The sequence below is a fragment of the Amphiura filiformis genome, chromosome 9 (genome assembly GCF_039555335.1).
Source record: "Amphiura filiformis chromosome 9, Afil_fr2py, whole genome shotgun sequence".
Classification (NCBI taxonomy): Eukaryota; Metazoa; Echinodermata; class Ophiuroidea; order Amphilepidida; family Amphiuridae; genus Amphiura; species Amphiura filiformis.
The window spans coordinates 16198804-16321388 of NC_092636.1; the positions used below are offsets into that span (position 1 = coordinate 16198804).

A 122585-nucleotide genomic window follows, 5' to 3' on the forward strand; every position below is an offset into this window, starting at 1 on the left:
AATGAGGGCATTGGGTGAGGACACAAGTCAAACAGCCCATTTGAACTAGACTAGAGTTAGAGTATGGTTTTGTTTATTGGGAAAACTATAGAAAAAAGGTAGTGGTGAATGGAAATTGCCATTCAAATTTTGGCTTTTGGGTGGCAGATCCAAAGAGTAGGAGATGTCTTTGGTTGACAAGCAGTGGCGGTGCCAAGGGGGGGGGGGGAGCTTGCAAAGTGGATTTCAGGGAGGGCAAAATCAATGAATTTGCACAAAATTACCGCAAAAATGGAAATTTGTGTAATTTTGGGAGGCAGTGGGTGGGGGCAAAAGTTCTGACTGCCATAGAGGCCTACCAGTTAAATGGCAATCCTCTTTGTCAATATGTGGCTCACTTTGAGACGAATACATTGGTATGAATAGACATATATTTCGGAAAATGTTTACTGATGCATGATGCCGAGTTTAAAACAAAATTTGAGCAGTTCCCCTATTTTATGTTTATTGTAGTACGGTACTTAGTAAGATGTTTACAGTTGAACACATTAGGAAACGAATTTGGAGAAAACCTTCTGTTTTATAAAATACTATGCTGAGCCACCAGCCTGGGTGGCTCACGCTCCAGTAATTTCAGATGATTGAGCTCAGTAATACATCAAAGAATGTCTTCCAATTCATGAAAACAAATAGATAATCAGCTTATCGGATTAAAAGCTTAGAGGGAAGGTCTTGCTGTTCAGCGAGTGTTTGTAATTATCAGAAGGTTTTCTCCAAATTCATTCTCTAATGATTTAGCCAACAAAAACATTGTATATATTTTTTTATGAAAGTACTGTACACATTTATGACAAAATTTGATTTTTTTAAAGAACTGTTTTGTTTTGCGATGCATGCTTGTCATAAAATACAAGTTCTCAAGATTACAAAATTTTAAAACCAATTTCAGTAGGACATTATATTGCTGAGATGAGGCCTGTTGAAATGGCATGGAATACAAAAATTACTTCCCTTTTTTTGGGTAAGGTGCTGGTTGGCATGGAATACACTATCTATATATACATGTACCATACTTCTGTATCATACCCTGTGGGTGTTGGCCACCCTGATATTTAAGATTTTATGCCTTTTGTAATTTTCCCCCCTATTTTTGATAAATTTACATCAAATTTTGTCCCCTGGAAAGTTGCCGTTTCCCCTTTGCCCTCCGGAAGTGGATTCTTTTACACACAAATAAAGATGTTGTGTATTGTATACATGTAGCGTTAAGATTTTGGGTTTACCAAATTAAGATACATTGGCTCAGTTCAAGTTTATTGTAATGGATAACAATGGTTAATCCAAACATTGTTGAAAAATGCCTACATATATTGAAAGCTATTGTTTAGTTAGAAAACAAAATCAAACATTTAAACTGAGCCATTGCATGTTTAATTCATGTTAATACTTTTGTAGAGTCCATTTTATCAGTAGTTAAAGAGTTAACAGTACCATGCTTGAAGTATTTTTGCTGAAGTATGTTTTTTTTTATTATCTGTAGCTGTGTATTTTTAAAACAGTAGTTTAATATTGTATTATTATTTACTGGAAATAGTTATTAGCAATAACATGTGTTAAATTTAGATACTTGCAGTACTGTAGCAGTTCAAGATCAGAATTGAACTTTAACTTTGTTCTGGCACTAACTCCTACCATGAAAGAACCATGCTCCTACATTGTACACAGGGTTGTAGCTATAGTAGGCGGTGGTGGGCGGCAATTTTAGCATTAGAGCCCACCCCTCAGTCCAAAATTGCACAATTTTGCTGAATTAGTCAAGAATGAAGAATTTGATCAATTTTGAGAACAATATGCAAGATTTTCATCAAATGCCACCCAGCACTAAAAATGTCCTAGCTACAACCCTGCTCCTCATGGTATGTAGTGTGATAATCTAGTATCAAAGTCTGTAAGTTGAAATTTCGTCGGGGTATGGGCACTTAATGGAATGAATACGGTATAAATAGCACTGAAACCAAGCACTGTGTAATTTGCATGTTAGTGTGATAAAAATGAGCAGATCTCTCACTCTGACTGTGACCACGGCAAGGAGGGAGGGTATGGTGGGGGAAAATGGTCTCCTGTCAGAACTCTTTCCCCTCAGTTTGCATCAGCAAAAAACTCAAAATGATGAATATTTCCACTTTTTGTGGCAATTTTGTGCAAAAATTTTTCCCCCCATGCCTCAACTTGAAATTTAAAAAAAAATCCCTGGAGTCGTCACTGAAGCATATCGGACACTAACAAACCAAAATTTCCTTACCCCATTTGGCTTCCCCTGGTAGATAGTGGATCAAAGGAAGCCTTTATTTTATGTATTCTTGAACCAAGTTTTATAGCTAAACATGCTAAACAAGAGTTATTGGTGTCAAACTTGATGCTTTTTCATGTTAATGGAGTTTTATCTGTGTAGTAGTTTATTTTAATATCAATAGTTTTATATTGTACCATTGATAACAAAAGAGATTCATAGTATCATTTGTTAAACTTAGATACTTTTGATTTTAAAGTATATATTTATTTTTTATGTATCTGTACATGTATGTTCATCTTTTTTGTAGCTGTTCAAGAGAAGCATTACATTGTTTGCCAAAACCAAGCAAAGATTGAAAATTGTATTTTTTACGTTGTGAAGAAGATACATGTATTTAATTTGTAACTTTATGATCAGGAATACTAAAGCTAATGCTCATTAGCTAATGCTAATAATAAAGCCCCCCCCCCCTCCTCACCATGTTCACAGGTCCTATAAGCCGGAGAGATCAAATTCATTCCATGGGTGTGAAGTCCTCAATTTAATTATCCAGAAATGTTCCTCTTAAACATTAGGTTTCACTACCTGAAGAGAATTGATCAAAAATTAAATTCCCTCCTGAGCTTCGTATCTGTCAATGAGTTGACCAGATCACCAAGCTGTCATTATAATAATATATATAGCTAGAGGCATGACACAAATGGGTCAATGAATTACGTAAAAATGACCTTGTGTGGTATTTAGTTACCAGGAAGTGAGTTTTGCCGGAGGTAATTTGTGGTTAAATTTTGATCCCTCACTACAAGAGTTATTACCGTCGATTTGGTTAAAAAGGGAGGTGAGACATGATCAATTCTGTACAGGCAGAAAAACCTAATGAAGGCTTTATTCCCAACATTTATTTTGGCAGGTATGTGTTTCCTATTTGGAGCAATGTGGTCCCTCTCAGTGGTGTCTGCAAAGGGGCACACCAACCTTTTGCATTAGTCAAAGCAAACTCATTCAGTGGGAGGATTTTCAATTTTTTTTACCATTGTGGCTTATCAAGTTGATTTAATCAAAATCTAGTAAACTGGACTTACTATTTTTGACTGGCGATGTTTCACATCCTATCCTGGATGCTTCCTCAAGCCGTCTGATTTTTCGGCGGCGATTGGTCAGTGACCCGTAATGGGGTCACAGAACTGAGACCTCTGTTCTGCTATCCAAAAGATCCCTTGACGTCTCAGTTCTGTGACCCTGTCACAGGTCACTGACCAATTGACGCCGAAAAATCAGACGGCTTGAGAAAGCATCCAGGATAGGATGTGAAACGTCGCCAGTCAAAAATAGTAAGTCCAGTTGACTAGATTTTAATTAAAGCCATATTATAACATTTGCTGAGGAGGACGCCCTCACTGATTTTTTAAAATTAATTATTTTACATGATTATATTGTACTTTATTAAACCAATATACCCTGGAAAAATCAAGACTCTAGGTGCTGTAGTTTTGTCAAAATCCGAGATTTTGAATAAAACGCCTGAATCACGTAGTTTTTATTATTACGATGGAATTATTAGTCGAACGCATACACGATGTTCATAACACACAGTACGTACACGGCGATGCTTGCGACGGTGATCTACACAACAAATGGCCGTACCATAACATGACCGAAGGAGTGGTACGTATTGGCATATATATGCGCTGGTAGTAAATTCCAATTTTCTTTGCTCTGCCGTAGTTGTTCGCTCAAAAATAAAAGGGATATATCTGACAGTAAAACTAACATTTTATGGCAAAGAAATGCTAATCTATTTTGTATGAAAATGTTATAATATGGCTTTAAATCAACTTGATATTTTATATATATGGATGACTGAAAATATACACAAATATACCATTGTGGCTTCATTCAGTAGAGGGAATTAAAACCTTGTCCACTAAAAGTGGTCCTCTTATTTTTGTTCTAATTTGGCCCTATTTTGTCACTGAAAAGTGGATCTTTTTGTCAATTGGGATGCGGAGGGGTGTGCTGTACCTCCCACAGCACTCTTCCTGGAAACAGGCAGGGTTGCCAAAAGATTTCAGCCCGAATCGCGGGTCAAATAATCGAAAAGTTGCCCAATTTTTCTCTTTACCATTGGTTTCTATGGGGTAGGAAACTATCGGAAGTCGCGGGAGCCAATGCTGAGAAGTCGCCCAAATTTTTCTTAACCATTGGTTTCTATGGGACAGGAAATTGTCTACCAAATCGCGGGTTTGGCAACCCTGGAAACAGGCCTGTACTTATCCTTTGCTTTAAGCTAAAAAAGGCTTTACTTCGAACTGCAATATATCAAACTTTTGGTACATTCTTGTCACCAAGTTTTTTCTTGAACAAATTTAATGAGAATTCAATATTGTCAGTGCTTATTTTGCAAGTTGTGTCTTAGAAGTTATGAGGCACAAAAGGTCAAGGTCGATTTACCTATTGTACATGGGTCAAAAGTCAAAATTGCTCCAATATTTGAATATTCCGTAAAAATTGTTGCAAATTGTTCATCTAGCCTAGAGGTTTCAGAAAAAGAATAGTTTGCACTATCTATGATGTTAGGTTAGTACCTTAGGTTTTTTACATAACAAAATGGAGATAATTGCAACCAAATTGTGAAATGGATTATTAGTTTATTATATCAATATTTATTGCTCTTCATACATAAAAATTGTGCCCACTAATATCAACATAATTTCATAAAATCCCCTCATATAAGCATAAGTACCATTTATACATAAAATATAGAACACAATGTTTGATCAAGTGTGAGCAACTAAACAAGATGTCACACTCACTTTTTTTAAATTTACTTGTCAGCTCTTAGTGTATAGACCACTTGACATCAATGATTATCAACAAAGTTGATGGACTGGTCTGTTGATATGCTTGAACGAACCGTTACACTGTTCAATGGCTTTCTTATACTATATGGAATGTGGTGGGCAATTTAAAATGTACATGCCCTGAGCAAACTACGATCATGTGTATACACACTGCAGGGCAAAGCACAATGGAAATTGGCACAATTCACGCCATGATTTGCGCGCATGCTGCCGGGCAATGACGTCACATTTCAAGTGGTCTATACTCTCACCAACATATTTCCGGAAATATTTATATAATATTGAATGGCTCTGAGTGTGATACAAGAATATTTTTCTATCGAGTGCAATATATACCTGTCTTTGTATCGCACGAAAATAAGCCGTTCAATATTATTATTTATATCAGGCTTTCCCTATGTGGTAAAAGACAAATTCGGAATATATGGAGTTGTACTACACAAAATGCGAAAGGGGAAATACCTTAATTTTTTTCATCCACAAACAGACTATAGTAGTCTGGAATAGGGTACGACTATTCCAGTTGAAATCCATACACCCCCTGTGGAAGACATGACCTTATATCTTTCACACAGTGAGTGTGTATTTCAAATGGGGCTACCTGAATGGGTGACTCCATTTGAAATCTATTATCTGTACTCCCTGTGTAGAAGATTAAGGTCATGTTTTCCAATCAGCAGACCTTCATTTTTGAGGAGCTCAATTGAGCCGGAGCTCCTACAGCTCTCCTGAACAGTATTTCAGGAGCTCAATTTATTGAGCTCCTCACTTCTTGAAAATCCTATGGTTTAATATTGATATTTTATAATTGAGCTCCTTGTCAATCTCCTCAGTACACATAGGAGAGTGACTAACTGAGCTCCTGCTATTTTCAGAAATGAAGGCCTGAATCAGGGTGTATGGATTTCAACTGGAATAGCACATTCCCTCTGACAAATTCCTCACTGTGTTTTAAATATAATTCTAATCATAAAATCTTAAACTTGTAAGATGACTAGGTTCATTAGAAAGACACAGTTTATATAAAATTTTACCCTATTTTACATTAAAAAGGATTTGGTATTTGCTTACATTCGGCTATTGAGTATTCCATGAAATCCATACACCCCCTATGGAAGACAAGACCTTAATCTCCCACACAGGGAGTGTAGATTTCAAATGGAGTCATCCATTCAAGTAATCCCATTTGCAATTTACACTCCCTTTGTGGGAGATTAAAGTTGTGTCTTCCATAGGGGGTATGGATTTCAACTGGAATAGCCCAATAAATTTAATATTAACCTTCAGGGTGGTTCAAACTTAAGGAACTGTAATTTTAAAATTCCTGGGTTACAAACATTTATGTTAAAGGGTGTGTGCGGCTGAGGCCTCAAAACTCTACGCTATTGTTATGGGTTGTTAACCCCCTACAAAGACACATTTCTAAGGATTTTACACTTTGTTTCACTTTTCTCAAAATAAAAACCCAGTCTAAAGCACAAAATCAGCCCACCACCTCTTATTAGGGAATTCCTATATTTTTGTTACTTTAACACTTCTGTGGGCCTTGGAATTGGTAATTTTTGGCTATTGAACTTTACCTACTTCTGTGCCTACATTAGTTGTTTTTGTCCCCCTCTGCGTACCGTCTAGTCTTTATTTTACTTGTTTCCCCACATCAAGTTGGTATACCTTGCCCCTTTACTTTCTAGTTGCTTGTATATTCAAGGCATCCTCTTGTTGTGTGTTTTGTGTCCTCGTCTGTTGGATCCACCATTACCCACTTTTGCATTTAGTTTTAGTATCTATGGTGTAAGCTTATATTATCTTTGTTTTGCTGCAAAGTATTTGTCTGCAACTCAAACCTCAAAATACAACATTCTTAGCTTTGAATCCACTAAGAAAGACCCCGTCTACACAGAGCCAGAAGTTGACTTTAGTCAAAATTATTCTGTGTAAACATGGTAGCCGCGATTCAAATTCCACTTCATAAAACAACTTCCATCTTCATAACCTCATAGACGACACCCAGTAATCAATAAAATTTAGCGTTTACAAGCTAAACCATACCTACTGACAAAGGGACAAAATCAAAACTAGACCGGCGGCAGTTCCAGGCAGTTTCCGGTTGCTATTGTTCTAAACAATTGAAACGGGACAGAACCGCCCATTGACTGCCGGTCGAGTTTTGATTTCATCCCTAAGAATATATACTGATTGTCAAAGCTACATTCTAATTTAAATGTAAATATCTAGTATATCAGTACTGTAATATTATTTACAAATAAACTTCTTCAGTGAAGACACTTTTCAGTATAGTGCATATATAATAACTTAAGGTCCAATGTCACAAAGATTTGCCATTTACTGTGAGTCCATTAGGGATGGCTTCAAAAAACAAAACCTACAGCGCCCCAGACAAAATCTGCAATTGGGCCTGGTTCCTATTCTCTAGATCAATAGGACACATAACCAACTGGTTCTGCTGGCAGTTTGGTCATCCCTCCGGCTTATTGGGCTATTCCATTTAAAATCCACACCCGAATCCACACTACCCCTGTGGAAGCAGACAACTCCATTTGAATTTCATACACCCTCTGAGAAAGATTCCACCTGAATTGTCCCCTGAGGGAGAATGAGTTTCAGATGGAGCTGCTAATGTGTTCATTCCACTTGAAATTCATACTCCCCCTGTGGAAGATATTTCCAAAATCTGCCACAGGGGGAGTGTGGATTTAAATGGAATAGCCCATTAATAGGTTTGAAAACTTATACATTTGAACAAATGATAAAGTGTTGCATCCTGTAAATCCTCCAATGTTTACTTGTATCCTTCAGATCAGATGGATTGATAGTGTCAGCATGGTTACGGATCAAAATGGTACCTATCCTCTTGTCTCATCTGAGCAGTGGCGGCGCCAGAAATTTTTCTGGGAGGGGGAAAGGGGGCAGAGCCTCCGACTGGGGGGCATTTTCATCAAATTTTGGCTAACAAGTGGCTTTCCCCCCGCTTCAATTTTTCTGGGGCGGCGGCAGAGCTTCTGTCTGGGGGGCATTCCCCCCCCCCATAGCGCCGCCACTGCATCTGAGGCTGACTTTCCGACAGGACAAGTTACTTTGCCTGAATATTATAATCCATAGACCCATAACATAAAGGTCTAACTAAGCCCTGGAATTGTACTCTTATGCTTGTTTCATACTTTCTGCCGCTTGCCGCTGAGCAACGTGACGCTTGATCATGCCGCTTGCACTTGTCTGCAAGCGGAGTGGCACACCGCTGGGTGGTAGCAGCATGACTCTGAAAGCCAATGTTGCTGCTCAGCACCACCAAAAATTGTTTCCAGTACTTATACGTCAGAGTGGCACTGCTCCCAAGCTTGCATGAATTTAACTAGTGATCTACCGATTTGGGCAAAGCGGTGAAGTGATCAATATATCGGCTTGTTACCGCTAGCGTCTCTGGTGCGACTGCGAAGTGAAGCAAAATCGTTGTCAGAGCGGCAGGAAAGTATGAAACTAGCATTACATTGGAAATGTAATTCTTTGCGACTTGGACCCTTGGTTAAACAACAATAAATAGAGGCACATGATTAAAGTCAAGCTTGTCTTCAGAAAGATTAAATTACTCTTTACTGAAAACATACAATTAATGTTGATTCTTTGTTTTTTAAATACTATAATATATACATCAATATAACATGTTCCCCTGAAAACAACAAACTTAAGAAAGAATGGAATTGCAGGGGATGTGCAATGGAAAGTAGTCAATATGAAAAAGAGTGTAGATTTTGGTCACAAAGCTAGCAAATAAAATACAATTCATTACATATTTCTTTAAAAATTATGGAAAGGATAACTTTCCACATTAGTGAAACAGTACATACATATTCTTACTTGTAGCTTCAATATCAGGGAATAACTAATATCACTGTTAATTTAAATAATTGCAAATTTCTGACCAAACATTTTGGGATAGGCATGTGAGTTTAAGCCTGCCTAGTACACCCAAGGAACTCCCAAACTCATGCAGATCATAAACTCATTACCAATAAATAGTGCAGCACCCTAAGATCAACCACTTGGTTACCTCATCCTGTAACTTCTTTGTCACCAAGACAAACCCTCTGAAGACATGCTCAGGAAATACAATGTGTCTCTTACTGTGTTGAGGGTGTGACCAATCACAGTAATAGAGGCTGTCAGCCTTTTCCGCAGGATCCGCCATCTTGTGGGTACTGCCGTTCTGCATGTCATGCACTAGACATTACGCCCCCGATTACGCGGAAGTCGCAGCGCGTGACGCACCTCTGACAGTCAAGCGTCAACGCGGTGATCTTAGCAACAAGGCACTCCGTACCCACAAAATGGCGGCGTTGACGTCACCATGACTACCTCTATTCAGGACTTGTGAATGAGGACTAAGGTTAAATGCCAAATATGGGCATGCTAAATTGAACGACCAACTATTGTTATTTTGTGCATGTCCTCAGAAGATTCTGGAACCAAGACTGAAGGTGCCCACATAAAATTATGACAAAGTAAAGCTACCTCTTGACAAAAAGAAAGCTTGCAGTCACTGCAATATGTGATGTAATCCAACCTAAGGTGGCAAATTGTGAAATTATGGTCAAGTCAAATTTACAGGGCAAAACAATAAAACATGTATAACAACTTGTGACACAGTGTGTTATTGGTGTAATGATTTCAGCAGTTGCACAACTGGTTACTGAAAATTTGATGATATAGGAATGCAATTTTCAAAATGGTCTCCTTTATCCAATTGGGATAAGATCATGTCACATAATTATTATCATACCTTCCTTTCATTTTTTTCGGCATGGAGTGTAGGATATAATACTATGACTATGCTACAATCAATCTTAACCCTAATACTGCCAAATCTAGGCAATTTCAAGCGCATCATTCTGCAACGCGAAGTTTGCATTATATGCAAATTATGGTGGTTTGGAAAAGTTTCTCCGACCGTAATCATTCACTTACCAAAAATAGTTTCCATTATATTCACCTACATGTTTGGCTGCTGCATTAAAAAGAAATTCATATGCAAAATCTTGTTGCGGAATGATGCTCTTGGAATTGACCATCTAACCAAATCTAACAAGGAAAAACACTGCGCATGTATATGCATCCCACATGATGCCATGATACAATCACCCTAATTCATATATGCACGGAATCGCTGGCTGGGTCACAGTGGCTACCAGTCGGTGATACTGTGGTTGGTACGTGAGGGGTCTAAGGCTCAAATTCTGTTGGTACCAAGCGACTTCTTTGTTCATATTCTCTCCTTTTTTGTTTCTTCTTTCCCTTAACAAAAAACCATAATGGTTAATAGGCACAACATAATATTGTGAAAGTTTTCAAAATCTCTTCTTACATTTATCATACAAAAAATAAGAATAAGATATAAAGCAGAAATTATACTCAAGCACTATGCAATGAGCAACTGTATTTTGGATAATATAACTTATTTCTCATTGATCAGTGGCCAAGTATAAATTCAACTTAAGGCACATTAATTGATTGTAGTATTATAGGAAGAAAGCAATGGACATTGTACATCATATTTCAAGAAAACAAGATTGCAAGCTTTCAGTTTAGACTAATGCTTTTGAAAAAAAAACCCACCCAAAACGTAATGCAAAACGTAAAGCAAAGCTATTTTCCTTGCTCTAGTAATGTCACAGAAGAGGTATTTCTAGTACAATGCAGCGTTGGACTCTAGCTGAGAGCGTAGCCTAAGTCATTATAGACTCCAAGAATGGCTTTCCATACGCAAATGGCTTTACAAACACAAAGGAGGGTAGTCTCTTCCATGACCAACTTGATTTCGATGGAGCAGAACCAAATTGGCTGCGGAGGAGACGGGTCATTTTGCCATGCAAATTAGTAAGTGTCAATCGCTTGCCCACGTAAAGAGAGTTAAGCATGAATGCATTATACAACAATACCCAGGGAGCTAATGTAATTGAGCATTTATTGAACCGAGCCTTCGATATGATGTACATGTGTTTGGCCTGGCCAACAATACCACTCTATAACCTTGATATTACATAATGGCAATCAAACCATGGAATGCAATTAACGTGTATACAGGTTTAGTACAAAACATTTCACACATTATTTCATTTCTAAAAAGCCCTAATTTATCATTCTCATCAAATTTCAGTAAAATTGGTCATAATTAATTATTCAACTTCATCAGAAAGACTTCATTTACAGAAAAAACTTATTGGAGGTCATTACATATACTACAGATAATAAAATATACCAACTCTATTTGGTATGTGAAAACAGAAATCTATAATTACTCTCATTATACGAAAAGAAAAGTATATTCATTACGATTCATATTTGAATACACTTTATGGTCTCTGAAAGCCTATATTTACTAAATATGGTCTCATATTTACCAAATATGGTCTTATATATTTTACCAAATATGGTCTCATATTTACCAAATATGGTCTTATATTTACCAAATATGGTCTCATATTTACTAAATATGGTCTCTGAAAGACTATGAAAAAAGACACAAACTTCAACAATAATCAAAAGTTTTAAGTACACAGTACTGAAATGTACAAAAGAACACTGTTTCATATGAGTGGAAATTAATAGTAAAATAATGTGGAAAATTGCAGAGTCACTTAATAATGGAACATAAAACTTAATGGGAAAGTTTTGGGCTTTGATATAATAAAAAATATAATAGATTTGTCTCATGTCCTATGGGAGTTTGAAATGCAAGTTGTTATTAAATTTTTTATCAATTGAACAATGCCAATTTTGGGTATTCTGACCTGGGAAGTATTCAGGCTATGTTTAGCTGGAATACAGGCTACATCTAGTGTTACAATTTCGGAGTTGCGTTGCGATCAGAAACAAAATTGAAATTGAACATTGACCTGACAGCCGATTTTGGGCCAAACTGCGTTAAAATGTAAACAAAAAAAATACAAATTTGTGCAATTTTGCTCAAGCAAACGTGCAGCATTAATCAATTGCTCGTACGAAACATAAGACAAATATCTATTTTTTTATTTGGCCTTACTCAAATTTGTGACATGCATCTAAATGTGGTCATTCCTAGAATTCAAATATTGCACTATCAGTTCACTAGGCCTTGTGATTCTACAGATACTAATAAAAAAATCAACAACTTACTTGTGACCTCAACTATTGAACATGAGCCCCCCCAATTGTCCTCATACGAAAATATTGAAAAAAAAAATTTTCTTGTTTTACTGTACAAAAGAATGATTGAACCTAATTTTGAAATTCCAGAAAAAGTTTTCTTTTTTTTCCTTTCTGCTGTTGAGTCATTGATTTGTATTGGGAAAAAGTCTTAAAAGAGTTTAATATAACATTTCTTTACAAAAGTACTAGGTATGCAGGTGTATATCCACACGAGACTTGTACTTATAAGTGCACTCACAATTTAGCATGTCCTTCACTGGTAAATTATTCACAATCAAAATAGAGTTGGATCATCCAGTCCTATTATGGTCAACATAAGGTCTTGTTCTTGTTCACACAGTGCATTACATGTAAGATATCTTATGTGTAAAATCATCGAAAGTAACTTGCAAGTAGCTACTTGTGAGTGTGTCTACATGGGCCCTACAGTTAAGTTTACTTTTGAATGTAGTTACTGTTGACTGTACTTGCGATTGTCTGAACAAGCCTAGTGACATTTTTAAAATTGCTTGGTTGAACCAGGTTGTATGAAATTGTTCAACCTATCAGAAAAGCATTTATATAGGAATAGCATTTACTTCTCTAAGTGCTTTCTAGTGTATGTATAAAAACACCTAATCAAAATTAGGCCAAAACATTATTGATGATACATGTATACGAGTGGATATTCATACGTAGTGGTATATAAAATGAATTAAAGTTTTAACTTCAACACTACACTATTTTTCGCTCACCTGGAACGTTTTCACTAGTCCGACTAGCGTCTTCAGCAGATGGTGATGCTGTGATGATATCTTGTCTACAATCGGGATATTGTAGTGTAGTGTTGAAGTTAAAACTTTAATTCATTATTGATGATGATTAGGGATGAAATCAAAACTCGACCAGCAGTTCCGCCCGGTTCCCATTGTTTAGAAACCAGATGGAACCGGTCGAGTTTTGATTTCATCCCTTATGTGATGTGATCTGTGAGTTCTAGAACTGTTTTCAATTTGTACCAGTGACTTCAACATCAAAAGTTATGAGCAGAAAAGTAAAAGTATTGAGAAAAATAAAGAAATAGTTAAGGGTTCTCGCAAATCACATCACATCAGATATTGTAAAGAGCTTTATAAATAGGAATGCTATACCACATCATTGAAACCATCAAACCATAAAAGCAATATTGCATGATTTCCTCAAGAGGACACTCTCAATACCCATGAAAAACAAGGCCTAAGGTACTAATCTTAAGATTTTGAAATAAAATGTCAGGATCAGAGGTATAATCAGCCAATCATATTCACCAACACATCCATTCATGATCTACATGCTGGAATGAAATATAAACAATACTATAGCTAAAATAATAATTTCTCGATCATGAGAGCTCAACAGGCACGCAATGACAATTGCGTCGGCGTACAACGCCTACCACACACGCTTTGGGTAAGCGCTGCATTTCCTGTGCGTGCACAATCGATCGCGCTATCGTGTCATTCTACTAAACTTGCGACATTACGCAGTGCACACAGTACTCTCATGATCGAGAAACTATTATTTTAGCTATAGTTTGCGTACGACGTCACCTGTCAATCAAACTCAGAAACGACTTGTTTACGATTTCTCATGATGATTGAAATTTCAGAACGCAGCAGTAAAACAGCGTGCCCTAGGGTTAATTTTGCACCTTCAAATATACAAACCATCTCAAAAAGTTTGGTCTTAGTAATAGGAAACTTTCTTTCCTGTAGGCACCATGTCAACAATGCCTAGAAAAGTTGCTTTTTTTGTCTAGAAAAAGTACCATCATTTTTTGCTATTCCTTTTCTCTGATGAAGGCACCAGATGAACCTTCCCTTTATGCAATACTAATCGATCACAGGCTGTGAGGAGTTGATCGACAGATGCAAACTTTTTCATTCTGTCTCCGATTATAGCAATGGGCTATTCCATTTAAAATCCACACTACCCCTGTGGAAGATTTTGGAAATATCTGCCACAGGGGGAGTATGAATATCAAATGGAATTAACATTTTAGCAGCTCCATTTGAAACTCACCCTCCCTCAGTGGAAGATTCATGTTGAATCTTTCTCAGAGGGTGTATGAAATTCAAATGGAGCTGCCTAATGTGCTCAGGCTCATTTCATCTGAAATTCATACTTCCCCTGTGGCAGATATTTCCAAAATCTTCCACAGGGAGAGTGTAGATTTTAAATGGAATAGCCCAATTTTCTTTCCACTGATTTGATTAGTTTAGCTCAAAATGAAAAGGGGAAATATCTGATAGTGAAAAATAACATTTTGTGGAGAAAAAAATCTTTTCACAGAAATCTGGCAATATTGCTTTAATTAAATATACCAAATAAACACCCACATTTGCTTAGTGAAAAAACTGCACAGAAACAGCTCTTCTAAACGTCCCATGTAGCAAGTAACTGCTCACTCCAGGCCAGCTCACTCTCGATTCATCTTCAAAGACAGCTTACGGTATCATCTACAAAAATATCAAAGAGAAGTGCACTTTTCCATTTCATGAAGTGGTTCTTGAAAGCCTATCAAAGTATTTCATCAGCTTGAAAACTTCACAGGGTTTTCTCTATTAAGCTTTCCAAGTACTTTTGCATATGCTCGTTCAAAGTCCCATTTTTGAGCTGCATTGGAGCGTTGGCATTTAGTCATGATGATAGCCCGATTGTTAGAGGTTCCTGTATCTGAAGCAAGGCACAGTTTGGATACGGGATGGTATATAAGCTTGTGCTCCTGTAAATGATAAAAGAACATATAGGTGGTGTTATTATTAACCCTAACATGGCTAAAGACTACAAAATACCATGAGGATAATCACTACGCATGCATGAATCCCATGTGATTCCATGATGCAATCACCCTAAGTGCTAAATGCTCACGGAAACATTGGCCGGGACAGCGAAACCCCTGTGGCTACTGGTCGGTGATTGGTGCTTGGCATGAGAGGGTTCAAATCCCTGGGGGTACCAAGTGAATTCTTTGTTCATCTTCTCTCCTTTTTTGTTTCTTTTTTAACTTCCGATAGCAGAAACCAGTGTTATGGTTAAACAGATGATGCCTGGGTGTGTATGCCAGCTCGAGTAAGTGATATGGATTTATATTCGTCTGTTCCAATGTCGTGGTGAATTGGGCCCAACAAGTCACGTAAAGCATTATCATGAATTGCCCATTCATCGCTATTGTACACTGGAATGGTGAAACGGAGGCATAAAGCTGATTGTGCATTCAAGGCTGTTAGAATAAGAGCAAAAATCCAAGTCATTGATTTTGCCATGGTTGGTGAATATAGACCCGGGTTCGGATACACGCCAAAAGGTAGATAATGGTACCGCACGCAGTGGAGTAAAGTGTACGGGTCCACACGGGTAATGCAAAATATACAGCACTGGTGTTGTTAAATCTCAACGTGCGATGGCATAAATGAGCTCAAAAGTCAGAAACGGTAACATTTTAGGCAGGATTAGTGCTTACCGGATACTCCTTAAATAATAATAGGCGGAGTTATTATTAAACAGAGTAATAGATGATATTATTAAACAGAGAAATTTTATAAAAAAATACATGTACAGTCTCCTAGCTGAGATATATCTCTTTATTATTGGCCTAAAAATTTTAAATCTTTGTTTTTCAATTTTTAATACCATGATTTTTGTCGTATAACTTTGCATTCAAAGACCACATCTTGACGGGATTAGATCAAACAATGTCACAAAATGTTCTTCTTCACAGTGCCAAAATTGTCAATTTGTCAACTTGTTTCTTAACTTCATTTGCTTTTAACTTGCTTACGATTTTATTCCTACCTGATTGTATGTCCACAATTGGTTGCCACGGCCACCATGACATGGGTAGATGTTGGGTTCGGTTCCTGGTTGGTAGTATGGGAAATCAATGCAGTCTTTGGATTTGCTTCCCCTACTCTAAAATCATCATGCCATGACAATGTGAAGTACTGTGGATGACAAAGAAGGGGAAAATATTGTATAATGAAAGACAAAGATAAAGACAATTTATCGCGTCTGACGTCACCTGTCAATCAAACTCGAGCACGGTTTGTTTACAAGTGTCGTGATGATGACTTGCTGAACGCGGATTTATAACCGGGCGCGTTAATTTTGCACCTTTCAACATGCAAACCATCTCAAAAGTTAGGTCTTTATAGTAGGAAACTTTCTTTGGTGAAGGCACCATGTCGAAAATGCCTAGGAAAGCTGCTTTTTGCCTTGTAAAAATACGAAATTTTTCGCCATTTGCTGCTATTCCTTTTCTCCGATCAGCACCAGATAGATCGGTCTTCCTTTTACGCGCTGATTAACCGGTGTAAACCAATCAAGGATTGTAATTGATAGTGACATCAGACGCGATAAATTGTTTTTATCTCTGTCTTTAATTATAATAGCTAACCATCATATAGACAGATTTATGATGATAATTGAAGACCTCATGAACTAAAAAAGGGTTAATGGATCAGATAGTAACATTTGCACAGTATTTTTTGTGGGACATGAGAGCACATCAGACACTTCAAATTGCATTCAGAATACAAAGAATGTCCTGATGATATCAAATAATTTTGATTTTTTAAATTTCGCAATATAAATACAATTTTATGGCAAATTATTAAAATACATATTTTTGATATTTAACAGTCCTCGGAGTAAACTTTATAAATCTAATGATATGTACTTAAAGTGTATATAGCTGGGAGGACAAGCCGTATATCATTTCAAAATGACCTTTTTGTATTGAAGATATACATTGTTTCCAACAAAAGACCTAAAAAATGTTGGCATTTTGATGGGGTAAAGTGGGGGATTGAAGCTGTTAATCAGATCACACAGCTTGCAAAAGTCCAGACTTGCATGTTTGCATGTCGCTCATGGAGGGAGAGAGGGCAAAACTCATTGATAGCGACACTTACCTGTCTACCGCCCTCCCTCATATCTCTAGACTCGCAAGTTTGAATTTTAAACTCTGTCGTACGAGCACGTATGATGGTGAAGCACAATCCACTTTCTATATGTTTTAGCTGAAATAAACAAAAAATGTACATGACTGTTATTAAAATATTTGCAGGATCAACTGTATTTTCTATGATGTATCATCCCGTAAATATGGCGGACTACTCAAATGCATGATTGCAATCTACCGCGACATTTCGTCTCACACATATAATAAATGCACTACAATGAAATTGATGACAACATTTGATTGAATGGACTGTACTGCGCCATGATTACAGTGAAGGACACCGGTTCAAATCCTTTGTTTGGAGCCAATCGATAAAACCATGCAGGGCCTCTATAATGTAAGTACAATAATTATATAGAGGGTCATCTGTAGGGATATTGATTTGACTAAAAACCGCATAAGCAAAATAATTTGTAGCAAACAAAATACCGTACAATTCAATAATAAGCATATGTGTCTATTAACAAGTTACATGGAACTTTTTTGTGAAACTTTTTATTTTTTTATCTTTTAATTTATAAATATCTGTGTTGTAGATATTTGTAAATTAAAGGAAAAAATTGAAAAGTTTAACAAACAACCCTAAAAAATGTTTTCTTTTCTGAGAACTTGTTAATAACATAACATAACATAACATAACATAACATAACATAATTTATAATGCGCCTTTTCCTGTGGCTACAAAGCGCAACAAGCATATTAAAAAGAACAGCAAACATGATCAAATACAGAAAACAACATTATGGAAAAAGATATGTCTTGAGCATAGTTTTGAATGATTCAAGAGTAGCAGCATTTCTGATATGAACCGGTAAGGTGTTCCACAAACGTGGAGCTGCCACTGAAAAAGCTCTATCCCCAGCACCCTTCTTAGAACGAGGCACAAGGAAGGAAATACTATAGGCACATATGTTTATAATCGGTATTGTTATTATGGTATTGTTAGATTAAACAAATTAGAATTCCATTCTCTCCTTGTACATTCCAATTTGGAAGAGAATTCCATCTTTCGAAGAAGGAACAAAACCCCAGGGGGGCCACTGGTCATTGACCAGGGGTATCATGCGTGGCCAAAGATTCAAGTAAAAAGGGTCTTTTTTCATGATCAGGCACTGTACTTACGTATCGTGAATAGGGTATCTAAAACAAGGAAATTTGAGAAAAAGGGTATACCTTGTACAATAAATCAGTGTTTAGGATCCTTTGAGACAAATGTAGTATGTATTGTAATAAAGGTTAAAAGTTATGAACTTTTGAATTTGTGTTTTCCCAGTTATTATGAAGGGTTTAAGAGTCAAAATATGACTGATTTACTTGCTTCTAATGGGGGTCAAAAATAATGTCAATACTTATTTAGGGTATGAAATTGTACTTGTCATACTTGTTTAGGGGTGCATTTTCAGACTTCGTAAATACTTGTTTAGGGTGCTATTTGAAACTTCGTGGCCACGCATGATACCCCTTGTCAATGACCAGTGCCCCCCCCCCCCCCGGAACAAAACAAATCCAGCTGCTCACCACAAAAACCACAAGTGCTTTTAAAATGTTTTTTATACAACAGTTTTTTGCACAATGCATGCCACCTGGTGCCAATGATGCCACATCATGCCTTAGGCACACAATTGGGCTACTTTGCGATCACCTACTGCTAAAATTGGGCTACTTTTGCAAGTGTCAGGCTACGGTAGTAATTTGACATATTTTCTTTTCATTTTAACCGAATTATGAAAGTTTTTGAGTTTCCGAAGCTCCAAATTGCAATAATAATTGGTTTTGTGAACATTTATTGATCGGTCAGTAACCCTGGGTCAATAACTTTTCATTTAAGTACCGGAAGTTTTTAGCCAAGTGTTTTTCCGCCCAATTGAGAGATTAATATTATAAATTTCAGTAAAAGTACCCAAATATTTGGTATTGGGTGTTTTTTTGGGGGAATCCTAAAAATTGGGCTACTTAGCGAGTCATTCACCGTGGTCTAGCAAGCCAATTTGCCATGCCTTGGCACTTAAAACTTTTGGCAACACTGTCTGGTGTTAATATTAAGTCTAGGTATTGGTTTTTTCTGGCCAAAATGAAGCACTAAATGAAAGTATAGTTTTGCATATTGAAATACTGTGCTTCCGAGAATTAGATAGGAGTATCAGACAACTCATTAGCATAACAACAGTCAATTTTAATGCCTAAAACCGGACTTCATCATAAAACCACATTTAATTTTCATGTTTCATATGTACACTGGTACACATTTTGCTGGACAACGACATGACCATTGTGAAAACATCTAAATGCTTAAAGCCATATTGTAACATTTGCTGAGGAGGATGCCCTCAATATTTTTCAAAATTCTGGTTTTTTTTGTACGATTATAATGTACTTTATTAAACTACCATACCCAGCAAAAATCAAGACTCTAGGTGCTGTAGTTCAGCCACAATCCGAGATTTTGAATATAACACAGGAACCGTCGTTTAATTATTACGATGGAAATATTAGTCGAACACGTACTCGATGTTCATAACACAGTGCGTACAATGCGTACAGGACGGTTATACACACACATAAGAGGACCGTGCTATAGCACAACTGATGTAATGAGCATTGGTACTAGTAAATTCCAATTTCCTTTGCTTTGCCCTAGTTGTTCAGCTCAAAATTAAAAGTGGACATATCTGTCAGGAAAAGCTAACATTTTATGGAAAAAAAATACTAATCTATTTTTTATGGAAATGTTACAATATGGCTTTAAGTTCTATCCTTCGTTAGTCAACTTACATATCCCTGTGCCCCAGGATCTGGTTCTACTGGAGGATAATGCTGCAAGATATCGGGTGCTACCTCGGTAAGAAACCAGGTGAAATTCTTGCACTGGAGACGTTCTTTGAGGGCCAACTGCTTGCTGATATCGCCAAATTTGTTACCTTTGAGGTATGGTTTGTGGTTGTAAAAATGCTCTTTCCATTCTCCCATCCAAGTTTCAACAACTCTCATCAGATTCTGAAGAACAAGACAAAGAAATAATTATGTGATATTAATAATGAAATTATTGAATGTAATGATGATTCATGCCATTATATAAATCAAAGAAAAGTTCAAAACTATTCAACAACACTCATGGTTTTGTCTCTGAAATTATTCGGACAAAACGTAAGTGTTGTTGAGTAGTTTAAAACTTTTCTTTGATGTTTACTACCAACTGCAACACATATCTACACTCTGGATTATGCAAGTCCTTAAATTTTGAAGATTAGATACAATTTATTCAAGGGTTCTTTAAAAATTTACGTCAATACTTCTTTCCGTGCAAAACAAATATTTGCCTACTGCTTCACCAAATGATTAGCTTGTATGAATACACGCTAAGCCTTTAATTATCCATCGTGAATAATAATCATTACAAGTCAGCACCTGTTCTTAATATCGAGTACCTTTTACTCTACATAATGCATCACAACAGTTGCAGTATTTTGTAAAAACCTTTCACACTATCCAATTTGGCATAAACAGGAAGTGGGGGTTCTGATTGGCTAAATGAATTACGTCATCTACACATCAGCATTTCATTCGCTGAACAAACATGGTCTACAATTCTTGTCAAAACTTTGGGCCACCTATAGAAAATTATGTATACTTTGTTTTGGCATTATATTTCTGTTATTTGAATGTGCTGAAATCATGGGCGTCAATCAGGTGGGGGGGGGAGGGACAGGGGGATGTGTCTCCCCACCTTTCAACAAAATTACCCATTTTTTGTTCTTTTCAGCCACTTTTTGACAATTTAGGCCAATTGTCCCCCCACACTTCAAGCCGGATTGGCGCTTATGGCTGAAATGAAGCTTTTAGTTTTGCCGTCAATCGTAAACCCTTCCCTAACCTCCCCACCAATCAATGTTGGGTACTGCTTGGCATGCATAAAGCAACATTACATGATTCAACATTGTATTGTTCAGGGAATGTTGGAAACATTTACAGTACCCTGCTGAAAGTGTCCCAAAACTTTTGACAAGCATTGTAGTCATTTTTATGTGATGATCATGACAAGCTGTTGGCTGGTGCAAAAGGTCTTTGCAAAACACTGTAATAAGATAGCTTATCTAGTTCAATTCCCAATTTGTCATCAAACAAGAGTGCACCATGACTCAAACCTTCATATTGGGCTAATTCATTTAAAGTCCATACTCCCCCTGTGGAAGATTTGAAAATATCTTCCACATGGGGGAGTATGCATTTTATCACCTCCAACTCTTTAAACTCGCCCTTCCTATGTATAACATTCAAGTTGAATCTTTCTCAGAGGGTGTATAGAATTCAAATGGAACTGCCTAATTTGTTCATTCTATTTGAAATTCATACTCCCCCTGTGGAAGATATTTTCAACATCTTCAACAGGGGTAGTGTGGATTTTAAATGGAATAGCCCATTGCTCTGAAGTATTACTCTGCACTTTCAGATATTCAAAGAAATGAATCATGGTAACCACCTACTACAGACTAATACACTGTAATGAATCACACAGATAATACCTGGTAATATTATCAAAAGATGGCCCACTTTTAACAGCTGTGACTAGCTCCCTCCCACAAAACCAAGAACATGTAGGCAGGCCTATTTTGAGATAACAGTCTTTTAACAGGGATGCGAGTGACCTAGAATCAAAAACGCGGAAATTTACTTCTCTAGGCTAGCATTGCTAGCGATTGCCATTAGCCTTTCCCACAGGTTTTTAACCAAAGAGTCTTTCTGATCTGCTTCGAGTGATTCTGTATCCAACTTCGTCCCAGGTTCAACATTAACCTTTTTGGTAAATCCCATAAGCCTTTGCGAGTACACCTGAGATGCGTCATTTAACGTCAGTACGCATCACCCTGATGTGCACATCGTTTAGCGAACATAGTTACTGCACATTGCAAGTCAGCGTGACATCAAATTACGCCATCTCAGGTGTACTCGCAAAGGCTTTATTAGCAATGGTGGACATAAACAACAGGGAACAGCATCATTCTGACAGCAATGTTCTGCGAACATAGTTGACATGCATAACGGTGACTACTGCCGTAAACGGTATTATTAAAAGTCTCATATGTGTTGTTTATGTAGCCAAAGGCAATTAAAGCCATAACGTGTGATTTGCTTCACAGCGACGCGCTCAATTTTACTCGGATTTCTACTTTTTGCATAATTATAATGCCCAGTGGTGTACTAAAATACCACGTAAAAGACTAAAGCCTGAAGAGCTTTAATAACAGTAAAATTTAACTTTTTATATTAAAACCGGGGAGACCCGGGTTTATTCAGAGTTCACCAATCGAGTGCTTGCTAGCATGTCCTGTGGATGTACACACATCTAGTGCAATGCTCTGTGCAGTATTACATGTAATACGATTGGCGAGCGTAGTATACGCATTGTATTTGTAGGTGCTGAAATGAAATCGCTATTTTCTCACTTGTTTGGCTCGAATGAGATCAGTGAAAACAAACATTTAAATAGGAATCTATTCTTTATGCAAATCACACATTATTGCTTAAGTGTCATCATTACATGCACAGTCAATTGATTTCATAAATAATAGGGATTGACCAAGCATCTATATAGTCGGTCGAATAATTTAACAAATTTGGCTCTATTGTCTCACCCTGTTGATAACTCCTGGCCCTCCTGGCACTGAATAAGACATAAATTTTCTGTAGACATGGCCAACACGTGAACAAGGCACTTCCTCCATAGACCCTCCACACATCCACACCTGTAAACATATCAGATAATCAGAGCAATCAGATTTAATACAGTCAGTGTATATTTATCAATATATTATATAGACAAATCCAACGAGCCAAGTCATGGTCAGGATTTGGTCGGCCATATTTGGTTCCCCGCATGCACCAAACAGGTGTTGTGAGTGCCCAATTGGGTGGATTAAACCCGCTTAAAATTTGATGTTAGATTCTTTTGTGTTGTAAACTGTCATCATTCTTTTGTCTACGTGTAACACGGGTGATAGAATGCAGTTTATAATACCCTTCAAAGCCGCATCATCTCACATTTTAGGTGAGATAGCTGGGTCCCCGCCGCGGCTATGGCTGCCATTGAGGAGTAGGAATGCGTGAAATTGGATTCGTCTATAGTTCTACAGGGCTTGCAATACACAGGCATCTAGAAAAATAGTCAAAATGGGGTCTGTTTTCAACACATAGCTGCGTCAACAGGGTCGGATTTACCATTGGGCCAGATAGGCCTGGGCCCAGGGCCCCCAAAATGTGCGCACTGGCCCTTTGCATAGCAAAATTCAACTTCATTTTGGGCTAAAATCGTCTGAAACTTGTAATTTTTTCATGCGCAAATGTCCTAGTAATATCAATCTTATAGTAGGCCCCTATTTGTAAACCAAAACTTGGCCACTTAAATGTGCACATGCCTTCCTCATAGTGAGTTAGGGCCACTGAATTTTGGCCTGGCCCAGGGCCCCCCGAAAGGTAAATCTGGCCCTGTGTGTCAACCTCAAAAGGTAGTGCTGTTTAACAGCCAAATCCTTCAACGTTTAAGGTTACTTTGATAGGTTACTTTGCTTGTTGACTTGGAAGTAGGAAATGGATGGGGAAATCACTCTCATTAAGGAATCGGATAGCGATGTTTGCACAGTATTTTTGTGGGACCTGAGGGTACATCAGACACATCAAATTGCATTATGAATATACGGAATATCTTTCTGATATCGAATAATTTTGATTTCTTGAAATTGCGATATAATACAAGTTTTAAGGCAAATTATTAAAATAAAAATATACATTTTTGACATTTAAAAGTCCTTGAAGTAAACTCTATAAATCTAATGGTATGTACTTAATGTGTATGTAACTGGGTGGATAAGCTGTCCATCATTTGAAAATTTTAACCTTTCCTATTGAAGATAACTATTTTTCCCCCAAAAGACCTAAAATGTTCAGATCTTTTTGGATAAAAAAATGTATATCTTCAATAGTTTCTCCAGGAATAACATGTTAAATGTACCTGTGACACCATCTACATGTATTAACATGTCATCCTTGTGCACCCATGCACGTTACACAATGTGTGTAGAAAACACACTAAAGTCATTACATTCAGGAAGCAAAAAAACACTCTTGAAATGTACAAAATTTCAAAAAGAAGTTGTAATAATATTTTACACATTGAAGTCCCTGAGAAAATATTTCTCATGCACTGATCATGCAGGAGGCGTGATTGTACAATGTATGTTATATAGGTTCTGCCCTCACTTTAAACGAGAACATGAAAAACCATTGGAAAATCAGTCTAGCATGACTGACTTTCAACAGATTGTGTACATTTTTGTAAGCATTGGCAGCAAAAAAGAAATCTCTCTGCATTTTAGTGCCATATTAATGGTGTCAGGCTTCATTTTTTACCTTTAACGTGGCTGCCTGGCTGTGCACTCTTGATGCATTAACTTAAAAGTCAGGCTTAAAGTACTGTAACTACTCAATTATTCATGTAAGATATATTAAAGGGTGACATTTTGGAATGAAAATTAGTCAAGGGATCTAAATAAAAACACAGATTTGGGGTAAAAATACACATTTTGAAGAAACATATTTTCAGGGTTGTATGATTTAAATCATTGATTTAAATCACAATTTAAATCACTTGATTTTTTTTTAAATCACTGATTTAAATCAACTTTTTTCATTTTTTACCATTTTTGATAAATATTTGTTAATTCATTTTTCAAATTGACTGTTTTACTTATTTTCTAATGTTTCTACAACTTTTGGATACCTTTATGATGTCACTTTATCTATTGCTAAAAATTCATTTTCAAGGTGCAGAATTCAACAGGTTTTTTCCCATGATTTTACAAAAAATTTTTTTTGAAATTTTCACATGTAAAAACATGTTTTGATTTTTTTTTGTAAATACCTGCTAGGGTTGTGCATATGACTAGCATTCCACTGATACTCTTTTGACTTTATCATGGGGTATGGCAGTTCTTGGAAGAAAAAAATCAAATAAAAAGAAAAATCCAATTTTTTTGATTAAAAAAAAAATCAACAACCCTGCATGATATTTTGTTTTTTAAACTTTTTTACCCTCCTACCAGGGCTCATAATTATTGCACAGCCCCTTATCTTCACTGGCACAGTTGTACAAAATTAATGTAACACATTAAAGTTACAGCCCCCCCCCCATTTGACTTGGTGAAAGGTGAATTACAGTCCAGCAAAATAGACAAAAATAGTATGATTACTACAATAATATATAAATATCCCTTGCCTGGCCTACTGATCATCAGGACAAGGTCAATTAGTTTGCGGCCTGCGAGACTTGAAGTACTTCCTTTATAATATGAATTCTCTGTGCGAAAAATGAATGATTTCCATGATCACTACTGGCTCAATGGGAGGGGGAGTACTTCAATATGAAATCGATCATTAGACTAAGACTTTTAAAGTATGGGTATTAGGTGAGAGAAAATCGGGTTTTTGGGTGAAAGATGGACATTTTTTGACCTGAAACCTATGGCATCATTGGGTGAGAACATAGTTACAAACAAAGGGCCCACAAAACAGTCCACAGAAGCCTAGTGTATTTAATTGCTAGTTCCTAATGACAGTTTGCATTCAATTTGAAAAATAAAGCCCTGTCTTTTTTTAAGGGCTCGGATAGCAACGTTTGCACAGTATTTTTTCTGGGACATGAGAAGATATCAGATATATCGAATTGCATTCTTAATTCAAGGAATGTCCTTCTGATATCAAATGATTTTATGAAATTTGCAATATAATACAAATTTTATGGCAAATATTAAAATTTGATAATTTTTTATTTTTGATATTTAAAAGTAAACTTTTATAAAGTAAACTTTATAAATCTAATGATATGTACTTAAAGTGTATGTAGCTGGGAGGAAAAGTCAATGATCATTTTGTATTGAAGGTACACAGGCCCGTACGCAGGATTTTTTTTGGGGGGGTGCTGATTTTGAAAAAGTGGACTTTTTTCCAAGGGGGGGGGGGGGCGTTTTAGTGAAAAGTGGACTTTCTTCCAAAAATTTGGACCTTTTTCCTTTTTTCTGCAAACATCCACCAGACGTAATAGATGTACTTACTTTGAAAGACAAATCATACTGCTCTCCTCCCCACACATCCAGCCCATCATCATAGCCTCCTAGTTCATCCATAAAATACTTTCTATCTACTGCAAATAAACCACCAGCCATAATAGGTGTCCTGAAAGCAAAACAGAAAAAAGATAATTCAATTAGTGATATTATTTGTTACATCTGTGATCCCATACCAAAAAGTATCCAAACAATTATTCATTTCTTAAAGATACTAAAACTTAATTACAAACTAAAGTATAAAGTAGTTGGTATGGAGAATTTTGTATATGATACAACTTTATTTTCCTAACTTTCAGCAATTTGAATAAAAAAGTGACAAAAATAAACCCATTTCCTTGCAGATATTGATCACAGTATGTACATATCTTACTTGTCACCAATAGGATACCAATGTGCTATAAGTTTTGAGAAAATGCAAAAATTGGCACAAATCTCAAAACAAGCTCAAAACAAGCAACATTTACAGTCCATTCATGGTGGATATAGAACGTTTTAGCTCAGGACAAAAATCAGGCATGGTTCAAAAAGACAAAGACTAGATACTGAAATATGTTGTAGATAATTTTACAAATGCATGCTTGCTTGCTTGCTTGCTTAGTTTAATACTTATAATAGTATGATCTATTTATAAATTCAGTAGAGATTTCCCGAGGCCAAAAATGTGTTTGACATCATAGAATACCAAGACCTTTTGAACTATGAACAAAAGCATTGGAGTCCCATCCCATGGAAGCTAAACATTCTGACTAGGTCTACATCTTTTTGGAAAATACTATGGAACAATAAAGAATTACTATAAGACACATGACATACACATGTAGTGCATTTTAGTATTGATATAATGAGTGTCAGACTGCTAAATGTCAAAAATATCAATTTTTAATAATTTGCCATAAAATTTGAATAATATCATAAATTTCAAAAAATCAAAATTATTTGATATCATCAGGACATCCCTCGTATTCAGAATGCGATTTGATGTGTCTGATGTGCTCTCAGGTCCCACAAAAATTACTGTGCAAACATTGCTATCCGATTCCAATATTCTAAAATTGATTTTCATGCAAGTTCAGTAATTATTTGTGATATTCTAAAGCAAATTTACCACTTATTATGGTTTTATGATAATAATATGTTGAAATACGCATCTAATTTGGGCATATGGATCACAAAAATGTATAGTTTTTATTGAAAACAATAAAATACAAAAGCAATTGTATGTACCATTATTTTCGTCAAATCTCGTTATTAGTTTTATGGACATATGTCTCATCATCAGGCTTTTATAGCATTTGGGTGTGCTGATACATTTGTGGTACTAATGATGACAAAAACACATTTGCTTGATTGATAAATATTCCCATCTTGTGCCTGCGACACTAAAATTCATATTAATTGAACAATGCATTTATTTTTCAGAGTCAGAGTCATTCTAGGAGTATGCATAACAGGGAGGGCACTCAATACAAATGACCATACGGGTATGTTCCTCGGAAAGACACCCCATTTTGGATTTTGCAGCTCAAAGACCCCCTATATTAGACCAAAATAGAATTCCGAAAGACCCTTCATTTTCATAATTTCAGCTCTAAAAGACCCAAAAATGGCTCATTCCTCATATTTCTGTTTTTTCAGGCGATTTTCAACCAAAAAGCCAAGAAAGACCCTTGATTTTGACTGTTCGCAGCTCCAAAAGTCCCCATTTTACTTGTTCGCAGCCCCCCTTTTACCGGTATGCCATCAGCTCCCAAAGACCCACAACCTCAAAATTCTGGGGGAACATACCCACCAAATCTTTTAGTGGAACATTCCAATGTTTTTTGTGTTGTTTTTTGTATTGTACCATAGATCATCTTATTAAATGATTGTACCTTGTAGTACCTCAAGTTCCAAATCCTGCCAAGCTTCAAGTCATAATTTGCAAGAGCTGACAGACACATATTTTCACCAGCAAACAACTGATTATGTTGTAATGATTAGTATTTAATGCCAGGATAGAGAACAACCTGCATATCGTCACCCGCCTACTACAATAATTGCCCAAGTCATTTTCTGTAATTTTGAGAGCAAAGTACAAAATATGGTTCAAGCATACATATAAACATACTTTTTTCACCAATTTTTGCACAAGAACAAAATGATCATGAGAAAAATAAAAGGGAATAATCAGAAATAATTTGGGTGATTATGTAACTGATGCATGCTTGAACAAAACTATTTTCACCAATCTTTGCACAAGAACAAAATGATCATGAGACAAATGATAGGGAATAATCCGAAATAATTTGAATGATTACATAACTGATGCATGCTTGAACCAAAAGCTTGGTGACATATATGTTGCAGAGTAAAGTATATTAAACTAGAACTTCGCGGTTCTCGACCTGCACGGTTCTCGACGCAAAGCGTCGGTCGCAATGCCTCCACCTTGACGCCCATCACTTTAACCGGTGCAATTTCACTTGACCCAAAATGATCTTAACATTATTTGCCTCACTAAGGTGGCCGTTCCCACCAAATCTCATGAACCTGCAGCAATCTATGGCGATTTGACCCCAGATGACCTTGAATGACCCCAAAATGACCTTGACATTTTTATCTTGTTTCAGTTGTCGTCCCCATAAAATTTCATGAACCTGCGACAATCTATGGCGATTTGCCCTTGGATGACCCCAAAATGACCTTGACATTTTTTTCTTCCTACAGTAGTTGTTCCCACCAAATTTCATGAACTTGCAACAATATATATTTGACCCTGGATGACCCCAAATGACCTCACAATGACCTTGTGATTAGCAAATTTTGTGCTAAAAAGCAAATCAGGTCAAGAACCTCTGGCTGTGCTACTCCCCGCCAAGTTTCATCTCTGTAACTCGTACAGATTTCCAGATAATCTGTGCACAAGGTTATTTTGCTTGATATGCATAAATTATGCAAATTAGGTACTTAATTACCATATTTTGCGACAAAAACCTGCTAAAATTTGGAGACCACCAATTGCCACCCCTCCACCAAATTGCATCACAATACTCCTTACCAGTTCTGAGAAATTGCACTCGCAAGCTCGGACGGACGGACACGCAGACAGACGGACAACCAGGAAACATAATACCTCCGGTGGAGGCATAAAAATCACTTGGCGGCATTTAAAGTTTTACAATACATCCCAGTACATGGAGTTCCCAGGTATACACACATCCACCTGCCATTTTTTCGTGGACGGCTGTGGATCAGCATTTGTTTTACAACATTCATTGATGTATATAATTTGTATAGGCTATTATAGGTGCATTATTGGATCAACACTTTTTGAGATCTAAATTTCACCAATATTGCATGTAGTGCTGAGAACTGCAACATAATGTTTAAAAAGCTACATTTCTACTGATTAAAAAAAAAAAAATGTGGGTCGGTTGGGAAAGGGCAATCAAACCCTTTTTTAGGCCTTAAATCTTTCCAGCCTGGACCTATTAAGGCCCAATCTCTTCTCCACAAACATGATACACTGCTCAAAATGTGTTAAATGTCATTTGAACATTGCAGTCATGTATATTATATCACACTTTGCAATTTGCCAATGAAACTGAATGACTTCATATGTTAACAACACTGCGCTCATAGCGAAATGTAATCAAGTAAATGACTCCTAAGCCATATTATATCAGCCACGCTCTATCTAACTCAGACATATTGTATTATGCTCTGCTAACCTCATATTAGCCTCATCAACTCTGCAAAATTGTACATTTCACAGTTATGTAGTAATTTCAGATGGGTTTTGATATAAGACATTTTAAATTTCCATGACTGGTGCAATATTTATGTGAACCTGGCACCCAGTGGTGAATTGTAGGGAGATTTTTGGTGGACCAAAGCAGGGGATACGGGTGAAAGAATTTTTTGGCAGGTCAAAAGGGAGGGGCAAGCAATTTTCGATATTACGCCAGAAAAAGGTGTATGAATTATAGGGAGGGGCAATAATTATATGTACCTGGTACCCAGGGGTGAATTACAGGGAGAGGGAAAGATTTTTGGTGGACCAAAGCAGGGGATAAGGGTGCAAGAATTGTTTTGGCAGGTCAAAAGGGAGGGGCAAGCAATTTTCGATATTATGCCAGAAAAAGGTGTACAAAAATGTTAAGAAAATGTTCAAACATGCAACATGTTCAAACATTTTCTACTTGTTGTGCTTTCATGCACATGATTAGACAATTTACAGTTTTCAAAATCTCATATATGTAAAGGTAGGGGTTGGCACATCAAAGGGTAAGTAAAGATTTTTTGGCAAGGCCAAGGGGGGGGGGGGGGTACAGAATTTTATTGTTATACTAACTTCTACAAGGCCATCTTAATTTAATAGTTTGTCTCAAAAAATCTCAAAATAGAAAAAAAAATAGACTAAATAGTTAATCTCTATAAAATTCTTCATCTTGACCACAGTGAAACCTCCTTGAGAGATGAAAAGGTGGTTTATTTTTGTCAAAAAGCTCGGCCCACAAAAAAAAGTTTTAAAAAAACCTTAAACAAACTGCATTCTGCATTAGGTTTTCAACTTGGGAAGGGCTTTGAGACAAACTATTAAATTAAGATGGCCTACCGTATTTCGTCAAATAGTCGCCCCCCTCAAATAAACGCCCCCACCATTTTTTTTTCAACCAAGATGTTTCAAAAATGCCGATATTTCCATGCTATCTTGTGTAGTAAGCTTACCAAGTTGCGCACATGGTCCATAATAGCGTCAATAATTGGCGAAAATCTGGATCAGAAACCCGGAAGTGAGCCAGAAGTCAGTGTTTCTAGTTCATAGTTCATCATTTTAGCGTGTGTTTTAGTTTACCTAATGATTTTAACGGGAATTATCGTTCTAAAATTGACCTTGAATAAACGCCCCCCCCTTGGGAAAATGTAACGCCCGGGTGTTTATTTGATAATTGATATCTGAGGGGTATCAAAAGTTTTAGAAATCGCCCTTAGAAGTGAAAGAGCTATATCAATGAAATTTTGTCAGTGCAATCACTGGTCCTTATGTACATTATGGTCCAAAAATGGTCTCATAAGTATGTTTACTTTTTTTACAGGTGGCACTAGATGCCAATAACCTGCTGCCCCAGTTACTGCGCATAAACTGCAAGATTGAGAAAATTGAGGCAAGCAGCATTATTAAGATCCTGCTTTTGAAGGGTTGCAGTGCCTAGAAAATTGATGATGAAATGAAAGTTATCTTCGGTGGTGATTGTGATATGTTACTGTCGCTTTTTGGAAAAGGAATTTTATTTTATCACAGATTTTCTGGGCACTGTAACCCTTAAATGGAACTTAATCATGCTGCATGCATGCCTCAATTTTCTCCATTTTGCTGGTTATGCGGTTACATAGGCAGGTAGTGACATTAGGGGTGTGATTTTCGGGTAATTTTGTGCCCGGGTACACGGCGCATTTTTCGGGTGGGTAACGGGTACCAAAAAAAAAAAAAATAAATTGCAAAAAAATAATTTTTTTTTATTTTTTAAATTTTTTTTCAAATTTTTTTCGGTTTTGTAGTGTCTCTGGACCTAGACCTAAATGCTAGGATCATGGTTGACCTAAAAAAAAAAAAAAAAAAAAAAAAATTTTTGCACATTGTTTTGTAATTTTAATATGAAAATTGATACATAGTTTTCATGTCATACTCTATTAATGATATCAAAATGCATTGAATTTGAATGCATTTTGATATCATTAATAGAGTATGACATGAAAACTATGTATCAATTTTCATATTAAAATTACAAAACAATGTGCAAAATTCAATTTTTTTTTTAGGTCAATAATGATCCTAGCAGTTTTTGTAGAGACAAAACCGAAAAAAACTTTGAAAAAAAAATTATATCTTTTTTAATTTTTTTTTTAAAATTTGGTACCGGCAGGGAATTTCCTGCCCGGTAATAGGATTATCGGGCGGGACTCGAATTCCCGGGACTCACTCACACCCTTAAGTGACATCTAGCTCCTGTAAAAAAAAGTAAACATACTTATGAGACCATTTTTGCACCATATTGTACATAAGGACCAGTGATTGCACTGACAAAATTTCATTGATATAGCTCTTTCACTTCTGGGCGATTTCTAAAACTTTTGATACCCCTCGTATCATTCAATAAGATTACTATGTTACTGTTTCTAATATACAATGCGGTAAGTATAAAACAATGTAACCTGTTAGCCTCTAGGGTTGTGCCCTCCATTTTACCCCCACCACATGCATGAGTAATATGTGACACATTGCACCAAAACATGACTTTGTCTTCCAAACTGAAAATCTAGATTTCTTAAACCAAAAAGATCAGTTTTTTGTTTTAAAATGACATCTCCCATATTGATATAGGATATGGAATATATAGGCCTATATTTTATGTAACATTATAATAATACATAATCCTTAATAGTTTCTTTATATTTCTTACATAATCTTCTGTATTATAAATGGTGATTTCCGACAACTGCTGTAATCAGTGTTGGAGGACTCGGGACTCGGACTCGGACTCGAGTCCGGACTCGAGTCCTTTTTTCAAGGACTCGGACTCGGACTTGGACTCGGGAGCTAAGGACTCGGACTCGGACTTGGACTCGGACCCCAAGGACTCGGGGACTCGGCTCCGAGTCCTCTTCGAGTCCGGCAAAATAGGGTCTTTTTAGGTCTTTTATTTTCGTTCATTGTAAACTCCCGCTTGTAAATAAATGTACAACCAAAAAGCAAGATTGCTTTCAGTTATATCTTTAATTGGTTAAATTTATTTTAATCATAATCATTTGTTTTGACATGACTGCTTTGTTAGACGCAAGTCTAGAATGTACATGAATAATAATACCCTGGGGCACTCAAGTTAAATTTTGGTAGGGGTGTGCGGCGCCAAACTTTGGGAATTAAGAACTGATTTGGGGGCAAAATAGGGGCTTGATGAACTGAAATTTCAACATTTTTTGTGGAGGTCTGTGAACTAAAACTGGGTGAAATTATAGGCTTTGGAGCTAACAAATTCAAAATTTCCAAATTTGAGCTAAAGAGTTGCAATTTTCAGAGTGTTAGGCTCAATGAACATGGAGCATGGTGCAAATGTGGACCTCCGCACATACTCGTACTACCTTTACACAGGGGGGCACATGCCCCTCAGTCAGATCGATGGCAAAATTTAGAAAATCCCATAGGAAAAGTGCCGAAAATGGCTTGTGCCCCCCCATCAGACCCGGTGCCCCCCTCATGGTCCCCCCCAATATGATGACCCACGCCACGTCACCCTCGAATAATACTGCATAGGCCTACAGCCAGATCCAACACCCCTTCGTTTGGCACCTGAAGTTTGGTAGTGACATCATAGGCCTATTTTGATTGTCATTATATTGCATCTTTTGCCTCTTTTTTAAAAACACAAGCTTAATAAGTTACTGCGAGTCTGTGATTATACTCTGTTTCCAAGGTATGCTACCTAAGGGGCTGAGCAAAAATTATGAGCATTGGGGAAAGGTACAATTGGGGGTAAGAATTTTTTTTTTTGCCGATCAAAAGGGAGGGTGGAAGCAATTTTTGGCAAACCGAGAGGGGGGAAAAAAATTTTTGGCACATATGGGGCACCTTTCAAATAAAACGCTCTAAAACGCTTATAGAAAACAGTACGGAAACGCATTATATGCAAATTTCCCTGCTCGCTGCGCTCGCATTTATATATCTAAACCATTTGAGGTTTTTTAAATAATTGGGATCATATGGCATGTGCAAAGGGGGGGGGGGGTGCAAAGATTTATGGCAAGCCGGGGGGGGGGCAAGCAATTTTTGGCAGGGCGAGAGGGGATAAGCAATTTCAACCCTCCCCAGGCTCTGCATAATTATTGTACAGCCCCAAAACAATTCTAGGCATGCTAGGTGGGACTAGCAAATTATGTATTTACAAGAAAATAATATAGAACTAAAATTCTGGTTAAGTATAGGCCTACGTTGCTAAAGTATTGGTGAAAACCCGGGGCTTGAATTTGATACATAAGGACTCGGACTCGGACTCGGACTCGAACATTGAGGACTCGGACTCGGACTCGGACTCGGACATCAGAAATTGGCAGGGACTCGGACTCGGACTTGGACTCGGACACCAAGGACTCGGACTCTGACTCGGACTCGGATGACGAGGACTCGACTACAACACTGGCTGTAATTTGATTTGATGGGTCACAAACAAGGCAAATTAACTCTGACAATCATCATACATATAGATGCATATCATAACCCTAACTGAATTGCCAATTTCCTTAGAATCTGTAACCACAGTATTAAAGGTACAGTTTTATTTTCTGAATTCACATCCTTCCTTGCAACATTAAAAACATGTATACCCTGATTAAATACACATTTTCTTTCCTGTATAATTGTAAATATCAAAATTTTGATTCATTCCTCAAATTAAGAATATGATAGGCAGCTAATCTAAGGCAATTTGAAAAGTATACCTACAATCTTGGAAATAAGTCTTGGGAAGTTTGCATGTAAATAACGGGAAATTGTCACCCTCTTTCCCCCAGTGCAATGTTGAGAAATGCCAATGTCTTCAGTGGTTTCCCAATGTGTTCCAACATTGATTGATGGGGAGAGGGAAAGGGTAAACCATTGTTGTAGATGTCATGTTTGTTCCCAAACACAATTTATAAGTCATTTCGATAAGATATTCTGTGAGTGTGCCAAGCGTTTCAAGTATTTTTTTTCCAAGACTGTAGGAAATTTTATGCTTTGAATGTCCTGTAAACAGTCTGAAATTAATATGGGAATTAGGGCAATACTATATAATAGAGCATCCATGGATTGCCTTGGTGCTTGTATATAGTTACTTTCAGGGCCATTTTGGTTGTGTTCAAGTTAAGGGGGTACTACACCCTTGTGGTAAATTTGTGACTATTTTTGCATTTTTCTCAAAAAATAATAACACACTGGTAACAAGAGTTATGTATATTTTTTGGGGCAAGGAATCAATTACTACACTGAAATTTCAGTGACTCAAGACAAGCGGTTCAGTATATATGATAAGAAATGAGGTACATCCTAGCGGTACCTCATTTCTTATCATAAATAACGAATCGCTTGTCTTAGGTCACTGACATTTCAGTGTAATAATTGGATTCCTTGCCCCTATAATACACATAACTTTTGTTACCACTGTGTTATTAGTTTTTGAGAAAAATGCAAAAATAGACACACATTTATCGAGGGGTGTAGTACCCCTTAAGGTTTACAAGGGTTTAGGAAGGGGATAAGATGTAGTGTATATTTTGTAAAAGGAATAAAGGATAATGACTTAATGTCAAAGTAAAAGATATGCAACAACTAACAATTTATTTAGTTCACCATCCTTTATAGCCATACCTTATGAGGAAACCTACCCATCTGTAAAACCAAAAACTCAATGAAGCCCTATACCCTATCAAATAAACTCAACCTGAATGGTATAACAATTAAAATGGCACACATGCTGGTTCTAAGTTTTTAAGCGACGGTCTCTAGTTCGATTACGCAACCAGTCATACATGTACCTATCACATGTTTTATTGTACTATCGTGTGAATTGCCCGTGGTACCTTACGGAGGGCACAATTTTATTTAAATGAAAACTGGACGTGTGTAAAAACATAGATGATGAATGAACAGATATTATGGTTTTATGAAGTATGCATGAGGTATTATGTATGATAAAATTGACTTATCCGTGTATCTTGATCATTTGGAGTGCAATTACACAAACTGTCAAATACAGAAAACCTGATAGCTCCTTTAAAACAACAAGACAAAAGTAAATAGTGCAACTACTCCTTTGGATGAACCTGTGTGAGTAAGATGATGGTAAGGGACGCACCATTTGATATCAAGGGGGGGGCTGGGTAGTTGGGGTCGTGACAAATTTTTTTTTTTTAGCACCTCGGTGAAGCAAAATTTTTTTTTTTCGCCCCTGGATGAAGCAAAATTTTTTTTTCAACACCTCGGAGAGGCAAATTTTTTTTTTTTTTGCAATCGTAAAGTCCTATTTAATTTTCAACAATTTTGTTTGTCGAGTTGTAAAAATTTGTCCATTTTTTAAATAATTTTTACGTTTTGTAGCAACTAAATTTCGAGTGCCACAAAATATTTTTTATGTGTAAATTTTTCTTGAAGTATAATGAACTTCTTCTGGCGCGAAATATTTTGGCATATTAAAGCTTAACTGGTGAAATATGGAATAAATGCGCGTGAAGCGCGCAAAAATTGGTTGTTTTTAGGTTAATTTTGTCAGAAACCCACATACAGGCGTCAACTTTGGGGATGATTGTATGATGGACCACCCCTAGCAAATATTGGGGGATTTATCCCCCCGGGATCTACGCCTATGCTCTCAAGCAGTCATGTGGCACAGATTTCTATAATAATTTTGACAATGGGGTGGAATTTGGTGAATCAAGTGTTTTCACTCATGCAGACCCGGCTCACGTAATAACTTTTCATAAACAAATGCGCACAAAATACGCACCAGTTTGAAGCTAAAATATATACTAGATGAAAAAAGGGTCAAATTCGCAAGAAAAAAAAAAAAAATTGGCAATATAAAAGCTATATGAAGTTAATTTTTCTTCAATATTTTGTGACAAATTTTTTTTCACCCTTGACATCAAATCTTTTTTTTTCTGGTCCGAGGTGGATCAAATTTTTTTTTTTTTAGTCTGAAGTGGAGCAAATTTTTATTTTTTGCTCAGATGGCGCGACAAAATTTTTTTTCTTCAAAAAACTACCCAGCCCCCCCCTTGGTATCTAATGGTGCGTCCCTAAGATGCATATCTATGGTACATCTATGTCATACAGAGCCAGGAAAACCCAAGTCATTAGTCAGCTATTAGTTGACCTTGTCATCATCAGAGTGCACATATCGACTAATGGATAGTTGATAAAGGATTATGGGTAAAGGAGCAAGAATGTGCGCATCAACTAATGGATTGCTGATAAAGGATCCCAGGTATACATGTAGGATAAAGTGGTGTAGCATGGATCATCATATTGGGGAGGGGGCATGATTGGGGAACCGGGTTTGATGGGGGCACAAGCCATTTTTCGGTTATTTCCCTATGGGATTTACTAAATTTTGCAATCGATTGTTGGGCACGTGCCCCTCCTCCGTGTTCTATGATGCTACGCCACTGATAACATAGATGTAACAATTTAGTATACAAGATTTGGTCTTGAAACTTCTTTGAGTTTGTAACTGTAAGGAGTCATGTGGTAACCCTTAACAGGACCAAAATAATGAGAATGACACACTTTTATTCCTTTTATGAGTCAAAAGTAAACATGACGGATGTTTAACTCAATGTTGCCCTTAATCTCCCTCCTTTCAGGCCATTTGCAGTTTGCAGGGAAGCGTTTTGATTGGGACATTTAATTGTTCCTTCCAACATTCACAACCTTGTCGGCACCCCATCAGTTCATTTACAAAATCAAAATTTTTGCAGTAATTTGAAATTAAATGCTGCAGCATATTTCCCTGGGTATGGGATTATCTTCCCCTAATACAAGAGGGAAGGATCACCCCCTGCACCCTACAAGAGGGCCTGCACAAGACTCCAGGAGCCAACCCATTGTCTAATGTCTATTTTTTGTGCCAGTAAAATGTTTACTCCTTCAATACTCTAACACATTGTGTTTGTCAAATGAATTAATGTTCTTAGTCATCCAGTAGTTTCATACAGAGTTTGAAAATACTAATAATACTGTAACTTACTTTTTGCAACTTTGCTACATTGTGGGTACCACCACAGGGCCGTAGCAAGCGGGCGGCCGGGGATGCCATGGCCGCCCCACTTTTTGAGAAATTTGTTATGTTTTTCTTTGTATCTTTATTTCAATATGGGCACAGATTTGTAATTTGGCCGCCCCACATTTTTCGACCTTGCTACGGTCCTGTACCACCATGTAACATAACATGACAAGTCCAGTGGGCCAGTTGCCTGATGCAGTCTGGTGGTTCCAGATGAAACATATCAAAGTTGCAAAAAGTAAGTTCCAGTATTAGATTAATTTTAACTCTACATTGTGTTTGTGCTTAAAATGTGTCAATTGAGGACACAGGTGAGAATCTGTGCATAAAAAGTGGATGCTTGCAGGAACCATTGACTTCCATGCTTCCTGAAAGGTGTTACTATAGTTTGTTTCAAGTTGAGAGTAACGCCATGCTGGATTTTCAGTGGCAGCTTAGAATCATGGACACTAAGTTGACTAACGTAGTCCCGGTGTCCCGCAGAGCATATACATACACGTAGAAAGGCAATTTGTCTGTACGCTGGCAACTTACTCATGATTCAAATCTGTCGCTGCGAAATCCATCATGGCGTTATTTTCAACTTGAGATGAGACAGACTATAGATTGATAACAGCATAAAAATACATTTAATATTAACAACATCCACAGTTGGAGGTGTAGAGTGAGTTGGCACCAATTAGTAAAAATTCTTACAGTTCATAGTATGAAGGCAAATAAAACTCAAACATATGTTCTATGGTAAGGCAACAAAGCGCAAACACGTCACACAACCCTGTGCTTGCGCACCATGTTATCTGTGGGGTATACATGTACATGCTGATGCTGGTGCAAAATCTCATGAAATTAAGGTTGATTTTTGATGAAGAAACACACAAAAAGGGGTCATTCATCCAAACTTCTATTCAAGAAATGATGCGTAGGTTCTTTACCTAGACGCATCAGGTAATTCAGGTTAAAGGCCCATTCAGTGATGCAGCAAAAGTGTTAAAAAATATCAATTGTTTATAAATTGCTTAAAACTTAAGAATAAATCATTCAATTGTCATCAGGTATTTATGAAATGAAAAATTTGGGAAAAAAAATCAAAACAGCAGTATTGACAAAGTTGAAATCCGATTCAAATACAAGCAGCTAATTCTCTACTTAAAAAGAGGAAATACAGATTCATACATGTATATCAAATGTATTTTGTCTAAATGCTAGCAGGCTACGTTAGCACATATGTGACATGATCAAGGGGAATGAGTCACATGTCGGCCCTGGTCGAAAATGAGTTTTACACATGTTTTGTAAGAGGACATTTAGAGCTTTCAGAAACTGAAAACCCTATGTTGATACGACTTTTCTATGTGAAGTTACATCAATTTATCAATCACTGAAAACAATATAAAATAAAAGAATTTTAACACTTTCTTTGCCAATATCTCAAAATCAATATTAGCGACATCCGACTCATTTCCCTTGATCGTGTCACATATAAGACACTGACAAAATTGCCCAAATCTGAATTTTGATGATATTTCTGATTCTGCGGGTGAGCAAATCACTACATAGACCAAGTTTAAATAAATATGCAGTTACCGTATTTCGTCAAATAAATGCCCCCGGGGCGTTACATTTTCCCAAAGGGGGGCGTTTATTCAAGGTCAATTTTAGAACGATAATTCATGTTAAAATCATTAGGTAAACTGAAAACTCTCGCTAAAATGACGAACTATGAACTAGAAACACTGACTTCTGGTTCACTTCCGGGTTTCCAATCCAGATTTTCGCCAAAAAGTGACACTATTATCGACCATGTGAGCAACTTGGTAAGCTTACTACACAAGATAGCATGGAAATATCGGCATTTTTGAAACATCTTGGTTGAAAAAAGTGGTGGGGCGTTTATTTGAGGGGGGCGACTATTTGACGAAATACGGTATATTATTACTCTAAGTTCTTCTTTTGGGAAACAAGAATTTGCAAACCTTACCTAAATCAGTTTTTAAGACTTTTCGCTCGTCACACACGTTTGCATCAAAATGGGATATCTTTGAAATATTGATAGTATTTTAGCAAAAATAGTATTGCTGAAGGGCTCAAAATTTGTAAAATTGCTTTAAAAAGGATGTCTTTCATCTGAAAACTTCACGAAATGAGATTAAAATGGCATGTTTTTAAAGTTTGCACACAAGCATGTATGCCTATTAATCTATGAATACATGGTATGGTGGACCAGGACACACAAGCATCTCACGCATCGCTTACAAATGCCTGTATTCTTATGTATCTGCGTTACAAAATTTTGCACTATGATATTACAGTAACCACTGGTATAAGCCCACCCCCTAGATGGCAGATTTCACTTCAAAATTGGGGGTGGGCTTATAACCGGGGAGGGGCTAGTACTTGAATTTAAAAATAAGAACAATCATCCCCATTTGTATATGCCTGATATGCCAGTAATTTCTATTATCTATGTCAATGTTTTTTAATTATAAGTATGGAATGTTAATTTTCAAAGTCTGATATTTATTTTATATTTGTTCATAGATGTGAGAGAAAAAGCATTGATTTGATGTAATAACATAGCCAAACTTACTACTTGGCTTATACCCGAGTGCACCCTTGTTCCCAGAATGTTTTGAAAAATAGGGGGTGGACTAATACCGAAGGTGGGCTTATACCCGTGTGGTTACGGTACTAGTAAGTAGTATATGTTCCTTACCAAGATACACAGACCCCGGGCCCCATAGATATTCCAAAAGTCAAAATTATCGGCCAAATTTAATCCAAATTGTCTCATTTTTTACTAATTTTCCCCTACATTTTGGGCTCGATTGAGGCACATCCCCGTATGGTCATTTGTACTGAGTACCCCACCGGACCCTGGGACACGACACAGACACAAATATTAAAACACATTTAAAAACAAAAAAAAGGTAGATTAACTACTTGCTCTTCAAATTTTCCCAGCATGCATCACATGTTAACTCAGTGGTAAGAGGTGTGTTCTGTGTGTTTATTTACGCTGTATATAGCATGGATAAGCAGGGCTCTATTAGCAATCAAATCTAATCGCACAAATATATCACATCAATTCAGGCAAACTGACAGCACCTGTGACCAAACTATCATTAAATATTACCTCATCTCACATGACTAAGTTCAACAGCACATATGCTTGCTGAACTCATAAGCCGATAGTGTGCATTCTGGGGTTTTATGAAACCTAGACCAAACAGGTTGTATCAATGTATAAATACTAATAGAGGAAGTGCATGAATTGAACCATAGGTACCATGAAACTAATGCAGCAATTATAAACACCTGCAACGTGGAAAAATGGACACATCACAGACACAACCATGAATAAATCATTTTAACCTTTCTATCCAAATTCTGACTGAATATCAATTGAAATTATCAAAAATATTGATACAATTATTTCTCTAGGCTGATACTGATAGGATGAACAAAGTTTAACTTTTACCCAGACCAGCTAGCAGGAGTGTCTATTCTTCCAGAAAATCTAAATTATTCCCTCACCCTACCCCGCTATGTCACATCCTTCCCCATATTCTTCTCCAGTGTGTCTCTGTGGCTCAGTTGGGTTAGAGCAGGCTTCCTCAAATAGATTTGTTGAAGCGCCACATGAAATTTAAAAACCCTGCAAAGCGCCACTCAATGGCTGCGAAGTCGCGGTGGGAGTCAGAGGGGGGTTTCCCCCCCTCTGAAGCTATCGATTTTTTTTTAAATTTGAGGCGCAAATGACGCCATTTGGTGCAACATTTTGGTACTATTTTCGCCTGTCTTTACAAGGATAACATGGGAATCGCATTGTTTATTTATTTTTAAAATCTAAACGGGCGCTGCATGCCACTGGAAGCCACGGCGCCACATGTGGCCTTGCGCTATTTATGGAGCCCTGGTTTAGAGCATTGTGCTATTATTACGAAGGTCGCTGGATTGCAGGGCCGTAGAAAGCAGGGAGGCCGGGGATGCCATGGCCGCCCCACTTTTTGAGAAATTTGTTATGTTTTTCTTTATATCTTATTTCAATTTGGGCATATATTTGTAATTTGGCCGCCCCACATTTGTGATGTCCGCCCCACAATTTTCAACCTTGCTACGGCCCTGCTGGATTGAATCTGGCCAGATTGATTATAGTATTGATGAAAGTACTGATTTTTGTTTAATTGTTTGTTTTTTCAACATTTATGTGCACTATGGCTGCTCTGGGTAAGGATAAAAATTTGTTCAATATTCATATTTGAGAAAATTCTGGCATACCTAATGTTTACCCATGTTTTGACCTAAAAGTTTTTGACCATAAATGAGGACCCATGTAAAGCGATTTTTTTCTCAAATCGGGACCCATGTTTAGGGACTTTTTTTTCAAATTGGGACCCATCACATGTTTATGGTTTTCTTACAAAAAAGTGACCCTCTAGAGACGCACATCCCTGTATACCTTATGTATGTGAGTTACCCCACGGGAGTAAATGCAGAGTCTCCAAACCAACCAGTTTGGTTACGCTCCCTCCACACAAACGGTCTGCCAATGATAACGAACTGGTCCTTTTTGATTGGCTAATGGTTTTCTGACGACGTCATCCAGCTTGACGTCAAACAAGGCTTTCAATTGGTCGATCCGCTAGACGGCTACTTCATATTCATGAGCAATTTTGACCCGAAAGTAAACACTTGCGAGATTGCATCGCTCGCCAGCTGACTGAGGTCAATCAAGTTTGTGTAGCCAATCAGAAACGGCGTTATAAGTGGCCATTGGCAGACTGTTTGTGTGGAGGGAGCGTAACCAAACTGGCTGCGGAGGAGACTAGTAAATGCACTACCCTAACTATAACCCTAACCCTAATCTGACACACAGAGTGTACAGGGTAAACCAGAATTATGCCCACACTTGTAATTATCACAATTTTGAAAGTCATGGCCATATGACTGTGACATCTTCATGAAAATAAATAAAATGGAAGCTTTAAATAATGTGTTTTGTGCAACCATACTGGTCACAACAATGAGAACCTATTTCTGAGTAGTGAGTCGGAAGTTGAATTGACCACAAATGAACAAAGGCAAATCAAGATGTATCATCCCCTTGCTGGTGAGTATCCAGCTGGCAGCTACTTAGAGGACACTGACCTGATATGCCTAAACTAGGTAGATGAAGCGCCTAAACTTTATTTTAAATCTATTTATTTAATATTCATTTGATTTCGTTAAACTTAAATTTTTGTTAAATTACCTAGGCAGTGGCATAACTAGGATTGGTAGCGCCCGTGGCAAGAAACAAAATTGGCACCCCTACCCCCCACCCACCCACCGAGAATATCTTAGATGCGGGCAGTGGCGTAGCTAGGGATTGTGGCGCTAAGGATACCCAATACCCCCCCCCCCCCCCCAATCCTTGAAATTTTGGACAAATAAGGCCTACCACTAATTAATTTTGGTTACTAGAACTTATAGAAGTTGAATATCAATCTTAAAATGTTCTTTCAATTGATTTCGAAAATTTTGATCTTCATCGCTTGGAGGGGCGCAGAATCAATGCTAAATTGGTCAATTTGGCGAGTGGCACCCGGGGCACATTGCCCCGCCCCCTGTACCTAGGAGCAAGCTATAACAAGAACAGAAGAACTGTTCTCTTTCTTGAAAATCAGTATTACTACGTATGTAATCCCCTGAAAGCACTCATAAGATGTTCCCCTTCCCCCTTTGATGCCTCTATGAGATTGGATTTTAGAGTTTCCTTTCTCTTGACCCAGTATGCAAAGCACAGTGTCGACAGCTAGTGTTATAAATATAAACTTAATACTCCGTTGGTGAGCGACGGGCGATTGGTATAGAAATCGATCGCTTGAACACTCAGAGGTGTAGTACAAACTCAAAATGGAGACATGTATTCAATTCGATTGAAATCGATATTCTATTATTGACGCAGATAAAGAAAGTCGGTAATGTACATTGTATTATAGATACAGCAGTATAATTGTATAATTCATTTCTCAAACAGTTGAAAATATCACAATTTTTACTTTGGATTTCAAAATCTTTACTTATAAAATGCAGGAAAATATATCCATAGCAAACAGCAAGGCCCCGCTAATTAGTGTATTGCTTTTCGAGTTAGTGTACTGGAAACAAAACCTGCGTTTTACCTGACAACAAATCGAATTTTCTATAATGGCAACACCATATGTGGTACTGATCATCATGCACAAATCGTAGAATAGAAACTATGCGGCAGGCTCTGTGTGATATCTCATATCATGTAAATGGTATGCTTAGCCTGAGTCGCTCGGCCTATCTCGAACAAAATCGCCATGCGTAGCTTTTGAAAAGAGAGGATTCGCCGTACTATCACGGCAATTTTTGACACAAAGATATAGGGATGATGACGATGTGCAAAGGCTGACAGTAAAATCAATCACTTGATTTCTTGGGAGTGGCCTTCTTTTTCTTGATCTTTATCTTCATATGTGACCCACTCTGACAAACCAGGAACAAGTCACATTTTTCACATTTCAGCATCAATACTTTTCAAGATGTGGATAATTTTGTAACTGATACCTTTATATTTTTGCCTAATTGCTATTCTGAGAAATTAGCCAATTCGTTTTCTGCTTTACATAAGATTGAATAAGGGATTGTTCCAGTTCAACTGTTAATTAATGATTAAATAAACCTCTTTTTAATAAGTACTTTCAAGAATTTGTACTCTCAAGAATTTGAAAGTCCACTTAGTCCCCATAGTTGGCAGTGGTGATACAAACCCACCCTTTTTATTTCAAACCCACCCTTTTTATTTTATACCCTTTATACCAAAACTCCGAAACCCACCCTTTCTAAGCGTGGTTGGTAACTGATCATAGATAAGTGGTTATGGTGGTCCAGGAGGTGCAGATTTGCATCCAAAGAGAATTACATAAGTTTTAGATGGCCAAACAGAATGGGATATTGGGATTTCAATATTTTCTTTTTGTGTGTTTCATTTAATAGTGGCATTCAATTGGAAATTACAGTAAGCTTTGTTGAAATTGCAATTGTTGATTTCTAAACCCACCCTTTTTATCAGTGACCACGCTTTATATTTGGCCACACATTTTAATCAGACATTTTTCAAACCCACCCATTTAAGCAGTTTGTGGACCCTTCAAACCCACCCTTTCTAAAGCGTGGGTTACCAACATTGTCCCACAGTCAAATACTATGAAATTAAGAATGTCAAAAATTAATTTTTTTATATGATTGTCATCTGTAGAAGCCTATATCCCAATAACATGTCTGGCGACTTGTTCCGGGTTTGTTAGAGTGGGTCATATCAGCATGCTATGTGATCTGCTCTCACAAAATGAGCATAAGTTAAAATTACTTTCTGAGCCTGATATTCTCCAGTTTTAATTCCTTATTTAATAAACTATACCAAACATGCTAGAGTTGCTTCATGCTTTCAACTGTCACTGTTATTGAATATTGATATGTTTAATGGACTGCATCTTTGTAAAGTGGCCTAGCGACATTTTACGCTCATTTCATTAGAGTATACAATATGCCCCCATATATGCAAAGTATATTTCTTCATATATACTCTGTCACAAGCAATCTTAAATTTATTGCCATAACATAACATCTAGTGGATAATAGTTAATAAATTTTAGATTTACAGTCCTTTTATACTTGATGACTGATCACTAATTATCATACTGGATGAATAATAAACATCTCACAAAATGTAATGTATAAAATAAATGTTTAAGGCAAAAAAAACCACAAGTTTGTTTCCTGTAGCGCACACACATTTCGTTTTTGACGGCTTATTTTGCGCATTAGAATTGTTCTTTACTAACAAAGGAGAAAAAACCAACAACAAAAAAACCATGGAAAATCGCAAAAAAAAAAAATAAAACACTACTGGAGAAAACATTTACACATTACACAAACGTGTGTAGTGACAAACTACTGGAGAAAACATCACACAATTTTTAAATACCTTTTTTAAAAATCATAGGGGATCATAAAATTATTATATGAAGAAATATGATTTTTTTGTGGGTGTTGGAGAAACCCACTGTAAATTCCCATTCCAATTCGCATTAAAAAAGTTTTTTGTTCATTTCAAGGCATTGATTTAAAAAAAATAAATAAATAAAAATCTGCATTTCGCATTCGACTTTATAGACCTGCTACAGGAAACAAACATGTTTTTTTTTGCCTAATGTACATTGTATACTTTTCCTTTGCCCTGAGGCATATCATAGGTCAATTTGGATTCAACTGATTGTCGTCAATATGTACTATAACCATGGTGACAATGCCAACACATGGTCAATGTCAAAGTATTTCACTAATTCACAGAAGCCAGGATAAGTTTAATCAACAAAATAACCTCAGAGTAATTTTTATGACAACCCTTTGTTTTATCTTTACCACTAATTAAACTAGACATGTGCAAACGTTCATTGGCAATAATATTTGCACAGCAACAAACTCAGAAAAATTGCTTGTAAATATAAGATAATGATCTGGGTCACTGTTTTACATGTTGCATTGTTCAAAGCTCGGAGAGAGACATAAATTGTTTGAAAGTTACTTATATATCCAGACTCACCTTATAGGGTCACTGTCATGGCTTCTTCGTTTCCTCTCAGCATCGTTGATGGGGATTCTTTTATAGTATAATTCCCAATCAAAAGCACCTCGCATGATGTCCCCCGCCTGAGACTCGTAATGGAAATCCTCATTGCCAATCACATCAATCATGGGACATGGAATGCAGCGATGATTCAAGGCAATACGTTCTACAGGTGTATTAGAGTGAATTGTTATAAAGAAAAAATATAATACAGTAAATAACGAAGCTCAAGAAGGGAAGTGGTTCTAAAGAGATTATACCCAAAGAGTACCGACTAAAAATTACACCATGCATAACGCTATGGTAAATCTGCCATTTTGGTTTGTCATACCTGGAGGGAAAATAGTGTACCACTGGCTTCAGCAAAAGTCCAAAATCAAACGATAATTTAAGCTTACATGTTACCAGTGGTGGCGCTGGGGGAATTTGCCCCCTAACATTTTTTTCTTGCCCCCCCTCCTTTTGAGGCAAAAAAACCCAAATCACACAAATTTCCACTTTTTGCAGCAATTTTGTGCAAAATTGGTTGATTTTGCCCTTCTGAAATTCACTTTGCCTCCCAATGCCTCCTGAAAAAAATTCCTGGTGCTGACACTGAACGTTACAGAGATCTGCAGGAGTATCAGACTATGATTTGGCATTCAATGCATTCAATGCAAAACACAAATAAGCAATCAAAGTTTACTGGGCACACTATTTTCTCTCCATGATCGACACACAAGCGAGGCAGAGTCCAGGGCTCAAATTTAAGGAAGGCCACCGAGGCCATTGCCTGCCCATTTTCAGTTTTGGCCTTGGTGCCCCAGATCTTTTGTCAACTTCAAGGCATTCTTCATCACTTGTTGGCCTTGGTGCCCTTCTTTGTCTTTGCCAAGTGTTCTTGAAAACGGGTGCCCCAACCAATTAAAATTTGACGCCTGGCAGAGTCACTACTCTTTGGGTCTACCTCATTCAGTGGTTTACAGAAAACAATTTTGAATGTTATCACACATGATTGATGACCAAATTGTGCAAATATCTAGGCTGAAACAGTTCTCAATTGATCCAACTTAAAGTATTTTAAACTGTTGCGATTTGGTAGTTCACAACATATTGTGAATGGTAGTGAGCTAAGAGCTTTGGCAAAAATTGCATTGATCATTTCATAGCGACCATGCAGAAGAATTCAAATATCACAGATATACTTTTGTAGATCCTGTGGTTCTTGAGTTATGTTGTAAAGAGGGCTGAAACAACAACACTTTTGTAAAAAACGTATATAACATTAACAACAATAAATCAAGCGGTTTTCAAAATATATGATTTGTAGAATGAACTTTTGCAAAACATCAAAGTGTTATTTTTCAATAATATATTGATTTAGATAATGAAAATCAATTTTTTTTGCTGCTTCGACCAACAATACCTAGTCTACCCTTAAAACTGCCTTTCAATCAAATTTATTGACAGATTACAAACACCATATGGTGGTTTTCAAAGCTGATATACCATGGCCTGCTGATAATATTGTCAGACTTCAAACTCCTCTCCTTAATGAGCCTACATATATACATTTGTATAACATACTATGTATATACCGTATTTCGTCAAATAAACGCCCCCAGGGGCGTTACATTTTCCCAAGGGGGGGGGGCGTTTATTAGAGGTAATTTTTAGCACGACAATTCCCGTTAAAATCATTAGGTAAGCTTAAAAGTCACGCTAAAATGACGAACTATGAACTTTTGACACTGACTTTTGGTTCACTTCCGGGTTGCCGATGCAGATTTTCGCAACTTATTGCTGCTATTATCAACCATGTGAGCAACTTGGTAAGCTTACTACACAAGATAGCATGGAAATATCGGAATTTTGAAACATCTTGGTTGAAAAAAGTGGTGGGGGCGTTTATTTGAGGGGGGCGACTATTTGACGAAATACGGTACATGATAGTATCTGATGTTCAGATGCTTAAAGATATTAAACAGATTCCTGCTTAATTGTCAAGAAACTTTCATACACAAACAAACATTTTTGTTTGTTTGGGTTTTCTTCCTTTTTTCAAGGACCATATCAGCAGTTAACTATTTGCATAATGCCTTTATTTTCCAAAGCATATTGGTGTTGATCGATTGATTGATTGATGGAAAAGGTATACCTAAACTCATTTACTTATTCACATAAACTCATTTACATATTCACATTTACAAACTCTTGTATGTTTGTCCCAAAATGACTGTGGACAACCATGATCCAATGGACACCCACAATACGTTATCTCAAAAATCACGACTAATAAATAAATAAGTGAATAAATATATAAAACTGGACAAAAATTTTTAACTTGTCAATTGTCATGTTTAAATATCATTTGTTTCATCAAGAAATATCACCAGGCGCTAGCATAACATATGCTGTGCTGTCTGCTTGTTCGTTTCTGAATATTTGTCATTAAACATTTAACTGAGCTAGCATAACATATGCTGTGATGTCTTGCCTGCTTGGTTCTGAATTAACCAGTTACTTGATGGTGCCAGTGATATCTACATGTATCAGAATGGCAAATTTGGAAGATACCATAGGTTACCTAATTCTTAGCAACAAATTTTCCTGAGAAAAAAACATCAAACAAATTTGATTTGATTTTGCAGACAAAAATATCACACATTTTTAGGAAAACTAAAATATTTTGAGGACAAGCAAAATCTATGCTTAGGTTGTCCTGAGGACAACTTCCACTTTTTCTTTATTGCAGACACTGTCTGTTGATAGACTAAAACCGTGTACAAAACTGTTAAAGTAACAAACAATTAAACCAAATAAATAAACACACCCTTACCAAGTAATGGTGGCAGCCAGTTGACATTTGCTTCACAATGGGAGTCCAGATAGAGAAGAACATCACCAGTTGCCTTCTTGCCCCCTATTAATCTGGTACGGATTAAGCCTTCCCGTTGATCTAATCGGATTATTTTCACTTTGGGAAATCTTGCCATATAAGCATCTAATGGTCCTTTTAAAAAATCTGTAAAAAGAAAAACAATTGATGATGATAAATTACAAATTTATGATGAGAGGATATGTGATGATGGTATTATAATACCGGCAGGTAACACACTGCATACCGTTGTTAGGCAGGAAAAACCTCCTATGTGTCTGAGGACTGAGTGACAGTCTAAGGACTAGTCATTTATTACCCCCACCAGATTCTCGGTCCATGGCAGAGGTTTGCGTAATGCTCAAGATCATACACAACTCAGGGCTAACACTAAACGCTTTAAACAGAGACCTATCCCTTTTATGTATCCCTTTTAAACATGCATTAATTGCCCCAATTGCTTTTATCTAAATTCAATTTTTTTCATAATGGTTTTATCCTGCTGGCGGGTTCAACTGACTTTTAGTGCTTTTTAACCAAATTTTTGTTTTTTACATTGTAATTTTTTTTTTTTTTTTTGTGTACAAATTTCATATCTTTGTGTCCTTGTAATAATATATTTTCCATGTGTCATGTTTATTCATACTACCATGTGCAATACTTGTGTAATTATAAATGTTTTAAATTTTGTGTGTTAAAAAAGTATCTTTAATTTAATTTTTTGTAATATTTCTCAGTATTTTGGCATTTGGCCACGAATGTGAAATAAATATATATGAAATGAAAATGAATGAATGTGTCATTGGCCCCTGAACATGTTTAAAGCAAAACCTCCTATGTAACCGGTTGGCAGTTTTATTTTAAACATGTTCAGGGGCCACAAACACATTGGAGGTTTTTCGATACTTGTTTTCATCATTGGTATTCCGTAACTTTGATATATATTGATAACACTCAGAAAGTGATATCATTGAATGGTCAATTTATACCATTTATTATCGATTGTTTGATGGTGCTTAGTAAGCTTTACAAGATACCTAGATCCTAAGCTCGATTCTTCTTACCTCTATCGCTGAAATCATCAACTAAAATGATTTCATGTATAAGTTCTGGTGGTGATCTATTGAGCACACTGTGTACTGTACGTTGTAATGTTGACATGGCTTCATTGTGGAACGGAATGACTATCGATGCATTTGGTAGTTTAGCTAAGTATTTGATGTCCTTACACCTGTAAAACCATAAGATGAAAATATAGTGTAACTAAAATTGCATGATATTGATAGTGAGGTAGAAATAAAATACTCCGGGCACTCATCAGAACAAATACGGCTTATTTGCATCCTTGTGGATGCTACAAAAAGCCACAACTGCTATGCAGACTTTGCCGTTTGAAATTTGAAGGGGAGCTTTTAATCGCTCTCCTTGAGTGCTACAGGAGATCATTAGGAGAGCATTTTTACTGCACTGTATATGTGGTTATTATTGTTACACTAAAGTTTGGCGAGCAATAAAAAGCTCTCCTAAGCTTTATTTGAGGGGAGTGATGGGGAGCAATCGCTCTAGCTCTCCTCAAATGGCAAAGCCTGGCTATGTCAGCAATACATAAAAGTGTACTCCATGTACCTGCGCCCAAATGTGTGCACACCATTCTATATCAATCCACATATTATGAGCCTCACCATACTACAAGCTGTACAGAGTATAATTTGCGTGAATACAGAATAATTATGATACTGATCCAGATCAGATTGAGGGGAATAATACCAAAAACCTACATTTTAGGCCAAATTTAATGCAAATTATTTTTTTAAATTGTATATTTTGGGAAATTGCGGGCCAAGATTCACAAAACTGGGCCAATTTCCCGATAAATTCGAGAACATTTTGACAAAATGACCCTGTAATGTATTATATTCCAATTTTAACATAAAAAAGGGCCATTATCCCAGCATCCTTATATCCGAAGACCGAAAATTATAAGCCCAGTTCAGTGGCACATACCCAATTCCCCTGGGGGGACTCAGTACAAATGACCATACAGGGACGTGCAGCAAACGTGGGTAGCATTTTCGGCTTTTTGGTATATCAATGACCCCATTTTCTGGGCTAATTTTGGTATATGGATGGGCCCTTTTTTCAAAATGTTAGCCATTATTTTTGAAAATAGCCCAATTTTGCCTCACTGTAACCAAAATGTTTGAAATTTCTACAAAATTTGGGAGAAAAGTTGTAAAATTAAAACAATTTGTTTTAAATTTGGCTGCAAATTTTGAATTTTGGTATATCGATGGCTCCAAAAATTGGTATATTGATACAATGTAGGTCCACTTTCCATTACGTTTCACTACCTGGAGAGAATTTATCAAAAATTGAATCTCCTCCTGAGGTTGGTATCTGTCAATGAGTTGACCAGATCACAAGGATGTCATTATAGCTAGAGGCAGTATAACACAAATGGGTCAATGAGTTACATAAAAATGACCTTGTGTGGTATTTGGTTCCCAGGAAGTGAGTTTTGCCTGAGGCAATTTGTGGTTAAATGTAGATCCCTCACTACAAGAGTTATTACCGTCGATTTGGTTGAAATAGGAGGTGAGACATGATCAAATCTCTCCAGGTAACAAAATGTAATGCTAAGAAACACACCCTAACCAAACTAAACTTGAGTACCCCCAGGCCGATTTCCTGTATAGCTGTTTGTAATGAGAGCCCCCCCAGCCAGGGTCCCACTTTACACTAAGCCTTGCAATCCATCTTACGATTGATATACCACACATAAACCCCTATTAAGAATAAGAGCGATCATAAGCATTTGTGAAATTTGCCCCAGGTGTACCCAATCCTTGCATCAAATACACCCTAGATTTACCTTGCGTTCCTAATATCAGGAATAGACCTATCTAATGATACTAATTCACTGACTCGTTGATTGAAGCCATTAGCTTTGGTATCTTCTCTCTCTGTTTTCTTCATTTCAGCTGTCAGTCTAACTTTAGAACCTTGTTCACCTGGACCTGATGATCAAAAGAAAAACAAACAGAATATTGTATTATAAGTGGTATTTTTTCACGTACAGATATTTTGGCGATTTGGAGTGAGAGAGACATAAATAGGAATTTGTTATTATTTTTTCAATTGCCCATTCCTTGCCCTATACTTTCGATGTACATTATTACATATTTTTGAGGAAATTGGAACTCCATTTGCAAAATGCGCAAAAATAAAACCTTTGCGAAAATTACCACTTTACGAAAATTACCGAATTGAAAACTAAAATAAATTCAGAAGTAAAAACAATTGCTCTGAAAAAGGTAGGGGTGTCACATATTTAGGGGCTGTGCAATAATTATGAGGCCCCTGGAGGGTAAAATTTCAATAATTGCTTGCTCCCCCTCTCGGCTTGCCAAAATTGCTTGCCCCCCCCCATCTTGGCCTGCCAAAAAAATCTTTCCCCACTTTACACATGCCAAATTTTGGGATCCTAATTTGCAAACCTTAAATGTTCTAGATATAGCAAGCAGGAAAATTTGCATTTATAAAGCGTTTCCATACTGTTTCTTTAAAAGCCTTTTTAGAACATTTTATTTAAAAGACACCATGAATGTGTGCTAAATATCATTTGCTCCCCCTTTCGGCTTGCCAAAAATTGCTTCCCTCTTTCGTCTCGCCAAAAGTTTCTTGCCCCCCCCCCACCAATTTTACCCTCCCACCAGGGCTCATAATTATTGCACAGCCCCTTAGTAACAAATTCCTTCCCATGACTTCCTTCACAGGCAGGGGCAGACAAACCTCATAGTTGGACTCTCAATGGCTCCTGGATCCCATGCTTCTTGCTCAACACCAACTGTTTCCTCTACTTTATCTTGCACTTTTCTACAACAAATCTAAATTCCTAGTTGCAAGCAAACTGTTAATCTGTTTCTTTCAATAAGTTCAATTGATGTCATTTTGGTTGATATGGCATGCTTTCATTTCAATGTAGGCAACCATTTATGGACAATTATCACAGCAAATATAACCAAAGGTACCATGCAATCAATCAAGATCTTAAAGGTGATGTCATATTTTTTGTTTGTACATTTTGTAAGCGCGATACTCCCCGGTTCCGGTCGATCCTTCATGTAATTATTTCGTGTAATCTAATCCTAACTCTAACCCTAATCCTAACCCTAACCCTAAGCCTAATCCTAATCATAACCCTAATGCTAACCCTAATCCTAACCCTAAACTAACCCTAACTCTAACCCCAACCCTAACCCTAATTTCGTGTAAAATTACATGAAGGAATAACCCCGGTTCCAAACACCTGGACACCCCCCACTGCCTATTTAGTGCAATCAATTTCAATTAACATGCATTACAATCATGCAAAATTACTGCAAATCATGTTAAAGCTGTCACATTTGGCAGATGAATGGTACTTATAGTGCTAATCAATCTAGGCTATGGAGGCATTTTTTAAAACAGTACCCTCATTCTAGTATTAAAAGGTCATTAAACTTTGCACAGAGGGTCAAGTTCAAAATTACTCAGACCTGTTCAAAACTCACACCATCGTGATCCTCTGGTAATAGGAATTCAGAAAAAGTATACTTTGACCTATCTATGATGTACGGTTATGGAGTTATTGTCCAATTTTAAATTGTCCAAACATAAATTTGCCCTATGATGTTACAATGTTACCTTGTTGCTCATACGTGTAACTCTATAAATGTACATCGTAGATGGGTCAAACTATACTTTTTCTGAATCCTTATGACTAGAGAAACACATTGCATGTTTTTAACCAAGTCCAATCATTTTGAACTTGAAGGTGCTGTTGAAATGCCTAGCCTATAATGATGAGCGGTGAGCGCTATAAGTATGTACTCTATCTCTGTCAAATACAGCAAATTTAACATGATTTGCACGATTGTTAGGGAATTTTATTGGACTAATTGATTCTGCCAGAGCTTGTCAAATTAAGCCCAGGGCTGTTCATTGATGCCTAGCAGGGTCATAATTTCGTTTCACAGTGAGAATCAATCTTGATTCTTGCAGAATAAATTTGCGGGAATAATTTGATTCTTGCAAATCAATATCTGTGTCAACAGATTCAACTTTGATTCACGCAAATCTGTTTACGAGAATCTTTGTGAGAATCAATTCTCGGATTCTCGCTAAAATTCTGACCCTGCCTAGGTGAACGAGCTGCATCATGCTTACCCGTCCGCTGTTTGTCAGCATTGATCAGCTTGTAGTCATGCCAATCTATCCTTCAGTAGATCATTCTCACTTGCAGCATAATTTTTGTGATCCTTTTTAGGAAATTGAGAGAAAAAATAAATAAAATAAGTTCTGAAGAAATGTCAAATTATTTGGTATATACTGTATGCACTTTTATTGGATTTGTAGGCCTCTTTCTTTGAGGCGAGCATGTCGGGGAGGGGGTGTATTTATCATGCACTCTAGTGAGTGATTAATCTACACTCTACACTTACAATCAAAACTTTCCCACGTTCTGTGACCTTTTTTTACGCTTACAAAGTTCTTGTGTGCTTTGTTCCTAAGTTCCAACACTGGAATGAGTCTGTGTGGGTGAAAGGGAGGGCCGGAGGGGTATGTGTCATACAATTTTCAGTCCAAAATTGGGGGAGCATAAATTTTTTAGACCATGAAAGGATGTCATAAAAAATTGGGTACAATGTACAATTACTATTAAAATACATGTAGGTTGCAACTTGCTAGACTTGAGTTCAGTCCTTGTTTACAGAGTTTAGGGTTAGAGACAGGCCTCCAAAAACCGCGGGAACGCGGGAACGGCGTTCCCAGAAAGGTCACAGAGGTCACAGAAAAAAAAATTGCAAAAAAATTTTTTTTTTAAATTTTTTTTTTTTTTTCAAAGTTTTCGGCGACCTTGGAGAACCACTGGACCTATTATGAAACTTCAGAATCATTCACAGTTAATTTTAAAAAGAAGAAAAAAAAGAAGAAAAAATTACGAAAAAATTAGAGTTTGTTATCCTGTATATGCAAACCATTAACTAATGTTTACCTCTTCATCTATCACATATTATAGATGTATTGGTTTTCCATGCATTTATAATATGTGATAGATGAAGAGGTAAACAAAGTTAATGGTTTGCATATTAGGCCTAAGGATAACAAACTGTAATTTTTTCGTAATTTTTTCCATTTTTTTTTCAAATTATCTGTGAATAATCCTAACCCTTCAGAATAGGTCCAGTGGTTCTTCAAAGTTGCAAAATACTTCTAAAAAAAAGTTAAAAAAAAAAAAAAAAATTGTTTTGAGTTTTGACAGTAATACTTTGAAATTTTAAGTTGTGTTTTTTTGTGAAAAAGGATGTAAATTTTTATAGAAAACTGTTCCAAAATAAGGCTCAGATTGCACGAGAGAGCATCTAAACCCTGAGAGCTTCCAGGGCCCTTAAGCGGGCCCTGGACCCCGGCCGTTAGGATTTCGCGCTTCACGCTCGTGATGTCCGCTACGCGCACATAGGCCTATTTCAGTTATTTCACAGAAAATTTTCAGCACTTGTCATTAAGTTCCCAGACAGCAGAAAATTTTCTGGAGGCCTGGTTAGAGATTAGGGTTGGGGTAGGGCAGCCTTGACTCTTATAGTGAGACTAGAGTTGCACCCTATTTGGTAATCACTCCAAAATTGACTCCAGTCACCCATATCTATGGCCAGCCTCCCCTTCTGAAGAAAATGGCATGCCAAGGGTTATTTGCAGTTATCATGTTTAGGGTGTATTAAAACTTTTTTCATTATTATGATAAAGTGAATCCCCCTGCCTTTTTAACCTGACAAAAAAATGCATACCATAAAACTCAAAGTTTTATAGGCTAAAAAAAGCTGCATTTTTAAAATAGCATTGTATATCAAATTATCATAACATGGAATATGTATATTTTAATAAGAATTTAAAATTATAAATAGATAGCCTCATCCCTCACTTTTTTCAAAAAAAGTTGAGATTTTTATACCACTGGAAACATCTGGCTAGACTGGCTACATAATATCAATTAGGTCTTAGCCAGCCATGCGTCCACCCGTCTTTAAGACGGGCCAATCTAATTTTAGACGGGTAGATTTAATGAATTTTACAGATGTGATAGCTCTAAAACAGATGATTTTAAGGTTATATGAACTTGAGACTAATTCAGAGTGACATTTTCTTGCAGATTAAATCGTTCAGCAAAAATATCGTCAAATTTGAAATTTGTTCTGGTATACCAGAACGAAATTATATTAACAGTGGCCTATGGAGAAGTGTAATACACATAATCATGCTTAACTTGCAAACGCAAAATCGGAATTAACTGAAATTTTGGGAATAAGCCTTTTTCGTGGAAATCTACTGAAAAATATCATAAAAAGATGATGCTAGGTCTCACAAAATACTCCTTTAAGTTTTGACTTTTTCCACAAAATGTTGCTAGTTTTCATTGCAGATGGCCCTGAATCAAATGACAAAACAAAGATTTCAACCATACATACCTGTACATTCCTTTGTACATTGATTTGATGAATAGTATCTTCACCTTCACCATCATGTATTGCACGTTCACGAGGCAGTTTCCCACCGCCATCTGCCCGGGGAACTCCGGGGAGACTATCTTGACTATCCGACTCGACATCAGGTAAAATATATCGCTGATACACCATCGTTATCAACAAAAGTACACATATAAACGCTAAATAGCGAACTAATCTTCTAACTCTCAACCTCATGGCTTATAAAATAATGTAAAATAACTGACTAAATACAAAATAGCGTTCTTAGTAACATAATTTCACTTGAGTTCATAGAAAAACTGAACTTCACTACCATGCACTGCACTTCCGCGTACAAGATTGGATTCCGAACACGTCTTTGAAATTTCCCGCTGGATCTACCATACACCTGGCCATAAAACCTTATAAACTGTCATAAATGTGATATCTATACATCGTTGGCATGGTTTTCAACCTGTAATTTGACACGTTGCACATTCAATTTCATAATTATCATAAAAAGACAGCTGTGTAAAAGTGATCTTCATCACACGTCGCGGTGTGTGCCACATATCGACAATCAATCAATCGCTGCCCTTTATTTACTTTTCTTATCATCTCGTTGGTGGCGCACTTACGCTGTTTTTTCTGGCCAGGTGGCACAGGACCACAAATAACGAAGCAAGAAAGCAAGGTCAAATAATATATGATATATGGGGGATTTTTTGCAGGCCAAAAGGGGTTGGGGCAAGGTTTTTTTTTGTGGGGGAATTAAGGCACGGTTGAGGGGGTGGGGGGTACACATGCGGGGATGTGGGGGGGGGCACTGGGGCAGGCTAGGAGAATTACACCGCAAAGGAGTTGGTTTGCTAGCTCACTCCCGAAAAAGAAATTTCACCCTAAAACTTAACCCTATAAAATCAACCACAAAAGAAAATTTCAACACCTAATACACCGTACATTTGTAAAATTGAAAATTGGCCCGGTAAAATTTCACCTTTATTTTGGGCAAAAATAGTGCATTAACAATTGAAATCGGTCTGGTAAAACAAAAGGCCTACATTTTCTTTTGCTTAAGATGAATTGTGTAAAACAGGGATGTGAGATCGAGAGTAGGCCTATAGGCCTACTCTCACATCCCTGGTGTTTAAATTGTAATCATATTTTGTCAGGAGTGATATTATAATATTGAATAGGCACATACGTGGAACTTAACTAAATTTAGATTAAACTTGAGCAACTTGAACAAGTTGGGCCGGGGCTATAGAAAGTGAGTGCTTTTATTAAGCACCGTCACTCACCATTTATAGTGACCGACTGTTTTGATGTGTTATGTATGGATATAGAGAATCTTTTAAACAAATTGTGAGCATGGTGAGTGCAAAAAAAAACCACTTGGAAATACTAATTTAAAACCATAATGTACGATTCGACTGTTTAATTTGTTATTCCATACTCAAAATACTGAAATAATACTAATATAGGCCTAATATAATATAATGTCGATAAGGTTTCAGTCAATTTTGAGCTGAAATAACAAAGCTTTGTATAAGAAACCATTATTTTGGCCGTTACAGCAGTTCTATAGGTTATAAAGTCATAATTCATGAATTACACCGTCTGTAAAATGTAAATCCAAGTGTTTAGGGTTTCTGTAATACTTTTTTTTATCATGACATCATGCGGCATTTAATTTTTCATTTACACAGTAAAGGTATGAGGAAAAACATCTAAACACCAAACTAACCACATAAAGACAAAGAGTAAACACATGAGAGTATTTAGATTCTAACATTCGATTCAACGTGTTTACTTTCATATTGTTCAAAAAGAAAAATTAATGTTTTTTGTAAACAATTGATGTGTTTACTTTCTAAACGATTTTGAAAGGCCTATAAAGTGCCAAAAATCGCTTACCCCTTTTCGACCCCTTTTGACCTGCCAAAATTGCTTGCCCCGCTTTGCCTTGCCTTGCCAAAAAACAAAACAAACCAAAAACGGGCTCATTTATAGAAAGTGATATCAAATTCAAATTTCCCGCAAGTTTTTTGAAGTCTGTGCATGGTGGTTACGGGCTGTCAGCAAGTGTGATGATGACATTGACAGACCGTAGTTCGAGAAAAAATCAACACGAAGCCTGCATTCATTAATCATCATAATGAAACGACAAAATGCATTAAATATTGTCATAATTCCTAATCATCGTATTGCAGGAAGCGTTTGTACCTTTAACCGATAAGAAGGCATAACAAGGTAGGTGAAATTGCAAGCATTTATGTATTTTAAAGGTATGTTTTTCACTGTCGTACATGCCCGTGCAGCGTGCATGCCGATTGATGATTGTTAGCTCGTTCACGTAGCGGTTTCGTTGTCCCACTGGCCTACTTCACGTGTAGATTGCCTGGCGATCGGAGTGTTATCGTCAGAGCACCTCGGACTAGATTGATGTACAGTCATGACAGTACATGCATGCATTTGGCAATTTGCAATGTTCAATCTCATAAATCGGTAAGCTTACCAAAAATGCCAAGCAATACCAGTACAGTAGGGTGGTCACATGAAAATTTCAAACCCACCCCTGCCCTGGAATTACTTTTTCTGTCAGGATTGTTCCTTCTGCAAAATGATTTAAAAAACCTTTTGAATCAACTCAATCGGACAATCCGTTGCGAAGATACAGCCTTTTAAAGATTCACATAATTGGCCATTTTACCCCATTTTAGGAAATTCCTGATTTTGTCATAAATTTGCATATATTCATGAAGCGATAATTGTGGGAATAAAGCCAAAGAAAGCATGAGATGTATTGTTTTTGTTTATTTAATGTTCATTTATGCAAATATTAAAAATCCAGAGTCATAATTGCTATATTTGCTTCTTTACAACATTTTTAAAATGGCTGAAATCACTCTTTTGGCAGGACTAAATATGTGTGATTTTCACCATTGAGGGCGCTATTATGTGCCAATTATGACCTTCAAAGGCCTGTATTTCCTAAACTACACAACCAAATTGTCTGATTTTTGCACAGGATTTTGCTCTGAGGGTCTAGATTGTAAAACTGAATATAGCATAATTGTACATCTTTGGGAAAATAGTTTTATATGATGACAAAAATTTATTTTGTGCGTAACTTTTTTATGAATAGAAAAAAAAAAATGCTATATTCACCTTCATTACGAGCAGAAAATTTTCTATCGAATTAGGTAGTCGGGTTTGCACAGAAGTTACCGTATTGGTCCGAGTATAGTCCCACCCGTTTTTTATGTGAAAATTTTTCACAATTGGGGGTGGGATTATACTCAATTAAAAAAAATGCATTCAAATTCAATGCATTTTGAAATCATTAATAGAGTATGACATGAATACAAATTATCAATTTTCATATTAAAAATACAAAATATCTTGAATTTTTTTTATTTTTTTTTATTTTTTAGGTCAACCATGAATGATCCTAGCATCTAGGTCTAGGTTCAGGGACACTCCAAAACCGAAAAAAAAAACTTAAAGGAAAAGAAAAAAAATTTTATTTTTTTTTTTTACAATTTCTGACATTTTTTGAAAAATGGGGGGTGGGATTATACTCGAACGTGGGACTATACTCGGACGAATACGGTACTAGGAGACAAATTATATGGAATTCAAAATGTCCAAAAGTTTTCCAACTGCTGCAGAATCTGTTACAATTTCCACCATACATTTGTGTATGTAGGCAGGGGTGGGTACACACAATAGCTAGCATTGTGGCCACCCTAATACCAGGGAATAAAAAAGACTGGGAAGTGATTCTACTATATAAAAGTAGTAAAGCTACCTATGGAAGCCGTCATTACCCTGCCATCGCATAGCACCAGGCATAGCCCTGGAACCGAACGCTGCCGCGATTTACTGAGTGTATTTTGCTAATTCATGAATAGCTGTATCCACTTGTTTTTTGCTCGAGAAGTCTAGCCAAGAATTTGCTCACCGATAGCTTCACATTCTAGGCTAGAGACCATTGCATTCAAAATCTAGTCGGATTCGCTGAAGCATGACATTCGCTGAAGCATGACACCGTGTAAAGCAATGGAAGTTCAGAGGTACCTAAGAAATCATCATTTTCTCACGGTTAGAACTAGTACAGGGAACCCATACCATAGTAGCTCTGCACAACGGTATGGGATGAAGTGTATACAAAAAGCTGGTGCAACACAATTGCATGATTTCAATTAGAGTTTACACTAAAAAATACAAGGCTCCTGTACATAGCTTAAATAGTTGCATGTTTGTCATAATATTAATTATGGTACACAGCTTCTTGTACTTCTTGCCTAAGCGTCTATGCTTGAAATTGTAATAAAGTTTTCTAACGTGAAACGGTAAGAAAACAAATTTGACCCCACGCGGAAGCAATTCCGGTTCATACCGATCGGGTCTGTGTTTTCCCGGGTGTTGCCATAGCTGCGTGACAGCATCGTGTGTTGACCAATGAGAGCTGCCCTCTCGTCAGCGCTGGTCACCGTCGTGGTGATTTGTTTTCATTACATTATTGGTTTCCAGAATGGATAGACGAAAAATTTTAATTCCCACCCACCTCTCCCAATTAAAGGGGAGCCTATGTGTTTGTCAAAAATGTTAATGCAAGGACTTTATTTCAAGCAAATCATAAGTTGTTTTTAAAAAAAGGCAGGTACTGCTTTCCTTACATAATTAAGGAAAACAAATTAAATAGTTGCATGATATATAGCATGCTTTAGGCATGCTATTTGAGCACAAATAATTATATTGGTAAAGAAAATTTTTATGGGATTTGGATTCTTCAGTCGGGTATTCACTGTAGAACAGAAATTGGGTTGAGTATTTTTACTTTTATCTTGGAATCCCATGAGGATTTGTATTCATTTCCCCTGGATTTGCTTTGGGATTCAGATTCCTCAGTAGTGTTACTGTGGAACAGAAATTGGGTTGAGCATTTTGCTTTCATCTTGGAATCTCAAATATCCTTGTTGAATGTTGATATAAAATAGCAAATAAATGATAAGCTCCCGACATGCGCGGTCAAAATTCATTATAATGCTATTTTTTATATAGCAGCATAAAATTTAACTGCAGCTTATTGCATTATTACAACAGATCTGTTTTCAAAAAATTCTAACATAGAAAGGAGTCCTCAGAGAAGACAGACTTATCGATCAAGAGTTAAACATGTCATGTTTAATTACATATAATACTTAGAGGACAAGCTATATATACATATATGTATTTAAAAACAAGGAGATGTTTGTTTTCTTTTATCTTGCATCTTCCACTTATATGCACCTGTATCTCTATATTTCATATTAATATCAGTCATTGTAGCTTCCAGGTATTGTTACCTCGAGGCTTAACTCCAAGGAATGTGCCTTCGGAGCAATCGACTGTATTAGACTATAGGCCATGCGTCTCTACGGTCCTTGGTTTTCCACTTTCGTTGTCCACTCTTGGGCAGAACATGAAAACACAACAAATCAAGAGTTAAGATATGTCTGAATTAATATCCAAAAAGTTCCCACGTTTTACTTTACTCGTTTAGGAGTTATTTGGGGTTAAAAATGTGTTTTTCGTGATTTTTGCCCATTTTTGCCCAAAAATGTCAAATATTAAAATAGCTGTAACTTTCAAAATAAATTGAGTAGAAATTTCATTTCTATTGTAGATGTTACATATCACATGGATGTCTAACACTGGTGAATGAAAATGTCACAGCACAACTCTAAAATATAAAAAAATGGCAAAAACCATATTTTTGTGCTATTTTGGCCATTTTTGAGCTAAAAATGTAATTTTTGCATGGGGAAAAAAATAAATATATGCTTTTTTGATTAAAAAAATATGTCATTATGTCAACCTAGTTATTCTGAACAAAAAAGTTAATGATGGTGAATGTCTGTGACCTATAGTTTTTAATCTATGGCCCTTTCAAATTCACATATGGACTAAAATAGCATGTTTTTGTTCAATATTTCCAATATTACGCCAAAAATGGTCCTTTACGGCCATTTTAACCAACTTGTTAGTTTTTGGAAAGTGGGAACTTCACTTAATAATATGAACATGTAATTGTACTTTAATGTTAAGCTATTTCAAGATCCACTGGTATGCCCACTACCGAGGTAGCAGCAATTTTATCTACTTTCAATGCAGTAAAATGATGACTAAAATGATTTTGCTGCATTGAAATTAGTAAAATTGACCAATATAATTGCTGCTGCCATGGAAACCGAGCTGCCAGTGGATCTACAACGAGCTTAAAATGAAAGTACTATAATATTCATAATATATGTGAAGTTCCCACTTTCCAAACACTGAAAATTTTGTTAAAATTACAGAAAAGTATTTTCAGCCTAATATTGGAAAAATTGACAAAAACATGCTATTTTAGTCCATATGTGAATTTGAAAGGGCCATAGATCAAAAACTATAGCTCACAGCCATTCACCATCATTAACTTTTTTGTTCAGAATAACTAGGTTACTATAATGACATATTTTTTAAATCAAGAAAATATATATTTATTTTTTTCCCATGCAAAAATTACATTTTTAGGTCAAAAATGGCCAAAAATAGCACAAAAATATGGTTTTTGCCATTTTTTTATATTTTAGAGTTGTGCTGTGACATTTTTATTCACCAGTGATGGAAATCCATGTGACGTGTAACATCTACAATAGAAATGAAATTTCTACTCAATTTATTTTTAAAGTTACAGCTATTTTAATATTTGACATTTTTAGAAAAAAATGGAAAAAATCACGAAAAACACATTTTTAACCCCAAATAACTCCTAAATGAGTAAAGTAAAACGTGGGAACTTTTTGGATATTAATTCAGACATATATTTACTCTTGATTTGTTATGTTTTCATGTTCTGCCCAAGAGTGGACTACTGAAGTGAAAGATAAATGCCAATGTCTCATAGTCTATATGCACTAATTATATAATGAAAAGCTGATAGAGTGGAAAGTTTCGGCCATTATAAAAATCCCTTTGACGGGTTATTTGTGGGCTATACGTTCCTCAGTAATGCTTACTGTAGAATAGAAATTGGGTTGAGCATTTTGCTCTTATTCTGGAGTTCCCCTTTGAATTTGCGATTGGGATTCAGATTCTCCGGTCGGGTGTTTACTGGAGAACAGAAATTGGGTTGAGTATTTTTACTTTTATCTTGGAATCCCATCCTTTTGATTTTTCCCTTTTTGAACTTGCTTGATTTGGGATTCATAATTCCTCAGTTGGGTGTTTACTGTCAAACAGAAATTGGGTTGAGTATTTTACTTTTATCTTGGAATCCCATCCTTTCTGATTTCATTCCAGGGTTGTATACAAACCCTTTGCTTGTAATGATATAATGGCTGAAATCTTTGTTTATGAAAATAAAATTATTGTCTATCCTGATGGCCAATAAGTATTGCTAAAAATTGCTGTTGCCTTGTGTGTCATTGTCTCCGTCTGGGGTTAATTATTACTTCATTATTTATCCAGAATAAATAAGAATTCATAATAGCAAATGATGCACATCGGCGCACCAAAACTGAGATGGCACTTCAGTGCAAACTTAAATAGGGCAGCGTAATCTGAAAATGTCATACCGATAAATGATGTGGCTGTTCATTGCCCGGTTTTTTAAGTTTGCGTTGCGAACTAGGTTAGAACGTGCTAGGACATTCAAAACACAATTTTTCTTAAAGTTTGTGATATATTCTACCCTAAAACCACCATTTTTTTGGTAGTTGAGCGGCTCGATTTCTCGCAGTGGTGCATTGAACATGATGTAAACCATACCAAAGCCTACATCTCAGCGCTTCTATGCTGTGACATCATTTGGCGCATGGAACGAAAAAACCTTCCTAAAATGTCAGAATAGTAATTATATTTTTTATTATTTTTTGCTTGGATGATAAGAAAAACATCCACAGAGCGCAACTATCACCAAAAAATGGGCACATCAGCCTTCATTTTGAACTTTTTTTCCATTAAAATGCACCTGGCATGGTCAGTAAATAAAAACACTGGTTGTTATTTCTTCAGTCAGATAGGGTTGGATCTGATTTAGTGGTGTGATCTCATAATATGGTACGAGTGGATATTCATACATAGTGGTAGATAAAATGATTTTAAAAGAGTTTAACTTCAACACTACGCTATTTTTCGCTCACCTGTAATGTTTTAGCTAGTTCGACTAGCGTCTTTAGCAGATGGTGATGCTGTGATGATATCTTGTCTACGATCGAGACATCCTTCACTGATGACGTCATAGGATGATACGATGTACTGCCACCCCCCTGGGCATCAGCAGCAGGTTGTCCCAGATAGAGTTCTGGAAGCTGTACACATACATTTGTAAGAACTCAGAAACCGAGACTGAATCGTGATAAAGGACTCGAAATAGACCCCTGAAGCTCATGGGGTTTATTCATTGTAAATGGCCTAGGACAGCTCTTGTTTTACATAAATTTGTATTACCATATACATTTGCAATTTTGCATTAACCCTACATATGTTGCTTTTACATGGCATAGAAACAGTTATGTAACAATTGTGGTTAATGATCAATGGAAAATAATAAACAAAAATGAATCTACCACCATGACCATTGACCACTAGCAATTAGTGACGACTGAAGTTAGATTTCCCTGATCATGCTCACTGAATCTAGCTCTTTTTAATTTTTTTTTTTGTGGCCATGTGTTGGTTATTCCAATTTTGCATTTGTGGGCTATTCATAACATAATTATATATGTACTTTATATTAGGCCATATGCTGTAATTTTGTTCTGTTAATAGCAATTAACATAACATGTACAATTGTACATGTACAAATTTGACAATATTTTTGCTAAGCGAATGAATTTGCAAGAAATTTTGTGCACACAAACATGTAGCCAGAGGTTTCCTGTGGTATAAAAATCTCTACATCTGGAAAACTTCGAGAAAATTGTGAGATAAATTTACACTGAAAAATGAATGCACATAGCAGCTCTGAGATATGCTGGTACTTTTATTTTGGCCTATGGGGGAAAATGAAGCAAAATATGTGTATAAATAAATGTATAATTAAAGACAGAGATAAAAAGAATTTATTGCGTCTGATGTCACTGTCAATTACGATCCTTGATTGATTTACACATGTTAATAGCGCGTAAAAGGAAGACTGATCAATCTGGTGCTGATCGGAGAAAAGGAATAACAGCAAATGGCGAAAAATTACGTACTTTTACAAGACAAAAGCAGCTTTTCTAGGCATTGTTGACATGGTGCCTTCGCCAAAGAAAGTTTCCTACTATAAATACCTAACTTTTGAGATGGTTTGCATGTTTGAAGGTGCAAAATTAAAGATAAGGTGCCCGGTTATACTGCTGCTTCAAGCAAGTCATCATCACGATTCAAGACCACAGTTTGTAAACAAGCCGTGCTCGAGTTTGATTGACAGATGACGTTAGACGCGATAAATTCTTTTTATCTCCGTCTTTAATTATAATAAATGTATTATTGTTTTTGCAGTCTTGGCAGTTCACCTGCAGGCATCTTGTACTTGGGTATTATTGATGGGTGGCTATAGTCCTAGTGATATTAGCATGATGAGGAGAAGACGTCTCAAGCAGAGAATATGTAACAGAGCGTTCTTACTGGAGTTCACTGTGCTGGTCTTAACCATCATACTGTTCATCCTACTAGTTGAAAGTTACTGGGAGAGTTCTGTATCACCAAGTGGGAAATTCTCGAGTAGTCGCTTTGGAAGTTTGAGAGACAAAATACAGCAACTAAGTTTGGTCGTAAGTACAAGTACATCTTTTGTGTAGCTAGCTTTATACAGGGCCATCACTAGAAAAGAAGGGGAAAAGAGGGGGAGGGGAGAGAGGGAGGGTGGGAGGGGGGTAGAAAGGGGTGAGAGTATGAGATCGTCTCTCACATCACATGAGATAGAGCTAGTTGAGTGTAGATTTTTGTGTGTGGATCTCTATGGCTTCCCTGAGTTCCCTGTTCCAGAAATGATCTTCCCTACCAATGACTTGCACATTGTCAAGACTGATGTCTTGTCCGTGATCAGATGTGTGTTCACCGACTGCTGTTGGGGGAGGGTGGGCTGTGGTTCTAGTGTGTTCTTTGAACCTATTTGCCAAGAGCTTTGTAGACTGGTCTCACCAACATAAGCGTTCTCACAATCGAAATAAGATTATTGGTGGGATACAGAACATTGTTACTCTGTATTAGTACATTTTCATGCAAAAACAATTCTTTAAATGAAAAAGAAAGATAATCATTTGTCATTTTTCCATTTTTTCTGCACAAAATACAGGGTCTTTCACCCAATCAAGCATGCAAGGTACCACGTTTTGACCCGACTACCAAACCAAACCCACAAGTATCATGCAAACGAGTGAAGCCATTATGGAACTCATGCAAGATTGCAAACGAGATATTTTTCACCACACCAACAGAGACCTGTTCTCATCAAAGCACTCATGATATCTGTGAGATAAAGGTTTGTTGCATGTTATTAGAGCACTGCTCTCACCAAAATACTCATAATATCTGTGAGATAAAGGTTTGCTGCTTGTTATTAGAGTCCTGCTCTCACCAAAACACTCATGATATCTGCGAGATTAAGGTTTGCTGCTTGTTATTAGAGTCCTGCTCTCACCAAAACACTCATGATATCTGTGAGATTAAGGTTTGCTGCTTGTTATTAGAGTCCTGCTCTCACCAAAACACTCATGATATCTGCGAGATTAAGGTTTGCTGCTTGTTATTAGAGTCTTGCTCTCACCAAAATACTCATGATATCTGTGAGATAAAGGTTTGTTGCCTGTTATTAGAGTCCTGCTCTCACCAAAACACTCATGATATCTGCGAGATTAAGGTTTGTTGCATGTTATTAGAGTCCTGCTCTCAACAAAATACTCATAATATCTGTGAGATAAAGGTTTGCTGCTTGTTATTAGAGTCCTGCTCTCACCAAAACACTCATGATATCTGTGAGATTAAGGTTTGTTGCCTGTTATTAGAGTCCTGCTCTCACCAAAACACTCATGATATCTGTGAGATAAAGGTTTGTTGCCTGTTATTAGAGTCCTGGTCTCATCAAAATACTCATGATATCTGTGAGATAAAGGTGTGTTGCCTGTTATTAGAGTCCTGCTCTCACCAAAACACTCATGATATCTGTGAGATAAAGGTTTGTTGCCTGTTATTAGAGTCCTGTTCTCACCAAAACACTCATGATATCTGTGAGATAAAGGTTTGTTGCCTGTTATTAGAGTCCTGCTCTCACCAAAACACTCATGATATCTGTGAGATTAAGGTTTGTTGCCTGTTTTTAGAGCCCTGCTCTCACCAAAACACTCATAATATCTGTGAGATAAAGGTTTGCTGCTTGTTATTAGAGTCCTGCTCTCACCAAAACACTCATGATATCTGCGAGATTAAGGTTTGCTGCTTGTTATTAGAGTCCTGGTCTCATCAAAATACTCATGATATCTGTGAGATTAAGGTTTGTTGCCTGTTATTAGAGTCCTGGTCTCACCAAAACACTCATGATATCTGTGAGATTAAGGTTTGTTGCATGTTATTAGAGCCCTGCTCTCACCAAAACACTCATGATATCTGTGAGATTAAGGTTTGTTGCCTGTTATTAGAGTCCTGGTCTCACCAAAACACTCATGATATCTGTGAGATTAAGGTTTGTTGCCTGTTATTAGAGTCCTGGTCTCATCAAAATACTCATGATATCTGTGAGATAAAGGTTTGTTGCCTGTTATTAGAGTCCTGCTCTCACAAAAACACTCATGATATCTGTGAGATAAAGGTTTGTTGCCTGTTATTAGAGTCCTGCTCTCACCAAAACACTCATGATATCTGTGAGATTAAGGTTTGTTGCCTGTTATTAGAGCCCTGCTCTCACCAAAACACTCATAATATCTGTGAGATTAAGGTTTGTTGCCTGTTATTAGAGCCCTGCTCTCACCAAAACACTCAAGATATCTGTGAGATAAAGGCTTGTTGCCCATTATTAGAGCCATGCTCTCAACAAAACACTCATATCTGTTTTGTTCTTGTTATTAGAGCCCTGCTCTCACCAAAACAGTCATGATATCTGTGAGATAAAGGTTTGTTGCCTGTTATTAGAGTCCTGCTCTCACCAAAACACTCATGATATCTGCGAGATTAAGGTTTGTTGCATGTTATTAGAGTCCTGGTCTCATCAAAATACTCATGATATCTGTGAGATAAAGGTTTGTTGCCTGTTATTAGAGTCCTGGTCTCACCAAAACACTCATGATATCTGTGAGATTAAGGTTTGTTGCATGTTATTAGAGCCCTGCTCTCACCAAAACACTCATGATATCTGTGAGATTAAGGTTTGTTGCCTGTTATTAGAGTCCTGGTCTCACCAAAACACTCATGATATCTGTGAGATTAAGGTTTGTTGCCTGTTATTAGAGTCCTGGTCTCATCAAAATACTCATGATATCTGTGAGATAAAGGTTTGTTGCCTGTTATTAGAGTCCTGCTCTCACCAAAACACTCATGATATCTGTGAGATTAAGGTTTGTTGCCTGTTATTAGAGCCCTGCTCTCACCAAAACACTCATGATATCTGTGAGATAAAGGTTTGTTGCCTGTTATTAGAGTCCTGCTCTCACCAAAACACTCATGATATCTGTGAGATTAAGGTTTGTTGCATGTTTATTAGAGCCCTGTTCTCACCAAAACACTCATGATATCTGTGAGATAAAGGTTTGTTGCCTGTTATTAGAGTCCTGCTCTCACCAAAACACTCATGATATCTGTGAGATAAAGGTTTGTTGCCTGTTATTAGAGTCCTGGTCTCATCAAAATACTCATGATTGAGATTAAGGTTTGTTGCATGTTATTAGAGCCCTGTTCTCACCAAAACACTCATGATATCTGTGAGATAAAGGTTTGTTGCCTGTTATTAGAGTCCTGCTCTCACCAAAACACTCATGATATCTGTGAGATAAAGGTTTGTTGCCTGTTATTAGAGTCCTGCTCTCACCAAAACACTCATGATATCTGTGAGATTAAGGTTTGTTGCATGTTATTAGAGCCCTGTTCTCACCAAAACACTCATGATATCTGTGAGATTAAGGTTTGTTGCCTGTTATTAGAGTCCTGGTCTCATCAAAATACTCATGGTATCTGTGAGATTAAGGTTTGTTGCCTGTTATTAGAGTCCTGCTCTCACCAAAACACTCATGATATCTGCGAGATAAAGGTTTGCTGCCTGTTATTAGAGTCCTGCTCTCACCAAAACACTCATGATATCTGTGAGATTAAGGTTTGTTGCATGTTATTAGAGTCCTGCTCTCACCAAAACACTCATGATATCTGTGAGATAAAGGTTTGTTGCCTGTTATTAGAGTCCTGCTCTCACCAAAACACTCATGATATCTGTGAGATAAAGGTTTGTTGCCTGTTATTAGAGCCCTGCTCTCACCAAAACACTCATGATATCTATGAAATAAAGGCTTGTTGCATGTTATTAGAGTCCTGCTCTCACCAAAACACTCATGATATCTGTGAGATAAAGGTTTGTTGCCTGTTATTAGAGTCCTGCTCTCACCAAAACACTCATGATATCTGTGCGATTAAGGTTTGTTGCATGTTATTAGAGCCCTGTTCTCACCAAAACACTCATGATATCTGTGAGATTAAGGTTTGTTGCCTGTTATTAGAGTCCTGCTCTCACCAAAACACTCATGATATCTGTGAAATAAAGGTTTGTTGCCTGTTATTAGAGCCCTGCTCTCACCAAAACACTCATGATATCTGTGAGATAAAGGTTTGTTGCCTGTTATTAGAGTCCTGCTCTCACCAAAACACTCATGATATCTGTGAAATAAAGGTTTGTTGCCTGTTATTAGAGTCCTGCTCTCACCAAAACACTCATGATATCTGTGAGATAAAGGTTTGTTGCCTGTTATTAGAGTCCTGCTCTCACCAAAACACTCATGATATCTGTGAGATTAAGGTTTGTTGCCTGTTATTAGAGTCCTGCTCTCACCAAAACACTCATGATATCTGTGAGATAAAGGTTTGTTGCCTGTTATTAGAGTCCTGCTCTCACCAAAACACTCATGATATCTGTGAGATTAAGGTTTGTTGCCTGTTATTAGAGTCCTGCTCTCACCAAAACACTCATGATATCTGTGAGATAAAGGTTTGTTGCCTGTTATTAGAGTCCTGCTCTCACCAAAACACTCATGATATCTGTGAGATTAAGGTTTGTTGCCTGTTATTAGAGTCCTGCTCTCACCAAAACACTCATGATATCTGTGAGATTAAGGTTTGTTGCCTGTTATTAGAGTCCTGCTCTCACCAAAACACTCATGATATCTGTGAGATTAAGGTTTGTTGCCTGTTATTAGAGTCCTGCTCTCACCAAAACACTCATGATATCTGTGAGATTAAGGTTTGTTGCCTGTTATTAGAGCCCTGCTCTCACCAAAACACTCATGATATCTGTGAGATAAAGGTTTGTTGCCTGTTATTAGAGTTCTGCTCTCACCAAAACACTCATGATATCTGTGAGATAAAGGTTTGTTGCCTGTTATTAGAGTCCTGCTCTCACCAAAACACTCATGATATCTGTGAGATTAAGGTTTGTTGCCTGTTATTAGAGTCCTGCTCTCACCAAAACACTCATGATATCTGTGAGATTAAGGTTTGTTGCCTGTTATTAGAGTCCTGGTCTCATCAAAATACTCATGATATCTGTGAGATTAAGGTTTGTTGCCTGTTATTAGAGCCCTGCTCTCACCAAAACACTCATGATATCTGTGAGATAAAGGTTTGTTGCCTGTTATTAGAGTCCTGCTCTCACCAAAACACTCATGATATCTGTGAGATTAAGGTTTGTTGCCTGTTATTAGAGCCCTGCTCTCACCAAAACACTCATGATATCTGTGAGATAAAGGTTTGTTGCCTGTTATTAGAGTCCTGCTCTCACCAAAACACTCATGATATCTGTGAGATAAAGGTTGTTGTTGCCTGTTATTAGAGTCCTGCTCTCACCAAAACACTCATGATATCTGTGAGATTAAGGTTTGTTGCCTGTTATTAGAGTCCTGCTCTCACCAAAACACTCATGATATCTGTGAGATTAAGGTTTGTTGCCTGTTATTAGAGTCCTGGTCTCATCAAAATACTCATGATATCTGTGAGATAAAGGTTTGTTGCCTGTTATTAGAGTCCTGCTCTCACCAAAACACTCATGATATCTGTGAGATTAAGGTTTGTTGCCTGTTATTAGAGCCCTGCTCTCACCAAAACACTCATGATATCTGTGAGATAAAGGTTTGTTGCCTGTTATTAGAGTCCTGCTCTCACCAAAACACTCATGATATCTGTGAGATTAAGGTTTGTTGCATGTTTATTAGAGCCCTGTTCTCACCAAAACACTCATGATATCTGTGAGATAAAGGTTTGTTGCCTGTTATTAGAGTCCTGCTCTCACCAAAACACTCATGATATCTGTGAGATAAAGGTTTGTTGCCTGTTATTAGAGTCCTGGTCTCATCAAAATACTCATGATTGAGATTAAGGTTTGTTGCATGTTATTAGAGCCCTGTTCTCACCAAAACACTCATGATATCTGTGAGATAAAGGTTTGTTGCCTGTTATTAGAGTCCTGCTCTCACCAAAACACTCATGATATCTGTGAGATAAAGGTTTGTTGCCTGTTATTAGAGTCCTGCTCTCACCAAAACACTCATGATATCTGTGAGATTAAGGTTTGTTGCATGTTATTAGAGCCCTGTTCTCACCAAAACACTCATGATATCTGTGAGATTAAGGTTTGTTGCCTGTTATTAGAGTCCTGGTCTCATCAAAATACTCATGGTATCTGTGAGATTAAGGTTTGTTGCCTGTTATTAGAGTCCTGCTCTCACCAAAACACTCATGATATCTGTGAGATTAAGGTTTGTTGCATGTTATTAGAGTCCTGCTCTCACCAAAACACTCATGATATCTGTGAGATAAAGGTTTGTTGCCTGTTATTAGAGTCCTGCTCTCACCAAAACACTCATGATATCTGTGAGATAAAGGTTTGTTGCCTGTTATTAGAGCCCTGCTCTCACCAAAACACTCATGATATCTATGAAATAAAGGCTTGTTGCATGTTATTAGAGTCCTGCTCTCACCAAAACACTCATGATATCTGTGAGATAAAGGTTTGTTGCCTGTTATTAGAGTCCTGCTCTCACCAAAACACTCATGATATTTGTGCGATTAAGGTTTGTTGCATGTTATTAGAGCCCTGTTCTCACCAAAACACTCATGATATCTGTGAGATTAAGGTTTGTTGCCTGTTATTAGAGTCCTGCTCTCACCAAAACACTCATGATATCTGTGAAATAAAGGTTTGTTGCCTGTTATTAGAGCCCTGCTCTCACCAAAACACTCATGATATCTGTGAGATAAAGGTTTGTTGCCTGTTATTAGAGTCCTGCTCTCACCAAAACACTCATGATATCTGTGAAATAAAGGTTTGTTGCCTGTTATTAGAGTCCTGCTCTCACCAAAACACTCATGATATCTGTGAGATAAAGGTTTGTTGCCTGTTATTAGAGTCCTGCTCTCACCAAAACACTCATGATATCTGTGAGATTAAGGTTTGTTGCCTGTTATTAGAGTCCTGCTCTCACCAAAACACTCATGATATCTGTGAGATAAAGGTTTGTTGCCTGTTATTAGAGTCCTGCTCTCACCAAAACACTCATGATATCTGTGAGATTAAGGTTTGTTGCCTGTTATTAGAGTCCTGCTCTCACCAAAACACTCATGATATCTGTGAGATAAAGGTTTGTTGCCTGTTATTAGAGTCCTGCTCTCACCAAAACACTCATGATATCTGTGAGATTAAGGTTTGTTGCCTGTTATTAGAGTCCTGCTCTCACCAAAACACTCATGATATCTGTGAGATTAAGGTTTGTTGCCTGTTATTAGAGTCCTGCTCTCACCAAAACACTCATGATATCTGTGAGATTAAGGTTTGTTGCCTGTTATTAGAGTCCTGCTCTCACCAAAACACTCATGATATCTGTGAGATTAAGGTTTGTTGCCTGTTATTAGAGCCCTGCTCTCACCAAAACACTCATGATATCTGTGAGATAAAGGTTTGTTGCCTGTTATTAGAGTCCTGCTCTCACCAAAACACTCATGATATCTGTGAGATAAAGGTTTGTTGCCTGTTATTAGAGTCCTGCTCTCACCAAACCACTTATGATATCTGTGAGATTAAGGTTTGTTGCCTGTTTTTAGAGCCCTGCTCTCACCAAAACACTCATGATATCTGTGAGATTAAGGTTTGTTGCCTGTTATTAGAGTCCTGCTCTCACCAAAACACTCATGATATCTGCGAGATAAAGGTTTGTTGCCTGTTATTAGAGCCCTGCTCTCACCAAAACACTCATGATATCTGTGAGATAAAGGTTTGTTGCCTGTTATTAGAGCCCTGCTCTCACCAAAACACTCATGATATCTGTGAGATAAAGGTTTGTTGCCTGTTATTAGAGCCCTGCTCTCACCAAAACACTCATGATATCTGTGAGATAAAGGTTTGTTGCCTGTTATTAGAGTCCTGCTCTCACCAAAACACTCATGATATCTGTGAGATTAAGGTTTGTTGCCTGTTATTAGAGCCCTGCTCTCACCAAAACACTCATGATATCTGTGAGATAAAGGTTTGTTGCCTGTTATTAGAGTCCTGCTCTCACCAAAACACTCATGATATCTGTGAGATAAAGGTTTGTTGCCTGTTATTAGAGTCCTGCTCTCACCAAAACACTCATGATATCTGTGAGATTAAGGTTTGTTGCCTGTTATTAGAGTCCTGCTCTCACCAAAACACTCATGATATCTGTGAGATTAAGGTTTGTTGCCTGTTATTAGAGTCCTGGTCTCATCAAAGCACTCATGATATCTGTGAGATTAAGGTTTGTTGCCTGTTATTAGAGCCCTGCTCTCACCAAAACACTCATGATATCTGTGAGATAAAGGTTTGTTGCCTGTTATTAGAGTCCTGCTCTCACCAAAACACTCATGATATCTGTGAGATAAAGGTTTGTTGCCTGTTATTAGAGTCCTGCTCTCACCAAAACACTCATGATATCTGTGAGATTAAGGTTTGTTGCCTGTTTTTAGAGTCCTGGTCTCATCAAAGCACTCATGATATCTGTGAGATTAAGGTTTGTTGCCTGTTATTAGAGCCCTGCTCTCACCAAAACACTCATGATATCTGTGAGATAAAGGTTTGTTGCCTGTTATTAGAGCCCTGCTCTCACCAAAACACTCATGATATCTGTGAGATTAAGGTTTGTTGCCTGTTATTAGAGCCCTGCTCTCACCAAAACACTCATGATATCTGTGAGATAAAGGTTTGTTGCCTGTTATTAGAGCCCTGCTCTCACCAAAACACTCATGATATCTATGAGATAAAGGTTTGTTGCCTGTTATTAGAGCCCTGCTCTCACCAAAACACTCATGATATCTGTGAGATTAAGGTTTGTTGCCTGTTTTTAGAGCCCTGCTCTCACCAAAACACTCATGATATCTGTGAGATAAAGGTTTGTTGCCTGTTATTAGAGTCCTGCTCTCACCAAAACACTCATGATATCTGTGAGATTAAGGTTTGTTGCCTGTTTTTAGAGCCCTGCTCTCACCAAAACACTCATGATATCTGTGAGATTAAGGTTTGTTGCCTGTTATTAGAGTCCTGCTCTCACCAAAACACTCATGATATCTCGAGATAAAGGTTTGTTGCCTGTTATTAGAGCCCTGCTCTCACCAAAACACTCATGATATCTGTGAGATAAAGGTTTGTTGCCTGTTATTAGAGCCCTGCTCTCACCAAAACACTCATGATATCTGTGAGATAAAGGTTTGTTGCCTGTTATTAGAGCCCTGCTCTCACCAAAACACTCATGATATCTGTGAGATAAAGGTTTGTTGCCTGTTATTAGAGTCCTGCTCTCACCAAAACACTCATGATATCTGTGAGATAAAGGTTTGTTGCCTGTTATTAGAGCCCTGCTCTCACCAAAACACTCATGATATCTGCGAGATAAAGGTTTGTTGCCTGTTATTAGAGCCCTGCTCTCACCAAAACACTCATGATATCTGTGAGATTAAGGTTTGTTGCCTGTTTTTAGAGCCCTGCTCTCACCAAAACACTCATGATATCTGTGAGATAAAGGTTTGTTGCCTGTTATTAGAGTCCTGCTCTCACCAAAACACTCATGATATCTCGTAGATTAAGGTTTGTTGCCTGTTATTAGAGCCCTGCTCTCACCAAAACACTCATGATATCTGTGAGATAAAGGTTTGTTGCCTGTTATTAGAGCCCTGCTCTCACCAAAACACTCATAATATCTGTGAGATTAAGGTTTGTTGCCTGTTTTTAGAGTCTTGCTCTCACCAAAACACTCATGATATCTGTGATATACCTTTTGAACTTGCAGACATTACAAAGAACAAAAATATCCAACATAATGATCAAACTCTTAGCATAGCTTCATATTCTACATGTATCATCTGCGAATAGATTTTCACAAACCTGGTCCAATAAGAGGAAATCAACAGCAGGGACTGCCTTTTGAGTGGAGTGAGAGCAATCACTCCTTTACAGCTCTTCTTAAATTGCATTTGCAAGAGCAATTTATAGCTCCTCTAGATGACTTGTTAAATTCTTTAATGTTTTAATGGCCACAGGCGCAAACAGCTATTCTTGAAGAGACCAGAAGAGCATTCTACACTCGCTTATCTCATTTTCAAAAGGCAGTTCCTGCAACAGTATCTTAGAAATGACATATTTGTTAGTCACGCTATTTAATAATGTTTTTTTTTCTCTGTTATGTTTTTTTTTCAGGATGTGAAAGGCAAACCGACAGTAAAGTGCTCTGCTTCCATCTGTCAGAGTTCAATCATCCTTGGGACCATCGATGTGAGCCAAGGAATCTTAATATGGACAAAGATTACAGATGTCATCGATTTAGAGGCCCACATCCAGAGCCTTGTGGCACAGCCCCCAGAAAAGCCCAACTTTGGATTTTGCTTTATCAAGTGTAGCCTCGAGGAGGAGGAAGAAGTGGTGATTGAACAAAAAGAGGAGGTTGATGAGGAGGATAGGAAGGAATTTGGAGGTATGCTTGCTGAGATGGAGGAACTCGAAAAGCAGGAGGATGCGTACTATGTTTATCAAGACAGCGACGCTAACATTGAAGATGACACACGCGTAAAGCAACTGTTACTGTTACCACCTCAGATAGACACGTCTGACCTGCCGAACACCAGAAGGCACAGTGGCGTTAACATCAATGTGATTTTGTTAGATTCGGTGTCTCACAGCCACTTTCTGCGCTCTATGCCAGCTACAGTACAATCATTGAAGAAGATTCAGAAGGATAAGATGGGGCATGTGTTTAGCTACAATTTGTTGCAAGCGTTAAAAGGCAGAACTTACGAAACGGAGCAAGCGCTATTCTCCGGTGTGATATACAATCCAAAGAAGCCATTTGGAACGCAGGACATGCCACCAGATCCCATCCACAGTGAGGCGTTACTCAAAAAATATAAACGAGGGGGATATGAGACTCTATGGACAGAGGATTTATGTTGGACATGGGAGTGGGGCATAGTAAAGAACCTTGTGGCACACTTGCCAAAAGAGAAGACCCATGCAAGGTGGGAAAAACTACAGGAGGCTCTTCGCAAAGCTGGTATTGACAGGCTTGATATGACGCTGTCAAGTTGTGAAGTGCTGAAAGCCAATGATCATAAAGACCCTTTCCATGGACCTAACGCAATATGTTACAATGGAAAATATCAACACAGTTATATTTTGTCCTACTTAGCTGATTTGCAGAAACAGTTAAAGAAAGTCGGAAAACCGTTCTTTCACTATATGGAAGTCAATGTTGCACATGACGACTACGGTCGGCGCGTACAAACTCTAGACGAAGATCTTGCCAATTACTTTCAATCTATATCAACTCAAGAAAACATGCTGACAATATTATTTGCCGATCACGGTAATGCGACGGAAAATTGTTCAAAAAAACAGACTAAGCCCGCATTGAAATGTTTCATCCAGTGCTCACAATACTAGCTTCAAAGAACATGCCCCAGTTATTAGGGGAAAAGAAAATGCAAGCATTGGCTCTGAACCAGGACCGGCTTGTCAGCATACTCGATGTTCATTATGCCCTCCAAACATTATCTCCAGGTGGCAGCATTGCCATAGCAAATGAGCATGCTCAGTATGATGTTGAACCAATGGGATTGTTATCACCAATTGATGTGAATAGAACATGTAACTCCATCCCAAGGATTCAGCCTAATGTTTGTATATGTGAAGCTTTTGATACTTACGTTGCCAATGACACTAAGCAGATGACGGTCGCGGAATTTGCTTTAGGAGAGATAAACAATGCGATACAAAGTCAGTTCAGAACTGCGCATCATGATGCAGAGACTGGGTTTGGTTCGTGTCAGAGACTGGTAGCAACATGGTTCAGTAATGTTCAGGAAAGTTATCATAAGGTAAGCAATTAGAGCCTGTGTTCTTGTGTGTGACAAACAAGAGGAGATTATGAACTGATACACACCTACCCTTATGAATTGACCTTTTCGGTAAATCTCATAAGCCTTTGTGAATACATTTGAGAACTCGTCATTTGATGTCACGCCGATCGAAGCCGATGCACACATTGTTTATCGAACACTGTTACTGCGCATTATAAGCCAGTGTGACGTCAAATGACAAGTTCTCAGGTGTACTTGCAAAGGCTTATGGGATTTACCGAAAAGGTCAATTGCAGTTACACTTCCCTGTCAAGCAGATGTGTCGTGCACAGAGAACAGTGTTGTGCAACAACTGCATTCCACTTGTGACAACTGCAGTCTGAGTATTTTACACATAGTGTAAAACTATACACCATAACCCATAACTCCTAATTCAAGAAAAATACAGAATATATTTTTTGAGGCAGGGGGGGGGGTTGGGTTATGAACTACTGTATATTATCCTGTTTTACCAAATGAAATTAACTCTAATCATTATCCTTTAGTTAATTGGAACTACTGGCAATAACATAAACAGTGAAATTTTGATCCACACGCAATCTCAGATTTTATTACAACTACATACCTAAAAATCTTTGAGGGGCACGGTGTCTTCTTCAGGAAATGTTACATTATGGCTTTAAAGGTGCAAATTATCACACATTTTTGGACTTTTTGAATAAATACTGGTGGTAAAAATTGTGCTTAAATAAATCTTGTCAACCAGAAAAACTCACTTTGGTTAGATATTAATACAGACATTGAAGCCAAATAAAAACCTTTGGCCTTCAGCTGGGTGGATGATTGAGGGTCATCCGAGGTCAATTGATGAGGAAGTTGCTTGATAACCCAATCCCAACAATACTTGAGGTACATTATTTTCAACTCTATCTGTGGCAAACCAATATAGTGGATTTAACATGGGGTGGGCAATTCTGAGTCTGGACTCTATTAATCTCTTTGATATTTTCACTATCAAACCTTTTTCTTTTGACAGGACACCATAACCACAAAGCTAGACATTCATGTACCAGGTGGCAAGAATGCAACCCAAGATGACGAAGTCTTCTTTGTTATCGTCCAGACATTCACGTCAAAACCTCACCTTATGAGTCTGCTCAGCTATGAACGCATGTCCAGTTACAGTCAATACGAAGCGTGCAAAGGCGAGGGCGTTAACACCAAACTCTGCATTTGCTCGGTGATTCAACCAATCAGCAGGCCCGATTACAATGCCATCCCATCGTGGCATTTAGAGTTTCCAGTTGCATTTGGGCACAAAAGTACTACTCAGAATGTCAACAACTGTCTGTATATATATGAACGAAGAACAACGTCGGGCATTACATTGGAGGCGTCCTTAGAGTGCGCGAAGAACTACTTTGTGTTAGAGGTTGATGCTGAAATTTTGACCAATGTTCATACATCCTTGCCGCTGCCAAGTCGTGTAAGAGTTAACCCTGGGGACATGGTATTTCTGATAGTGTTTATGCAGAATGACCAGGTCTTAGAATGGAATGTGGAATACACTATTAAATACGAACAACGGGTTTGAAGCAAGTCAAAAGTTTCAAAACATGGGACTTGCTGCCACAAAATGAACGTAAAGTCGCAATTTGGTAGTTTCGAGACATCCAAGCTGTCTGAGTTGATGTTCTTTGTTTGCCGTGCACATGTACAAGCCAGTATATCCTTCGTGAATGGCCCATTGTGCCCCCATTCACAAAAGACATACAGACATACTGGCTTGAACAGGTGCGTGTAAAACAAAGAACACTAATGCAGTCGGCAGAGCACTTCAAAACTATCAAACTTGCACATTTCTCTCATTTTGTGGAAGGAGGTATGTGTAATGCCAGTGGCGTAGATTTCTTTTTGACATTGGGGGGGATGGTGTTGAAAAAAATTCTTGAAGAATAGTGAATCCAGCACCTTTTGGCGACAGAATAAGTTGATGTTACAAATGCGCGGGAAGCGCGCAAAAATTTTTGCTATTTTGAAGCTAAACTGATGAAATATGGTGCAAAAGTTGAATAAATGCGCCTAAGCGCCGTAAAATTTGCACTTTTGGGGCTAAAATGGGCAAATGTGAGATAAATTTGGTCAGAAACCTATATTCAGGCGTCAACATTGGGGGGGATGATTGTATGGAGCATCCCCTGGCAAAATATTGGGGGGGGGGGGATAAATCCCCTCCCATCCCCCCGGGATCTACGCCTATGTGTAATGCCTTTATGTATGTACTTAACACCAATAGCCTTTTTTTTACTTTGTTTTTTTATTATTTTAAGCATAACTTTAAATTTTGATTTTTGTTGTTGTTCTGACAAATTTAGATCAGATCCAAATTCCTACTTAAGATACAACAGTATTCACAATAATTCTAAGTGGCATTATATTCAAATGTGATGGGCAGACCTGCCAAGTGTCCCGCATTTTACGGGACAGTCCCGCATTCGAAGTTAAAACCCTGAAAATGCGGGACGCCCCGCATTCTGTTTTTCCATGCATTAATAAAAAAATACACCATCTGAAAGTCAGGAGGAAAAAACAATGTCTGAAACCATCTTGTAGGTCTATTCTTTTGCACCAATAGAGCTAAATTGTTAACTAAATACCTTCAGAAGACATGGCATGTGTAGCAGTAAGATGGATAATGAAAAATATTCATGTGCATTCTGCATGCACCATCCAAAAGTCAGTGGAAAATACAGTAAAATTCCGTCTACAAGCAATAATATGCCTCTAAACGAGGTTTTTTTGACACAAGAGACAAGAGGCAGACACTCAACAAAAACGTTATTTGGAGTTTGAACAACTATATTACTGATAAAGGCGGCTGTACAAACATGTATATTTGTAAGACCAATCTATTGCAATGTTTTTGAGAAGGGTATTGGCCTTTTATATCTTTCGTTAAAAAAACCCTCGTTTAGAGGCATATATGCTTCTAGACGGAATTCTACGGTATGTCCCTCATTCCGACTTTCAGGGATTGGCAGGTCTGGATGGGATCAATCTAAATGAGTCTGATGTTAATCAAAATCAAAATTGAAGTTTTCAATTTTCATTCCCGGATTTCATTACATGAGCCATTCTCAGAGCTTAATTTTGAAATCATTTCCCTGGTAGCTTTCCTAACCATTCATAGGAGTGTGATGATGTGTAGCTTGCCTTTGATTTTCAAAAGTCAAAGTCTGAAAATTAATACTTTCAGTTTAAAGCCCATTCAGTGCTTTGCTCATCGGGAGGATCGTAAAAATCATTTTGGCTACATGTATTTAAATGGGGCTTCAACTTTGTCAATACTGCTGTTTACTTCGTTTCTTGCCAAATAGTTTATTTCAAAAATACCTAAATGACAATTTGAATGACTTATCCGTCACTTTTAGGCAATTTATAAACATTTTTAGTTTTTGTTGCACTTACGTTGGGATCACTGAATGGGCCTTTAACTACCTCGCGGGTAATCAATGTTATTCTTAATTTTGCTGTATATATTTGTGACTTAATATTTATATATTATGTAAAACATTGGCTATTCTTGTATGTACATAGAAACTCTATTTTTGTTTTGTTATTATTACTATATGATTGAATGAAGCTCGTGTGGTACAGACATTGAATAAATTGAATGATTAACAATCGGTGGCTCGTTTCTTGGAAATAAGCAAAGTGCTGTCATAGGCCAGTGGCAGAACAATATGATAATACACTGCACCAAAAGAATTTTGAAAACAAATGCCATTTCTTATAGACACTAAAACTAAATTACAAAATAAAGTAGTCGATAGATAGAAAATTTTGTTTGATACTTCATTCGGTACAATACAACTTTATTTGCCTAACTTATAGCAATTTGAATAAAAAAGAAAGCTGTTCAAAAGTGACAAAAATTTGCATTGACTTTTCCGTCGAAGCATGCAGATACTAATCACAGTGAGTGAAGTGACTGTTCATCAGGCTTTATTGAACCCGTAACAAAAGGTAGCAGAAATCGCCTTGAAGGAGAAAATATCTTTTGAAACTTGACAATTTGTCGTTCAAATGAGTATAGCTTAGTGGCATAAAATCGCATCATGCCAAATAAGGTATTAAAGTATGCAGATCAAAATTCTCCTTCTATTAACTACTTTATTTTGTTATTTAGATTTGTAATTGAAGACAGAGATAAAAAGACTAGTTTGCATCTGACGTCATCCGTCAATCAAACTCGAGCATGGTTTGTTTGCAAGTGTCGTGATGATGAGTTGCTGAACGTGGCAGGAAAACCGAACACACAAACCATCTCAAAAGTTAGGTCTTTATAGTAGGAATTTAGGAAACTTTTTGTCCCGAAGGCACCATGTCAACAATGCCTAAAAAAAGTTGCCTTTTGCCTTGTAAAAGTACGTAATTTATCACCATTTTTTGCTATTCCTTTTCTCCGATCGGCACCAGATAAATCGAACTCCCTTTTTACACGCTATTAACCAATTAAGGATCGTAGGGAATTTGATTGACAGTGACGTCAGGCGCAAACTTTTTTTTTATCTCTGTCTTTTATTATAGTGTCTGTAAGATATTGCTTTGTTTTAAGTGTTCAGATTCTTTTTGGGTGCAGTATACGATATTGTGTAAAGTGAATATCAATTCTGTAGGAATGTTACTCAATGTCAGTACCGCTTGATCTTCCTCCTGACTCGCTTCAGTTAATGACTTGAGTATAAGTATTAAGTAGGCCTAAGTTGTGCTATACATACATAATGGATGTACAATCCAGGTACAAGATTGTGATTATTAGTGGGCCAATGAGTATCACACATGAGTAAGTTATCCTGATTTTTCAATTATCCAGATTTTTGAATTACCCAGCACAGACATTGGAACAATATCTGTGTATCCAGCGAAGGATTGGTCTCATCATGACTGGATAAAAATGTTAGACTGTGTATGTATTATACTTTTTTTTCACAATGAAAGTTTAAAATGATACAGTAATGCCGCGGAATGGTGATAATTAATTAATCTTGCCACACTTTGATGTGAAATCTGCAATTTCTTGCCGCAAATTGTGTCATTTATAATTTCTATAATATTTTGAATGACAAAAAAATCCCTATTTTTAAATGTAGCCTGCGTAAATGTAACTGGACAATCAATCAGTTAATCAGACTAATCAGTCTATCAATTAGCCAATCAATCGGACAACATTTACATAATAATAAAGCTATACATGTGTGTGCTTGTGTGCTAATAATTAATAAGGGAAAGTTGCAATATTTTGCAGTTTAGGCCATTGCCTGCTTTTGCCTGTAATGAAGTGACCCCCTTCATGTATTCATTTTTACACTCACATGCATACCATACTACATGAGTGGCCACCCATGAACTACTTTTGAATGTTTACAATGTGTTCACTGGGTTTGAAAGTAAAGGCTACCATAACAGGGACTGCCTTTTGAGGAGAGCGAGAGCAATCAATCTCTACTGCTCTCCTTAAATCTGATATGGGAGAGTGATTTTTAGCTCTCCTTAGTTGACCATTCTATTGTAAATGCTCTAAACAGCTCTTCTTGAAGGCTCTGGAAGAGCTTTTTAATGCTCTCCTGCAAATTCCAAAAGACAGTCCCTGCCATAACCATGTAATCATACCAAAAAACTATGAAGTGTGCTGAGGCTTGTGGATCAACATCTAGGCAGGCATTGTGTGTGTGTAGCGCACTATAAATCACTGCGCTTTTTTTTTTATATAATCAAACTTTATTCATAATCAAACTTGTTGCAAGTGTGTACTCAACTCCATCTTACTTTGTAAGAAAATGTTATAATCAGTGAGTAATAATATTTGGGTTTAGAATCAGATTCGTAAAGCTAATAGATTTTCAAAAATCGGTAACATTTTGTTTTGATTTGCTTCATTGAATTTGAAAACAAAGGCCCTTTGCATAAATTGCATTAGTCGGGGTTACTTTTAACAACATTGCCCTATTTTAGGCCAAAATCTCCCATTTGTAGGAAATTCCTGGTACCAGCACTGATCGTATTACCATTTTTGTGATGTATTTCTGTATAGAGGAAAATAATGATTTAAATTCATGAATAATTTATTGAACTACATCTATGTACTTAAGACATAAAAAGTCATGCATGTACTTAAGAGTCTTTACTAGCTTCATGATCAGATCTACTATATAACTTAGGTACGTTTTTGAAGGTTTTACTTGCTCACCCATTTGCAATGCCAATGTTAATAGTACAGTGTAAAATAACGGTGAAATAATGAAGTGCTATAATGAAACCAGTAATTGTAAATATCTGTTTTCTACCGCTTTATATAATTTGGCTATGTATATTATTTGAATTTGAATATATTTGATTGTTTTGAATGATTTTTTTAAAAATTAGTAAATTGATTAGAATTACATTTTGGTGATGTTGGGCTAATTCTAAGTTTCCAAGTTTCCCAACCAACCAACCAACCTTACTAATGAAATACAGTCAGTAATGAATAATGAAAGAATCCCCTCATCATTTGACAAAAATATGTAATGGGAAACTTGACATCAACTTTCATTGGACTGTTCCATTTAAAATCCACACTCCCCCTGTAGAAGATATAGCTTAAGTCTCCCACAGAGCTGGGATTGACCCAGCTGAACAGACTGATTACAAGACCCCGTTCTCAAAATGTTTTAGACTTGGTGTGTACAACAAACCCAAATATCGTGAACAATATTAGAGTTGCTTCCGGCATCAGTGATCACGATATACTAATCTTTGAAATCAATCTGGCACCTAAACGGCAATACAAATGCCCACATAAGGTATTCAACTTTAAGAAAGCAGACACAGAAAATCTAAAGAACATACTTGAACAGAATTCTACTGAGTTTTTCCAGAGTAAGCCAGACACAAGAACAGTCAATGAAAACTGGAATATGTTTAAAACGTTTTTTGTTGGAAGCTATGGAAAAGTCGTCTGTCCTCCATCATATGTCCAAGGGGAAACCATCCCACCCCTGGATAAACCATCATATAATCAAGCATATGAGGAAACGGGACAAATTATACAGTGCTGCAAGAAAATCCAAATCTGAGAGACTCTGGAGCTCTTACAAGAAACAGCGTAATCATGTAACCAAATTACTCCGTGAATCGTACCATTACTACATGGAAGAAATCTTAGGGCCTAGTCTTGATACCAGTCCGAAAACATTTTGGTCATTTATAAGATCACTGAGGCGGGAAGCTGTTGGCATACCTACCTTGGTAGTTGATGGAGAGTCTTTTACATCTGACAAATCAAAAGCGGAGGCGCTAAATAGACAGTTTTCATCGGTTTTTACGCATGAAGACCTGACATCCGTACCTGACAAGGGCCCCTCGCCATTCTACAGCATAGATGACTTAGACATCGAACTGGCTGGAGTGATTAAACAACTGGCGCAGTTAAACACATCTAAAGCTGGGGGACCTGATAGCATTCCTGCCAGACTTCTTCACGACTATGCCACTGAGATAGGTCCAATGTTGCATTATATCTTTCGGCAATCGTATGCGACTGGCCAGCTTCCAGATGACTGGAGGAAAGCTCATGTGACTGGGATATACCAAAAGGGTACCAAATCCAATCCAGCAAATTACAGGCCAATCAGTTTGACCTGTATCTCATGCAAGATAATGGAGCATATTGTTTTATCACACATGTCCAAACATCTCTCTGCAAATGACATCATAGTAGACAACCAGCATGGCTTCCGGGAAAAAAAGATCCTGCGAGACGCAACTTATCGAGGCAGTTCATGACTGGGCAGAATGCTTGAATAGAAGTGGGCAAATGGATGTTCTGTTGCTGGACTTTAGTAAGGCCTTTGATAAGGTCCCTCATCATAGATTGGCCACAAAGTTAGACCATTATGGCATCAGGGGAAGAACACTCAAATGGATACAAGGCTTCTTGTCAGATCGCAAACAGTCAGTTAACATCAATGGTCAGTGCTCAGCTTGGGCCCTAGTACAATCAGGGGTCCCACAAGGATCTGTCCTTGGTCCTACACTCTTCTTGATATATATTAATGATATTGCAAGTGGGATAAAGTCCAACATCAGATTATTCGCCGATGATAGCATCCTATACCGAGAAATCCGGGGACCTGAAGATCATCTGATATTACAGCAAGATCTGCAAGCTGTCTTTGCATGGGCTGACAGTTGGCAAATGGCCTTCAATGCATCAAAATGTCAACATCTCACCATCACCCGTAAAAAGCAGCAGTCTGTCTTCAATTACTCTGTAGCTGAACAAGTCATCCAAAAAGTTGCTAGTCACAAATATCTCGGAGTCACCATTTCCAGTGATTTGACTTTCAAAGAGCACATTGGTAACATTCGATCTAAGGCAGTGAGTACCCTTGGCGTCATCCGAAGAAATCTTGGACCATGCTCACAGAAGGTGAAACTAAAGGCTTACCAAAGTTTAGTAAGACCTCAGCTTGAATATGCTGCATCAGCATGGAGTCCATATACATCTAGGGACATCAAGTCACTGGAAACAGTCAAGCGCCAAGCAGCCCGATTTATTTGTGGAAACTTTGATAGGCGGGCTAGCGTAACACCACTACTTCACCAGTTAGATCTGGACCTTCTTAAAACAAGGAGACTGTTCATTCAGTGTTCAATGTTCCACAAAATACATCTTGGACTCATAAATGTCAACTTTCCACCCATCATCAAACTGCATCCAACCGTTGGGAGATTAACCCACCATCTCCGGTATCAGCCCATCCGAGCATCTCGGGACACTTACAAGTATTCTTTCTTCATTTGCACGATACCAATTTGGAACTGCCTGCCTGTGGAAGCTGTAACATCAACATCAGTCCAAGCCTTCCAGTCAGCAGTACTCCCTGCAGTTAGAGCTTTACAGCCTTCTGCAGTCCACCAGGTTCTCTAAGCATCTAGAGTTCATTTTTACTCGCACATCTTGTACATATCCTGCACTATTGGCACATCTGCACCTGTGTTTTGAGCAGCACATTTCTCCTTGGACAAGCTATCTGCTTTATTTAGGAGCATAAAGACTGAAGACAGAGGGAGTATAAATTTTGAATAGAATAGACAATTGGGTAACTTCCATTTGAAATACTCACTCCAGTTGTGGAAGATATAGGTAGTATGGGTTTCAAAATAATTAGTCTGACCAATTACAATTGAAAAACATACTCCCCTGTGGAAGATATTTCCAAAATCTTCCACAGGGGAAGTGTGGATGTCAATAGCCTATATTAGCCTTATGAAAGTATTGGCAACTATTTTAGTACTGAATTTTTCTGTAACATAACAATTTTTTTAATTTATAGATTGGTTCAGAATTTAATTTGATTCAGTCTTAGCCCAATTCTTACACGCATCACATAAATTTTGAATAGCAAAAAAAGTAATTCACATTGATTGGGCTAGACTGGGTAATTTCCTATGTACTGTATTTGACCCAATTGGTGCTATGGGCACTTTAAGTCATTTTAAAGGGGGTAGGTAATTATTTCAAGTGTTATGTACTGTATGTTACCCAATTAGTGCTATGGGCACTTTAAGTCATTTTAAAGGGGGTAGGTAATTATTTCTAGTGCTATGAAATTAAAAGAGTGATATCAACATTGCAAAGCAATGTTGCAATTCCAAAGCTGCATAACTTTGTTCAGGTGTTTTTTTGTGTGATATAAGTTTCATTTTATTTGATCTACATGGAATGGGACAATGCAGTTCCAAAGCTGTAGAACTTCAAGGCTTATTGAATGATTTGCTCAGTCGGAAGATCGTAAAAAAAGATCAAAATTCGGATTTTGGTACCTTTGTTAGTGTTATAGATGTGTTAGCATGGCCTGGTAGTGGTTAACTGAAAACTGAATTAAAGACAAAATATGACATTTTATGTGAATCTGTAATTTCTCTACTCCAGGGGTTGGTCACCCACCTTTGCACAGTATTTTTGTGGGGCATGAGAGAACATCAGACACACCAAATTGCATTCTGAATATAAGGAATGTCCTGATGTCAAATAATGTTGATTTTTTAAAATTTGCAATATAATACAAATTTAAATTGAATAATTTTCATGTTTAATATGAAAAAACACTAGAACAACATTTCAACAATGTTGCCAAAATGCAGTATTGTAAAATATTATTTGGGAATTATTTTGCAAAATATTCTGTCAACGCTGTCAATAACATTATGTTAGAATGTTACACCACATTTTTAAAAATGTTTTTTTTAATGTTATTAAAATGTATTAAAACCTAACATTTAAATGTTTTCTGTATACTGTTTTGTGTTTGTTGGGGTTCAGTGGGTTTGCCATCAGACAAGTATGAAATTCATGCTTTCATCAGCTACTTACTTCAAGAACTTCAGTCTCCCTGCATAACTTGTAATATAATGAGTTTGGGAGTTGGTGGAGGGCTCATTTTCTAAATGTATAATAATACAGTAAGCCAAAAAATTAAGGTACCAGTCGTATTCACCCCTGTATACAGTGTATATCCAAATTTCAACGAATGAGGTCTTAAATTCGAGCTAAAAGATGCAGCTATTGGCTGCTGGTTACAATTATGACATATATGTCTGTGTTTAGGATATACAGGGGGTAAACATAACTGGTACCTTGTTTTTTGGGCTTACTGTACATGTAAATGTATATAATACTGAAGTGTGCAAAATAATTGTGTACATATCCCATAAACTGAGCTCAAAAAGAAACTTATAATTTTTCACAAGGTCATGTCTTGAAATCCTGTCCATCAAATTGAACCAAAATTACACACAGATTTACTTCAATACTCTACTCTTAACACATGTCAGTAACCAAGCAGTTATCCAACTGACACAACAGCAAAATGCACTGACATGGGACAGCTTCCTTGACCACATTCACAGCCCAGCCCTGTTTCATGAAAAAAGTGTATGAAAAGCAGAAAGCAGCACCGTTTTATCATCTGTGCAAGGATCTTGTGTGCATTCTCACAGATTTTTTGTCCTGGGTGCCAAATGTTGGGCTGTGAAAGTGAAGGAAGTCCAGGAAGCTGTCCCATGACAGTGCATTTTGCTGTTGTGTCAGTTGGACAACTGCTTGGTTACTGACATGTGTTTTGAGTAGAGTATTAAGGTAATCCTGTGTGTAATTTTGGTTCATTTTGATTGACAGTATTTTAAGATATGACCTTGTGATTCACAAGTTGTGAAAAATTATAAGTTTCTTTTTGAGCTCAGTTTATTTTCATTCAAAGCATTAGTGAATAAAATTAGGTGTACACTCATGGCTGAAAAAAACAATGTTTACAATTTGAAATTTATTATTTACATTGATGCTAACTATGACAGCATTTGTGACACAATTTGGTCCATGGAGGCCAAAGGCGACAAATAATATGCTAGACCTCTGGTGTTTTAAATAATTAGTACAGTAAAAACTCATAACGATATCTGACACAAGAAAACCTCTGTTATAAAGAAGTATTTTTCCAGAACCAAGATACATAATTCTTTTGTTATTTATTGTTTTTGCAACCCTGATATAACAAAATTTGGATATAAAGAAGTAATTTCTCTGTCCCTGACAACTTTGTTATAATGAGTTTCCACTGTAACTCAATTGTCAAAAATGCCTCCTTTATGTGCATTTCATTATTTTTTGCCCCATATTTTTGCCGTTATCACAATTTCAAATTTACAGCTGTTGGCCCCGTGGACCAGTTTGTGTCTCATATACCGGTACTTAGGAAGATGTGGCCTGTGTGTGATACAGTTTGTTGCCGTTCTTTTAAATATTAGTGTCAGTGCAGTTCTGGGAAATGTTAACTATATTTTTGAATTCTGCAGCACTGAATGGGGATTACTAACAAGAGATCAGTGTGTTTTCACAAATACTTTTGTTCTTCATGGGTACCGTATATGACTTTAAGTCATTCATATTTTTGGGATCAGTTATTTTGTACGCTTGGCCGGCCTTCGAGCTGTGCAGCGGGGACTGGGGGATTTTATAATGTCAAAGAAGGCATGTCATGCATGGTCCCCTATGCACTGAACAAGTGCTAGTATAGGTCAAAGGGTACAATGACAATGTCATAAGTCAAATTTTCAAAATGCTCCAAATTGAATATCAAAATATCAAATAGTATCGAATTAAGTTCCAAACGATTATGATAAATTTTCAATAGAAATCACCAGAAATCATTTCTGAACACGTTTATCATTGGAAACTCATGTAAAGATAATTGCTGACGTGATTTTGTGACACTACTTTTTGTTGCATTACAATTGAAGTTAAAACCATGTATAATTTATAGGTTTGTCTAAATAAAACAAGGGCTGAAATATTTTAAGCTGTCTTCAGTGATATATACTTTAATTTTGTTTTCTTGTGTACCACATATTCATTCCCTTATCACAGTTTTAATTTCAGCTATTCATATTTCATTGGTCTATTCCAGTTGAAATCCATACACCCTGTATGAAAGACATGACCTTAATATTCTACACAAGGAGTGTGAATTTCAAATGGGGTTACCTGAATGGGCGACTCCATTTGAAAGGTACACCACCTGTAAGGTCATGTCTTCCATAGGGGATGGGGGATTTCAACTGGAATAGTCCATTAGCAAGAGGGTGACCAGGGGCAGAGTAATCAAATTTGTATATATGGGGGGGGGGACCAGATTAAGTAAATATTATTCATGGATTATATCAATTATAGAAATCACTGCATACTGATAAAACCATTTGTGTCTGCAACCCTTTATATTAACTTTATAATCCAATGTTATCAAAGTTTTTAAAGTAATTTTTAATTTGCATCATCACTACTTGCACTCTGCGATTGTCTTGATTGGCACCCCAAGGGTTATATATGCACCTGACAAACTCTCTTTCTTTGTCGTCAGATTCTACATCAACCCTGTGCATCAATTGAATTAATAAAACACACATGTTTTAGTTACATATAGCCATTCAATTTATTTAATGACCACTACATATAGCCATTCAATTTATTTAATGACCACATTCAGATTCAAAAGTATTACAATACAATTCATAGGCAATATTATGTTGTAGTGAGATTTGTGATATTGCTTGCTTCAGCTCCTCCCTATAAGGCTGAAATCTTTATCAAGGCTCAAACCTTTTGGCCCGGGGTCACTGACATACCAAAGTGGTACGCATGATCGTCCCCAAACACGTCGAAAAAGGGTTGATTTTTGACCTTGTGGCGGCGTCAACGTTTTTAGAAAAAAAGGGTGCTTTTCAGGTAAAGTTTCGACGTTTAGGGTATATTTTTTTAAACTTCAGTTGGTTAGTTTCAGAATTTACGCCATTTAAAGGTCCATTTTAGTTTCTTACGCTGAATTACGCCATATTTTAGGTGTAAGATTTACAGAGCCTTACGCCAATAAGGGGTGAAATTTTTCCACACTGATTACGCCATTTAGGGTCCATTTTTGAGGTGCTGGGACGAGCATGCATACCACTTTGGTATGCAAGTGACCCCCCCCCCCCGGGCCTTTTGGTCATGGTTGAATAACTTGAATTGGGAGGAGAGCTGCTTTGTGAAATAAAATCTTCCAAAGGTTAGAACATACTTAACCTTGAATGCACAAGTTCAATTGAAGGAAATTGTAATTTGTATAATTATATTCGCCTCTAAGGAACATTCAGGGATCAGTCAATCCCAAACTACAATATCCCTCACACATGCTATATTTTGTGCACTTTCAGGATACATGCTATACAATTTTTTGCCCTGATGTGGCAGTGATGTCAACGTCTTGAGGCAGCTATTTCACAGGGGTATCTATGCGGCGTACAGCGTCATCATCCCTATATCTTCGTGTCAAAAATTGCCGTGATAGTACGATGAATCCTCTTTTCAACAGCTACGCATGGCGATTTTGTTCGAGATAGGCTGATCGACTCAGGCTAAGCATACCATTTTACACACGATATGAGATTCCACAAAGCCTGCCACACAGTTTCTATTCTATGTTTTTACGATTTACGCATGATCAGTATCCCATATGATATTTCTATTACAAGAAAATTTGATTTGTTGTCAGGTAAATCCCAGGTTTTTTTTTTAATACACTAACTGGGAATTAAATACACTAATTAGCGGGGACCGGTATTTTGCTGTGGACATATTTTACTGCATTTTATAAGTAACGATTTTGATCTTCAAAATAAAAATTGTGATATATTCAACTGTTTGAGAATTCCAATTCTATAAAGGAACACCTGTATTAGAAAATTAAATCACAAGTCATACAATACACACTATGGCACTTTCTTTATCTGCGCCAATAATAGAATATCGATTTCAATCGAATTGAATACATCGCCCATTTTGAGTTTGTAGTTCACCACTGAGCGATCCAGCGATCGGTTGCTAGCCAATCAGATAGAACTCCTTTTCTTTCGTTCGGTGAAATACCACTCACCCGTCAATCACCAACGGAGTATTAAGTTTATATTTATAATATAGGGTGTCGACACTGTGCGGCGTCTATAGGCGTATGTGTATACGGCAGCGCTTCGAACAAACGCTAGCAATTTGTAGCTGCACCCAATGAAAAGCACACTGATGTCACTGCCACATCAGGGTGAAAAATGGTATATAATATGTAGTAACTAACCCCTACAATGAATCAGCTAGAAACTGTTTTCATGTTAAGAGACATATCTGAATTCCCTATGCCCATGCTTAAGGGATTATGTGTGCAAATCCAATGGGACACTGTCAGTTTTCTTCATATTTTGTCTATATTTCCATCAAAGATATTGCCACGGTTTATCACAAATTTGACTTCGATTGTTTTGGTCCTTACCGGATCTCATTTACGTCCTTTTAAAATATCACACACAAAGTAACAATGTGCAACTTTGGAATCAAAGTGTCGCCATGACAACAATTCAAGGTATCAAAATGTGTAAAACGTTCTTTTGCCATTTCACTTTGAAAATTTGATGCATAGATTATTAGTATAATAGTTATTATCTTCCAATGGGCTATATCACTTGAAATGACTGACTCCATTTAAAATCAGCACCTACTGTGTGCAAGGTTAAGGGGGATATGAATTTCACCTGGAATAGCCCAATAGAGGGGGTAGTTACTTTTTGTTGTTTGTTTAAATGACATGGGACCGATTGAAGCAAGGACTATCAAATATCATATATGGAATGCAATACTTTATTACATAGTTCAAAAATATATATATATTTTTTTTGGGGGGGGAGGGTACCCCCAGTGCCGCCACTACACACATTCAATTGGTCACAAGATCAATCCAATCTTAATTTATAAAAACTTCAAGATGGCATGTTCAAAAATGTTGTGGTCTCCATGCTAAACATTTACTAGTTGGTTTAGGCATTGATATGATCAATAGGCCTACATTTTGTACAAAATACAAGGTGTCCCAGAATGATTTATACCGTGTTTGAAAAAAAAAATAAAATTATTTAGTCAAGAGTGTATCCAATTTTAATAAGTGCAGTACAATGAGAGACAAGTCATGTCTCCTACTTATTCTGTGACTTTCATATAAATAGCTTGATTCGTTTTGGCGTGACATTGATATTAAAGGACCCTGTTGTCAGGCAGGTCAAGTAGGTTGAATCAAATAATCAAATTAAAGCAATATTGTAACATTTCATTTAAAATAAGATCTGTATTTCTTTGCCACAAAATGTTAGTCTTCACTATCAGAGTGTTTCCTTTTAAATTTGAACTGAACAAATGAGGTAAAACAAAAAAAAATTGCTATTTGGAATACAAATTTTGTCACAGCAAAACTTGGTATTGTGTTGATAAACAAGCATTTTGACTGTAATAGAATTTATCTATGAGCAATATAAAAATAAAACAATATTAACTGTCTTAAATGTAATGGCAGAAAATATAATCACTAAATGAAATATGTATCGTCCCATTTCAATTGCCCTATACTAGTTCATGAAATTTAACTAGCTATTCCACATTGCTATTGAATTTCAACCCTAACACTCATTCAGTTATCATTAACAGTAACAATTATCTGTATAAAATAAGTAGATGTGTACTATCATTAACGTTAAGTACAATGCCATTGATTTAAACTATTTGTTGCCGTTCTCTTCCATTTCTACACTGCTTCATATACATATTATAAAAATATTTATCACACATTCTGTGGCAGTTTTTTTGGCCAATGAACATTTACACGTAAGAGGCACTACTGACTGCATAAATTGATTACCAATACTTCACTGTTATTCTATCTGGTTACTGATACTTCATTGGTAACAAATACTATATACTGTATTCTCTGCAATATTAAAACGTTATAAATTTTGTACAGTTAAATTGCCTGATCCAGTAGATTGGGCTATTCCTGTTGAAATCCACACCCCCTATAGAAGACATGACACAAATTTCCCACAAAGTTGGGATGTAGATTTCAAATGGAGTGACTCATTCAGGTAATTCCATTTGAAATTCACACCCCTGTGTGGAAGATTAAGGTCATGTCTTCCACAGGGGGTGTATGGGTTTCAACTGGAACAGCACATTGTACTACTCACAGATCCCTACTTCTCAATTGCACTTTCATTGTGAATATGTGACCAGCTCCAACAAAACCCGAAACAAGTTGCCAAGCATGTTCCTGAGTTATAGGCCTTTTAAATGACATTCCCATAAAAATGAAATTTTGGAATATTATTCTTAATTTCATTGTATTTGATTGTGGGACTGAGTGGATTTTCAAATCCTTGAAAGTGTTTATTAAAAAGAGGTTTATTAAATCAATAAATAACAGCTGAACTATGATAATCCCTATTCAATCCTGTGTAAGGCAGGAAACTAATTGGCCCATTACTCAGAATAGCAATTTGGCAAAAATATCAAGGTACCGTTTACAAAATTATCCATAAGCATTGATGCTATTTATATAATTTTGGTGTCATCTAAAACCTTATTATCTAGTGCTTACATTTTTATTCAAATCATGAAATGTCAAAAACATGACTTGTTCCTGGTTTTGTCAGAGCGGGTCACATATTTCATCATTTGAAAAGTTCAGATACAAAATGCGATATCTTCAAAGACTGCCTTGCAGAATCTTAGCTATGATTTGACAAGTGCCCGTCATTTTCACCAAACCTCCCTGTCCAAAATTTGACCCTGATAACATAAACAAGACCTCTGCACCTTCAGGGTGTTCAGTCAGTTAGGTAGATATTGCTATAGCCTTGATTTGTTAGTCTGGTCTTGTTTTGAGTTCACAGAACTTATTCAAACATTAATTTTAGAATTAAGTATCTGCTAGAGGCATTAATCTTGCCTGTCCCAAGAGCAAACTGCCTGTCCAAAATGACGGGTGGACTGTTGGCAAGCTAATACCCTGCTGCCTTGTGTATTTCCTTGTTGACAAGACGCCTACAACACTTAGTATGTGTGCTTTACGCATATTGTTAATTTTGCCATATCCACATTATGAGCTCCACCTTGTAAACATCGTCAAAGGTTTACAGCAAATTACATGTACTACAAAATAAACATAACATGAACTTAATAACAATATTGACAAATAACATTATCACACAAGGCAGCCTATGCCATAAATCAGATTTTATACCTCAACTCTTCACTTGTTTTGATGTCTATTTTCACCCTGGATAATATTTTAAATTCTTAACAGCTATGTCCAAACAATAACAAGGCCTATTTGATATAAGATCACTTGTGATATGCTACATACATATTATACACTATGTACTAATTAATTACTTGTTTAAGTCATAAATATTCACATCCGTGGGCCAGCCACAGATTATATACTCTGTTGTAAGTATGTATAATAATTACATTTGTTTTGTTAGTAAGTGTAAGGCATCTCATTAATGAGGACCAATTTTAATTAGTAAACCACAGAATTGCATAACTGAGCAGTCTTCCACTGTGTTTACAAAATAATCTATTGTTTCTATTATTTGAAGATGCTACATGTAGTTCTTAGAGGGGTTAAGTTACAAAATAATGAAAATGGAGATAGTGTCAGTTTCTGCTACAAGGGGTCATTTCTACACCCACTATGCAAGTTTCATAGTACAATAATGTGGTAGAGCATTGAAACTACAATGACATAACCCCACCTTGCATTGAAACTATATGGCCATAAAAACCTCTTTGCCATTTAGGCGACCAAAAAAAAACCCTATTCTACGGGCCCGACCAACCCAGAATTTGCCTTTTGGAGATTTAAAAAAAAATGTTGTTAAAACCAGCCGTTTTTCAGCCAAAATATTTTGGCTGAACATTTTTAGAAAATATGTTTGCAAAAAATCTTTTCAGATTTTGGTGATATTTTAGGATAATTTTAGCCTCCAGAAAAAAAAAACACGCCCGACCCAACTTGCAAGGTCCTTAACAGGTTTTTTTTTCTTGTCGCCTTATCTCGAAATGCACTCAATGTTATTTAACCCTCTTTTAGAATTAAGATCTTCATTTCATTCTCGGACACAACATTTACATATGAAAGCAACATTTGTATCCCATGGATATGACATTTTAACCAATCTCACTACGCAATGTTGTTACTAAGTCACTATGGTAATAGCTGCACTGTATGCACACACACTGACACAACATCTGGTATGTACACATGTATATATACTGCCCTAAACAGCAATCTCCAATAACTCAATTAGGCTTTCATAATACAGGCCTAGAGTAGTGTAATATGTGATGCACTGCTATCCTAGGGGTCCTGTTACCATACAAAGAATATACAATAACATACAAAATGACATCTATCAAATAATACAATAATATACATATTTATGTAAAAGACAAGAATGATTTTGCAGAAAAAACAGAGACACTTTGCATGGGCAAGTGCAGATAATTTAAAGGTAAACAGGTAGGTAATACTCAGGACTCCTGTTGACTATAAATGTCCTCTAGAACAAAGGTGTGCTGTTTATGCTATATGCTAGCAAATTTCATATGTGAGATTCTTACCTGCAACCATGCTCCTGGCTCATAACTATACACCTAACATCATACGGCAGCTATACCTTCTATAATGTGATATTGATGTTCATTCCATCAATGGCAGAAAGGTACCAATTAATAGCAATGTCTAGAAAGTAACGCCTAACATATCATTTGCCCATATGATGTGGTCTAGGAGCAGGGTTGTAGGTCAAAATATCACAGAATTGATATCGTCTCAAAGGCTCAAACACATTTTTCACAATATCACATAAACCAGCATTAATACATTATGTCTACTTCCGACAAAACATTGGATATCACTAATATCAAATTACAAAGTCATAAAAAGTTTGATCACAAGTGGACAAGATCAAAATGATTGACTAAATGATAATAAATTGTATGAGTTGTTTCATTACATCACACTCTTTTGGTTTACATGTATTTTCAGCCTCAAGTTTGATCTTATCAATTCTTATCTAAGAGTACATGATACAAAGTAAAAGGTACAGTGAAGGCTTGCTATTCAGCTACACAATATTTCATGTTGAAATATCTTGGCTGGTGGCTTCTTCAGAGAGACCATTGCGATCTAACTTTCCCATGGGATTGTCTGTTACTTCGGTGATTTTCTTGGTTTTTATAAGTGGATCGTATATACATGGTATACAATGTCAGCATTGTGAAGAAACACAAAGATCACACCAGTAGAAATAACATTTGTTGAAGCAATGATGTACAGCATATGTCCAATTTGTATAGGCAATGTTTTCATATTCCTTCTGAAGACTACAATGGCCCTCTTCTTTGCTAGATCTTCAGATCCACAAATGCAGTATCTACAACTAGTTCTTCAGATCCACAAACACAGTATCTTCATGCCAGAAATAACCAATATTTCATCACTTGAGAATTCCATGTTCAGTTGGAGATCCCCAAGCAAATCACATATCATTGGGTGTATCGCATGTGATGGATGTAAAGATCGGGGTGTATCACATAGTGACGGATGGTGATCGTAAATTTATCAAGATCTTTTAATTAACCATCGATGCTTGATTGATCCTTATTATTTATAAAATCAATTAATTGACTATTGTTAATTGTGATTTCATATGAATCTGTGTATGTAATAATATTAACCAATACAAATTTACCAGTAATTCCGATTAATTAGTTGATAGTTCATTAATTACAAACATCAACGGTCGATCCAAAGATCGAAGAAATTGGGTTCTGGTGCCTTACATATGTAATGGACTGTCTATCACTATATGAAAACAATTTTTTGTGTGAAACCTCATCATCAATCACTATGGATTTTACCAGATTGTTCATATCCATGCCCATGTGATGAACCCAACGCAATGTTTGATCATAATATTGTTCTATGTAACCACTGTTTTCCCGTAAGTCCCTTCTGGAGGTCTATACTGTTTAGGGAATGCTCGTATCTGCAAATTGTTGAAGGCATATTTGTTGACGCCAACATTTTTCCTGGTGTTGTCTCTTCTTGTCCCTTCACTGAAATGCAAACAGGAAAATTTTGATGAAAAACTGTTCAAATGTTTTAAATTCTTCTTTGCAGCAATATGGTGTTTGTGACTGAACATGTCAAGATGTGAGGTTTTTAGTAACAACCTCGGCAGGGGGGGGGCTTGACATTGAGAAGGGGACATCATCTGTGGAGGTTGTTTTTGAGTTATGAGATATATTACCATCCTTATTTCAATTACTGTTTAATCCCCCAATATATTCAACTATATCAACTATCAATTTTAGTAGTGACATATTTCGCTGTGTGCAGTGTCGAACCGCCCACGTAAAGTTAATCGCGCAGAGCGTACATGCATGCATACAAAGGTAGCTTGACTGACCACTTGCAACACACCTACAATAAAGCACTGACGTCACTACCAAACTTGATGTGAACCACAGTATATAATTCACTTTGTTATGTCACATTATAATAGTATTGTAATTTAAAGTTCTTATTAGCTCTTAATCATGACACACAAATCTGAAAATTGACTTTTTAAGACATTAATCTTGTCCTTGCTTTGCTTGAATTGATCCAGTCACATTATATCAATACCATAGTATGGTCAGCTTACTTCTCTCTTTCCACATACTTCTCCCTTCCCAGGCTGTTGGAAATGGAGGGGGGGGCAGCACTCAACTTTTACAATTTTGGATGTCTTGTGAACTGTATTTTGCTCAAATTTTGAGGCTACATAAAATATAGCCAATTAATATTTTTCATTCTTTTTTCTCTTAAGCTGGGGGTCTTAAGAACTGCGCCATGCTCCCACTGGGGTTCTTGTGAACTGCCAGAGAGGTGCAATCGCATAATGCCAATACCCCTTTTGTGGTCAGTGCCCCTCTACCCTCAAATTGAAAGTTTTTCCTATACTGTAAAACATGTTTTAAAAGTGAACTCTGCAAACTCTCGTACCTTCTCATTGTGTCTAGTAGATGTGCAAACATTTGTGAAGGCATCTGATGTTCATCCTGCAATATTTTACATTGTTCTAACGTGACGGACATGGCAGTGCGGTCCTTGGCACTCTTGCAACTTGTCACTCGTACACCATTCATTCTTCTGATCAACTGTTGAAGGAAGAAATACAGACAATATCAGAGCAGGAAAAAACGTGAATCTACCCCCAGAATTTCCCTTTAATTTGTTATGTATTTCTTTCTTATGTATTTTCAAACCTTAAATTTCCTTCCAAATACCAAATTTCCTGGGGAATGAGGTTCCCAAATTCCACTCTTTTTCCAGATGTGGACGATATACACTTATATTTTGTATGTAAGAGTGTTCAGGTGTTTGTTGTTTGTTTGTTTATTTCTTCTTTATACTGGGTCCATATTCAGGGGAAAATTTAAGTATTCCCCTGTTCTTCCATATGGCCCAGTTTGGACAAAATCCTAATCATTTAATTAGTTCTAACTGACACCAAAAGTCAAATTTTTATATTATATATCGCCAGCCTACTACGCTTCTTGCCCAAGTCAATTTTTGTAATTTTGAGAACAAAGTACAAAATATTGTTCAAGCATGCATTTAAACATATTTATTCACTAATCTTTGCACAAGAACAAATAATAATGAAACAAATTAAAGGGAATAATCCAGAATAATTAAGGTGATTATGTAACTGATGTATGCTTGAACCACATTTTGTACTTTGTTCTCAAAATTACAAAAAATGACTTTGGCAATTATCATAGTAGGGTGACGATACGATTGGGTTATTGCTTTAAATACGTAAAAGTAAATATTTTTCCAGAACATTCATTTTCATGGTTTTTGTGATTGACACAGCTAAATATGTGAGAATAAGATCTTTTATGTACAGGTTTATATAAGAAGACTCAAAATCACAAAATTAAAAACAATAGAAGTAGTTAAAAATCGACAGAATGTGAAAAATTCATGAGAAAAAATGACAACTTGTAGAGTAATTAGTTGACACGTACCTGTGCACTGACATGAAGAATATCCATATTCTTGTTCTTCTTGGCAGCAACATGGTGTTGTAAACCAGACATCAGAACATCCAATGCTAGGCTACTTTCTGTGGGTAGTCGGGCTGTGTGTGAATGAAGTAAATCAACATGATAAAAACAAAGACCAGACATAATAAGAACATCTAATGCTAGTGTCACGCCATGTTGGATTTTGCAATGGCAGATTTGAAACAGTGCGTTTACGACTTTACGTGTATCCATGCGGGATTAGGTTAGCGTGCATGATTTGAATCTGCCACTGCGAAATCCAACATGGCGGTACTCTCAACATGAGACGAGACAGACTATAGGCTACTTTCTGTGTGTAGCTGTGCTGTGTGTGAATGAAGCAAATCATGATAATAACATAAGGATGGAGATTCAAAGTGATTTTAGCCCTAGCATTTCACCATTCCCATGTTGTGATTGCATGTAGAAACAGTTTTTCGGACAGGTGGTGTGGACAAACAAAACAAGCACACTTTTTTTTGCCGTACCTTCTGCAGGAACATTGCGAATGAATTGCTCATAGTAGATTTCCAACTTCTGTAGACTTTCCCTGTTGATGACATCTTGCAGTGATGTATCACCAAATCTTTAAAGAAACAAAAAATGCATATAAGTATTATATCACAGAAACTGTTAATCTACTGGAATGGAAAAGAACATATAGATTGGGGAGCTTGAGGGCCAGAACGGATGGCCCTTGGATAAATGTACAGTAAACATAGGAAACATGGTGTACTTGGCCCACAGACACAGGTCTTTGAAAGGAGCAAATATAATTGAGTAAATATAATTGAGCATCCTTGAATGAGATCAACAGAAACACAGATGAGTTTTCATACCAGGACCCGTTTTCAAAAAAATATGAAATGCGCTGGATGTGTTTGAAATAATAAGCGTTTAGCATTGCATGGCCCTGCATTTACACAAAGGATATTTAGATTGCACTTAAGGAAAATTTATGGTGATCCAAGCTGCAGAGTGTGCATCCAAATTGAAAGGCTGAGCACATCATGAATTGACTTTCATAATTGGAAATTCATGTTATCAGCTCTAATATATAGTCTGTAGAAGAAAGGGTATATACCCTAGTACATTTATGCCAGAAATAAGGGCATCTTATTTAATTCCAGCTGAAATAAATCTGTGTTTTTGCAGCTTAAAGATTAAATAAAAGCAATCCACAACTATTTAGTAAGCCTCAGTACAAGTATAACTATTTAGTAAGCAACTATTTAGTAAGCCTGATATCTCCTGAATTTTCTAATGGATGATAAAGTCAAGTAAAATTTTCTTCATGCAAAATCATATAGCCTTGCAATTAATAGTAATATTATCATTTGCTTGCCCATATGAGAAAATGTAAAAGTCAATACAGTACTTTGGGTCCAGCTAGTCAACGGGAGTATGACATCAGTCATTGATTATAGGCAGCAATTTCAATTTTCACTTTAATACATGCTGAATTGAACGGCTGTTTCCAATTTGTACAACTTATAAGCATAAGCCTCTTATTCAGGCATGTGATTAGGGAATTCCCAGAATGGAGGAAACTTGCGAAGCGGAACGAGCGTAGCGAGTGAAGCTCTCGCCCCTCACGGCCGGGGTCCAGGGGCCCGCTTAAGTATGTAGATTGTAGAAAATTAAAAACCCGGGTTGAAAACTTGATGGGAAACTAAAATGAAAGTGTAACCCAGGGAGCTGGACGTATTAGGTGAACCAGATTTTCCAATGGAACAACCAAACTAGGATTTTCTTCTCTTTGCTTGGTTCAATTTTTACGGGTCACACGGACCCGTACTGTAGGAAATATGCGGGTCCGCGACTACTTTCACTGGTATTTGACGCAAGGACGCGCCTTATTTCGAGCGCTGGCTAGAATACTCTGATATAAATCAAGGCATGCATGCTAATAAAAGTATGTGTTACTTACAATTCTGCTAGTGACTGTTCTTCATTCATTCCCACACTAAACATGATAGGGTGTACGCTAATAGTTGGACCACCGCCACCCTTGTGAAACTCCATCGGAAGTTCATTGTATAATGTCTGTGGCAGTGGAACTGTTACTATGATGTTGGATCTGAAATATGGATGACATAAATGGAATTCTACATTAGTATGTAATTATCATGAGAGGAAATGATTCTGTTATACTCCATAATTACAGATTTGTTTTCATACAGTGTTTGCTGCATTAGGTGGAGGTCTATTATTAAAACACCAGATTCCAGGTTAGAAAGGAAAACATAGAACACAGTACAGGTCGCATTCTGTCGATCCAACATCCGGGCTACTTCTAGTCTTGGGCCCAAGCTTCACGTGGCTCACGGTTTGTTATGAATGACAGAAACCAGCTGTGAAGGAGGCTAAATATCGATGCTGATCACTCCAAATTCAATTTTGGAAAAACCAACACTCGACCATGGAATTTAATTGTCAGTTTGTCACTATATTTAACGATAAATCAAGTAAGTAACTTCCACTCTGCAGACTTAGAAACTTGTTTGATTCCACTGACTATTTGCGATGGAGATGTACACAACACCAATGACAGCTAGAAATCATCAACAAAAAATCGAACCAAGGACTTGTTTTCACTCGACCGTGAGTCGCATCATCAACCGGAAGTGACGTGGCATGGACCAACAGAATACATGTACAACCACTTATTGATGTGAGAGCAAAAATGTACATTTGAATGTCCTAGAGAATACTGTATGTGTGAAACACTATGGGTTAACCCACTCGAACACATTTTGGCTCATAAAATCCAAATAATGACATCACGACGTAAACATACAGGTCATATAATTAATTAGGCATGCCCAAATATAGAGGTATCCAAAAGCATGCTAATTAGAAGTTTAAAGAATCAGAATACGATTCAGGTATCCAAAATTATGCAAATGAATTGAAGGAGGTTACATGAACATGTACAGTATTTCTAACAGTGTAGTTATTTTGTTTGCTACAATGAAATTATATGAAATCATTGAGATGTTTATGGCAAGTTAACAGTAACCCCTATACTGCAAAAGCCTGCCATCGATCAATAATTTGTGTCTTTTAAGAATCAACAAAGATTTGTGCGAGTTAGTGCCACAACACATAATGCACAAACAAGTCCACGCTTTAAGTCAAAGTTTATTAGGCATACAACCATATAATCTGACTGTATGCTATTTTGAAAGACATGCACAAGAGTCCAGACTTTTGAAGTCTAATCTCTTCGGGTTTCTTTTAGCTTTTATGTTTGTTACCTAATCACACCCACTTCCCCTAATTTGCATATCTGCATAATTAAATAGCTTCCAGCTTACCTGGTACCACCTATGACTGGTATAAGATCAGCATCTATATTTCTGTTTTGAGCAAATTTAAAGCTGACAAACTCGAGGTCTTTGATACCCACCGACATGTCTTCAATCATTCCCATTTCATCTCCTACAAAGAGAAAAGAAAAGCTACATATTATACAAAAAAATTATGATATTAATTTTTAAGGGTTTTTGCATAAATTATACAAATTACCTTATATTTGCATACCAAAACCTATCACACATAGAAAAGCTGGATCATCATTGAAACGATAGACATAGGCTTGTGGATTTGTTTTAATATGAAAAAAGTGATAGTAATAAAAATATCAAAATATTACACACATAAAAATTTACATAACAAGTTCATAACTTTACAACCAAGTATGGCATGGACTTAGGGATTTTACATCAGTAAGCTTAGGCACTGAGCAAATCAGTGATGCTAATAACCCACTTTTCAAAATTTCTGACTTTGGTCTGAATGGATCAGATTGTGATATATGCAGGGATGAGAATGGCTTTTTTTTAAAATAGCCTGAATGTGAATTAACAGGCCCAAAACGAGCTGAAAAAAAAGTGTTAAATGTGTTAATTAAATAGCCTGAATTTAGACTCAAAATGGTAGATCCTTGATGTAATTATTTTGTGTAAGCTAATCCTAACCCTAATCCTAACCCTAAACTAACCCTAACCTTAACCCTAATTTCGTGTATAATTCATGTCTGCATGTGTGACCTGTTCTCACGAAATGGGCATTAAGTCGCAAGTTGGTAGTTTTGAGACCTCCTGGCTGCTAAGCTGATGTTCTCTGTTTGATGTGCACCTGTACCAACTCTGTACCTGTACCAAATCTTTGTGAATGCCCCATTGTGCCAATTCACAAATGATATAATGACTGCTGCCTTGATGAATGCATGCCATATTCACAAAGACATACTACTAACTTGTAAAGGTGCACATAAAGAACATTAAAATCAGGTCTTGAAACTACCAACTTGCGACTTAACACTCATTTTGTGGGAACAGGTCACATATAATATAAAGAACATAGCTCTTTTCAAACACACAAGCCTCCCAATTGTGATTGGATCGAAATATTTTGAGCTGGATCTCATGAAAGAAGAAACCATGTAGTCATGAACAACTGCATCGTCTTTATATGATGGGTCACATTTTTTTAATGACATTTTCAAATAGAGTTTTAAATAGAGCAATTAAAATTTGTGTCCAAGTGAATTGAACACATAGGAATGAGCATATCTTTTATTGATTACCACTTACCATATGTACTTAACAGACTCTCAAAGTCGACCAGTATACCTATCCTGCAAGCTTGATTCAGGAAACCTACATTGTGAATATTGCTGCGGACTTTAGTTATTACACCGGCTATTAAAGCACTTATCTACAGAGGAAGAAACAAAGAAAATAAGACAGTAATAAGCATGCTTTCATCAGCATTTTATTCTCAACTTTTTTCAAAATAGTCACTTAAGTGTCACTTAAACTGTGATAAGGCCTAAAAAAAGTTTGATTGGCGTAACCCAACCGACCCTAAAAATAGGCCCGACCCTAACTTTTTTTTGCGAAAAATAAATAAAAAAAAAAAAGAAGAAGATTAAGACAGTATCTCTTTCTTGATTACATCAAATATGAATACCCTGCCTGATGAAACCTTTCCTTTTTCTTCTCTTTACAAAACTTACCGCCTCATGATAAGACAACATCTCTCCGCACTGTAACGTTTGTAATAATGTCAAGTTCTTATTTTCTTCCTGTAGGTATGAAAGATTTTAATAAAGAGCTAGAAAATTATGTGAGTTTTACCAAATCTACGAGTCATACATTCTAATAGTTCACATTTCAACACAAAATGGTTGTCTGTTTGTGAAAATTGTCAACAACAAATAAACAAGAAAATAAACAAATAAAAATGGGATACATATAACAGTTCTTGGAATAATAACAAACAAATCAGTAACCCTGGACGTACCTGCATTCTGTAGAAGCCAACACTATAGCGAGCTTGGTCCTCCAGGTGTCTTACTGATTCTTTCAGATTCTTGACACCAGAATCGATGGCACTTTCTCTCTCTTTCACCGATGCTGAATCAGGTAGAAGCTCTATTGCTTGCATTATGCTCTCCATGTTTGCATGCAGTTTATGGCATATACCATGCTAATTGATAAACAAAGCAAACATATTCTGTAAGCATAGAGCACATAAGGATGATATAATTGCACTAACATATACATCCCCAACAACACTGCAAGATTTTTATTTGTGGCCGCCTGTACAGGTACACCCCCACCAAGGTACCTAACTGGTACATACACACAGAGAACTTACACAGTACCAATGCACAGGACCCACCAGCAGTGGTACTGCACTGGTACTGGACAGTACAGGACAAGTACCTTGGCGACGGTATACCTGTGCAGGTGCCCCCTATAGGAATCTTGTAGTATAGTACATAAACATACAACACCTGCATTATATTGAAAGTGTGTCCAACTAGGATTGATTGATTGTGAAAACAGATATTTTAAAGCATGCAATTTTTGTGTGCATGAAAATTTTGCTAATTTTAGGAGAGCATTCAAATCACTTTGGGGGTCTTTTTGTGAGACTGGGGAAAATCTTACCAAAAAGGTCATTCATTCAGTGAGACTGGGAAAATTTTTGGGTCAAGATACAAAAGTTTTCCCAAAATTTTTGGAAAAAAAGGGGTCTTTTGGTGACAGGAAAACAAAAAGGGGGTCATTGGGTGAGAGGGGGTTCAGTAAAATAAAAAAGGGTTTGTTGTGAGTTGAAAAATAGGGGTCAATCTGGCTGCACATCCCCGTTTTTAGTGAGTGCCCCCCCCCCCCCGGGCTGAAAATGTCATGCGTCACAGTAATAACCCATTCACCTGCCATGATGGCATATTGGATGTGCATGGAAGGGGAATCCCCAGATGCATGTGTTGCGTAGGAAGAGTTTTTTGATTGATCAAATCATTTTATTATTAGTCAAGCAAATAAATTTTAAAATCCACACTAAGTCCCAGCATATATATTATATAATTTCAAAAATGGCCCTCATTGTTGGACTCATGCAATTTTTCTCCCTTTTCAGAATGTAGTTGTAGCACAGAATCATATTGTATTTTTTTTAACCAGGAGTGTTCCTGTTAAATGGGTGGCACACATAGCAGAAATATCAACTGCTCAGTGCCAGAAGTGGATAAATGCAATAACTGCCCTGTGAACACACAGTATATTCCATTCATCTACACATGGCAGCTATTGCACTTATCCACTTCTGGCACTGAGCAATTGATGTGTTCTTAACCCAACAGTTGTCTACAAAAAAGTAAACATATATTCCGTAAGTTCAATTTACCCAAGTTGTTGCACTACTGCTGGCACAGCCATTTGCTTGTCCCCCACTACTGCCCTCGCTATTACTACTTGTTGAGCGCACAAAATCTTCAATAGCACCATTCCATTCCCACGCTTCATAATCCTTTCCTCTCAGCTCCACATGATTGGACGATGGACTACTGTGTGTGCTTTTACGATGATTGGCCCCTCTGCCTCCTCCTCCAGCAGATATGTTTGAACTACCACTACTGTGACTACATTCACTGTGGATAATAACAAAAGCAGTAATCAATTTGAGCACTTCATGGAAGCAGTGTAATTAGTTCAATCGTTAAGGCGCATGACTCTGGTAAGTGCATCATGGTATGAGTTTGAGGTTTCCCTGTGTCGATTTATGTTCTCGTTTAAAAATGAGTGGGTCCACCTATTCGAAACATGGGATTTATTGATCACCCTATGCTGTGACCCAACCTTAGAGGGATGATCTTTAGGTATGTATTATATGTACTGTGATTGACAGATCCATTTGGCCTCACACTTTACAGAAAGTCAAGAACTGATCACGGTGGCCAAAACCATTCCAAGGATGATGCAAAGTTTGAGAATACTTTCACGAAACTGCACAAATTTTCAAGACAAAATGCTCTAAAAAACACACTTCCTAACTGATTTTCTTCCAACAAGGAACAAACTTGTTACACTAACACTAATAGCGAAAGAGTAAAAGAGAAGAGGGGAGGGGTGGTGAGGTGAGGTGAGAGGTGAGGTGAGAGGTGAGGTGAGAGGTGAGAGGAGGTGAGAGGAGGTGAGAGGAGGTGAGAGGAGAGGGAGAGGAGAGGAGAGGAGAGGAGAGGAGAGGAGAGGAGAGGAGAGGAGAGGAGGAGAGGAGAGGAGAGGAGAGGAGAGAGAGGAGAGGAGAGGAGAGGAGAGGAGAGGAGGAGGGAGGAGAGGAGAAGAGGAGAGGGGAGGAGGGAAGAGAGGGGAAGAGAGGAGGAGAGAAGAGAGGGGAAGAGAAGAGAAGAGGAGAGGAGAGGAGAGGAGAGGAGAGGAGAGAAGAGGAGAGGAGAGGAAAGAAAAGAAAGAAACAAACCTATAAATCCACTTACCCATCAGGGTCTGATTGGTGTGGTTGATGTGATTGATTCTTCATTGATTTGGCAGTTCCTTTTCGTGGCGGTTTCCCATTTGTTTGTGCGATGCGATATTGATTGTACATATTCTCCATGAAAGGTGCTTCACAAACAACAACTATCTCACAAACCTGTAATAGCATTTCATATACAGAGTGAGAAACTATAGATGTGTTCCTTCATACAAAAGAATATAATGTGAACACATCTTTTTGGATATTAATTTTCCTGATTGTATCTCTTTTGAGCAGTTTGCGCTTCACAGTTTCAAACATACATACATTAAAGCCTTAGACCGGGTCTAAAGTTAGACCTGGTCTAAGTGGAATTTAATTCCATCAGAAATGGTCCTTTAGTCTTATTTTCTTCCTAGAGTAGCTAGCAAATTCTAAAGATTTAAAGGCAAAGATCAAAAATAATACAAAATAACTCAAGCAAATGTAAAGGAAAATGTCCTTCCTCCTAGGACTAAATTCCTCTTAGACCAGGTCTAACTTTAGACCCAGTCTAACTCTTTTGTGCATACGGACCTTTGGGTTCAAAAAGGCGTGAAAATCAAAACCTTGCACATTTCGTCTATTCATCTGCTCAAAATTGGTCTGAGTAAACTTTGAGTCACATATGATCTGTATCATATCGTTATGGATTTGGCAGACAGGTGAACCTGTATTGGTCTTTTGGTAAATTTATGTTACGCATGAATTATTACTGAATCAGCACACAAGGGAACAAAAGTCTTAGATAATAAGAGGGCAGCAAACCAATTTTTAAATGGTGATCCAGGTGGTGGTCGCCGTGCATCCTCTAAAAAGTTGACTGTTTTTATTGCTCACTTTGTTTGTTATATTGTGTTTATGCTTTTAATTTGTTTATGTGCTGTGGTCTAGATGTAACGGCGCTTTATAAAAGAATTGTGTATGTATGTATGTATGTATGTAAATTCAGTAAATTTTCATCATCAACCGTGTAATTGAATGGGATTATTTTGAAATTTTAAAACGCTTGAAATATCACAAACAAATAGGCCTATGTTAATAAATAATGTAATACAACGTTGGGGTTCGATAATGAACCCCACAAAACTAACCCAGTACATGGAAAATGCCATACGGCCGGGCGGTTTCATAAGTTGCCGGCTCTATCATGCCACTCGCCGCCTGCGGTGACAGCATGATAGATAAGCACAGAAGAGGGCAGCATACATGTTTAGCTAATGGTGCAGCGCAGTATGGTCGACGATGATCACTGTTAAAAATATTAAAACTAAGCGTCGATCCCTTGTTTGCTAATTCAAAAATAATTCACACGTAATATGAATTTACCAAAAGACGAACAGTATTGTATTTTGACCATGGACGAGAGAGATAACAGGCAAACAGTCAAAGTCTCAGCATCACCCGATAATGAGGGCTGATTGTTCCATGAAATGCGACAGGTGAAACTGCTACGCACGCATTCATGTATTTTTACGGTCTTTCTGAGGACACACAACAGCACTGGCATGATTGTTAGACCCGGCACAATCGAATGACTGGCCCTCATGAATATGCAAGAATTCACAGCATACAATGCACGGGGACTTTGATTGTTGATACATGGTCTGTATCGTAGTAGATTTTGACATACCTTCTCTGCTAAATCATGAGCTTTACTCTTCATGGTATCAATAGTGAAGTGTTTTGCTGCCATCATTAAATTTGAAGTACTCCAGTCCAGTTTTGCTTCAGTTCCCGATCTTGGCTAGTTGCTCGGCAGGTATGGGTGATTGGCCTATGGAGCCTATTGCACTAGTTACACCAATAAGAGCACCAAATGCAGTATGGTTAGTAGTGAATAGCATGGTATTTATTTAAAGCACAAGAGCTAATAATGTTTTTGTGTTTTTGTTTGTTTATGTGTTTGTAAACATTGGCAAACGAGGACACACTCAAGACATCTGTGTGTAACAGTGGAAGCACCATAACGACGGACATCCATGTTTCCTGGGCACTCTTACTACAGATATAGACCATTCCTATAATTGGCACTTTCCTGCCATTGATGGGTGAAACTTGATATCCACCATTGGATATTTGATGTCTGACCTTGTTTTCCCATGGGTTTTTTTTGTCCCTGGTTGACTGGTCATACTAGCATGTGTGTGTGTGTGGGGGTGAGTGGGTATGACTTGTGAAACATGGATTTCTTCCAATTACACTCCGATAAACAGTGGACGCACAACCAACCGTGGACATCCACACTCTTACCTATCACACAAGGATACAAATAGCGTTAAAATACATTTAGAAGCGAGCTCTCCATTGGTAAGAGTTAGTCCACAGTTGACCCGGTGTAAACCCATTGGGTGCACAGTTTGTTATTTAATATCTGTCCTAATTTCCCCAGTTTTGTTTTGGTCCCTGGTTAACAAGTCATACCAGTATGCGTGTGGGGATGTAGGAGTGTGTTTATGTAAGCAACATAGCATTTTAAACAATAAATTACATGAAAAAAAATTACCCACTGGCATGTAACAAAACACACAGCAAATATATCTTTAAATTTGAATGTGATACATAGACAAATAAACAAAATGAGACCTGCTCCCACAAAATGAGCATAAAGTAAACAGGGCACTATAGAAGATCTATTCATAACCTCAAGAACATACACGATGTGTTTGATCCAATCATATTTTATAATTTGTAACAATGCAGATGCAAATAGAGGTCATTAATATCTCACAATTGACCACAAAATGCGTAATTGTTCCAGCGTAAATATTAGTAACCTAATGAAATTGATGTACAAGCAACAGTACCGTAAAGATTCGCCTAATGGTACACTTGGGCTCCTTTGCCTTGGGGTAAATTTCATGTGCAAATAGAGAGCTCCCTATAAATGCTAACAAGAATTAAGGTGTTGTGCCCTTATCTGCTGGTGGAGAATTTCAGAGTGGGAACTTTCAGGTTGTGTGTGTTAAAGCCATATTATTTTATTTACACAATTATATTGTACTTTAATAAACCAATACACCCTGCAAAAATCAAGACTCTAGGTGCTGTGGTTTTGTCAAAATCCGATATTTTGAATAAAGCGCCGAACCGCGTCTTATTATTACGATGGAATTATTAGTCGAACGCATACACGATGTTCATAACACACAGTGCGGGACGGTGATCTACACAACAAAGGGTCGTACCATAACATGACCGAAGGAGTGGTACGACATATTGGCGATATACGCGCTGGTAGTAAATTCCAATTTTCTTTGCTTTGACGTAGTTGTTCGGCTCAAAAATAAAAGGGGATATATCTGACAGTAAAAAGTAACATTTTATGTCAAAGAAATGCTAATCTATTTTGTATGATAATGTTATAATATTGCTTTAAGTGACCCCATAGCGCCATTAGGTGAATCTTTATGGTATCGTACTTGTTATCATGTGATTGGAATATTCTGTTTTTAAAAGAATGAAACCTGCAACAAATTCAATTTTTTTGCCTCCCAAATGAATTATATTTGGTTATAAAAGAATAGAAGAAGAAATATTTCACTATTAAAAACCATAAATAATTCTCTACAGAAATGCTAAGGAGAGTCCTTTCTGACAATAACTTTTTGCAAAGATGCCAGTATGGTCTTGAAAATTATGACAGAGGTCTTAGATCCCAGAGAGGTCATGGGGAAACACTTCGGCATAGTCCTAAGAAGGAGGGGGTGTCAGGATAAAGACCCAAACATTTTTGGGATTTTAAACCACATTGTTCTTCTATTACCATGCATTTGAGCTTTACATGACTTTATTTTTGACAAAAATGTTTTATAAACAGTCCCTGCTTGTTCTTGTGAACGAATTGAGCTAACTTGAATTTGCCCTTGACAAGTACCTGCTTATTGTTTAGGTTACCCTTACAAGAACTAGGTGGTGAGCTAATCCTGGCTGCCATGGCTATTCTACATGTAGGCTGCATCTATATTAGAACTGCATCCCTTAATTATGCTAATTTGTTTTTATGGTGTGTCTTAGGCCATTTGTGGTCAGCAAATTCCTGTCAAAGTGTGCTGAGGCTTGTGGCTTGTGGACTTATGCATGTGCAGACATAACATACTCTAAATCAATGTGATATTTTAAAGCATTAATTATCAGAGATGATTTATAAGTAGTTCACGTAAGAGGAGTTTTCTGCATACTTTGTAACATTTTGGCATCTATGAGAATTCAATTACTCCCTCATACCCTATCAAAACATTTAACTGAATAATGTTAAAGATATCACATTTTCCATATTTACCATTTTACGAGAGCTAACCCAACGCTACAAGTTTAAAACCCAAATGAAGATGGTATAAACATAATAGTAATGTATTAAGTTAATGGGAATATTAAGACAGCAGATGATAATGATTCAAATCATATCAAGACAATGCGAGAAACAAACATGCAAACCAACATAAACATGATATTTAATCAGAAATTTTAGTAATGGTTAATTTTTTTTTTAAAGTGGAGAAAATAGAGAAGGAGAAACATGCACAGTTTAGTTAGTTATGGAAGATAAATATGAGAAAATATTCAGAAAAGTACACATGTAATTTTGTACGGGGTGTGTTTTTGTGTGCATGCCCCAGTGGGGCCACTTGTATTTGAAGCTGTATATCACCAGTGTACAAAAAAAAAAAAAAGTAAAAAAAAGCGTCTTTTTTCACAGCTGGTCTCAATACCGGTGCATCTCATTTAGGGTAGGCACCGGAGTTTCGCGCGACAAAATGCGCGGCCGGTTTTTTTATAAAGCGCGAAAATTCAAGTCAAAAAGCGAAAATGCGTTTTCCAGACAGATTTTTGTGCGTCCATCTGAAATTCACAATTATCACGATACACACGTACCCCGGGTCTACACCTCATCAAATGTTGATTGTTAAAAAAAATAAAAGTGCATTTTCGCCGTGATATTCCATCTCCGTTCGCTATGATAATTTTTCTCATTTCTGTATCAGTTTTGGTCCGAAACGTGGTCAAAAACAGGTGCAAAAACATGAGCAAAGTCTGTCAATCTTGAGCAATTTTCGTTCGTACTTTCACTTCCGCATTTCTTTTTTAAAATTAATGTGGTGTTGATGCTACAAAAACTAAAACACGCGCTACCACAAAAAAAAAAAAAAAGGGGTTATCATTTGCATTTTGTCTTTAAAATTGCTTTTATTCATCGTAACAATAATACTAATAAAGGAAACCTAGATTATTTATGAGAAAATAAACTTAAAATATTAACAAGGCGGTTCTCGAACCACGAGTCTCGCCTGCTTTTGCGACCGCCTGCATTTGCAATTACTTTTGGTAGAGGTAAATGAATTTGGTGGTTATCGGCTAGGCATGATTATCTGGCTGATGGTGACTGTACCCACCAAGAGTCATGCCCATGCAACATTTTTTACTAATTTGACCTCAGATGACCCCTGGTGACCCTGAAATGACCTTCCAAAAATTTGGCTCTAAATGTTGACTGTACCCACCAAGTTTCATGCCCACCTGACAGTTGTTACTCATTTGACCTCAGATGACCCCTGGAGACTTCGCAATGACCTTCCAAAAATTTGGCTTAAAATGGTGACTGTACCAACCAAGTTTCCTGCCCATACGACTGTTTTTACTAATTTGACCTCAAATGACCCCTGGTGACCTCGAAATGACCTTCCAAGAATTTGGCTTTAAATGTTGACTGTACCCACCAAGTTTCATGCCCATCCGACAGTTTTTACTAATTTGACCTCAGGTGACCCTTGGTGACCTCAAATGACCCCTGGTGACCTCGAAATGACCTTCCAAGAATTTGGCTTTAAATGTTGACTGTACCCACCAAGTTTCATGCCCATCCGACAGTTTTTACTAATTTGACCTCAGGTGACCCTTGGTGACCTTGAAATGACCTTCCAAAAATTTGGCTTTAAATGTTGACTGCACCCACCAAGTTTCATGCCCATACAACAGTTTTTACTAATTTGACCTCAAATGACCTCTGGTGACCTCGAAATGACCTTGCAAAAATTTGGCTTTAAATGTTGACTGTACCCACCAAGTTTCATGCCCATCCGACAGTTTTAACTAATTTGACCTCAGATGACCTCCGGTGACCTCGAAATGACCTTCCAAAAATTTGGCTGTAAATGTTGACTGTACCCACCAAGTTTCATGCTCATCCGACAGTTTTTACTAATTTGACCTCAGATGACCTCTGGTGACCTCGAAATGACCTTCCAAAAATTTGGCTTTAAATGTTGACTGGACCCACCAAATTTCATGCCCATACGACAGTTTTTACTAATTTGACCTCAGATGACCCCTAGATGACCTCAGTGACCTTGACCCACTAACCAATACAAACCGGTTCTGTCTCTGGTCAAGATGCACCCACCCACCAAGTTTGAGGAACGTATGCGACTCATAGTCTCCGAGAAAATAGGCGGAAAGCAAACTTTAACCAAAACTTTGTCACATACACACCCCCACACACACGGAAAAGTGATTATATAGTCTCCTGCCTTATCAGGCGAGACAAAAATTGAATATTGTCAGGTTGTGATAAATAAAAACATAAAACATTAACCAGACGTTAGCGGCATGTGCTTGGTTGTAAACAAATCAATCGGGACTTCCCCAGGCCAGCGTTCGTTCGGAAAGCATGCAAAAAGTGCACGATTTCCTGACGTTGCATTTACAAATATTGCAGAATTTACTTCAATTCTCAGCAGGTGGGTCAAAATTTTGGGGCTTTTATTATCTTAAAAATATAAAAGAATAAAAATTTAAGCCTGTTATGTTGTAAAAAGGTTATTATTGGTGAATTTACATTGAAAAGTATTGTTTTTGGCCAAATTCTCAAAATTCACGATTGACCACCAAAATAGCGATGGACCCCCAAAATCGTGATTTTTTGCGCTTTTTGCGCGAAACTCCGGTGCCTAATTTAGGGTATCAAAAACAGGGAAATGTGCACCTTAATCACACAAATGTTACTAAAAAAGGGAAGCTAACCTTAGCAAAAAAAAATTGAAATAAAGGTAAAATTCTGGACAAAACATGATTGCTACCACCTCCATTCATTATGTGTACCACAGTTTAGGTGTATTCTTGGCAACTCATAGCAGTAAAATACTTGCTTAGGGTAGGAAAACAACTACTTTAGTAGTTGTAAAAGTATTTTAATACTTTATTTGGATCCATTTTATACTAAGAAAAAATACTTCATTTGCGTACTTTGGGTGCTTGTACACAGGTGATATCTCCACTCAAAAGTTTATGTTCACAGGAAGTTGAATAAACTCCAAAGTGGTGTACTGCTGTCTGTATTTGCAGCTGCTTACATGAATACATATGTGTTTGAAACTGGTAAGAAAATGTTTTTTAAAAAGATGAAATGGTACTGGGCTGTTCCAGTTGAAATCCACACTACCCCCTGTGGAAGGTTTTGGAAATATCTTCCATAGAGGGAGTATGTTTTTTAAATGTAACTGGTCAGAGTTAATCATTTTGAAACCCATACTCCCCCTGTGTTATGGCTTTACTTATTCCTCCACAACTGGAGTGAGTATTTCAAATGGAAGTTCCCCAATTGTCTATTGTATTCAAAACTCATACTCCCTCTGTTGAAGACTATAGCTAAATCTTCCACAGGGTAGTGTGGATTTTAAATGGAATGGCCTAATGACAGCATTCTTTGAATTTACCTTCTATTTTGTTCGTCTGAGTACTGTTGCATTAATCTCTTAAGTCCTCCATGTTTGAATTTCATGCTGTGTCCTGCTGGGGCACCAACTGTCACTACGTCATACATTTTCTCTGTTAATAGGTACAAAATATTGATTCTTTTTCAAATCTTCTTAACCAAGCAAAGTTTCTTAGTCAGTGGCCGTAGTCCAGCTTGTAAGTGCCTAATTTTATTGGTTCCTGCATGTCGCCTGTCACACAGTAGACTGCAGTAGTGGAACACGAGGCATGCATCAGCTGCCTGTATGTGTCGCATTGCAAGTGTAGTGGTAATACATCACACACTACCCACAAGATAACTGACTTTGCAAACAAGTTTTGTTCATTTTATAGAATGAGGGCAGTTTTCGTGATATTACATGTTTTTTCCTAAACAAAAATTGTTTTCAATATTTAATTGTAGTGGATACCTGCTGCACTGGTAACCACTACTCAACATATTGGACCTGCCTATGTCTATCACACACGGTAGAGGAAATACAAGGTAGGGTATATTGCATTCTTGTTTTCTTTTGTTTTTGGAATGTACATGTATGACCAAAATCAAATTTTTAATTTTCAAAGATTTTGCATTTTATTTTAGTATGTGACATACCATGAAACTTACCTCTATGTCCAGGTTGTTCTACTCTTAACCTCTGCAAATGAAGATTGATAGGAACAAATTCCAGTAATCTCTCCGCTTTGTCAACACTTCGTTTGAACTGAGGACCTAAATAAAGGAACATGTTCAATAATATAAATAATAATAATAATAATAATAAAAGCTGATTAAAACTCTCCGTGCATAATTGTATGTGCTTTTGCACAACAGGGACATGGTCCGAGATATGGTAAAATTTCATTTTCTAACTTGGTAGTACATATATGCAAATCATAACATCTCCATTCTAAACATTATGCAAGGGTGCACTGCATGAGTGTCCTTATTTGCTGGTGGGGATTTTGCAGAAGGGCACTTTTAGGTTGTGCCTAAAAGTCCACTTATATCAAGGGAGCCCATATAGCGCCATTAGGGAAACCTTTACGGTATTTCTATAATGGAATACAAATCAAAGAGGATATAACGCAATGAATTCTCACCTCTTGTACGTTTACTGAGATGTTCCAATGACTCATTATATCTTACAGTTAGGTGGACATGCTCTGCCATGATAGATGACCTCACATCTTCCCAGTCTCTGGATAACTGGGGAAGAAAACACAAATCAGAAAGTGACCTGTATGTTACAAAGTACAAGTGGCATGATGGAGTGTCACGCTGCTCAGCGGCAAGTGGCAGAAAGACTGAAACCAGCATAATGCTTTGACACAATGAACTATCTTGACTGAAAAGCTAACTTGACTGTCAAGTGGAATGAAACCACTTCAGATTTATTTCTCTCTAAACACCTCTCTTTTGTGAGCTTTCTTTTAAAATTGTGGCATCATTAAGATACACATATAAGAGGAAAATTAAGGTGTTCTTAACCCTAACGCCCTCGCTGCTTTTTGGTGAGGGGAAGGAAAGAAGGAAGGAGGAAAGAAAGAAGAAGAGAAAACTTTTTTTCTCGGGTGCGGTTTTGAACCAGCGACCCTTGGGTGCGGTTTTGAACCAGTGACCCTTCGGGTGCCAGACAGGTGCACGGGCCTACCTTGCCACGGGGGTGTAGCTTGCCTGGCCAAGCTTTCCACGACCATATGACTGTTCGCATGGTGACGCAATCACATCACATGGGATACCTGCATGTGCCTATGTTTTGTGAAATGTGGTTTTTTGTTGTTTGGTTAGGGTTAATGAAAGTTTCAAAGGGAGGGGAAAATTATATAGCTCTGCACTTTTCTGGAATCAGGACCACTGAAAAGATTACACTCATTTGAAACAATTGGTGACATGTTATATCAAAAGGTATTTTATGTCAGCAATTCTAGTTCTGCGATAATGATGATTAAAAAATCAGCTGATTTTTGGCCAAAATTTATTGATTTTGACCAACTCTACTTGAAAAGTCTGTCTGCCCACCATAGTAAAACAGGGTTTTTTCTCTGTCGCCTTAAGGTTTGCAACTATTTTAAACTGTTGCGATTTGGTAGTTCACAGCATCTTGCTAATGGTAGTGAGCTTTGACAAAAATTGCATTTATCATTTCATAGCAAGTGTGCTGCTTCGACCAACAATACCTAGTCTACCCTTAAGGTACCTCTTATTGTAAATATCACAATTAAGAATGTGGATCAAGAAAATATATCATCTTACCTCCCCAAACATATTCAACTCTTCAAGCTTCTTCCTTTCTTCTCGTAAAAACAATTTTCTAGGCAAAAACAAAGAGCAGATGTAATAACTTTGATTCAAATGGGGGTACCTGAATGGGTGACTCCATTTGAAATCGTGGGCGATTAAGGTCATGGTCATGTCTTTCATAAGGGGTGTATGGATTTTACCTGGAAAAGCCAATTATAGAGTGTGAGTGAAAGGCTATGGAGCTGTTCTATCAATGAATAGTATCTACTTTCAGTAAAAAAATTTGGAAATATTTTGGCTTTTGCCTCAGTAAAAAATTAAACTTTTCTTGAACTCATTGTATCATAGATTTTAAAGTGTTATATTAAGTAGACTAAATTAACAACCTGAATAAATGATGGCCCCTGTTCAAACATACCATTGACGAAAATAACCCATGTTGAGCTCTCTTCTCTATAAAGGTTTTCTACCAATGAATAGTTTCTATTTTCAGAACTACATAATAAACTAAAATTCATTTTTAATATTTTGGCCTATGCCTCAGCATAAAAATTAAACTTTTCTTGAACTCATTGTATCATAGTTTTTAAAGTGTTATATTAAGTAGACTAAATTAACAACCTGAATAAATTATGGCCACTCCCTATTTAAACATACCATTGATAAAAATAACCCATGTTGAACTCTCCTCCCTATGAAGGTGTTCTACCAATGAATAGTTTCTATTTTCAGAACTACATAATAAACTAAAATTCATTTTGAATATTTTGGCTTTTGCCTCAGCATAAATATTAAACTTTTCTTGAACTCATTGTATCAAAGATTAAGTGTTATATTATGTAGACTAAATTAACAGCCTGAATAAATGATGGCCCCCTGTTCAAACATACCATTGACGAAAATAACCCAAGTTGAGCTCTCTGTCGCTTATGACTCAGGAACACTTGTCTACCGGATTACAGTTACTAGGGAGTGGAGCAATACTCTATTATTACAGCTCAGTGTCATCCTTACTTGAAAATCTCCGCTGCTACCAAGCTTGGAGCGATTGGGGGGAAGGTCTTTGTTGAAAGTTAAGTTGGGTTCAGATTCGTGCTGCTGATGACAAGGACAGTGTTTTCAGCATACCGTGGAAACTTGGCATGTTGCCCGTGGGGATCGACGCTAAGTCAGGTACCGCGTGAGCAAACTCAAAAATAGCGAGCATACACAAAAGAAACTTAGCGCGATGTCGCCAGGTCTGAATGCTGTACCGGCGGCGTCAGCTGCATTCGAGTACGCTTAGAGGGCACAGACATGGAAAATTCCAATCTGTTTACTTATTAATCTGAGGTTTTCCGGCTCTCATTATTTAGCTCTACATGGGTCGCAAATGGCACACAGCTGGTTTAGGAAGGACCATTTCCCCAAATTGCTGAAATTTGAGGGAAGCGCTCATGTTGTACAACCACATGAGAGTAAACTGGATTAAGATTATAATATGGTATGCAACTATGTGCAATTCCTGGGATAGTGGTTTGCGTAATATTAAATTAAATTAGTACCCCTCGTATACTTAGCACCATTAGGTACCTTCCTAACTTGTATTGAAAAAGCACCACTTCAATGTACTTTCACAGCATGGTAACAGAATGTAACTTGGAAAAAGTGCAGATCATCCCAGTGGTGAAGTCCTGGTGAAGTCAGAGACACATCTGACGAAAGCCTGACCACTCACACAGGGATCGACTGCACCGGTACTATGATAACCTATGGCGTAATCATAGAAATACTAAAACTTACTGAATATGATATTTTTACTTACATCATCTGCTGAGGAATGGAGAATGATAGTTTGCTTTCCACCATGATCTCTTGCACCAGCACATGTGTTCCATCTACATCTGGATATCTGTACGTCTTGGTGCAAGGACTGCAGTATAAAGCCCTGAAGTAGTTGTCACGAGATAGAGACATTGATCTGGTTCTTCTAGGGGTAGCCTGAGGAGGAGGGCCCTGTCAATTTGAAAAACACAGAAATTTTTGTATCATCTTGAATACACAAGGTGTAAATAACTAACAATAATAAAGCATTTGGAATAACTGTTGAAACCAAAAGATTTGGATTAGGGGTTGGATCTATGGTAAAGATTAGTGCTAAGATAAGGAGTAGGGCTAGGGTAAGGATTAAGGTTTAATAGGATTAAGAAGGGTAGGATCGATGGCAAGGATTAGGGTTTAATGGGATTAAGAATTAGGGGTAGGAACTATGGTAAGGATTAGGACTGGGGTAACAATTAGGGTTTAATGGAATTAAGAATTAGGGGTACTAGGATCTATGGTAAGGATTAGGACTGGGGTAACAATTAGGGTTTAATTGGATTAAGAATTAGGGGTAGGATCTATGGTAAGGATTAGGACTGGGGTAAGGATTAGGGTTTAATGGGATTAAGAATTAGGGGTAGGATCTTTGGTAAGGATTAGGACTGGTGTAACGATTAGGGATTAATGGAATTTAGAATTAGGGGTAGGTTCTACGGTAAGGATTAGGACTGGGGTAACGATTAGGATTAAGAACTAGGACTAGGATAACAATTAAGGTTTAATGAGATTAAGAATTAGGGGTAGGATCTATGGTAAGGATTAGGACTGGGGTAAGGATTAGGGTTTAATGGGATTAAGAATTAGGGGTAGGATCTTTGGTAAGGATTAGGACTGGTGTAACGATTAGGGATTAATAGAATTTAGAATTAGGGGTAGGTTCTACGGTAAGGATTAGGACTGGGGCAACAATTAGGATTAAGAATTAGGACTGGGATAATGATTAAGGTTTAATGGGATTAAGAATTCGGGGTAGGATCTATAAAGATTAGGACTGGGGTAATGATTAAGGTTTAATGGGATTAAGAATTAGGGGTAGGATCTATGGTAAGGATTAGGACAAGTGAAGGAGATCATTACTGATGCTTAATCGTTTCCCCAGTATAATTATAAGTAAAGTAGGTAATACTTGTGTACTGCGTACTTGCGTAATATTTGTTTGTGTGTATTGTATACCATGACTGCTATAACATTAGACCCAGCTTTAACCACTGTTTATTAGTGGGAGCTGGTAGCCTAATGGATAAGGCGTCCGTCTAGAGATCGGAAGGTCGTGGGTTCGATTCCCATGCCGGCACATTCCCTTGCTTTTTTTTCAAGTTGGGTTGTGTGCCGGTCGGGATTTGTGTTTATTCGTTGTCATGTTTAATTGTAACACTTTGGGTTGGTAAACTGTTCTGTATAAATGTAACTTATTATATGCAGCTACATCTGTTACACTGGCTTGTGATTCAAAACCAATTTGATAAACCTACAGGGCAAAAAAATGAACTCAGATACAACATTTCCCCATAAAACCATTGATCTTTGCGGAGACAGTATGCCGCGACACACCCACTTGTAGGAATTAAGTGAACA

At 37.2% G+C, this 122585-nt stretch overlaps 3 protein-coding genes across 3 annotated transcripts in view; 1 reads left to right on the forward strand and 2 right to left on the reverse strand.

The window, feature by feature from the left end:
* Positions 1-4900: 4900 nt before the first annotated feature.
* LOC140160688 (polypeptide N-acetylgalactosaminyltransferase 10-like) lies at positions 4901-55026 on the reverse strand. The gene is given in 12 exon segments (XM_072183976.1): positions 4901-15076; positions 16147-16260; positions 16263-16295; positions 17265-17372; positions 20087-20308; positions 22945-23055; positions 26416-26536; positions 46840-47029; positions 49682-49867; positions 50785-50951; positions 52593-52737; positions 54929-55026. Coding segments are annotated over 11 exon segments (1548 nt in total). The 5' UTR covers positions 52697-52737; positions 54929-55026; the 3' UTR covers positions 4901-14884.
* Positions 55027-59340: 4314 nt separating this feature from the next.
* On the forward strand, positions 59341-80862 carry LOC140160689 (uncharacterized). The gene is given in 6 exon segments (XM_072183977.1): positions 59341-59475; positions 66742-67013; positions 67538-67723; positions 77132-78299; positions 78302-78804; positions 79823-80862. Coding segments are annotated over 5 exon segments (2643 nt in total). The 5' UTR covers positions 59341-59475; positions 66742-66785; the 3' UTR covers positions 80381-80862.
* Positions 80863-92390: 11528 nt separating this feature from the next.
* Positions 92391-122585, reverse strand: part of LOC140160690 (inositol polyphosphate-4-phosphatase type I A-like) — a 69718-nt gene continuing 39523 nt past the window's right edge. Inside the window, 19 exon segments of the mRNA XM_072183978.1 lie at positions 92391-99361; positions 100293-100447; positions 101324-101436; positions 101851-101948; positions 103293-103442; positions 104683-104806; positions 105964-106087; positions 106389-106457; positions 106676-106861; positions 108068-108311; positions 109155-109309; positions 110805-110907; positions 110909-110965; positions 113454-113477; positions 116884-116995; positions 117531-117635; positions 118007-118112; positions 119160-119217; positions 120952-121142. Coding sequence (XP_072040079.1) covers positions 99226-99361; positions 100293-100447; positions 101324-101436; positions 101851-101948; positions 103293-103442; positions 104683-104806; positions 105964-106087; positions 106389-106457; positions 106676-106861; positions 108068-108311; positions 109155-109309; positions 110805-110907; positions 110909-110965; positions 113454-113477; positions 116884-116995; positions 117531-117635; positions 118007-118112; positions 119160-119217; positions 120952-121142 — 2310 coding nt within the window. The 3' untranslated portion in view covers positions 92391-99225.